At 36.8% G+C, this 144,179-nt stretch overlaps 1 protein-coding gene across 1 annotated transcript; it reads right to left on the bottom strand.

The window, feature by feature from the left end:
* Window positions 1-55,032: 55,032 nt before the first annotated feature.
* On the bottom strand, window positions 55,033-101,374 carry LURAP1L (leucine rich adaptor protein 1 like). Its single transcript, XM_068553609.1, has 2 exons — window positions 100,350-101,374; window positions 55,033-55,774 (listed from the first exon to the last, which is right to left on the bottom strand). Exons 1-2 carry the CDS (start codon window positions 100,659-100,661, stop codon window positions 55,400-55,402), a joined length of 687 nt encoding a protein of 228 aa, XP_068409710.1. The 5' UTR covers window positions 100,662-101,374; the 3' UTR covers window positions 55,033-55,399.
* Window positions 101,375-144,179: the final 42,805 nt, after the last annotated feature.

Raw genomic sequence — 144,179 nt, 5'->3', positions numbered from 1 at the left:
GGGGTCTAATTTAACTCTTTTGCATTTCAATATCCAGTTTTCCCAGCACCATTTGCTGAAGACACTATGCTTTCCTTATTGTATATTCTTTTTTTTTTTTTTTTTTTTTTTTCTTATTGTATATTCTTGACGCTCTTTTGAAGACCAGTAGATATATGTGTGGGTTTGTTTCACGGCTCTCTATTCTGTTCCCTTGGACTAGTATGTCTGTTTTTAAGCCAGTGCCAAACTTTTTGATTATGCACCTTTGTAATAATATGTTTTGAAGTCAGGAAATGTGAGGCCTCCAACTATGTTCTTCTTCCTCTCAAGATTGTTTTATGTATTCAGGATCCTTGTGGTTTCATATGAATTTTAAGATATTTTTCTATTTCTATAAAAAATGTCATTGGGTTTTTCATAGGAATTGCATTGAGTCTGTAGATTGCTTTGCGTAGTATGAACATCTTAACAATATTATGTCTTACAATCCATGAACATGGGATATATTTTCCTTTAATTGTGTCCTCTTTAATTTCTTTTAGCAATGTTTTATAGTTTTCAGTGTACAAGTCTTTCATCTCTTTGGTTAAGTTTATATAGGAAGAAACTTATTCTTTTTGATGCCTTTGTAAATGGCATTAATTTTTTAATTTGCTTTTCAGTTTGTTGTTTTTGTATGTTGATTTTGTATGCTGCAACCTTACTTAATTCATTTATTAGTTCTAACAATTTGTGTGTGTGTGTGTGTGTAGAATCTTTAGGGTTTTCTACTTAAGATTGTGTCATCTGCAACCAGAGATAATTTTACTCCTTCCTTTCCAATTTGCATGCCTTTTCTTTTTTTGCCTAATTACTCTGACTAGGATTTCCAATACTATGTTGAATAGAAGTGACAAAAACAGTCATCCTCACTTTGTTCCTTATCTTAGAGGAAAAGCTGTCAGGCTTTGAGTATGGTAATAGCTTTGGGCTTTATATTCATGTTCTTTATTATGTTGAAGTAATTTCCTTCTATTCCTAGCTTCTGAGAGTTTTTATAATGAAAGGGTGTTGAATTTTATCAAATACTTTTTCTGCAATTTTGAGATGATCATGTGAGTTTTATCCTTCCTTGAGTTAATGTGGTATGTGTCACATTGATTGATTTTCATATGTTGAACCATCCTTATACCCCTAATATGTGTGTGTGTGTGTGTGTGTGTGTGTGTGTGTGTGTGTGTGTTTCTGGCTTTGGTACCAAGGTAATGCTGGCCTCATAAAATGAGTTTGAAAGTGTTTCCTCCTCTTCATTTTTTGGAAAAAGTTTGAGAAGATTGGCGTTAATTCTTCTTTAAATGTTTGGTAGGATTCACCAGTGACTCCATCTGCCCTTGGGCTTTTCTTAGTTAGAATGTTTCTGATTACTGCTCCTCCCCCCCTTCCCTCTCCCCATTTGTAACCACTAGTTTGTTCTCTATATCTGTGAATCTGATTCTTTTTTGTTGTATTCATTAGTTTGTTGTTTTTTTCAGATTCCACATATAAGTGATATCATACAGTATTTGTATTTCTCTGTCTGACTTATTTCACTTAGCATAATGCCCTCCAAATCCATCCATGTTGCTGCAGATGGCATTATTTCATTCTTTTTTATGGCTGAGTAGTATTCCATTGTGTATATATATATATATATATATACTGCATCTTCTTTATCCATTCATCTGTTGATGGACACTTAGGTTGGTTCCATATCTTGGCAATTGTAAATAATGTGGCTGTGAACATTGGGGTGCATGTATCTTTTTGAATTGGTGTTTTTGTTTCTTTTGGACATAAACCCAGGAGTGGAATTCCTGGATCATATGGTAGTTCTATTTTTAGTTTTTTCAGAAACCTCCATACTGTTTTCCACAGTGGCAGCACCAATTTACATTTTCACCAACAGTGTATGAGGGTTCCCTTTTCTCCACATCCTTGCCGACATTTATTATTTGTGCTATTTTGATGATAGCCTTTCTGAGAAGTGTGAGGTGATATCTCATTATGGTTTTGATGTGCATTTCCCTGATGATTAGCATTGTTGAGCATCTTTTCATGTGCCTGTTGGCCATCTGCATTTCCTCTTTGGAAAAATGTCTCTTGCTGCTTTTAAAATTCTCTCTTTGTCATGACTTCTGACAATTTGATTATAATGTGCTTGGTGTAGACTCCTTTGAGATTAGCCTATTTGAGACTTGTTGGGTTTCTCAAATCTATATGTCCCTATCCTTCTCTATATCTGGGGAGTTTGGGGCCATTATTTCTTTAAATAATATTTCTGCCCTTTTCTCTCTCTCTCTCTTTTCTCCTTCTGGGGCTCTCTTAATGTATATAATGGTCCACATGATGGTATCCCATTAGTCCTTTAGCCTTTCTTCACTCTTTTTTTTTTCTCCTTTTACTGGATAATTTCAAATGACTTATCTTCAGGTTCACTGATTTGTTTTCCTGCTTGATCAAGTCTGCTGTTGAAATTTTCTAGTAAATTTTTCAGTTCAGTTACTGCATTCTTTAATTACAAAATCTCTTTTTTTAAAAAAGAAATATATATTTTCTCTCTGTTGAAATTCTCATTTTGTTCCATCCTGTTTTCCAGACCTCATTGAACATCTTTACAACAGTTATTTTGAATTTTTATTCAGATAATTAATTTACCTCCATTTCTTTCGGGTTGGTTTTTGGACATTTATTTGTTCCTTTGATTGAGCTGTTTTCCCCTGTTTCTTTGTGTTCCTAGTAAGTTTGCATTGGTATCCATGTATTTAAAATAACAGCCACCTCTCCCAGTCTTTATGGACTAGCTTCATACACAGAAAGAACTTCACCAGTCAGGCCAGCTGTTGATCCTTGGGACCTCTCTAACCTTTTCTGTGGATATGTCTTCTCTGTATTGTGTGTGTGGATTCCTAATTAGAGAAATTTCCTCGTTTCTTTTCTTTTTTTATTTTCAGGAGAATTGGTTCATGCATTGTTGATGAATTGGTATCTACACGTGAGGAAAGAGGGTCTGGTGCTTCCTCTTCTCCATCTTGCTCATGTCACTTTGAGCACCATTATTCTTTTCAGTGTCTTTGGGTTCAGGGAAAACCTTGAACTTGGAAATCATTTTGTCTGAATTTGAATCATACTTTGCCATTTATCAGCCTATAAGCAAGTAACTTGACTTTTCTGAGTTTTGGTGTCCTGCTTTGTAAAATGGAGATAATGTCAAGTCACTCCTAGAACTGTTGTAAGGATAGTCCCTGGCAGAGAAGTTGTCCTTTTTTTTATCTCCCTCCCCAGATAAATGTCTAGAAGGATATAGGTCAAAACATTAATAAATAGGTAACTCTGAGGGTAAAGTCTGATTATTATATATGGTTTTATATTTCTGTATATTCTAATTTTCCTACACTGACTATATATCATACCTATTATTAGAAAATTTTAAGTTCTTCTACGATATTTTGGTTCCTTTTTGATTCGAAAATCTCTTCTGGTTTTATCCAACCCATGTACTGATTCCCCACAATTATTTTACACATATTTCTAAAATAAATGAAACTTGTTCAATCGCATTCTAATACCACTTAAAGAGGTTTTTATGTTTTTTCTATTTGTTTTGTTTTGTTTTTTATAATCAAGAGATAAACTCACCTTAACCATAAAGGGCTTGTGGCTCTTTGTTTTGTGTAAAAAGACTCATTTTCATCATTGATTAGGACAATAGACATTTTTATTTTTAGCAGTAAGTAAATTACCAAGGCACATCAATATCAGCATTTCACTGATCAATGTCAGAGACTGTTTGGAAAAGGTCACATTGAAAAGAACATTGATTTTAGCCCCAGAACTTAGAATATATTGGAACTGTACAACTGACTGCCACAAAATAACCAATACTATTTACTTTTCTCTCCCATATCTACTATATGTATACATATTTTTATATTTATAAAATTCATAAGCTACTTGTTCCATAAAGCTAATTTTCTGCTATGTAGTCTTTGTCTAGGTGGTTTTAGCTATCATGTGACCCTTCTTTGCTTTCCTCTACCTCCTTGCTCCTTGGTGTGAACAAGTAAGGTACTCACGGTACTAATGGCCCCATTTTAGAAGTGAAGAAATACTATGATTTCACAATAATTCACAATGAAAAGAAGTTGGAATGGAATCTAGTTTTTTTTATTTCCACACATGCCAAACTTAGCATTCTTTACTAGTGCCCTTACTGCCTCCCTGACCATTTACCAGGTCATAACTACCATGTCAGTAATTATTACCCTCACCAAACCAATCTGGTTGACCAAATCACGGAGGCCAGGTTCATATCCTACCCATTCGTATACCTAGTCCTTATACTGTGTATTCTAGTATAGGTTCTGTTTTACCCCTTACCCAAAGATACTGTGAGCTGGGCAGTGGCTTATGGAAAGAAATAAAGAAAGCTCATTCTAACAATATCCAAGATTCATGTAAAAACAGTCACTATACTTAACTCCTTTGTACTTCATTTTTCCTCAGAGGCTGTCTTTGAGGTTCAAATTAGACTGATTTCATCTGTCAGGAGAGCAGGCATTATAGAGAAGCATCATTGTTCCTGCCTAAACTCAACCTATTGTTGCTCTGAATGGAACAGAGGGGGTGACTCTCCCAGAACTGAGAGACCCTCCAGTCTGTGAGAGATCTAGAAGTTTCTCAGATCTCTGGTCTCTATCATGACAGAAACGAACCTTGCATAGAAGGGTACAAAGGCTGACCACCCAGCTTTTCCTGCTATTCCTCTCGGCCATTTTGATGCCGGATGAAGAACAGAACAAAATGCTCTGAAGTTCTAAAAATGCTTCCATAACCACATTTTTGTCCATTTCACTTAATTCAAAATAAAATATTTAGAGTATTTGTATGATAGTTGTCTAGAGTAACTTTTAATTCCAAAGACTTTATTTTCCTTAATTACATTTCTTTTATTTCTATTTTATTTCCTTTGGAAACTACAGTTATAGACGGGTTTTTTTTTTTTTTTTTTTTTTTTTTTTACAAGGAATATAGATTCAGAGTTAAATCTCTTTGGAATGAGTAATAGTATTGTGTTATCAACATACCATTATTGCCTCAAATGATAGTACCAATTTACATTTATTAAACAAACATTTAGCTTCTAGGCCCTTTACATATAGATTTTAACCCACACACTACCATTTCTGGTTTATGTTACTGTCCACCTCTAAAAAATGAGGAAAGTTTTTAAAGTAATCTGTCAGATATGAATATTCATTATAACAAAGGACTTTTACATACAGTATCCCATTTACTCTCATAATGCAGACCACATTCCATTGGCCAGAACATAATCAATAGCCCCATATAACTGTGAGGAGGCAGAAAATTACAGTCTAGCTGTGTGCCTTGCAGAAAAGGGAAGAAGATTTGTGGATCACATGTCGTTGTGACTGCTACAGTGTTGTGCTCCGTGCTAAAGAAATAAATAATTTCAATATTTGAGGTCATAGAAAAAGACAGATATATTCTCCTCTACCCATTCATTTTTTAAAGTTAGCCTAGCAAACACTGATGCCAAAATAACAAATGAGAGTATAAATAAGAAAAAGTTCAAGTCAAATTCACTGATGAACATAAATGCAAAATACCTAACTGAAATATTGAGAAACTGAATCCAGCAATGTAGAACAAATGTAATAAAACATCATGACCAAGTTGTATTTTTGCTAAGAATAAAGTTTGTTTAAAACTAGGAAATAAATATGGGTAGACTGAAGGTAAAAACTATATATAATATCATCTTAATATAAGCTCCTCAAAGCCTTTCATTTACTATAATTCAACATCCTTTCATACACAAACATGATATTCAATAGTAAGTAACCAAAATGCTTCTTTTTAGAATCTGAAAAAGACAAAGATGCCTTTTATCACTATTTCTATTCAATATTATACTGGAGATCTGAGCCAGTTCTGTAAGGCAAGGTAAATAAAAGGTGTAAAAATCCTAAAAGAAGAAACAAAGCTGTTATTAATTGCAGGTAACACATAGAATAGCCAAAAGAATTAAAATCCCCAAGGAGTAAATTGTTAGAAATAAGAGTTTAGTAAGAGTGTAGGTAGAAAATCAATGTACGATAATCTGTTGCATTTCTAATATAGTAGCTAAAAGAGTTCAAATGAATCTTTTTAAAAAGTGTATCATTTATATTAGCTTAAAAACATAAAGTAACTAGAAATAAATCCAACAACATTTGTCCAAAATCTGTATAGAATGACTTGCAGAACTCTATTGAAATAACATTTTTTTTTTTTAAATGGGATCTTCCCAGACCAGGGCTCAAACCCGTGTCCCCTGCATTGGCAGGCAGATTCTGAACCACTGCGCCACCAGGGAAGCCTGAAATAACATTTTTTGAAAACAAATAGACAGATTATGTTCATGGCATAGAGGACTCAATATTGTGAACGTGTCACTTTTCCCCTAATTGATCTGCAGAGCTACTGCTTTTAAAATTTTTATCTTTTTAATGGAATTTGGCAAAATGAATGAAAAATTTACATGAAAGTACAAAGGGCCCAAACCATCAAGATACTCTTTTTTTTTTTTTAATCTTCAATTTTCATTTCATTTCATTTCTTTCTTTCTTTCATTTATTTATTTATTTATTTATTTATTTATTTATTTATTTATTTATTTATTTATTTATTTATTTATTTATGGCTGCGTTGGATCTTCATTGCTGCTCACGGGATTTCTTTAGTTGTGGCAAGCAGAGGCTACTCTTCTTTGCAGGTCATGGGCTTCTCACTGCGGTTGCTTCTCTTGTCACAGAGCACGGGCTCTAGGCATGTGGGCTTCCATAGTTGCAGCATGTGGGCTCAGTAGTTGCGGCACACGGGCTTAGTTGCTCCATGGCATGTGGGATCTTCCCGGACCAGGGCTCGAACCTGTGTCCCCCGCATTGGCAGGCAGATTCCCAACCACTGCGCCACCAGGGAAGTCCCCATCAAGATACTCTTGAAGAGCAAGTTGGGTGTACTGGCCCTACTGGACATGAAAACTTAAAAATCTCTACTGATTAGCGTCTATGGGTGCAGGGATATAAAAAATGTCAAACAAATAGAACCCTGAATCTAGTAAAAATTAATGCAAAAAAAACATTTTACTGAGGAGGTATTGTAGATTCATTGAGAAAACCTGGACTTTTCAGTAAGTGGGACATTTGTTTATACATATAGGAAAAAATGAAATTGGATTCTTACCTCACAAAAATCAATCCAGGTGACTCTCAGTTATAAATGTGAAAAGCAAAATTATAAAAATTTTTAGAAGTTAGTATGAAGAATATTTCTATATCCTCAGAATTTCTTAAACAAAATGCGAACTATGAACTATAAAGGAAAGACTAATAAATTTAATTACACTGGAATTAAGAACTTCTCTTCACCAAGAGATAACATAAAGAAACTGAAAATAGAAGGCATAGAGTGAGAGAAGATTGTAATAACCACATATATTTGGTGGGGTGAGTTATTACAACATATAAAAAGAACTCATATAAAGGGGTAGGAGACAAACAGCCCTATACAAAACCAAGCAAAAGGTATAATCAGGAAAGCACTCATGGCCAATAAACTGAGGAAAAGATGCTCAATTCTATTAGTAATCAGGGAAATACAAATTAAAACTACTATAACATACAACTCTTCATCATAAAGCTAGCAACATTTAAATGTCTAACAACTGGGATCAGATAAAGTGTGACCTTATGGTTTAGACCAAGGATTTGAAACTTTATTTTGACAGTAAGAGGAACCATTGAAGAGTTGAAAGTAAGGAGGTGATCAGATTAAGGTTCTGGAAAGATTCCTGTGCTGTATGGAGCCTGGGGGAAAAAGAAATTGTTGACCATATCAGATATTGGTGAGGATGTGGAGCAAGGGGAATTCTCATTTCCTGTGGAACAGAGGGTCAACTGATGGAACCGATTTGGAAAATAGTTTGACATTTTCTAGGATATTTGAAGATATGCATTTATTATGACCCTGGAATTCTACTCTTGATCCATACTTTAGAGAAATTCTTATTCATGTGTACCTGGAAACTTACACAAAAATTTTCATAGCAACTCTCAATGGAAACAACAGAAATGTTAATCTAATATAGATGAGGTAAATAAATCATGGTATATACATACATTATAATATCGTACTACAAGGAAAATGAACATATTACAGCTACACACACCAATGTAGAAAAATTCTATCAACACAATGTTGAGCGAAAGAAGTGGCTATGGAATTTATACAATGTGATTCTATTTTAACAAAGTTCTAACAGGCCAAGCTAAACAATGCATTGTTTAAATTTGCATGCATAGAAGGAAGGAAAGAAATTAGTTGTCACATCTGTGGGAAGGAGAGGAAATTCATTTGGGAGGGGCACACAGGAGGCTGCTAAGACATTACTAGCAGTGTTCTATTACTTAACCTGGATGATATCTCTAGGGGTGATTGCTTTATTTTTATTCTTCAAATTATATATCCTTCTATATACTTCGGTGTGTATGATATATTGCACAAGAAAAAAAAGGGAAGCTTTGTAGATCTATATTTTTTTTGATAGATCATGCCCAATGTTTTTTTCTTTACTGTCTGAAATTCCAAAAAAAAAAAAAGATTAATTTATTTAGATCTAGTTTTATTCTCAATGAAAATTTAAGAATAGTTTTCTGTTCATAGTATTCATAAGAATGTATCCCACAAGGATCTAATAATTAAATAAACATTTATCTGCATGCAAAAGAATTATAGCATTTCAAATAATGTCTCCTCACCGCCACCCTGGAAGTGATTAATTTATCTGAACTCTATATTTGATTTGATATTTGTAATTTATTATTTAAATATCACATAGCAAATGATAGTAAATAAACCAGAAACCTCTTACATCTGTATAGAACATTATTGTGTACAAAGTACTCTAATGAGGTGGTAACAACAGACATTTATTGAGGAGGTAGGATGTGCATACAGGATATTGTTTGAGTCCTATAGCACTGTAAGAGGAATATACTACTATTATCTGTATGTTTCAATGTGGAAACATAATGTTATAATGTCATCATTTGGGGGAAATCAAGACTTAAAGAAATTAAGTAACTTCCCAGGTCAGACAAAGACAAATACTATATAATATCATTTACATGAGGAATCTAAAAAAAAGACAAACTCAGAGAAGCAGAGAGCAGAGTGGTGGTTGAGGAGGGGTGGTGAGAATTAGAGATGTTGGTCAAAGGGTGCAATCCAGTTATAAGATTAACCAGTTTGAGGATCTAATGTACAGCGATGATAGCTAATAATACTGTATCATATACTTGAAAGTTGCTAAGAGTAGATCTTAAATGTCTTCACTACAAAAAAGAAATGGTAAATATGTGATGGGATGGAAGTGGTAGCTAACACTTTGATGATAATTATTTTGTACTTTATTAGTGTATCAAGTCAACACATTTGTACATCCTAAACTTACGCAATGTTATGTGTATATTATATCTCAATAAAACGGGGGGGGGGGGGAAGAAATTAAGAACTTTCCTAAGTTACTTAAGGACCTAAGTTACTTTGAGGTGATTTCAAACTGTTAGGCTGTCTCAAACCAGAGCCCATTCTTTTATTACTAAAGGGGCTGCAAACTAACATTTGGGAGTGGTCAAAGACTTGTGGTTTTGTTTTTGTTTTTAGTCTAGCACAGGGTTAACAGTTTGTTAAGAAATGAAATGCTTTTGTGAGTGTACTTGCTCATCTCAAACTCTACAGAGCCCGCTCGCCTCTCACCTTGGTGATCATATTTCAGTGACCCCCTAAACTCCTGCAAATGTTTGGATTTCCTCTCCTAGACCAGTTTTTTTTCTCCCAACAGCTCAGCTTTATAATTACCCTGTGAGGAAGGTAAAGACAGCCACATTTCACAGGTGGGAAACCAATTCTCAATGATGTTATGATGGACCAGAGTCAAACAATTCAACAAATATATATATTTTTTGAAATTGGTTTATTTCTAAATGCAACGATACTCAAAATATAGGGAAATTCAATCAGAAAAAGGAATGAAATTGGGTCATTTGTAGAGATGTAGATGGACCTAGAGTCTGTCATACAGAGTGAAGTAAGAAAGAGAAAAACAAATATCATATATTAACGCATATATGTGGAGTCTAGAAAAATTGTACAGGTGAACCTATTTGCAGGGCAGGAATAGAAATGCAGATGTAGAGAATGGACGTGTGGACGCGGGGAAGGGGAGGGTGGGATGAATTGGGAGATTAGGTTTGACATAAATACACTACCATGTGTAAAATAGATAGCTAGTGGGAACCTGCTGTATAGCACAGGGAGCTCAGCTCGGTGCTCTTGACGACCTAGATGGGTGGGATGGTGGGGGGGAGTGGGAGGGAGGTCCAAGACGGAGGGAATGTATGTATACATATGGCTGATTCACTTCATTGTACAGCAGAAACAATACAACATTGTAAAGCAATTATACTCCAATAAAAAAAAAAAAAAAAGAAAGAAAGAAAATGAAATCTGACCTCTCCCCTGCCCCAAATTAGAATTAATTTGTCAGATTTCTTTCTCCGCCTGGGAGAAAATAAATAAATGAATTTCACTGCTATCACAGGCATGCTTGCTTTGCTTCCCTCTTAGTGGATCTTTTGCCCTCTTTGGAAAAAGAAACTTAACACCATCCCACAAGACGGGATTGTTTCCTCCCCACATTTCCTGATGTGAAACCCATTCCCCTAATGCCTTCCATTGTCTTATGGTGTGATATTTCTAAATAACATTTGTTCTCCCACCACTTGGAAACAAAAAAGAATGATGACTTTTGTCAATTTCATTGAAAATGATGACTTTATTACTATTAGCTTTTTATCTCAAATAATGGAAACAAAATATTCCTCTGTGAAAGAACTGCAATTATTTTCCGTGTAGGGGTAGGGTGTGGGAGGAGGGATTGAGTGGGAACGGAAGAGGATTTAGTGGAGAAAACTAATGGAAAAGAGCAAATAACTGGCATTCCAAAGGATGAAATTTAAAAGAGCCTTAACGTAATTTTAGTTAAAATATTGAGACATTCTCTATTCCTCCAACCTGTAGGTAATGATTTTGGCTTTTAAGCTTTATGTATGACATACAAATATCCAGTGCTGGCAGAAAGCTCTGCCTAGCTGCACAAGCATAAGGTTTCTCTGTACTTAGAAAACTAAGAAGTTTTCTTAGTTGAAAAGAAAGCCCTCAGTCAACATGATCAAAGACTTTCTCTCCTATCAGCCTGAGAAAATGCAGGAAAAAATTACTGCTAGGTCATTTTCCCAAGGGATATATTTGAAAACACTTGGCAAACTTACAAAGAAACTGGAAATAGTGTATGAAGGCAAACATCCTAAGCAGGTGGCATTGAGTATTTTAATATTAACAGTGTCTCTTAGAGAAGATAGCCAAATGACTCAAACTGATTTATCTGCAGTTGATTACTGTGAACAAGGTACTGGCCTTCAGTTTGAACCGGTGACTTAGAATTGTTAATACAGATTTACAGGCTGGTGAAACCAAATATTTTCTTTAAGGAAATGACATTTTCTTGCAATTTGATTAACACAACTACCAGAAGTTCATCACAATATGGTAACAATTTTAATAATGGCAACCGCCAACTTGAGGGGTTACGGAAGGATTCTGCGTCATTGAATTTTCCCAAAGAAACTTTTAACAGAAATGAGCCAAGATCTTTTTAAAAAGTGTGTCAAGTCACCATCATCAATAAAGAAGAAAGGAATTTATTTATCTGAATCACTAGAGTCTTTACTAACATGAATTTTGGTGAGCTGGTTGATGAATGCAAGCTTTATAAGGCACTGTATTGGGAATACAGGTAGATACCCTGAGCTTTCCCTCCCATCTCCAGAAGTGCACCACTATTTTGAAGTTGATGGATAGCCCCCTAGGTCTGATTGTGATATTTCTATTACATGAAATACAGTGGATTAATCTGTAGGTTTTCAAAATACCCACAAATGTTCTCATTTTGGAATTTGACTTTTTCTGCCCCACTCAAAATCATATATCTATGCTAATAGGGATATTTAATGGATAGTTGTATATTGTTCATTATATGATTTTTCCACAACTTGTCCATCCTCCTATTGTTGGAAACAAATTATTTCACGATATTTACTATTGCTGTCAGTACTACATTGAACATTCTTACATTTAACATCATTTACATGTGTCAGCATTAATGTATTTCTCTTGGATACACACAATAGATACAGCCAAATGGCTCTTCAAAGTGTCTGTACCAATTTTTACTTCCACCAGGATAAGAGATACCATTTCTTCACATCCTCTCCAACACCTGGGCTTTCTAGGCTTTTCATAAAGTTTCTTGAATAAGAGGGGGTAGGAAATTGTCTTTCATTATTATTTTATTTGTGTCCCCTTCACTACCAGTGAAGTTGAACATCACTTCACGAGTTTATTGCCCATCTTGCTTTCCTCTTCTGTCAAGTGGCTGTTCACATCCTGTGACCATTTTTCTTATCCGTTGCTTGTCTGCTTTATGTTGATTAGTCAGAATTCTGGTTGAGATTCTTTGTCTGTTATATGTATTTAAATAATCTTGATCCACCCTGTTGTTTGACCTTTAATTTTGCTTATGGGTCTTTTGCTTTGAAGTTTTAAAACTCTTTTTTAAAAAAAAATTTTTGGCTGTGTTGGGTCTTTGTTGCTGCACGAGGGCTTTTCTCTAGTTGCAGTGAGCGGGGGCTACTCTTCATTGCTGTGTGTGGGCTTCTCACTGCAGTGGCTTCTCTTGTTGCGGAGCACGGGCTCTAGGCGCGCGGGCTTCAGTAATTGTGGCACACGAGCCCAACAGATGCGGCACGACGGCTCTAGAGCGCAGGCTCAGTAGTTGTGGCGCACGGGCTTAGTTGCTCTGCGGCATGTGGGATCTTCCCGGACCAGGGCTCAAACCTGTGTCCCCTGCATTTGGGAGGTGGATGCTTAACCATTGGGCCATTGGGCCACCAGGGAAGTCCCTTGCTTTGAAGTTTGAAATGTGATGTTTTTGAATACACTAGTCTTTAAATTTATGATCACTGTTTTTTGTTTTTATGGAAGAAAAAACTAATGAAGTATTTTTATAATCTTGGTTAGGGGGAAATTACTTACATAAGTTTTAAAGTTCTGCTCCTTATAGGAAGTCTCTTTTTTCCATCATTTATTTAAAAAGTCAGTACTTCCTAATGCCATTCTTTCATATGTTATGTTTCCATTTGTGGATTTGTTTATTCTGGGCTTTGTATTCTGATCTTCATTCTATCTGACTGCACCTATAGTTCTAATTTATCTATGTCCTCCTACTCCTCCAAATTTTCTTAGATTCCTTGTTTCTGTATTTTTCCATGAATTTATGGTTGTTACATTCTATGAAAAGCCCTGTTGAGATGTTGATTGGTGTTGCTTTATACTTATCAATTAATTAAATTCACAGATTAATAACATTATTAACATTGTGTATATCTCCATCCCTTTCATAGGCCCTCATTTGCATGCTTTAGTAAATTTAAAATATTTTCTACATATAGATCTTATACCTTTTTTAGCTCTATCTCTAGGTAGAGCATTGTTTTTGAGATGATTTTATGTAAGGTATATAATTACCTGTTTGATTGGTTCTTGCTGGCATATAGTAAGAACCTCTATGCTGAATGTTTTTATTCAGTAAATGAATGGATTATACATATTGTCTTTCACATTGCCCACAAATAAAGACAAAATTTTTTTCTGTTTAATTTTTAAACCTCTTCTTTCTTTTACTTTTTAACTTTTCTATATAGGGTCTATAAGTGATAAAGTAGAAGTGAGAATTCTTATTTTGATCCTGACTTCAACAGTGAATGCTTCTGCCATTTTACAATTAAGCATGTGAATCAATGAATCTCAAAATATTGCCAGTATCCTTGACTAGCAGGATTAACATCACCTGGAAACTTGGTAGAAATTCAAATTCTTAAGCCCCACCCTAGACCTACTGAATCAGAAACTCTGAGGGACAGGGGTTAGTCTCAGAAATCAGTGTTCTAATGGGACCCCCTAGGTGATTCTCATGCAAACTAAAGTGTGAGAACCGGTGCTCTCGGTAGTTCTGTGAATACCTTTCATTAAGATAAGAGATGTCTTTTATTGGAAAATGGCTGTGAGTTTTTGTCATGTACTGGTGATACTTTATGAAATTTTTTCCTGAATCTATTAAGACCATATAGTGTTTTGTTTTTAACCCATCTATGTGATGCATTATGTGAATGGGTTTTTAAAATACTTTAAAAATATCATTTTACTTACGGGACAGTCTGTACTTATTCATGCTGTATTTTTTGTGGTTGTGAATAATATTTATTATATTTAAAAAGTGAATATGAAATCCAAAAACTACAAGGACTGCTTCCTGAATGCCTAAAGTTGTGACCAAGTCTCTATCTCAGTATCCCCTTTGCTTTCATCATAGAATATATCCCAGTTTGCAGTTATTTTGTTTTTTTGTCTTGGGTCTGTTTTGCTCTTAGTCTGTTATCTCCCCAAGGGCAGTTAGCACTTCTAACTTACCCATCTTTGTCTGATTGCCCAGTGTCAACACAGTGCCTCGTACAAAGCTGGTACTTAGTAAACATGCTGGAGGAGTGAGCCCTCTCGGGTGGTCTGTGCTGTGGGAAAGGCCACACACACGACAGGCTGGGTTCTCCTTTGCTCTTACCGCAGTCTCTGCAGCCTGTGTTCCTTTGGCTGCTGACTTCACTTCCTCAAAGAGAAAAGTCAGTATTCTTCTGTCTGCATGGACTTTACATTATGCCATTCGTCTGAGTTGGCCTTAGGTTTCTGTATTATCACGGCACATATTTTTTTCAAGCCACAAAATCTGTACCAAGTATATTATGAAATCACATGCAGTGAGGAGTGGCTGCAGGAGAGGAGCCACATCTGAATTCAGACACAAACCGGCTGGGTTACTTCGGGCAAGTCGCTTCACGCTTCCCTCACTGAACACTGTCTTCACTGTGGTGTGGGAAAATAATACCTACCTTGTTAGATACGTGCAGATTAAATGAGAAATTAATAGCTGACATTTATTGAGTGCTTATTCTGTGCCTAGTATTTTTTTTTAGAATTTTGTATATATGGACTCTTTTAATCAACGTGTCATGTGAATGTGGTGTCTGGCTCAGTGTCTGGCACAAAATAAATGATAAATAAAAATGGATTTAAAAAATTGTTCAATGAGAAAATAGGCTGTAGAAAGGAAACTGATACATATCAGGCACATTAAAGATAGAGTTCAAATAGTTTAAATATGGATGACATCGTTCTTGCCTTTCAGGAGCTCTTGGTCTATTTATTATAGGTACTGGACTTCATCAAAAAATAATGAAAAGATATTGTGATTTTTATATAGAGCCTACTGGTACTTACGATTTATTACATGTGAGAGGCAAAGAATACTAATTTACAAAATAAATATTTTAAATTACAGTGTCCACTTAGAGACAGCAAGATTAGATGGTAACAACAGGAAATTCTCATTTAGGTGATTATAAAGTATAAAAGTGCACACAATAATTTAAGTAAGGTTCCAATTTTCTTTTGCTTTCTGTTGCAAAGACTGAAGTCACTCTTTCAGAAAATTGATTCTGTGGGTGGGGCAGCCCTTTAGTGGAGACAGTGGAATCATAGAAAAGAAAAGGGGGTGAGTCCTGAGTTCCTCACCCCAGTGAGTCTCTGTTAAGCCTTACATTTCTGTCCAAGCCAAACAATCCAGCAAAGTGACTTAAGAATTAGGCAATAAAAACTCTCTGTCTTGGTCAGTGGTCAGCCTAGCTTAGACTGAAAGAAAATAAAACAGAAGCATTTCTACTCAAGCCTTAATGGCTCATGAGAAATGCATGATAGTTTTACTCAAAGGTCTGTGGAATTACTAGGGTTGAGCTGGTTTCTATAAAGGGTGACCCATTACTTAGAATTGCATAACATGTGCTTTTTTAACTGTGGACTTCCTTGATGTACAGCTTGTGAAAAAGTGCTGTCTCTGAGCATTGTGATTCTGAATAGGAGTGATTGAAACTGTGTCAGACCTTGATGGTTAATTAGCAGTGCCTTTTCCCCACTATTTCCTGAATCTATTTCCACATCTACTTGTTACTGGCTACAATCTGCTTACTCTTAGAAGGGTTAATTTTATCTTGATCCCATTGGCTCAGGGCTTTTCAAACTTTAGTGCTATCCTAGAACATATCATTCATTTATTCATTCATTCATTCATTCAGCCTGTAAGTATTTATTGAACATATGCTGCGTGTCAGGCACTGCCCTGAGTGGTCAGGTACAGCAGGGAACAAAAGAAAAGCAAAACACTCTGCTGTGGGGTCTTTAGGCCTCACATAATTGGGTACAGTAGCTATGTGCCCAAAATGCTCCTATAATTCCTTCACCCTATGCCTGGCTGACTCCTCTTCATGCAAATCTCAATTTAAATGCTACTTCTTCAGGAAGGCTCTCAAATTCCCTTCCTCGTACTAGATTAGGTGTCCAATATATACATTTTTATAACTCATTATATTTTCTTCAAAGCACTGATTACAATTTTCATAATAGAGTTGCGTAAATAGGCTCACTAAGCTATAAGCTCTCTTAGGACTGGATTCATGCTCTTTCCTTTTCACCACCAGACTCCCAGTGTCTCAAACAGTGCTCGTGACAAAGAAAATATTATCGTATAATCTTATTTGTAAGGAAACTTTCCATGAGGTAGATTTCATTTCAGGTTGGATTTTTGACACTTTAATGTATCAGCATTGAATGGTATAAAGGCACTTCAGTTTATTGTCTGTTTGGCCCCTACCCTATACTCTTCCAGGTCACTGATCCCAATGTCCTATAGATGCTCCAGTCTCATCCCTTGAACACCCCCCAACCCTGCCACCAACCCTCACCCGTGCACATGTACTTGTTCAGCTTCATTGTTCACGTTTATTCCCATTATCACATTTGCGTATCTGTTGTGCTTTTTCTCTATGCCTCCGGGTCTTGAGAAACTAAGAAGATGCCACAGATAAGCTTCTTTGAGCACTTAGGTAATGACAATAAAACAGCATCAAATATCTTGTATGCCCCAGTTTCTTCCCATCCCACTCAACTCAATATTGTGCCACATTCACCGAGCACCTGCTATGTAAAGCCCATTTTGCCTCTTAGTTCTTTCATCTTAACTAGACTGAAATAATTTTTTTGTTTCTATATTTCCATTTTGACTTCTCTTCCCTTATCTCTGTGCCTCAGGACCGGCTATATCACTTGTACAAAATAAAAATTAAGAATTTCAAGACCCCGACAAAAGGGCATTAAACCAAACTTGGAATCTTTCTAAGTGCAGGGCCTTGTGCAGCTGCAGGAAACACACTTGCAGGAAGCTGGCCCTGTTTCTCTTTACTTCTACCCCCACTTCTTGTCCTCAGTCTCCCTCTCTCTAACCTCTATTTCCTTCTTTCTGACAGACACCATCATGTGTCTTTTCTCCCCCCAAGGATATTTTCACCTTGTGGATTGGGCAAACTGGGATCAATCACTGAAAGTTAAAAGTGGAAATATGAAGTTCTGTGGTCCTGTCTGATGTTGTGGGTAAAGTCAACATCAATTTCAGCAAGTGTTTGTCATTTGATTTTAAAACTGTATTCTTTGAATGAACCTCCAAGTTATAATGACTTGCCTAACCCCATTTACAGGGGTCTAGCTTTATTTTTTAAATAAATTGCTGCAGAAAATTCTTCCAGGATGGCTACTGTACATTTCTGGTCTTACTTTACAAATATGGCAGAGGGGCTGACAGGCAGCGTGAAGTAATGTAGGAAGCACTGTCTTTTCTGGTATCTAGTTTCCTCATGTTGCTCCCTGGCCATCAACTCAAGCTGTGTTTCTTCATCCTGACCGCCACATAGCACACATTTACATTGGCTTATATGACATCTCACTGTCATGCGTTCTGCAACCAGCACCCATCCCCCATGATGTCATTGTACCTAGGGATCTGGGTCTACTTGTCGCAGCCCCAGTCCTACCTTCCGTGACAACTCACAGCCCCTGTTGCATCTCTGGAAGTGTCTCTATGCTCTTTGCTTCTGCATATCTACATTGTTGAGCTCCATCTCTGTTTTGCGGCAAACTGAGCTTGTTCTAGAACTTGACCCTTCTTCATTGTTTTATAAGAAATCCAATCCCATGCAGGGAATGGATTGTACCGTGCTTTGGTACAAAGCAGGGGATTTCCCCTGCTTTGTACCATGACCATGTCCTTAGACCACTTTCTATTATAGAAACCTGATGACACTTTTTCCCATAGAAAAATTTTTTCAGAGTTTGAAGATAACATATATTCAATGTAAAAAATTTGGAGACTCTAGAATATAAAATAAATAAATAACCATTTCTAGTCTTGGTCCCAAGAAATAGCACTTGTTAACACTCTGTTTGATATATATTCTTGTTTTTTTTTTTTTTTTTTTTTGGTGTGTTAGTTTCTGTTTTATAACAAAGTGAATCAGTTATACATATACGTATATCCCCATATCTCTTCCCTCTTGCGTCTCCCTCATGATATATATTCTTAACATTTTTTTCTAGACGTCACTTTTTACAAAACAAGTCATTCAGATATATAATTTTGTATTCTGTTTTTGGTCATATAACTTTATATCATGATGATTTTTTCATGTGTCTTAATCTAGTTTTCAAGAAATCAGAGCCTGGGACTTTATTCTGGAGTATACTAGGAAGCAGGTCAGGGAGGAGCAAATGAAGTAGAGAAAAGATAGGGAAAAGCTAGCATGAAAATGTGACAGCAAGGTGACTGATAATAAGCGCTGCTTACTTGGTCGTGGGGTCCATTCCATCAGAAACATCACATACTGTATTAGGACCTCTTTTCCAGGGGACAAAGGAAGAAAATTTATACATTAGCTGCATTTCCTACTGGCCAACTTCTCACAGAATATCGATTACCCTGTACTTCTGCATTGCACGTGCTTCGGTTACAAAATGGGGTTCACTGGGCTCTGATTGTGTCTCAAACCTTGGCATCAGTGAGGAAGTTTCAGGCAGGAGGTGAGATGGCACAGTGTGAAGCTGGTCAGAACATGTGCACGCCTTGTTACCACAGTCGCATCTGGAATAGGAGACAGCTGTGGATGAGAGATCTGAAGCAATTCTTGTATCTGACACAGCAAACCCCTTGCAGTACCCAGATCGCCTAGTGTTCTCCCATATTTTCTCATCCCTAATTTCCCAGTCTTTTTCCCCTACTGATCCTTTCCCAACCACTAAAACATCTGTCACTGCCCAGGAGTCATTGTATATTTGGACCTCAGGTCACTTCTCCCTCCATACAAAGTGGATCATCTAATACTGCTTAAGCTTCCCACTGTTCCTTAGGGCCACCTTGTGTGCGGCTCAGCAGTCCACAATCCACTTTCATATTGTGCCAACTCACCTGTAAACCAGGCCCAAGTTCATCTCTTCTCTGTTGATTATAAAAAAAAAAAAAAAAAAAAAAAATCCCCATATGGCCCTAGGTGTGAGTTGAAGTCAAGAGGTCAGTACAACAGAGATGATTGACATGGAAGTCTAATCACCTGTTATACTTTCTGGAACTCCTGAGGCCCACTCCCCAAAATATAATAAAATAGAACTGCTACATGCACCTCAGCCTGTATGTACTACAGATCCCTCTGTTGCTCTGAGTACCAGTCAAGAGTCTCCAAATAAATGGGCTTGAGCCAAGGTATAGTAGATGCTTGCTCCAAAATCCGGAGTACAGGTGTTTTGCCTCTTTTTTTCTTGGTATAAGGTGCAAGGTGCAGTCACATCCTTTACCTTAATGGCCATAGGCCACTAGGTCCAGAAGAACTTCACTAATGTGGTAGAACTGAGGGTTCATGGATCTTATTTCTACTTCTCTGACATGCATGTGTCTTACTAGGGCAACTAGCATACTTACCTCTTCTTGTTCACAGAGTCAAATTAGTAGGATATTAAATTATCGGACCACTTTGTTCACTCAAATGTCAAGATGATCAAAGATTCTACTGACTGTAATATAATAGGGAGCATGAAGGTGATACGTCTCTGCAGAAAAATCTTGAGCTTGCTGCCATCCAACAACTGGGTATTCCAGCTCCAAAATCCTAGCCTGCATGTCTTCTTTCTAGAACATTCTAAATGTCTTACCTGGTTTCTCCAGAAAGCAGAGCTTGAGGTAAAGTCTTATGTGCTCCTACTTTATTGCAAAGTGCAATTCCAGGGAGGAGGAATAAGGAAAAGGGAAGCGAAACAGGTAGAACCAATGCAAAGTTTTCATCTCAGTCCTGTGGAAACATTTTCCGGGAGAGCTAATGAACTACATCATAGAGTTGTCAGTCATGGGGGAGAAAAGGGAAATGAATTTATTCACCAGCTGCTCTTTTCCCCAGGTCCATAGTCTGCTCTACAGGATATGAACTCCCTTGCATGAGTGTGAGTGTGAGCAGGTCCCCTGGTGAGCCACACCTCACAGTCAACGGGGAAGCCTTGGAGTAAAAGGAAGAGGCCCTGTATTAGACATAAAGCAAATTGTGTTAACTTGAGCTTATGGGAATCACTTAGAACTTAGGCAAAGCTGGTCACTGTAGCGGAGCTAGAATTTTTAAAAAGGCATGGCTAGTAGGTGAATAGGATCTGAAATGTGGCACAGGTAATTTGATACATCATGCTGTTGAAGGTGCTTTAAAACTAGTATTTCCATGGATATACAGTTTACTTCATTTCACTGTTTCATTGTTGTGCCCTGCTCTATTGAAACATTCCCCGATTGTTAGGTTATTTCCCTTCAATTATGAATATATTGTCACAGTAATCAAGCCTAGTTTTGAATGCCTTATCAGGAATTGATTCATATTTAACCCAGGCTTAACTTTTGGGATTTTGGCATTAGGTACCCTCGTAAGTGTGATATTTTCTGGTGATCTTGATTTGTCATGGAAATATTGGGTTGGCCAAAAAGTTTGTTAGGGTTTTTCTGTAAGAGCCTATGAAAAACCCGGAAGAACTTTTTGGCCAACCCAATAGAACTATACAAACTCAATTTAAACTGGACTTTATCTTTCTAAATGGTGTCATTGTCTAATAGGAGAGAAATGGAGGTACTCCTTCTTTTGCCACTTGATGCTCCCTTTGAAGTCCATCTGTTCCTTCAATATTTGTTGAGTTCTTAGTATGTGCCAAGTGCTGAGCTAGAAGCTGGAGATACAACAATAAATGAGACATAACCCTCCCTGACACAGAACTCCTGATCCAGTGCAGAAAACAGTTACTACCAACGTAGTCTTCTAAGAACCATTTCTCAACATTTCCCGTCTGCATAATAATTTGCCTATGAGGAAAATAGAACATATTACTTGCAATTGAAATAGCTGTTTAGCCCCTAACAGGGATTCTAGTTCTAAAAAAAAAAATCAGGTCAGGTAGGAAGATAATACAGCTTTTGTGGCAGACTGTTTTTCAGAGTTTGGGAAGATTGGATCCAGTATGATCTCCCAGCAGTAATAACACCACATAGAGGAAAAGATAAAATATTATTGTCCAAACCTCTCATTTTACCATCATTTCACTGAGAATCAATTCTCTGTGCCAGGATGGAGCTGAGTCAGGTCTCCTCTATGTTGTCCTGGAGTGAGGTTTTGGGAAGTGAGGGGAGGAAAGTAGCTTCTTTATGCTGAGTATTAAAATATTTCAACATTGTCCTTGATGGGAAGCTGAAAATCCTATGAGCTGAAATATCAGTATCTTAGAATACCTCAGCAGTTACAGAGACATAATTTTAGGATGAAAGACATGGGTAAATTGTAATCTGAATCAGGTATCCTAATTTGAGCCTGCATGACTGCCAAAGCACATATTAAACACTGCTCATTTTGTGGTTTAGCTCCTTGATACTATCTGGCACAATGTAAATGCTAGTTATAATAAAGTAACAAATGAGCTCTCTTCAGTGGATACTTTTCATAAAGTAGTCATAATCTCTATTCCAAAATCCTGACAGGGATCTCATAGGAATTACTGGAGTCTGTGTATTTGGAAAATCACACTGCTCTTTTATTGCACTTCCTTCCCTAAAGTGATTAAAACCATAAAATCTTACAAAATAGGACAGAGTAAAGGGAGAAGCAGCCAAATTGATATTGGTTGTAGGACTTCTCAAAGCAATAATGCAAGATTCTCCCTGTTTTTCCTCTCTCCCTCCCTCTCTCTCTCCCTCCCTCCCTCCCTCCCTCCCTTTCTTTCTCTTTCCCCTTTATTTTCTCTCTTTAATGTATTAGAGTACTATGATCTTTTATCCCCATTAGTAAAATTTCAGTTATTTCTTTCTGTTTTGTCCAACTGCCATCCATTTCCCATCTCTTAAATGATGCTATAAGAATGAGAATTCTCTGCTGAGAAATGTCTTGTAATTTTCAAATCATAGCAAAGAAGGTGATTTTCTTAAATTTATCCTGTTGCTAAAAAAATTTAATCCCATCAAAATATATTTGCTTTGTTAAAATGAAACAGCATGTTTAAGCAGTACATTCAAAACTGAGCTTTTTCAGTGGAAGTACTTGGCTGTACTAACAACATGACTTCATCTTTCTGCATCTTCTGCCTCTGAGCTGTAGATTTTCTAAAAATCAGAACAAAAAGGCTAAGGGGACAGTATTTCTAATTCCCATATTCTGCCGTGTAGGTCTTGTCGATCTCTCTTCCACTAACTAAATTCATCTCTGACTTTGGTTCTCTGTAAGTCTTAGTTTTCCCTTACTGCCCAAATAACTTCTTGTCTTTTGGGCTCATAAGGAAATCCTCTGAAGTTTCAGATCAGATCATCCGAGACTGATCAAATTGTGCGTTCTCTCTCCTGGTTGCTTTGTGAGAAAGCTCTGCTGCAAAAGCCTTATGTTTCTTTCTAAGACAGTGGCACCTGTCCAGCAACCTGCCCAATTTGTCTAGAGGGTCTGACTGAAGCCCTTCTTTATCATACGTTGGTGAAATAATTTGCCTGAAGAGGAAACGGCTCATTAATAAGAGGAATGAATGGTGCATTGTTTTTGCCTAATACTCACACAGCTTCTTCCTTGTAACGTCCATTCCTGGCCTTTGTTTCAAATTGTCTACCTGCTTAACGAGTCTCTGTGTGAGAATTGAGGCAGCAGGGCCTTGAGTAGCTGCGCATTTGTTGATGCCAAAGTTACCTGAGGGAACTGAATCACAGAGTAGATCAGAAAGACTTTTGTGTTTTCTCTTAAAGGGACTAATTATTACAAAATATATCTGTTTAGGTTCTTAGGCCTCTTCCCAGATTCTGGGCCTGAATTCAAATGGGTGCCAAAGGTGGTACTAACAAACAGTGCAGATGTGTATTTCAAGAAACAAAAAGGCTGGTTTTGGATAAGATAGTTTAGAGTAGACATGTGTAAAGTATTTGACCCTCTTACAAAACCATTTTCCAAATCAACCTATCTAAATTGTTGATTTCTAGCAGCTAGGTTTGCTTTGACTCCTTGTAATGAAGAGTGTTTCACACCATGGGGGGATTGGGGCAACCTCTTTCACTCTCCTGAAAACTGAGAAGAGACCAAGAAACAAAGAATGGAATACTACGTATATTTAGAAGTTTAACTTAACAACTCAGGAGCATGGGGCATTCATATTTTCCTATGTGCACTTCGAAGCAGGGAAAGCCAGTTTTCAGAGAGGGACGTACGTAAAGACAGTTGAGACAATTCCACCAAGGTTCCTGATCTCTTTTCTGTCCTGGGAGGACTGCCTGAATTCCTTCTTTTTCCCCCTCTGCTTGAGCTAGCTTGAGTAACTGCCAATTATCTGCAGTTTAAGGGTCTTGACTGATAGTAATACACAAGTAAATATGGGCAGATACTCTTACTATTCCCCTTTAGAAATTGAAATTGATTTACAATTTTGCACAGAAAACAGCCGGAGAGAAAACACTGTATTTTAACAGGATGCCACACGTGAAACAGAATAACTGAGAGCTGACAATTCCCTTGGATGGCACACTGACTCATACAACAGGCAAGGAAACACAGAACTGAGATATGTCAAAAAACTGAAATTTCTAAGCAGCACACATCAATAACAGCTTCAGTGGGAGTAACGTGGGATAAGTTGGGTTGACACAAATATTTACATAGAAGAAAATGTAGTCACGCAATGTTATTATAATCATTATTTGTGAAAACAGATGTATCACTACAAGTCATAGTCTCTGGAGGGATAATTTATAAACAAAGCTATTTTAATTGCTTTGTACCACCCTCTTTTATAATTGTTTTATGGGAAAGATATTAAATAAAAACAAAATATCTGAAAACAAAGGCTCTTCATTTTTTTAAATCAATAAATTGTTCATTTGGCTAAAATATAAACATCCAAGACTTTAAAAATGTACTCATATGTTTGTTTTTACTGTGGAAACTCCTCATTCTTAAGGGAAAGGAAAATGCTGTGTATGCGTTATCACAATTAATGAATGGAAAAACTTTATAGGACATTAGAAAGTACTCTTGGATTTTTCTCATTTTTTATCAAGGAGTTATACTGAAATGGTATATTTCAAAGATAATTTTTGTTAAATGTCTGGGCAAATAGGATTGAATTTCTCCTAAAAATGAAAATAGAATTAAAAAAAAATAACCTATAGTTGATAACTGCAACATATATTTATTCAGTTTTTCCATCCCTTCTAGGAATAGTGATGTTGATATTTTTAGCATAAACATAGCAAGAAATAAAGCATTAATTCTTTGCATATGTAGCAGTTGATTTTCATTCCCATTATTTGCTGAACAACGAATATCATTTCTATTTTTTAAGTTGGAAATAGAGATGCAAATCCATCTTGGAACTTGTCCACACTTTTTGCGGAGGAGGTGCTAAGCCCACATGACCTGCAGAGCAGCCTAGATACCAGGGGCTCTCAGGGAGATGGGCACACAGACCTCAAAAAGGCAAACTATACTCAGTGCCAGATTCCAAGTGCAGTAGAGGTGCCCATTAGGCAGACGAAACACAGAGACAGGGAACCTGAATCGTGTAGTTGTAACCTGAAAGGCTCGACCACTTTAGGGCTGTTTCTGGAACAGGAACTAACAAAGCAACATATATGGGAACCAAAGCAGAACTTTATAGTCTCGGAGACCAGGATGAATAGGTGTTGATGGATTTAAAACTCCATGGTGTTGGAAGTGGATATGTTAAACTGCTTTCAGTCCTGGAAGAAGGCAATTGCTAAAGGTTTTTCAGCGCTGCCTGTTCTAACTCCCAATGGTTCAGGGTATTGGGATGAAATGATTTTGCAGGTGGAGCGTAGGGAAAGCAGAGGAATAATCCAGGTCTCTTACTTGGGTAAAATACCATTACCTGAATCCTATCATAGTAAGGAATTTGCTTAGTTTTCAGGGGTTTCTTTTGCCTATAATATTCTAGCTTAATTTTCCTTTTTCCTCCTTCATACACCCATCAATACAGCCAGACTTATCTGTTTGGTACCCTACCTCTTTCCTTTTTGGCCATGAAGTTTTATATCTTTGGAAATTCCATTCATCTCATCTTTACCTGTGTTAGTTCTATCTATTCTTCAAGCCCCAGCTCAATTTTTATTTTCTGCTAATCCTCCAGAATTGGAAAAAATTAGGTATTCTTAGTTCCTTTTAAAAATATTATTGTAAAATATATCACGTCATATACAAAAGTACAAAAAACAATTAATTGAAAAAGAATCATCTATGTAACCACCACCCAGGTGAAGAAACAAGACACTTTTAACATCCTAGAAGCCCTTTATATGATTTACCTCCTTGATGATGTCCTTTTTGTTCTTCTTTGGAGGTAATCACAGTCTTGACCTCGTACTAATCATGACCTTTTTTTTTAAACTTATTTATTTGGACTTGTACTGCCTATACACAGTGCTCTAAGTAACATTGTTGTTTAACTTTATACAATTGCATCTTACTATACATATTCTGCTCTTCTTTTGGTCAACATTATATTAATAAGTTTCATCTGTTTTATTGCTTTGTTCTTTTTTGTGAAGAGTGTAGCTTGCTTTTTAACAGAGGGGCCTTCTGGGGTTCTTAGAAGCTAAAGGGCTCATAAGGCTGCGGATAGGTTTTCTAGGTTGTTGTAAAAGCAGGAGTCATTATCTTGACACTAATCTTATCCCAGTAGAAGCTATGAATGATTTGTTTAATTTTCTCCTCTGTTCTTCTCCAAGCAATATCTAGATTCTCTCCTGGCTTTTAACACTTCTCTTCCATAAATTAAAACTCACCTGAGGACACAACTCAAAGGAATTGGGGGTGCAGAAAGTAAGTATATTACATATATTTAAAGTCACTTCTTGGGTGAGAAACCCACAAGAGTCACATATTAAATATGGATGAACTCTTTGATTACTCAAGTACTCTCTTTAATGTCGCCCATAAATTGTTAGCAGGGGTATTTTAGGCTAAAGATTGCATGATCCTCTCTCTTCAATACATAAGCCAGTCTTGAAACTATATGGACAATGAGATTCTAAAATTGTTTTACTCTTTTATTATAATTTCTCCATCTCAAATTTTTAATGGTTATGAACCCTCACTAGGCTGTAAGGCTTTTCATAATCTTGTCCCAGTCAAACTCTGTAGCCTCACTTCCCACCATGTATACTTCATTATGATACCTAAACATATTGAATGCCTCCCATTTCACTAAAATTGACATTATCATGCTTAAATGCATTCTGATGAGCCCTATCACCCATTGCCAATCAGGCAAGAGCAATTGGCTTATCTCACATTTATAACCATCTAAAAATCATCTCAAGGGTTGTTTTCCCGCTAGATGGTATCTCTAACATCCTTAACTATCTCTATAACATTATCCCACAGTTCCTGTGCTTGCTGTTAATATAGCACATATGATATCATTGTCACAATATATTTGGTCTTCTGTCCTTTTCTGCTATTACTCAAATACTATGTTAGTTTGCAGAGCGTCTGGCATTTCAGAGTAGGTATTGAGAATAAATAAATAAACAAACAAACAAACAAATAAGTCACCAGCCACACTATAATAGAAACTACAGCTCTAACCTCACAATTCATGGTATAGCTCCAGACAGTTTGAAAATAAAGAACTAACACATTTGTTTGCCTGTTTTTAAGTAAGTAAACTTTAAAATCCTATAGCTAAATAATATGGATTCGATTTGAGCTGTCTATATGGCTTGCTCTAAACATGGGCTGATTCTGTCTAATGTTAAAATGAATGGAATAGTCTTGTTTAAGTAGATTAAAATGAATCTTATATATCCTCTTTGAGGGAAACACTAAATCTGCTCCATTTCCATTCTGGTGAATCAGATAAAGCATAATGTATTCAAGGCCAGAAGTCAGCTAGCAAGCTTAGATTTCATTACCACTATGTCATAATGTGCATAAAGGAGGTTCTGACATCTTTTTTTGAAGCACCCTGTCCATTTCCTGGAACACAGGAGGAGACTGGGATGCAGAATCCAAACTTCTGTGATGATTTTCATACCTACACTTAGAACAGGTATGAATACAACCATAGATATTCTGGCATTCATATCATCAAAATCAGGAGCTATTGCTACGTTGGAGGCAATTATACTATTTTTTCTTTGATTTAAACTTTTAGTGAAATTTGTTAATTAAAAATAATTTTGGCAGAGGGATCAAGATGGTGGGTTAGGAAGACCCTGATCTCACCACCTCCCATGGGCACACTCAAATTACAACTACTTACAGGACAATTATCTATGAGACAGGCTGGAAAACCAGCAGAAGATGTTTTCCACAACTATATAAAGAAGGAACGATGAGGCGATGGGTAGGAGGGATGGAGACATGGTATAATTAGGACCCACACCTCCCGTTTGGTGACCCACAGACAAGGAGGCTATCACAACCGCAGATATCCTCCCTGAGGAGTGAGGGGAGTGAAGCCCACACTGCGCCCTCAAGCTTGGGGTCCTGCACCAGGAAGATGAGTCCCCAGAAATTCTGTCTTTAACAATCAGAAGGGCTTACATTCAGGAGAGCCAGAGAGCTGTCAGAAACAGAAACTCTGCTCTGAAAGGATGCATGAAATCTCACGTGCTCTGAATCCCAGCACAGATGCAATAGTTTGAAAGGTGCCTGGGTCAGAGCCACTTGCTGATCTTGGAGAGCCCCTCAGAGAGGCAGGAGGCAGCTAGAACTCACCTGGGGGATGGAGACACTGGCGGCAGCTATTTCTGAGATCTTGTTCTATCACACTGATACCAGTGCTGGCAAGCACAATTTTGGAATCCTCTGTCTAGCCCGTTAGCTCTAAGGGCCCTGCCTCACCCCCCAGCGGGCTTGCCGTAGTCATGGATGGCTGAGCCACACAGCCAGCCACGTGGGGAAAATGCTCCACCTACCAGCAGGCCTGCAGCTGTCATGAACCACCAGGCTGCATAGCCAGCCTCATGAGGAGACTGCCCTGCTCACCAGTGGTTCCGCCCCAGGTGTGTACTGCCAGGAATCAAATCCAGCCACGCCAGGGTCCTGCACTACCTACCAGCAAACCCATACAACCACACAAGGCAGGGTCTCGCAGCCTGCTGGGCCAGGGGCCAGCTTGCCTACCAGCATGCCCACAGTAACTGGCCCCACCACAATAGAAGGGCATGTGCAGCTCACATAGGGGGTACCCCTGGAACATCTAGCTCTGATGGCCAGGGCTAGCATCTAGCATGCTGATGGATCCTGGATCTGGTAGGATATTCCTACATAAGGCCAATTCTCCAAGATCAAGAGATGTAATGGACCTACCTAATACATAGAAATAAACACAGAAAATTAGGCAAATTGAGGAGACAGAGGGATATGTTCCAAACAAAGGAACAAGACAAAACCCCAGAAAAAACTAAATGAGACAGAGATAAGCAATCTACCCGGTAAAGAGTTCAAGGTAAAGCTGTTCACTGAACTTAGGAGAAGTTGGATGAACACAGTAAGAATTCCAACGAAGAGTTAGAAAATGTTAAAAAAAAATCAATCAGAGCTTCAGACTACAATAACTTTAAATGAAAAATACAGCAGAAGGTATCAAAAGTAGATTAGATGTTGCAGAAGAATGAATTAGTGATCTGGAAGACAGAGTAGTGGAAATCCTCCAAGATGAACAGAGAAAAAGAACAATTTTTAAAAGTGAGGGTAGTTTGAGACCTCAGGGGCCACATCAGATGTACTAGCATTCACATTACAGGGGTCCAGAAGGAGAAGAAAGAGAGAAATGAGCAGAGAACTCTTTTGAAGAAATGATAGCTCAATAATTCCCTAACCTGGGGAAGGAAACAGACATTCAGGGCTAGGAAGCACAGAGAGTCCTAAGCAAGATGAACCCAAAGAAGTCTACATTGGGACTTCCCTGGTGGCTCAGTGGTTAAGAATCTGCCTGCCAATGCAGGGGACACGTGTTTGAGCCCTGGTCCGGGAAGATCCCACATGCCGTGGAGCAACTAAGCCCATGCGCCACAATTACTGAGCCTGCGCTCTAGAGCCTGAGAGCCACATGCCTAGAGCCTGTGCTCTGCAACAAGAGAAGCCACCGCAATGAGAAGCCTGAGCACTGCAACAAAGAGTAGCCCCCACTCAATGCAATTAGAGAAAGCCTGCTCACAGCGATGAAGACCCAATGCAGCCAAAAATAAATAAATAAATCAATATCCTTCTAAAAAATTTTTGTTAATTAAAAAAAGTCTGTATCAAGATACATTACAATTAAAAAGTAAAAAAATCAAGATTAAGAGAGAATCTTTAAGGCAGCAAGAGAAAAGCAACTAGTTACATACAGAAGAACTCCCATAAGGCTATCAGCTGACTTTTCAGTGGAAACTTTACAGGCCAGAGGGAGTGGCACAATATATTCAAAGCACTAAGAAAACCTGTCTTCCGTGAAACCCTGCAGTGGAAACTCTGCATTTAGGGTGCTAGATGACTAAATATAAAAAGCCAGCTGGTACTGTGCAGGCAGTTTAGGCATACAATATAACTTTCTTTAAGCCACACGTTATTGAGAATTGGCTTTGGCTCTAAAGATGACTAGGTTTAAGAAAGGCTATAACCCCAAATTTATAATTTACGAAACAGATAAATTAAGGGGTGGTACTTCTATTTTCAGAATACTGATATTGCAGAATACACATTTCTCTGTATAGTTACTTAAACATCCATCTCTTTTAATATCTGAACTATGAGTCAGTTTTATCTGCCTTGCTGCAGTAACCCACTAATGGGAAGGTGAATCATATATAATTTAAGTTTCCCAGATTCTCATGCAGCTAGTAAAGTAGCATGATGGATGGTTGAAGGGGATGTGCTGCTTTAGATGACAATAATGAACTTGATACACAGATGCTGACTTTGTGTTAGTGATGGAGACTTCCAGCTAGTAGTGCAGGCAATATTAGAATAGTATTATATCTTGGTTGGCAGCACAATATAATTGTAATGGACAGAGAAGGCTTTCATGCTAAACTGAACTCTGTTGCCATTTTCAGCTCTGTTGCCTACTGGCTATATGACCTTTATTACACATTGACATACTTTCACTTGCGTCTGATAATTTCCTCATCTGTAGAATGAGGCAATGGTATCTCAGCTGTAAACACATGCCAAGAATTAAATAAAATAAATATACCTCATATGTTTTCTAATACATAATTAGTTTATACTAATGGCAACATTTTAAAATTATTACTATTATTTTATTTATAGAGAATGGGATTTAAAACTGATCCATGTCATATAGAGAAAGTGCAGAAAAAAGGGTTAACAACAATGTACGTTGTAGCAAGTCTGTAGTTACTGACCATATGTCAACTAAGTGTTCTCCAGACTTTATATATGCGTAATATATATATTTCATTCTGTGTATCCACAAGCCATTTTTTTAAAGCTGGGTTTCTTTTCAGAGGTAAACAATTTTTTTTTTGTTAATTTATTTTTAAAGCTACATGCTAAAGCTTATTTTAAGGAAAAGTTAGTGAGAACAATATTCATCTCATTTTTTTTTTTTTTATGCCTAGCCATTTGTGGAATGGCTATATGTTTCGTGGGAGAATGTTTGCAGCCCACTGTTGTTATAGTAAATCCAAAACTACCTTGAGAAATCCATACTTGTAATATCTCAGTAACACTTAGTTTTATTTTTTAAAAGAGCAAAATTTCTTTCTAATAAATGGCAATTTATCTTCAGGCTCATTATTGATAGGTCCATTGTGTTAGGGGTGCATTTTTTTCTCTGTGCTGGCTTAAAAATATAAACATGGATCATGAAGAAATAACACTTTTTTACAAAAATTTACAAATTTACTTTGGATATAAATTTCACTCTTTTTTATTGAGGTATAATTGGCATACAACATATTAGTTTTAGCTGCACGACATAATGGTATGATATTTGTATACATTGTGAAATGATCACCACAAGACTGTTTCTATTTTAGAAAAAATATATCACATCATTTTTTTGGCTTCTTCAGATCTTCTCCTAATGAACTCTAGTTATTATATGAGTAGCTTTCCCATTGCCTATGGGGATTCCTTTCTTTTCTAGCTATAGGAAAAATTTCAAATACCTTAGCATATTACATGAAGCTCATCACGGTTTGATATGAACCCATTTTATCGAATTCATCTTAAGCTACTCTGCAACATCCCCACCCACTAATCCATGTATTAGCAACTCTAGAATATGGAATGTGTTATTATTTTTAGCACTAATATCATATTTGTAACAAATGAGAACTCTGTAATATTTTCTTTTCTTCCCACATCCTTTCTTTACCACTACAATGATATTTTCATTTATTATATTTTCTTAGTTCTTCTAAAGTTATTCTTATACCTTTTAATATTCTTTTTTTTTTTTTTTTTTAAGAAGGGCAATACCATTTATAACAGCTCCAAGGAAATAAATACTTAGCTATAAATCGAACAAAACTTATACAGGATCTGCATGCTGAAACAACAAAATGCTGGTAAAAGAAACCAAAGATGTAAATAAATGGAGAGATATGTCATGTTCATGGATTAGCAGACTCACTATTATAAACATGTGAATTCTTTCCAAACTTATAATATATAGATTTAATGTAATTTCAACCAAAATCTCAGCAGTGTTTTTGTATAGATAAGCTGATTCTAAAATTTATACAGAAAGGCAAAATTGATAGAAAAGCCAAAATAATTTTGAAAAGAATAAAGATGGAGAAATCACACTACCAGATTTTTAAGACTTATACAAGCTACAGTAATCATGACCATGTGGTATTGGTAAAAGGAGAGACCATAGATCAACGAAAGACAATACAAAGTCTGGAAATAGACCCATACAAATATGGCTGATTGACTCTTATATCCTTGCCTCCTTTGTCATAGATTAGTTGACCATAGGCTCATGGGTTTATCTCTGGGCTTTCTATCCTGTTCCATTGATCTATATTTCCGTTTTTGTGCCAGTACCATATTTTCTTGATTACTGTAGCTTTGTAATATAGTCTGAAGTCAGGGAATCTGATTCCTCCAGCTCTGTTTGTTTCCCTCAACATTGCTTTGGCTATTTGGGGTCTTTAGTGTCTCCATACAGATTTTAAGATTTTTTGTTCTAGTTCTGTAAAAAATGCCATTGGAAATTTGATGGGGATTGCATTGAATCTGTAGATTGCTTTGGGTAGTATAGTCATTTTCACAATATTGTTTCTTCCAATCCAAGAACATGACATATCTCTCCATCTGTTTGTGTCATCTTTGATTTCTTTTATAAGAGTCTCACAGTTTTCTGAGTAGAGGTCTTTTACCTCCTTAGGTGGGTTTATTCCTAGGTATTTTATTCTTTTTGTTGCAGTGGTGAATGGGATTGTTTCCTTAATTTCTATGTCTGATCTTTCATTGTTAGTGTATAGGAATGCAAGAGATTTCTGTGCATTAATTTTGTATCCTGCAACATTACCAAATTCATTGATTAGCTCTAGTAGTTTTCTGGTAGTATCTTTAGGATTATCTATGTATAATATCATGTCATCTGCAAACAATGACAGTTTTACTTCTTCTTTTCCAATTTGTATTCATTTTATTTCTAATTCTTCTCTGATTGCTGTAGCTAGGACTTCCAAAACTATGCTGAATAATAGTGGTGAGCGTGGACATCCTTGTCTTGTTCCTGATCTTAGAGGAAATGCTTTTAGTTTTTCACCATTGAGAATGATGTTTGCTGTGGGTTTGTTGTATATGGCCTTTATTATGTTGAGGTAGGTTCCCTCTAGGCCCACTTTCTGGAGAGGTTTTATCATAAATGGGTGTTGAATTTTGTCAAAAGCTTCTCCTGCATCTATTGAGTTGATCATATGGTTTTTATCCTTAAATTTGTTAATATGGTGTATCACATTGATTGATTTGCGTATATTGAAGAATCCTTGCATCCCTGGGATAAATCCCACTTGATCATGGTGTATGATCCTTTTAATGTGTTGCCGGTTTCTGTTTGCTAGTATTTTGTTGAGGATTTTTGCATCGATATTCATCAGTGATATTGGTCTGTAATTTTCTTTTTTTGTAGTATCTCTGTCTGGTTTTGGTATCAGGGTGATGGTGGCCTCGTAGAATGAGTTTGGGAGTGTTCCTTCCTCTGCAATTTTTTTGGAAGAGTTTGAGAAGGATGGTGTTAGCTCTTCTCTAAATGTTTGCTAGAATTTACCTGTGAAGCCATCTGGTCCTGGACTTTTGTTTGCTGGAAGATTTTTAATCACCGTTTCAATTTCATTACTTGTGATTAGTCTGTTCATATTTTCTATTTCTTCCTGGTTCAGTCTTGGAAGGTTATACCTTTCTAAGAATTTGTCCATTTCTTCCAGTTGTCCATTTTTTTGGCAGAGAGTTGCTTGTAGTAGTCTCTGTGATGCTTTGTATTTCTGCAGTGTCCATTGTAAGTTCTCCTTTTTCATTTCTGATTTTATTGATTTGAGTTCTTTCCCTACTTTTCTTGATGAGTCTGGCTAAAGGTTTATGAATTTTGTTTATCTTCTCAAAGAACCAGCTTTTGGTTTTATTGATCTTTGCTATTGTTTTCTTTGTTTCTATTTTATTTATTTCTGCTCTAATCTTTATGATTTCTTTCCTTCTATTAAGTTTGGGTTTTGTCTGTTCTTCTTTCTCTAGTTCCTTTGGGTGTAAGGTAAAATTGTTTATTTGAGATTTTTCTTATTTCTTGAGGTAGGATTGTATTGCTATAAACTTCTCTCTTAGAACTGCTTTTGCTGCATCTCATCGGTTTTGGATCATCATGTTTTTATTGTCATTTGTCTCTAGGTATTTTTTGATTTCCTCTTTGATTTCTTCAGTGATCTCTTGGTTATTTAGTAACGTATTGTTTAGCCTCCATGTGTTTGTCTTTTTTACGGGTTTTTTTCCTTGTAATTTATTTCTAATCTCATAGAGTTGTGGTTGGAAAAGATGCTTGATATGATTTCAGTTTTCTTAAATTTACCAAGGCTTGATTTGTGACCCAAGATATGATCTATCCTGGAGAATGTTCCATGTGCACTTGAGAAGAAAGTGTAATCTGATGTTTTCGGATGGAATGTCCTATAAATATCAATTAAATCTATCTGGTCTGTTGTGTCATTTAAAGCTTGTGTTTCCTTATTAATTTTCTGTCTGGATGATCTGTCCATTGGTATAAGTGGGGTGTTTAAGTCCCCCACTATTATTGTGTTACTGTCGATTTCCTCTTTTATAGCTGTTAGCATTTACCTTATGTATTGAGGTGCTCCTATGTTGGGTGCATAAATATTTACAATTTTTATATCTTCTTGGATTGATCCCTTGATCATTATGTAGTGTCCTTCCTTGTCTCTTGTAACATTCTTTATTTTAAAGTCTATTTTATCTAATATGAGAATTGCTACTCCAGTTTTCTTTTCATTTCCATTTGCATGGAATATCTTTTTCCATCCCCTCACTTTCAGTCTGTATATGTCCCTAGGTCTGAAGTGGGTCTCTTGTAGACCGCATATATATGGGTCTTGTTTTTGTATCCATTCAGCGAGCCTGTGTCTTTTGGCTGGAGCGTTTAATCCATTCACCTTTAAGGTAATTATCATTATGTATGCTCCTATTACCATTTTCTTAATTGTTTTGGGTTTGTTTTTGTAGGTCCTTTTCTTCTCTTGTGTTTCCCACTTAGAGAGGTTCCTTTAGCATTTGTTGTAGAGCTGGTTTGCTGGTGCTGAATTCTCTTAGCTTTTGCTTTTCTGTAAAGCTTTTTATTTCTCCGTCAAATCTGAATGAGATCCTTGCCAAGTAGAGTAATCTTGGTTGTACGTTCTTCCCTTTCAACACTTTAAATATATCGTGCCACTCCCTTCTGGCTTGTAGAGTTTCTGCTGAGAAATCAACTGTTAACCTTATGGGAGTTCCCTTGTGTGTTATTTATCGTTTTTCCCTTGTTGCTTTTAATAATTTTTCTTTGTCCTTAATTTTTGTCAATCTGATTACTGTGGGTCTTGGCATGTTTCTCCTCGGGTTTATCCTGCCTGGGACTCTCTGTGCTTCCTGGACTTGGGTGGCTATTTCCTTTCCCATGTTAGGAAAGTTTTCGACTATAATCTCTTCAAATATTTTCTTGGGTCCTTTCTCTCTCTCTTCTCCTACTGGGACCTCTATAATGTGAATGTGGTTGCATTTAATGTTGTCCCAGAGGTCTCTTAGGCTGTCTTCATTTCTTTTCATTCTTTTTACTTTATTCTGTTCCGTGGCAGTGAATTACACCATTCTGTCTTCAAGGTCACTTATCCGTTCTTCTGCTTCAGTTATTCTGCTATTGATTCCTTCTAGTGTATTTTTCATTGCAGTTATTGTACTGTTCCTCTCTGTTTGTTTGTTCTTTAATTCTTCTAGGTGTTTGCTCTTTAATTCTTCTAAGTCTTTGTTAAACATTTCTTGCATCTTCTCGATCTTTGCCTCTATTTTTTTTCCGAGGTCCTGGATCATTTTCACTATCATTATTCTGAATTCTTTTTCTGGAAGGTTGCCTATCTCCACTTCATTTAATTGTTTTTCTGGGGTTTTATGTTGTTCCTTCATCTGGTACATAGTCCTCTGCCTTTTCATTTTGTCTGTCTTTCTGTGAATGTGGATTTTGTTCCACAGGCTGCAGGATTGTAGTTCTTCTTGCTTCTGCTCTCTGCCCTCTGGTGGATGAGGCTCTCTAAGAGGCTTGTGCAAGCTTCCTGGTGGGAGGGACTCCTTTTAATATTCTTATAATCACACTACTTGACTTCAGCCTTAAGTAATCATGTGTGTGTGCATGTATGCATGCGCATGTGTGTGTATGTGTGTGTGTGTGTAATATGCCTAGTAAAGCTCCAAGCAAATCCAACTCTCCCATGGATAACAGCAATCAATGAATACATTTTTTTTTTTTAAATATGGGAAGCCCTGGACAGAAAATAAAAATAGGTAGATTTTAGAGGTAATTTGACCTTTAGAAGAAGGGAACGTCAACAAAGAGAGATTTTTGCCATTTTTATGATTTTAGCCTGAATACTGGCTGAAATTGATTATTTGTGAGGTGACTAAAACTCTAATAAGAACCGTGAAGGCTTTGAGTACTGAAAAACCAGAATACAGAGTTCAGTGCAACCAAAGTCACTAAAATTTGAGGGAGGATCCTAGAAAGGGAGAGAGTTGGAGAGGAGGATTCCCAAGTACCATGTAAAACTATGCCCGTGTTTTTTTCTGGTGCAGGACAAAATCCAGCTAATGATAAAAGGCTGACATAAGATATGAGCAACTCAGAAAACAAAATTTACTTTTTGAATCCAAATAAATTATGGTTCCTAAAATTAACAAATGGATTATTCAGAAGACTATAACAGAATCTAGAATCTCTACAATTTAATGTTGACAAAGCCTAACATAAAATTCAAAATTATCTGACATACAAAGAATTAGAAAATGTGACCCATTCTCAAGAGAAAAAACCCAAAATGATGGAGACCAATCAACAGATAACCCAGATGTGGCACCTATCAAACAAGAATTTTAAAGCAGCAATTCCATTGGTGTTCAAAGATATAAAGGATCATATGTTCATAGTAAATGAAATGGTGCAAAATATTAACAGAGAAATAGAAAATATTAAAAAAAAAAGAGGAAGTTCTGGAACTGTGAATCTAGAGAGCTAAAAAAGAGCAGAGAAACCTTTCCTCTACTATATTTACTTTATTTTTTACTTTTTATTATGAAAAATTTGAAAACTATATAAAAGGTAAAGAGTATATAATGAGCATCCATGTACCCATCACCTAATTTCAAAATTAGATCACATTATCTAATTTTTAATCTATTCTCTGCCTTCTACATTTTTTCTCCCAGTTTTATTGAGATATAATTGACATCAGCACTATATAACTTTAAGATATACAGCATAATGATTTGATTTACATGTATCATGAAGTAATTAGCCTCCTACACTTTTAACTATTGTAAATGTAGTCACCATGCCATTTCATTCATAAGTACTTCTGATAAAGAATTTTTAAAATATATCTTTGCTTACATCAAAAAGAATTATCATTAATTTTTCATATTCTCTCACATGCAAATTTCCTTAATTTTCTCAAATAAAACTTTTTTCCCATTGGTTTGTGTCAATTTAGCTTTAACAAGGTCCACATATTGTATTTGGCTCTTATTTTTCTTAAGTCTTTTTTTTTTTTTCTTTGACAATTCTCCCTCTTTCTTTTGTTTTAGAGAAGCCTGGCCTTTCGTTTTATAGAATGTCCATATCCTGGTTTTGGGTGATTTCACTTTCATGTGCCTTAACATACTCTTCATAGATTTCCTTTAATCTGGCAGTTAAATCTAGAGATTCTTATCAGAATACAGTGGTTCCTGCTTTTTTAGGTACTAAAATTTAGATGATGTTATTTACTGCCTATTGCATGCCATCATTAGTCTTGTCATGTCTGATTTCCCAAATTTCACCCATTACATTTAAACTGGAAATTCATCAGCCTTCCTTCACACATGTTCTCCTTTTTTGACATCTTTAAGTTTTTGTTCAAAGACTACATTTATGAAGTCTTTTCCAAACATCACTCATCTATTTTCAGAATAAGGCAGCTTTTTCTTCTCTTATCCCATAACACTTCAAACATAACTTCCAAGCAAATGTTGTAGGCCATCTTGAACTACTCAGCTAACCCTAAGTCCAATCTCAAATGTAGATGCTCCCGGAGAAGCACTCAAACCCTTCTAAAAAATCCTTCTAAAAAAGGATTGAAGAGTAACCTTCATTGTTATGGAAGGATTTTTGATATCACGGAGGAGGAATTGTGTTACTGACGGAATGACAATTTCCTTGGTTCTTGCCCTCTCAAGGGAAAGAATTCAGTTGCGAGGCAGAGAGTAGTTTTAAGTAGCAAGAGTTTTATTAAGCAGAAGTGTAACTACACTCTGGAGAAAGGATGAGAGCAGGCTGTCTGGAAACCAGACGCAGCTCTGCAATGGAGTAGGGTTGGGTTTTTTTAGAGTGGTGGTCCCTCCCTGTGTCTTGCATCATTTGACTGACAAGTTGATTGACAGCTTAGGTTATGTAATGTTTCTCCTAGTGCACAGGTGCTAACACATAAGCAGCCAAGTGAAACCCATAGGCATGGGTGTGGGGAGAGCAAAAGCCGCAATGCTAATTTATTACAAATATGGCATAATGAACCCCAGGTTACCTTGAGTCACCTTTTAGGTCTTGGTGTGCCTGCATCAGCCTGTGCTGGCGGTTTTATCTTGCTTGGTCCTCATAGGCTGGAAACCTAGTGGTGGTCCTTGACCACAAGAGGGAGGATCTCTGGGTGTGTTCTGATCACGTGTCCAAGTGGGGGATAACCCATCCAGGATGGGGCAGGACCCGCTCATGTCTGACTAGCTACGTAACAGCTGCACCACATAGAACCCAGTAGTACTTCCTAAAATAGATTGCCTCTTTCTTTACCAGTTAATGATCTACCCTTTATGACAGCTTCTTCCTTTCTTAGTTTTTCTCTAATTCTCTATTGCATCGCAAGTTGACTATTCTTTTCTAATGTCTCCCTTCCATCATTGTCACCAGTCCTCCAGTCTTCTCACCAATTCTTAAATTTTTTCCCCAGATACTTGTATCTTAACCTCAAAGCTAGTCAATGCCTCTTTGGGCTCACCAGTGTTGCAGCTCCAGCCATGACTCTTCTTAGAAAAACAATAGCCATGTAATCAGGCCTTGCTTACAAATGATAATCCTTAGAAGGTGGAGAGAAAGACAAATACCTGTATTTTTTATTATTGTGATTTCTGTCACATTCTTACAGCACTTATCATACTTTATCATTGTTATGTGACTGTGAACTGTTCAAAATCAAATTATGCCTTTTCATTGTCAGCTTAACCTCCAACACAGCACCCACCTCAGTTAGAGCACATCATAAATGTGTTTGTTGAGTGAATGACCACTTGAAAGATTAGATTTGTTTTCACAAAAACTGTTTCTCATCTTCCCACATTCTCTTGCTGTTCTTCCAAAGGTGTGAGTGTTGACCCAGAATAGATTAGTTGTATATCGTATGTTTTGTCAGAAATCTTAAAATAGGATAATATTTTAATTCATAAAACCACACAGAAATCAGCTTCCTATCGTTTCTTTTATTTGTATATAAGCATATTTTTCTCTTTACAAGTTCAAGAAATTCTACTAGACTCTCGGGGTTAAAAGGAGGTTTTCAGTTCTTTTGTGAGAATTTGGCAGTTAACTTGGTAAGTAAGTTAAGAGAAGAAAGAAAGAAAGCAAGCATAAACAGCTGGACTTAGACATTCTACCCTGAGTGCAGTTTCAGTGAGAGCCACTTAACTTAGAGTTTAATTCTGAAACCAAGCAGAGCCACACGTGAATAATGTACAAATCGAAATGGTAATTGTGCCAGTCTAAGGAGTAAAAAAGCATTATTGTTACAAATTACAAAGTCATATTATACAAAATCAAATTATAAACTTGTTTTTAAACTAACCAAACAAGTTCAAAAGGCTTTCTGGAAAATGACTTGTAAGTGGGATATTTTTATGGTATAAATAATATAATATGTACTTATTGAGTATCTACAATGTGTTTGGCACTAAGTTAAAAAGATTCAATCATTCTTAGTGCAGATAGAAGAATAATTCTTAGTGCTGATAGCTTTTGACTAGTGTTTTTAAAAGTCTTTTCATGGCTAAAGATAAGATATTCTTTTGTGACAATCTCAGAGCATGAAAGAAAACATTGTAAATTTTAGGTTTCAATAATAACTGGTTATCTTATCTAGTTTTTCTGGAACTGTGGAATTTTCAATTAGTCTTGCTTTATAGAATAATTTCATTTGAAATAATTTCAAATGAATCATAAATAAAGATCACAAGCACCAAACAATAATAAATAATTGATAAGAACTTCTCAATAGAGCTACTTTCTGTAGTTATATTCTTTTTATTCTATTTGCTGCAATTAGTTTTCTCAATCTATTTATCTTTTTTCTAAATTTCAGAGTTGTAGATTTTACATATACATTTTTTATTGTTTTAATATCTGATTTTTATCCAATATGTTTGAAATTTAAAATGTTTTCTTCTCTAGCTCTCTTATGGTTATTTTAAAAACTGACACTCTAATGCACATGGGATTAATTTGGTTTATACTATAAGTTGTAGCTCTAAAAGATATTTTTGTCTTCAAATTCCTAACATGTTATCTCAGTGTTACTGATTAAATAAACTGTTTTCCCATTATTTTCAGATGCTTCTTTTTGTAAATATTAAATCTTTATGTGTAATTTTATCTATTTTCTTCCAGAAGATTTTTTTTTTTTTTTTTGGTACCAGCAATACACTGTTTTAATTATTATAGATCCAAAGAGGTTTATTATCTGGTAGGGAATTTCTTCCTTGCTGAATATATTCTCTCATATTTTTGCCCAGTCTTCCCTACTTGATTTAATTCTTATCCTGTTTGTATTTTTCTTCTACAGCAGTCTATATCACCTGCTTATTTAGTTCCATAAACGCAAATTAATTGGAAATAATTTACACATTTATAATATCTTTCCATTCTTTCAACTTTTATATTGTCTTTCTAAAAGGTTCATAGATTTTTCCAGTAGGTCAAATAATTTCTCATTAAAATTACTGTTAATTACTTTATATATTCTTATTGTGAATGATATCTCCTGGCACATCTCTGAAATGACTCTGGCATATAACAAAATGATATATTTAAAAATTATTGATCTAGTCATTCATTTTATTAACTTATTTATTAATTAAAACTTTTATTTGATAGTTTTGGCTTTTCTAATCACAATATTATATAACTTCCCATTGTTTCTTTCTTTGATACCTTTTATTTCTGTTTTCATAGTTCTTTCTTCCAGTTTTATTTGGATATAATTGACATAAAGCACTGTGTAAGTTTAACATGTACAGCATAATGACATACCAACATCATGAGATGGTTGTCACAGTAACTTTAGTGAACACCCATCATCTCATATAGATGCAAAATTAAAAACATAGAAAAAATTTTTTCTTGTGATGAGAACTCTTAGGATTTACTCTCTTAACAGCTGTTATATATAACATAAACCACATTTAATTATATTTGTCATATGGTACATTACACCCCTAGTAGTTGTCTTATAACTGAAAGTTTGTACCTTTTGACTGCCTTCATCTGATTCCCCCTCCCCCAGCCCCTGACTCCTGGTAACCACAAATCTGATCTCTTTATCTGTTAGTTTATTTGTTTTTGAAATATAATTGACCTACAACACTGTGTTAGTTCCTGTTACAAAACAATGTGATTTTATATTTCTGTACATTTCAAAATGATCACTATGATAAGTCTAGTTACTATATGTCACCATACAAAGATATGACATAGTTATTGACTATATTACCCACACTGTACATTTCACACCCATGACTCATTTATTTTGCAACTTGGAAGTTTGTACCTCTTAATCTCCTTGACCTATTTCTTCCCTCCCCCTACCCCCTTCCCCTTTGGAACCACCTATTTGTTCTCTGTATCTATAACTCTGTTTCTGGTTTGTTACGTTTGTTCATTTGTTTTGTTTTTTAGATTCCATGTATAAGTAAAATCATACAGTATTTGTCTTTCTCTCACTTACTCACTTAGCATAATGCCCTCTAGGTCTGTCCATGTTGTCATAAGTGGTAAGATTTCATTCTTTTTATGGCTAATATTCCATTGTATAAATATATATGACATCTTCTTTATCCATTCATCTATTGATGGGCACTTGGACTGCTTCCCTATCTTGGCTATTGTAAATAATGCTGCAGTGAACATAGGGTGCATATATCTTTTCTAATTAGTGTTTTTGTTTTCTTCAATTAAATACCCAGGAGTAGAATTGCTAGACCATATGGTAGTTCTATTTTTAGTTTTTTGAGGAACCTCCATAATGTTTTCCATAGTGGCTGCACCAATTTACATTTCTAACAATAGTACAGGAGGGTGCCCTTTTCTCCACAACCTCACCAACACTTGTTATTTGTTGTCTTTTTGATAATAGTCATTCTGACAGATGTGAGATGATATCTCATTGTGGTTTTGATTTGCATTTCCCCGATGATTAGTGATGTTGAATATCTTTTCATGTGCCTGTTGTCCATCTGTATGTCTTCTTTGGGAAAATTTCTCCTCAGATCCTCTTCCATATTTTAATAGTGTTATTTTTTTGATGTTGAGTTGTATGCATTCTTTGTGTATTTTGAATACTAACCCCTTGTCAGTTATATAGTTTGCAAATATCTTCTCCCATCAGTAGGTGGCCATTTGATTTTGCTGACAGTTTTCTTTGCTGTGGAAAAGCTTTTTAGTTTGATATAGTCCAATATTTTTGCTTTTGTTTCCCTTGCCTGGTGAGATATAGGCAAAAAAGTATTACTAAGACAGATGTTAAAGAACTTACTCCCTATGTTTACTTCTAGAAGTTTTATGGTTTCAGGTCTTAAATTTAAGTCTTTAATCCATTTTGAACTTTGAATCTGTTCTGAATATAAATTTAATATTTATAAAACTTCCCATTGTTTCTTTCTTTGATACCTTTTATTTCTCTTCTTATATATTTTTTACCATCTATTGAAGAAAATTTAAATAACGGTAATATGTTGATGGTATGAATAATTTTTCTACTGATTTTAATGACTGAAATTTTATTTATTTGGTAGGGCTTACAAATAAAAATTCAACTAATTTACTTGTAGAAATATCTGTTGAACATATACTGAGAATGAATATTATGAAATATGTAACATAGGCAATGAGGAGCTAAAAATTTATGGTTCTACCATCAAATTACTTATACATATATATGCTCATATACACATATACTCACATCCTATTATAGCAAATTCTTAAGTTCCAAAGCACATGGTACAGTCGGTAAATACTGCAGTAAAGCTGACTGCTACCTGGAGAAGATAGATCTGCAAAGATGATTGGATCTGGATGGACAGAGAACAAAAAGAAAGGCATTCTTGAGCATGGGGAAGGAAAAGCAAAGACATGGATATAGTATTCTCAAGGTATACTCAGAGAATAGGCAGACCAATGTTCAAGGTGAGAATAGTGGGTGTGGCCTTTCCCTGCTTCATTTATCTAGCTTGACTCACTCATGAGCCATGCTTTTGCTGGTCTTTAGAACTGCCCAGTGTTTTGGATAGCAGATGAGAGTTTACTCCTTTTCCCCATTTGAACCCTAACCTCTTTCCCTGGTTTCCTTTGCCAAGATTTAACACTTTTAGCTTTGTATCCTGATTTGCTCTCTAACATGGTTTTTTTGTGATTATGTCCCTGGTCCTTTGACTTTGGCTGTTGAGCATGATTTGTGGCTTTGCAAATTTTTATTATTGGCTTTACTATTGGCTTTGATTTTTAAGAAAATCTTCAGTGATGATGTTATTATCTGGTTTATCCCTTAGATCTTTATGATAGTTCTCGTCTTTTTACTCCTCCCATTGGGAAGGAAGAGTGCTCTTACACTGCAAAGCTCACATGGGCAGATAAAACTGTAGGTATGAATGCTAAGGTAAGGGAATTATTCTGCAATAGAAAGCTCTTAGGTGGAATATGTTAAGAGTATATAACTATAGAATAACTATGACTAAAGGGAAGTTATACATAAAAAGTGTTTTGTAGTTACTTCTTCAAAGGGAATCTAAGTATAATGTGAAATAGGATAGACTTTCCTTCTTAGGAACACAAGCCTCCACAAAAATGTGAAAATCCACAAGAATTTTAATGTTCCAAAGTTCTATACGTAGTAAACATGTGGAAGAATGTAGAGTCATGATAGATTTTTAAAAAATAAATCATTGAACTCCCACTGAATTAAAATGTACTCTATGATAAGTGGTACATGTGACTCTAAATGGTATCACTAGCCATCATTTTGCCAACTATTGTTTTCTCATTGATTGATAGGATAAACCTAGTAGGAAAAGTGGGTCAGGTATAGTTACATTTTAAACTCTATTCATATTTATATTGGCTTTGTTTTTCATTCTATAATAAATCTACCAAAATAAATCATGAGTTTTCTGTTACTAAATCTTTAAGGGAGCTAAAAGAAAAATAGTGACATATAAATATTCCTTTTCCATTTTTTTAAACATAGCTCCAAGTGAAATTTGAGACAGCAAATTAACAGTGTTTCAGAAAATATTGATGTCTAAATAATTCTCTGTGTACCTTGATTGGTTTCCAAAAACTAAATTTGAAAAAAACAGAATCTGAATTTAGCACCTTTTCATCATTCTGAAGACTTGACTCTTACTCTAAAGCATGTATTATAAAGGCAAAAGCTTGTTTTGCTTTAAAAAAAAAAACAAACCCAGAATTATTAGCTGTATTACTGTGACCCTGAGGACAAAAGAAAAACAACTGTGTTCAGTTTGTCTAATTCACCGCTGGCATTTTGTGTTAACAGTCCTAACATTCAAGTTGCACTTTTAATGCGTTTTCTTGCAAGAGTTTTACAATTGCCATAGGAAATAAGGATGTGAGAAGCTCAAAATGTTCTGAGTTCAGGAATGGTTTATATAAACAACTGCTAGTCAGCAAAAGGGTTTCCAGAAACACTTGTCAGATTTCTGCTCACAACTTATTGGCCAAAATTTTGTCCCATGGCCATGCCTAGCTACAAGGGTGGTTATTTAACTTCTGCAGGAGGGGTCGTCATTAGAGAAGTTAGTTGGGAATGATTATTGGATTGGTCATACAACAGTATATGTACCTATATTATATGCCCATAAATAGGTCATCCTTAATTTCTTCTTTCTTCATTATAAAGAGATTCCTTTTCTTAACTCGTTATTGTAATGGTAATAACATAATTTATCAAGCATTTCTGCGTGCTAGGTCATATTTCAAGCCCTTTCCAAACAATTCTGAGGCAGATTTCATTATGCCCATTTTAAAAATGAGAAAACTGAAGCACAGAGAAGTAAAGTTAGTTATTTCAAAGTTCATACATCTAGTAATTGGCATAAGGGAAACACTCTGAAACCAGAGTCTTTACACTTTATACCACCCCTTAATTGTAGGTTAGTGACTGTGCCATTTTGCTTCTTAAATGTCTTTCTTTTCCCTTTTTTTGTATTACATTATTCATATTTTAAGTAGAATTCATTACTTTTGTTTGTTTTGCCTCAAAAAACCTTAAGCCATTCATTCTTTGCAGCAAGTGTAGATCAGATCATTTTCTAAAACATGATTCAGAAAGACAACTTGGCCACACTGTCTATCATGTGGTACAAGCTGCCCAAGAATGCTTCATTTTTCTTATTTGCAAAATGATAGATTATTCTTCATGCCCTCTAGCAGCCCTTCAAGATCCATCATCATATAATCTCTGAATTAAAAAAAATATCAGATCTTTGAGGGTCCAGACGAATATAGTCACCTCAGTTCGTTTTTTGTGAGGGACAAAATTTTCAGATGGTTTGAGAGAGTCATCACTAGCAAATTTGCAAAGAATCTTCAATTAAAAAAACACAAAGATAATGCTTTGAGGGGAGGGAAAGTGATAAGGAGCTGGAATGCATCAGCTATAAAGGAGTAGGAGGTCTTCTGGCTTCTCATATATATTCCTTTGCATGAGAGGGAAAAAATGCAGAGTTAATAGCTAAAACTATATTTGATTTATAGGTGGATTTGGCTGATGTAAAAATAATTGTAGTAAATTACTCTGAGAATAATCTAAAAACATCAAGAATGAAGCATTTCTCTATCGGTACATGATCCCTCATTAGTAAAGAATGAAATAACGCAGGCTTTGACAATTCTTTCTCCCACATCGGACAAACAGGCATGATGTTAATGACTTGAAGGAATGCCAACTTGAGGCAATGTTTGGAATTTAACTAGCACTCATAAATACAGGTGGATGTCATATGATCCCAGCACTGGCTCTGGTTTGGCTTGACCAGACCTTAGGTTAAGCATGCTACACAATAATCCAGAATAATAGGAGACAAGATTTGAAAGAGTGTTGTTTAACACTTATGGGAATGCTCTACTAAACATTTAAGCAGTGGTAACTGTGGTTGCATAGAAATAGTGTGAGACGGATGTACCAGTCAACCAAATCCAAACAGAAACTATATTCTGCTGTGCAAGGAATTAAAACCCTGTGCAAATCGAATTCTAATTCCTTTTCTCTCCTTCCTTCATACCACTATTATATTTCCATACTTACTCTGAGAAATCCTTCTTCTGCTTTGCAAAACACAGATAGCATGATATTGGACCATAACAATACATGTTAGCTATAAATATAACTATATGCAGACAGATCTTATTTTGGTACATCTCAGGCCAAGAAAAGGTACTTTGAGTTAAGCATAATATTTTTGTGCTATAATCTGCATGCTGTAAGTTTTGGAGTCTGTAATGCTTAAGTTAGAATCTTAGATCTGACCATTACTATTTGAATGAACTTCAGTGATTTATTTAGAGATTTAGCTGGGTTTGAAATAGCATGGATTTGCTACTGTACCCATGGTCATTAGACAACCCTCAGCAGAAGAATATTCTCAATTCCATGAGATGCAGTTTCTGGTGTTCAGTATCTGGTAGTAATCATGGAAATAGGTATTCTCATTCTCTTTAGTTTTTATTCTGATTCTGTTCAATAAACCTATCCCCTTGGAACAAGTAACAAATAGATGCTGTGTTAGCAAGGAATCTATTGACAAACCCCAAACCACCAATTTATTAGCATTATCTTAAATACTTCTCTTGGAAAATGGTCCAGGATTAAACACGATTTAATAGTGGAAAGATTTATGCAGAGATAATTGAATTATACTATGTCTCCCTTAGTAATGAGAAAAATGAATAAAATAAATCTCCCTAAGATATACTTTTGATATTTCCCAAGGATATATTTTACAGATTTTACATTAATTCAACAATACCACTTTCCACGTTAGACCATGCTTCTTATTCAGCAACTGTCATACTGTATTGTAATTGTCTTCATTCCTCCTTAGATTATAAGCTCTTATATAAGCAAGACAAAAAACTAAAAATAGTTTAGAGATTTAAAAAATTTTTTGGCTGTGGTTCAGGTGGTACTTAAAATATGGAGAAACGGAGGCAGCATTATTGACTACAAATGCATTTTATTGAAACTAATAATTATAAGTATTGTTATAATATCCATTTTGACAGTACAGAAAATGTATTTGAAGCTCAACCACTCTTCGAACAAATGGCCATCAAATGACAAACACTTCAAGATGAAGGGTAACTCTGAATGAGTCATAACAATCACTGAGGAAATTAGCAAATGAAGATTATCTTGTTGAAATTAAAAACCCAGTTTTAAAAGATGGCTGATCTCCCGTTTAAGCAGTGTGGTAGGGAGATTACAGAGCACATGCTGACCGGTTCATGTAATATGGTTCAAGTCACCCCCACAAAATGTCCTAAGTACTTCTTAGGAAGATCTGACTTTTAGGGCTTCTTCCCAGAGTGGAGGTTTCAAGTGGTGTCACTTTAGCTGTTAGGAGTCCAAGCATATTTATTGCACTCATCATATTTATTCATGAAGTCAAAAGGAATGGGAGTTTGGTCCCACATGAATTGTCTTAAAACATGATTTGTGAAAATTCTGGGTAGCTGGCCAAATCCTATTGTCCCCTCTCTTATAATTTAGCCCAGAACTTTCTTGTTGAGGTATCTACTTTCTTCTTGGGTAATAAAAAAAAAGCACAGAGCTACAGCAGAGAAAGACTTAGGTAGAGGCATTGTATTAGTTAAGTAACATATTCACAGGTTTTGAAGATGAGGAGGTAGACAGCTTTGGCGGGGGTCATTACACTGCATAACAAAGTTTGCTCTCTGTCCCCCTGCAGTGTGTGTCCATCTCATATGTAAATTACATTCACTCCATCTCAACATTCCCAAATGCCTCAACTCAACACAGCATCTCGTCAAAAGTCCCACATTTCTTCAGTTAAATCATCGAAATCAGATATGGGTGTGGCTTGGGTATAATCCATTCCCAAGGCACAATTCTTCTCCATGTGCAAACCTATGAAACTCAAGAAACAAATTATTTGCTCCCAAAATACAGTGGTGGGGCAGGTATAGAATAACAGTCAGAGACATTTCAATTCAAAAAAGGGGGAAAAAGAAGGGAAAGAAAAATAGGGGTCACCATTCTCGAGCAATTTTAAAATGCAGCTGAGACATGAACGTTAGGTTTCAAGGCCTGAGAATATCCTCTTTGGTCGTCAGCTCTGTCCTCTGGGCTTATGACTCCTCCCTCTGAGGTTGAGGTTCCACCCTTGGAGCCATCCTCCCTTTTCCACCAAGGGTAGCATGTATTTGCAGCTGAATAGCTTTATCAGCCTGTCTCCTCCCTATGGAATTTTGGGGTTCCTACAGCTCTTTCATTTTGACTTCTCTATCCCTTTCAGTCCAAGATGGCAATGGTTTTGCTGGTATAAAATTATCAAGGACGTTATGAGTCTCCTGTGTATGTCACAGGAATTCAATACCTTAGATAAAAGCCCCTCCACAGGACTTTCTTAGAGAATTCCATCTCTGTTTTTGGCTTCTGCTGGCATGGTTGAGGGGATCCATGAGTCACATGCCTGATCTCTTCAAAGAGTCCTCACTGTGACTGAATACTCTGACCTTTGGATTCTTCTGAGGCATTAGGAAAAGGTTGTCCAGACACACTCTTGGTTTTCCCACCAAAACACTCTTTCTCAACAGTGAATCTCCTAATTGTAGTGTCTTTTGCAATCTAGATAGCTAAGAATTTCCTATTTCATCAAGTCCCAGTTCCCTTTTGATTAAGCTCTTCCCCTCTTCCTTATCTCTTTCCTCTTGCATTTTACTATAAGAAGCAAGAAGAAACCAAGCCACATCTTCAACATCTTCAACACTTTTCTTGGGAATCTCTTCAGAAAAAATGTCCAAGTTCATCACTTACAAGTTCTGCTTTCCATATAACTGTAGGACACAATCTGCTAAACTTTCTGCCACTACATAATGAGAATTCTCTTTCTGCCAGTTTCCTGGAATGTTTCTTATTTCCTTCTGAGCCCTTACTAGCAATGCTTTTACTGTCCTTTCTTGCAAGAGTCAGATTATGATGATTTAATTTTTCACTAAGACAATATAGCTTTTCTCTACTGTTCTTCTTACTTCTGAGTCTTTACTAGCAGAGTCATTAAAATCCGTATTTCTCCTAGCAGTCTATTCAAAGCAATCTTGGCTTTTTCTATCATGCTTCTCAAAATTCATCCAGTATCTATCCTTTATTCAATTCCAAGCCACTTCCACATTTTTAGGTATTTGTTACAGCAGTATCCCACTTCCAGTTACCAAAATCTGTATCAGTTTCCTATTGTTGCTTTAACAAATTACTACAAACTTAGTGGCTTAAAACAACACTGATTTATTGTCTTACAATTCTGGAGGTCAGAAGTCCAAAACAGGTCTTACTTGGCTAAAATCAAGGTGTCAATAGGGTTCTAGGGGCTATTTATTCCTTTGCCTTTTTCAGCTTCTAGGAGCTTCTTGCATTTCTTTTCTCACTGCTCTTTCTCCTCTTTCACAGCCAGCAGTGTAACATATCACACCTGTCTCTGACAGTACTGCCTCTCCCTTATAAGGACCCTCATAAATACATTGTACCCACCCAGATAATCTAGGGACATCTTCCCATCTCAAGATCCTTACCTTAATCACATCTGTAAAGTTACTTTTGCCATGGAAGGCATTCACAGGTTCCAGGAATTAGGATATGACATCTTTGGGGGATGGAGGGGGTGGGCCATTATTTTTTCCTACCAAAGAACATGCTACACAAATGAGTTCCTGGAGGGCATGATTGGTACCTTCCTCCATTTTTCATCATCTGATCCTAGCGCAGTTATTGCCTGGTACCTGGAAGGCACTCAGAAAACTAATAATTGCTTTAGTCAAAAAAAAAATGTATTTTGTGTCTACTATAAGACACTTTAGAGGAAAATCAGAGGGTGTGGCTCTGTCATGGAGCACTCAGTAGGAAAGTCCCAAATGACTTTCTTTGGGAGGACTCAGCATCCTGGATTAGGAAGCAGTCTCTAAGGATGTGTCTGCCTGTTCATGCAGCCACTCAGTCACCCATTCCCTCATTCATTCATTCATTTGATAAATACTTGTTGAGTCCTCACTTTATCCAGGTGATTCATAGGACTGGTCATACATACTGCAGCCCCAGAGCTGACTGATGTGTGTGTGTATGTGTATGTGTGTGTGTGTGTGTGTGTCTTGGGGATTACTAGGAGTCTGGAAGCATATGGTGGTGGACAAAACACAGTTCTTGTTCTCAAAGATCTTGCATTCTAGTGTGGGGAAGCAGAGAGTACATGCAAAAATTATGTATCAAGTGATGATCTGAGGAGAAATAAACCAGGGTAAGGGCAGCATGTTCCAGGTGTGCTATGTAAGGAGTCCTCCTGCCATTTGGTTGGAGACCAAAAAGAACTGGGGAATCAAAACTTATGAACATTCAGGAGAGGAACATTTCAGAAAGAGGAAATGAGAAGTGCAAAGGTTCTGAGGTAAGGACTTGCACAGACTTTGAGATTTTTAAAGAATAGTAAGGATGTAAATGAGGCTCACAATGAGAGAGAGTGGAGAATGGTATGAGATGAAGTCAGACAGGTGGAAAGATGACAGATTGCATAGGATTTTGTAGTCTGTGCTACAGAGTTGGGTCATGCTTAGAGATGGAAGTACATTAAAGGGTTGGTACAGAGGCTGGCAAAAATTCTGACTTGTCTCTTAAAAGATTACTGTTTGCTATGTTGAATATTAACTGTGGGAAGGTAAGGGTGGAAGCCAGGAAACAAGACAGGGATACTGAAATAGTCCCAGGAAGAAGTGACACTGACTTGATTAGAGTGGTAACAGGGGTACTATGAAAATCTATAGCTCATTCTGGATATATTTCTAAGGTAAGAACACATATGATTTACATGACAGATTGGATATGGTGGATGTGGTGTGAGAGAGAGCACTTAAGAAATGACTTCAAAGATTTGGGCTGAGCATTTGATAATTAGAGCCATCCTTTACCGAACTGGGGAAGATTACAGAACAAGAGCAAAATTTCAATTTTGGTTATGTTTAGATTGAGATGCTTATCAGACATCAAGTAGAGACGCCGTGGGGTCAGATAGATGCAGGAGGTTAGAGTGCAGGGGAGAGACTGAGCCTAGAGATATACTTTGAGGAATCTCAGCATGTAGATGACATTTAAAGCTGTGGAACTGGATGAAATCCCCAGGGGAATAATTTCGGAAAAGAAGTGGTGCCAGAATTGAGCCAAGAGACACTCTTGTGTGTGGAGGTCAGGAGTATGAAGAGAAGCTGCAACAGAGTTATGCTAACAAGCAGGCAGTGGGGAATGAGGGAATCCAAGAGAGAGGGATGTCCTGGAAGCCAAATGAAGACAGTCTTTCTTTCAAGAAAGCAGTGATCAAATGTGTCAGCTGCTGCTGAGATATCAATGAGATGAGGACCTCAAAATAACCATTTATTTGGGCATCATGGTGGTGATTGTATTTTGATGGGATTGGGGATCAAAATGCCTGATTGACATTATTCGTGGAGCTCCAAGTGTCTTTACAATTCACCCGGCAGCAAAGGATCATATTGCATTTCTAAAGGTTGGCAAATACCTAGAACTTGATTCTATGCAATTTGGGGCTGACATAGTATAAATACTGAAGTTTCTTTGAAGTTAAGACTTCTAAGTTGGTTATCTTGAGTTCCTTTATTTTCAAAACTCCGAAAATGTAATAGCTTTAAATTGTCTAAATTCCTTACCTCCAATTATCTTATCTTCTTCCCAGTATAAAACAGACAAGTCCATAAAACGGAGAGGTTACTGTAACTGAGGAAAATTCCATTTTTCTGGGAGAACACAACTCAGTGCAGGCAGAATAGTTTGAAGGCACTTTAACTTTTTACCCCATTTCCTCATGGTACTGACAGAGATCAAATATCAAATGCTCCAGGTCATAGATTTGTTATGGGAATTCTTTAGTTGAAAATGCATTCATTCTCTTGAGACCAATGAATAGGTCAATAATTAGTGTTGTTTAGTTGCATATTCCCCTCCTCTTAGTAAAATCAACTATCAAAACATTGTTGGCTTATATGTTACTCCATATGTCTAAATTATAGACTCTATATTTGGTATCTTTTACCAAAAAAATAGGAATAACTGTAAAGCACATACAACAGTGAAATTTATAGAGCCAAAAAAAAGTTCTCAAGTGTTCTTCCAATGTTCATTATAGGTCCCTTAAAATAAGATGCATAAATGAAAACTATTCTACACATTTCACTCATATTATACTCATGCTTGTTCATTTCCTTTCTATAGGGAGGAAATTTATGGAGGGTGTAGGATGGACAGATAGCAGGGGAAGCTGATTGGTAAAAGGAGGGTGTGAAAGAAATTGGCCAGATTGAATTTACAATCTGAAACAGTGATCTGAGGACAGAAATCATCTTTCCTGTGTCTGGCTTATTCTAGACAAATCTCAGGTTTTGAAGAGGTTAGAATTTAGCCTCTATGCCTCCTATAGTCTTGCTGTCTGCTTACTTCTCTCTTGCTGGAAATGTTCTCCTTGCAATGCTATAGACATACAGTTACATATGTCAGTACCCTCTGTTTGAAATTCTTCAGTCTTGGTTCTAAGGATGTTTTATCTCCTAGATCATAATGCATGCTCTTGGATTTTAATATGGTAAAAAAAAAAAATCTGTGCTAAAAATTGCTTGGCTTAATTCCAGATTAAAACCAAACAAATAAAATAGCCAGCCCACCAGCCTTTACTAAGTTTAAAATGAAAGTAAGTAGAAAGGGGGGAATATATGAGGAATAGCTGGCATGCGGCCAACTCCCTGATTTACCTATAAGCACATCACTGACTGGACATGTGATTTCAGGAAAGGGCTCAAAAAGCTCATATTCAAAAATGTAGGTCCTACCAATTTGGAAGAAAAATGGTCACTTTATTTTTGTCAGGGGTTAAGTTTGCATTCTCATCCATACGTTATTATTTAACTACTATAGGTACCAAGTTTTACTGTTAGAATAAGACAGGCTCATGTTTAAGTCCCAGCTTTGACACTTACTGGGAGATTTGACCCAGTTACCTACTTTCTGCGTGTTTCATTTTCCTCAAACACAGAAGGGAGACAATCCTGACATCATGAGATTGTTGTTGATGAGGATTTTATCAGCAATTTATGAAAAAAGGACTACTGTAAAAAACCTACAGGGTCTATATTAATTGGAAATTGAATAATATATAACCTGGAAAGAACAAATTTGACAAGTATGCAATACGTATAATAACAAAGGAAATCTGGGGGAAATCATTTCTTGAGTATAGGCATTTTAAAGTTACAAGTAGAAAGACTTTTTGATTCATATTGTCAAGTGTTTAGTGCAGAAACCTATATCATTACAAAGAACAGTTTGAAATCTCAATAAGATTCACTCACTAGGAATCATCAAGGTAAAAGAAATGTAGGGGATTAATAATACATCAAAACTAAATGTTCAGTACGAGTGATATTTTCAGATGTCATTTCAGAAAATTAAGAGATTATTTACCCATCCCAGGATGAAAGGATCTATTAGACTATTAGACTTCTTAAGGGAAGAGTGATTCTACTTCCCACTCTATCCACCCATCCACCCATCCATCCATCCATCCATCCATCCATCCATCCATCCATCCATCCATTGTATGCATCTATGTCTTTATATATCCTAGAATTGTAAAATTCATGCAGTAAGCATCAACAAAATCTCAAAATACAATTAAGTTTAGGACACCTTAACCTCTAATCACCTCCATACCTAATCTCAATTATTCTTTGAAATTTGGGAGAATCATACATATAATTACACAACTTAGTCTACAGCTTGAGTTAGAATCACTGATGACAAAATGCTGATCTATGAACAGCAAATTTAACTGAACAGATTGCATAGAGTTGGGGCTTCCAAATGGTTGTCATGAGAAGTGTGTGACTAACAGTATTGTTGATTTCACGCTAGGACATTGTGGCCTAGAAATAATGCCTAGCTTTGTCCCAAGCACTTTGTTCAACCTAACATACAAACAGTAGTAAACCTCAGTGTCTTCTGAAAAATGAATCTTTGAAACATTTAAGAATACAAGCAACAAAATTAGCTACTATCAGACTTTGGTTTATTGTAAAATTTAGCAAAGTTTATCTTGTAATCCCTGACCCCTTGCTCTGAAAACAGAAGCAAAAACATAATTATTGCTTATTCTTTTCCCCCTACCTTATTTGTGCCACTGTGAAAGAAGGGAGAAAAATCACTGTAATAAATAAAAATAGAGACGTAAGAGAGACAAAGATAAATCAGTCCAGGTGAGAAATACTAGGAGCAACAGAAATACCATCAAGCCGTTCAAAATAAGCTTCTTTTTAAAAGGTTGTCATATTTTAAAAAATCACACCAAAAATATAGCAGCGGAGAAGAAGGATAAATACAAGTTAATTGCACACCAATCCCATGCAAAAAACTGGGTCATTAGCCAAAGCAGTAGTATTCAGAATCCAATTTGGGACGCTTGTGCAGTGCGTGTGCGTCCCCTATGACTGAGTTGTCACTGAACTGGTCCAAGTCTGACGGGGTCTGATGGCCTGGGACATCATCTGCCAAAGTGTCCAGGTAGCTCCCCACGGAGATGCCATCCAGCCCGTCGCTGCCATCATGGAGGCTGTTGTAGCTGCCATATAAGGAGGTGCTCTGACTCTCCAGTAAGCTGCACAGGCTCCCGCTGAGACTGCTGCCGCGGCTGGTGATGGTGGCTTTCTCTTCAATCATCCACTTGATGGACTCAATGCTCTCATTGATGAGGAGCAACTGGCGCATGAGCCTGCCGTCTGTGGCTCTGAGGTTAACCTACGGAGGACAGGGAGAGAGGAGAGACCTGCCGGTTATACGATGTTCTTGAAAGACCCGAAAGGCATTTAAATTCTGTCTTCTGCAGTCCGTGATTTTAAATTCATAGAATAAAATACCAATTCACTTGAGTGCAGGATCTTTTTGAAAACTGCTGACAAATGGTAGGAGTCTTAATCAAAGAACTCACTTCCTGTCAGCCCCAATCAGGCTCCAAAGGCACAAAAAAACTCCAACTGCATCCCTGACCCTAACCAAGCTGCCTGGAAATAACCTATTGAATGTCAGATTCTCTCAAGAAACCTATTCTCTCTCTGGCCAGATTAATAGTTTATCCATGTTAATTGAGAATATGTGTGTGGATATTGAGAGGTGGGGAGAAGAGGAATGTGTGTAAATTAAGGAATCATCATCGTCATTGCAGCAGCTCCTATTTTTTGAGTGATGTTGTGGCAAGCACCATTACAAAACCTCAACACTCCTTATATCATAACAGTAACCCTGTGCCATAGGTATTATTATTTTTATCCCCATATTATAGATGAAGAAACTGAAATCTACAAAAAAGAAAGTTAAGAGTACGGAAAAGGTCTGCACTTTTTATGACTATATTGACAAACATATAATGCTGAATAATGCTTTTATTTTTAAGAAGAACCAAAGTGTTTTAATATTCCCTGAATCCAAAAGTGTGCTGATACACAAGGCCAATCCACTCTACACAATGGATGTACAGATGTTTTCTGTAGATCTGATTATTTGCTTCAAATTTGTCAAGGGCAGTCCCAATCAAAATTGGATATGAGACACGGGGAAGGTTCTAGAACTCCCCAAAGGGCTTTCTGAGTGTATAGTCTTTTTGATGGTTTTAAGTTACTTCAGAGAAATCTGTCTTCTCAGCCACAAAGCAGAATTTCTTTGTAGGCCCTACAGTTCAATGGGAATATATGTTAACATCAAGGGTGTGGTGGTTCTGGGGAAGGTGGGGAAAGGGAGGCTGCAAGAAGTCTCATGATAGCCCTTGTTCTTGTTGGAACTGAAGAAATAAGGCTCCTACGAAAATGCCGGGGCCTGGACGGGGAGGCAGAGACAAATTTGGCCACCAGAGGGCCTAGTCACACTCATTATGGTTTGAAAGGGATTCCAGTTTCTTCTGTTGGGGTCTTTAACCCAAGAGGCTGGACTTTGCTAATTCTCTCTTTAAGACCCAGGACTAATTCAGATTTGTGGGTTTCTAGAATTCTCAAAGGCACTCAGTCGTGAGTGACTCAAGCCATAAGGGAGAAAGAAGCCTATTGTCTTCAAATGTATGCATTCATATTGTAAAAATATTTCCTGGATAGGAGTTAATCTATAACTGAAGGGGAACTTTGGATTGAGTGAATATGATAAACAGATATTGGGACCGATGGAATTTCTACAGTGACTTCAAAGATGTAAGATTATAGGTTGAAATGTGTGTGTGTGCATGTATATGCACACATACGTATGTATGTATAAATATAAAAAGCATGAAGTACAGTTTAAAAACCCTTAATTTTGCTAGGATATTAAATAAAATAACTTGCGTGACTACCTTATCTTCTCTGAGAAATGCACCAAAAATGCATAGGGGGTCAGCAATGAAAATCATTTTTCTCTGAGGTATTCATGAGCAGACCTTAGTAAGTCTTGAGATGCTTTTTCTATTTGTGGTGTTGTCTCAATGACCTTGCAGTAATGTTGTGTGGGGGAAGGATGTTTTTTGGCAATCTTCGTATTCAAATACTCCCCATGCTCTGTGAGTCACCAAGATACTGTTCAAATTACAAGTGATACAACAAATATTTACAGATCATCCACAATTTGCTTACATCCACTGAGGAGCCTAGAAAATAAATAGGAGCCAAAGTCTTACAAAATTCTTCAGTTAGGCATCTGTAGCTGATAAAACTTGCTGTGCCCATTGTAGGCATGGTGCAATATAAGTGTGACCATTTCCCGACAGCCCCGCAAATGAACCACAGCTGCATTTGTTCACGTGCCCACGCTGTCCTGTGAAAATGTTCCCGCGCGTGCCCAGCTCTGGGCGTGTTCGCTGTTACTCCCCTCACTTGAAATACTCTCTTGTTCTCCAGATCCTCCCCATTCTTGAAGTCCTACTTCTTCCATCAAGCACCACTTGCTGATTCTAGCCTCTTCTGCTGGCCTGCTTAACCTCTACGTCCTTTTAGTTTGTATCTAACAGTATACCTTAATTTTGTACACTTAACGTTGCTACCTATTATTGTGTCTTCTCACTGGTTCTTCAGGTAAGCTTTCAGTTCCTTAAAGAAGCCATGTCTTACATTTCGTCCATCTCTTAAGGTCTGTCTTATGCATGGATTGCTTTTTTTTTTGGAAATAGTCATAATTTTAGGATCTGAGAAAGTTCAGCTCTTGAGACAATAATAATACACATTCCCAGCAACTGTGTCAACTGGGGGTTAAAACATACTTAGGATAGTTTTTTCCAGCAGTTTTTGTCTGAGCTACCCAGTGGCTGCATCACATAAAAATTGTTCAGTTTTGTTGAGCAATATGAATGAGAGGGGAGTAGACGCTGAAGTGACAAAAGCTTCCTTTGACCATGAATGATTTATTTAAATAAAAAAAAAAAATTCTTTTCTTCTGAAAGCAAACATTCACAGGCCATTGAACCACTGTTAGGGGAAAAATGACGAAAGCAAGTCACTTAGAACGTGTTGATCTGGCTGATAATGATTACAGACTTAACTGTGTCTAACCCTGTGTCCTCCTGGGGAGAGAGTAAACAGCTTCCCACCGTGGGAGCCCTGGGCCATCTGATTCACACGGCTTCCTGCCCATTACCTGGCGCTCCAGGCCACTTCACACTGCTTTCTCCTGGAACTAAGGTGCGATTATGCTACTGCTGATGAACCTTCAAAGTAGGAACAATTCACCACAAGACTAAATCACAGTGTGGCTTCTGTCTCCAATAGCTGCCCTGCCTTTCCTCACTGTTACTATGTCAGCCCTTAGGAAGTCTGGCCATCCATTAAAAAGACAGCAGACTTGCCCCTTGGGCAGAAATATGTGTGGTTTTCTCACTTGAGGTCATATAAGATCCCAGGGCTTTACTCTGAGGATATTGGGAGTTGGGAGGCCCTCCTCATTGTCTGAGGTTAAGTGACCCCTCCTTGGAGAGCCCCTTCTTGATCAATCATGGTATCCAATCCCCATGCTTAGTTGTACACAACATTTCTATGTTTTTATGTTCCCTCATAATACTTATATGACTAGTGGAAATCATCCTGCTTATTATTTTTACTTATTATTTTCTGTATCCCACATGAGCTTGTAAACATTACAGTGAAGGGGACTTGGTCTGTCCTGTTCACCACTCTGTGCCCAAGACCTTCAAGAGTGCTTGACACATAGTAGGTATGCAATTAGTATTTGTCCAAGGGCTGAATGATGGCTTCAGGTTGAACCATCTGTCAGGAATGCCCCTCCCTTGGGTTTTGCTGTGATATGATACTTGAAGGGAAAGAATAAGGTAACTTCAGGAAAGAGCTTTGCAACATTGAAGCAAATCCAGTATGAAATCCCATTCCCATTCATTCACAGAATTCAAACACTGAATAACTGGGGCAAGGTTATTCCTAGCTTAAATGTACAGATCACAAGATAGTATCTCTGAAAGGAAGTGGACTTCATGGGGTGAATCACACTCCAAACATTACTCTGTTTGTTCCAAGGTAATAACTGATACTAGCACAGGGCAGTTGTTCTGTGAACACTTGGTGAAAAAAGTTAAAGGGAACAAACAAATAGGACATTACCAACAAAAATTTTTTTTGTAAGGTTTTCATTCATTGATCCAAATAGATGTCAATGTCCTTTCCTCTTTTCCTTTTCACTTGTCCACTCTGGCCATTACAGTTATTGCAATGCACTCCATCTTTGTACTTCATAAGTCTCTCATGCTTTAGGATGTAGCCTAACAGGTCTCTCAACTCTAGACTGAATGAAGCCTGAAATTTCATGTCATTTTTGAACAAGCAATGAACTGGATCTAGGGTAGAAATTGAAATGGGGGGTCTTGAAAGAGCAAATTTTTTTTTTATTGGAGTCAAATCGCCTTACAATGTTCTGTTAGTTTCTGCTGTACAGTGAAGTGAATCAGCTATATGTATACCTATATCCCCTCCCTCTTGGACCTCCCTCCCATCCACCACCCCATCCCACCCATCTAAGTCATCACAGAGCACAGAGCAGAGCTCCCTGTGCTCTATAGCAGGTTCCCACTGCTATCTATTTTACACATGGTAGTGTACTTATGTCAAACCTAATCTCCCAATTCGTCCCACCCTCCCCTTACCCCTCTGTGTCCACATGTCCGTTCTCTACATCTATGTCTCTATTCCTGCCCTACAAATAGGTTCATCTGTACCATTTTTCTAGATTCCACATTTATGCGTTAGTATACGATATTTGTTTTTCTCTTTCTGGCTTACTTTACTCTGTATGACAGACTCGAGGTCCATCCACATCTCTACAAATGACCCAATTTCATTCCTTTTTATGGCTGAGTAATATTCCATTGTACATATGTACCACATCTTCTTTATCCATTCATCTATCGTTGGACATTTAGGTTGCTTCCATGTCCTGGCTATTGTAAATAGTGCTGCAATGAACATTGGGGTACATGTGTCCTTTTGAGTTATGGTTTTCTCAGGGTATATGCCCAGTAGTGGGAATGCTGGGTCATATGGTAGTTCTATTTTTAGTTTTTTCAGGAACCTCCATACTGTTCTGCATAGTGGCTGTATCAATTTACATTCCCACCAACAGTGCAAGAGGATTCCCTTTTCTCCACACCCTCTCCAGCATTTATTGTTTGTAGATTTTGTGATGATGGCCATTCTGACTGGTGTAAGGTGATACCTCATTGTAGTTTTGATTTTCATTTCTCTAATAATTAGTGATGTTGAGCATCTTTTCATGTGCCTCTTGGCCATCTGTATGTCTTTGGTGAAATGTCTATTTAGGTCTTTTTAATTGGGTTGTTCGTTTTTTTGATATTCAGGTCCATGAGCTGTTTGTATATTTTGGAGATTAATCCTTTGTCTGCTGCTTTGTTTGCAAATATTTTCTCCCATTCTGAGGGTTGTTTTTTCATCTTGTTTATGGTTTCCTTTGCTGTGCAAAAGCTTTTAAGTTTCATTAGGACCCATTTGTTTATTTTTGTTTTTATTTCCATTACTCTAGGAGGTGGGTCAGAAAAGATCTTGCAAATATTCTTAATAACAAACTTTTCCAGACCTATGTTTTTGTCCAGACTATCATTTTAATACCGCAAGAATACAAAGGCTATGAATTAGCTCAGTGGAATCCAAGAAAGAGAGGAAGTGGTCACATTTTCATTTAATCAGGGAGTTGCCAACTAAGTTGACTTCTTTGGTGATGGTGTGAGGAACACAGGACAGGGCTCTGGCCTGCCACTGCCACCGTCTACCTGTTGACCTTTGGGCAAGGTGGCTTGGCATATACAACTAACGTATACATGAAGAAGAATCCTGGGGGTTTATTCTGAGCTCCAGTGAGCCACAGGATCCAGTGAAGGTAGGAAAGCAGTCTGTGAAGAAGACTAATTTCTGCCCAATAATGAAGATTTAATTCAACTGAGGAATCCACCTATCACTTTTGTCTGCTTTTTATATTGAGGTTTCATTGAAAATGTTATTTGCTAAGAAGATTCTGTAGGTCAGATTGTCTCAGGATTACCCTTCATTCTAACATAGTCTCTGATTGTTTGTCATTCCTGTGGCCTTTTGATTACAAAATTGTTTCCACTACTAGAGAACCATGCAAGCTCTACAGGAGACAGACCAATCAATTTGCTGCTCCATCTCCGGCAAATTACTTAGCTAGTAAAAAACTCATGGCTGAAGTTTGAGCTCTCTGTGAATTTTAATCACCTTATCAGAAATTGTGTGGTAATAGTAATTTTAGCTCTTGCCATTTGAGTTTCACTAAAAATCGTATTTGTGTCTGCTCCAAGATAAACATACATATCATCTTTAATAGGTCTATATATTAACTGAAATGTGCGCATGAGCTGCTGGATGGATCTGCCAAATAGGGACATTGCTCACTCCACCTTGTCATCATGCAGGCTTGCACAGCGCCGTGTGTTCATCTCTCTCACAAAGCTCTCCTGCACCATTTTTATCCTTTTATTTATGGGAATTGACTAATCAGATAAAAGCAAGCCATCTCCCAGTTATAAATCCCTACTATAAAATCCACAGTATCCATGACCCAAATCCCAAATGTCCAGAAAGCTGTTATATGAATTAGAAGACTACTTTGCAAGCAAGTTCATAATCATGCACATGAAGAAAGGAAAATAAATAAGATTTACCTTTCAGTGTGATGCCCTAATCCTAGTGTCTAAGTAGAAGAAACCAATCAGCATTTTTTCAAATTTGTAGTTAGTGGGAGGCCTCTTTTCTAGCCATATTTATTTCTAAATATACAAAAAAAAAAAAAAAAAAAAAAAAGCATCTATGTGTACTCATTTAAAGAGCTGCTGTAAAGGTGCTTAGAATATTGTTTTTCCAGTAGTTTATCCCAGTTTATCTGGATGTTCCCTTTATATAACCTCCTCGTGTCTAAATCTGCTCCCTCTTCAAATTTGCTAAATCCTCATCCTCAGTTTAATGAATACAGAAGATCTTCTGCCTACTCATCCTTGAAATTTCCAGCAGTTTTATTAATAGCTTTAATTCTAAAGCACTCCTCTAACTGTTCTCTCAGAGGACCCATAAGGATATCGCTGTCTCTTTACAGTCTGAGAAGACACTCTACAATATTTGCACCCACCGCTTTTGGTTTAGAATGCTTTAGGAGAAGAGCCTGTAGCATTCACAAGTCAGTGTTATTCTGCCAAAGCTTTCCTCTGCTTTCTTAGCCAGTTCAAAGTTTACAACAGAATTTGTTTTGAATTGGGCAACAAAGGATTCCACTTTTACATCAGTCGGCTTTGTCTTCCTCCCTTTGAGTTGTTTTTATGTGGAATTGAACATTAACTAAAACAGTTCACTTTTTTCTTAAAACCTCACAGAAGAGTAATTTCCCCAAAGACTAAATTACTACATAAAATCACTATCATCAGCACAGCTGACCGATTGATGTTGTTCTGATAAATTAGAATGCTGCATCTGGTTTATTTGAAAGGGGCACATGTGACTCCCCTGAATCTTGAACATAAATTCCTGCCACCAGGCCTGCTCGAGATCTGTATAGTGTCTGCTGGTGAGTCCTCTGATTACCAAAGTAAGACAGAGAGCTTTTCAGCCTTATTCGGTCAGGTTTTAGGTCCAGTTGATACTTAGATGCCTATGACGTCAATTCCTTTTCCGTATCCTAGTACAGTGAAAATTGTTTTCCTGAGAGCTTTTAATATGTATATGCAAAGTGTAATTTTGGCTAATGTAAGAGACTGTAAATCACCTGAGCTGAAATTCATCTGGAATGATGTCACTAAAACATGGACTCCCCACATTTGTAGCAGAACACGGACCAGCCAAGAAGTGTTTCCACTAACTTATAATAAATGTTCTCTCTGCGTGTGCATTTTTTTAATTTAGAACTTAAAATGATATTTTTACATGGAAGACTAGGATATGGTAATGTACCCCTCCGTGATTTGTAGTGGCCATGTTTCCCTTGGGAGGGAAGGAGGCAGGGTGGTGTGCTGGTAGATGTTGAATAATTGGCTCCCTGGCAAAACTATGCACACACGTACACACACACAAACATGCATACATGCATGTAGTAGAAACTGTTCTGATACAAAAGGGGTGTAGCACGCTCTTCACAAATAACACTAAAATATACAGTACCTTTTATTATAAATTCCACATACTGTAACTAATTGATTCTCAGAGACTGCTTTTGTTCATTTTGGTTGAATTCTTGTATGTACAGCAACTTGTGGTTTCAGTTTCAACCATAATTTAACACACAGAATTGATCCCAATCCACTAACTCTTTTCTAAATAATTTTTCATCCTTAAATCTGATACGTGATCTGTTGTTAAAGTATTTTTCACCCTAGTACAAATTATATTCATTAAACTGAAGCCTGTTTCAGCCTTAGCACGAGTTACGTCTGAACTTTACTGGTTTGTCAGTGATGGGAGCAATTTTGCTGAACTGGATAATAGTTTTTGACTGCATGAAGAGTATTTACCAGTTTTTTTTTGTGCTATTGATAATGTAATAGCTAAGGACATGACACACTTTTAAGCTGAATCTGTAGTATTAACATTTCCCTGTCTTGAGGACAATCAACAAAGTTAAGTCAAGTTCTGATTTATAGCATTTTCCAATTTCTGTGCTGTAAATACTCCTATCATGGCCAGTTTCAAGCTACCAATGTGATGTCACTAAACAGGGTTGGTAAGAGGTGCTCAGTAGCACAGCATTATGTAGTGTGAAAACCCTGTAGATACAACAAATGTTTTAAATAACCTAAAAAAAAAAAATCGTAAAATGTAGAAAATAATTACAAAGTGATGATTTTGAGTATTTGTTACCTTTGTTTTTTCATATAAATTATTAATTTGTAGGTTTATATACATACTTTAAGTTTTAATTGTGACTGTGGTTAAAAACTAGTATATAAAACTCCTAAAAATTTAACAAACATCTCCCACACCCCCGTAGGAGTCGGCTCCAGTCTACCACTGAAGGTATAGAATAGAGGCTTTCCCTAGTCTACTGCGTTTGTGATAAGTAGATTAGAGATTTTCATTTTTCCCCTTAGGCCTTTTTTTAATAGAGGATTAAAAGCTAAATGGAATTTTATCTTTTCCCCTAAGAAGAGTTTGAGGGAGATATAAAATATTTATACCAAATTTATTGGTGTTTTTTTATGGAAAGTTTTCAAATACTGACTGTAGATTGTTCTTTAAGCATCATTGAGATATAAAATGTATTTGGAAAGGGAATAATCAAGATGTCTAAAACTCACTTAAGTATTTGCATTTCTATATTATAATTCCTAAAATACGCTGTGAACTTCTCTATCTTGGTAAACAGAAGGAAGTAGACCCAAGCAGAATTAAGTAGTAAGAGGTCGCCACCATAAACAGAGTATTTCTAATTCAGAATTATTCAGCAATGCACTTAGGGGCTGTTGAGGGAATAGGACATTAGTCCTTTTTTCCCATGGTCCTGAACGTCCCTCCTTGTACAAATGCTCAATCTTCTCTTTCAGTAATTGACATTAGATCTGTTTGGCACAGTCCTTTTGCTCCCTTTCTCTTCCTCAGTCCCTCAACTCTTTCTAATCTGCTCTCTGCAGCCCAGTAGTCCTACAGGAACCCTACATTGTTTCCTGTTTGTTGAGTATGAGAGAACTGAGTTGCAAGGAAAATTAATCTTTGCAATTGTTAGAAAGTAACATTAACCAGTGAGTAAAATTAAGTGAGGAAGCAGCCTCTGCAACAGAATAAAGCACATGGCCCTTGCTTCTTAGAGCAGTGCTTCTTGACATATGGATCACCTTGGAATCTTGTTAAAATTCAGATTCTCTTCACTAGTTCTGTGATCCTGCATTTCTAACAAGTTCCCAGTGGATGCCAATACAGGTGGGCAGCCTCTAAGATATCTCCCAATAAACCCCCTCTCTCCTGGGATCTACATCCTTGTGTAGTTCCCTGCCCTTGAGTGCAGACTGGACCTATTGACTAGTTTCTCAGGAATAGAATATGGCAAAGATGATGGGATGTCACTTCTGAGAAAAGGTTACAAAAAGACTGTGCTTTCTGTCTTGGGTATACTCTCCCACTTGCTCTGAGGATAGCCATCTGCCAGGCTGTGAACTGTCCTATTGTGAGATCTCCATGATAAGGAACTGATATCTCAGGACAGCAGCTAGCAAGGCGCTAGGCCTGCCAAGTGCTACTGGCTATGTGAATGAGCTTGGAAGCAGATGATCCCTGAATAGAGCCTTGAAGTGACAGCAGCCCCAACTGACGTGCTGATTGCAGACTTGGAAGAGGCCCTAATCCAGAGTCACTCAGTTTATCTGTGCCCAGACTTCTGACTCATAGAAGCTGTGAGATAACACGTTTGTTGTTTACCTTGTTAAGTTTTGGAGTATTTGTTATGCAGTGGGGATAGCTAATACACCGATGCTGTTGGTATATGGGCTACACTATGAGTAGCAAGGATCTAGATGTCTTTCTACTTGTGGATAATTTTGGATGATAGATGCTGGACCACCATGTCTCTGGAATGCTACAATATTGATACACTGTTTTATAGTTTGAAAAAGGTAAAAAATTGAGTAAGTAGTTAAATGTTTATTGATAGAGACAAGAAACGTTCAAGGGACTCAAGGTCTTCACTGAGGCACCAGCTGCATCTCCCATAGGACCACCTTTCTTCTCCCTAAGAAAAGATGGTTTATTACCCTCAAGGAGAAATGACAAATGATATCTCTGGTATTTAGTGACACAGATGATGCTTTCAATAGATATCACTTATAAATAATACTCCCTATAATTTGATGGTCCTAAAATGGAGGGTATAAGATAATAAATGTAAATAATAACATTCAGATATAGTTTAAGAAATTAGAATACACTAAGATTAACTATACGAATATCTTTGAATTTCCAATATTGACAAATTCACTGAATTACACTCTTGCTTTTCAAAATTCTTCATTTAATTCGAAGAATTCACTTTAATTTGGCCTCACTAGGGGAAAGGAAGGAGGAGATTAGGTTAAGGATAAAACCTGTATTTACTGAGTGCCTCCTATGAGCCAGACTTTGTATTTCATATATTAACCCATTTTCTTTAGAAAGGGCCTTCTGTAGAATGGTCCTTTTGCATAGGAAATGTAACTGAGGCACTGGCATTTTTTAAGAACCATTCATTTTTTTACTTAATGTTGATAATTTGGTAATATTTGGAATATTTCACTTTATGATGAAGATTAGTTTTCTTTTCTTTTTCATATGATGCCTAAACACTGACTAAATATTTTCATTTGGGAAAATTTGGGCAGGGCTCTCCAGATGACACAAGTTGGAGCAGTGATCTCACACCCTGAAGAGCGGCCAGTGAGAAACACCTGCCATATTCCAACATTCACCGATCATACACTGACTTTTTTTATCTAGTGATTTTGTCTCATTTAAAAAAAAAAAAAACAGCTTTAAGAATATTAATAAACATATCTGCCATTTATTAACTGCTACTTGTATGCCATGCCTTAAATATTAACTTATCTAATACATTTAATGTCATTATCACAACAAATCTGTGAAGCTGATTATTATTCTCATTGTGGTTCCAATCTGACATATAAAGAGCTTGGAAGTTATCACTCCTATCTTCCCAGCAAGAAAGAAACTTAAACTGAAAATCAACAACTTTTCTTAGATCCCTCAGAGACTTGAGGTCACAGGGTAAACTGCTGCCCCCAGGAGACAAAGAGGTGGATACAGAGGATCGTAGCTTCCTGAAAACAGATGCCCAGAATCAGAAGGCCCATCTGGAGCCAATTATCAGTAGGAAGACTTAAAGTTGTTAATTGATGAGTGCTGGAGATTCAGTGTGGACTAGCTTGAGAGTTAAAAACTTCAGGGGGAGCCCCACACTTTCATGAGTTTTACCTCCTGCAGCCCCACCAGGTTCTCACTATCCTCGATGCTGCTGGCACAGACAGGGGGAAAGTGAGCACTCCCAAATATGCCCAGAGCGCTCTGTTCTCCTTCACAAGGTCTGCTGTCGAGGGACACTGTTTTACCAGAGCCTCACTGACTGGGGTTTTACCAAAGCCTAACTAACCTGGGGGAAGGGAAATGCCCAACTCAGGCTCACGAAAAGACTGAGACCTAATCATGGACTGCAGAATGCCTCTCCTTCCCTACACCTAACATCGCATCGATAGGGCTCCTGCATAAGAAAAGGGATTACAGCTAAAAGTACTACAGGCCTCAGGCTCTATTTGAGGAGTCTCTAGGAAAACCCAAAGACAACAGAATAGACATAAAAAAGATCCTAGAGGAAGTATTATTCTCTGATATCTACAGCTACAGCATACAGTAAACACAATCTAACTCCTAGTCAGATAAATATAAAACCTCACATCAAAGACCTGTTTATCCCAGTTCCTTTTATATCATATACAGCTTTCTGCCAGGAATTATAAGACATGCTAAAAAGCAAAAAAGTCTGAAGAGACGGAGCAAGCATCAGAACCAGACTCAGATATGGCACACATTTTGGAATTCTTAGACTGGGAATTTAAAGTAACTATGATTAATATGCTAAGGGATCTAATGAAGAAAGTAGGCAACATGCAAGGACAGGTGGGTAATGTGAGCAGAGAGATAATTTGCAGAAAGGATCAAAAGGAAATGCTATAAATCAAAAACACTAAAATATAAATGAAGAATGCTTTTGGTGAATGTGTCAGTAGACTGGACACAGCCAAGGAAAGATCAGTGAGCTCAAGTTTAAATGTCTCTTCAGTGATGTGCTGGAGCATAACCTAAGAGGCCTACCAAAGCATAATTTAACTATCTAAGGGGAGATACCTTTGTGCGACCCATAATTTACTACTAATTTGGCCCAGATTTATGAAGTTGTAAGTTGACTTGTAGATTTGTGTTTGGAAGACATGAAAATGATTTCTGTCCAGTGAAAAAAAATAAATCTCGAAGTTATGGTTTTATTGTCCTGCATGACATTAAACAGTTTTGTCTCTAACCAAATTATTTCATATGTCTTTCCTGAGAAAATATATAAACTATTCCTCTCTTTTGGACCGGCTATATCATCTTGATGCTTCTCTCATTAAATGAGCTAAATAAATCTTCAACACGTGCTCCCTCTGTTTGTACGAGAGCCATGTTTCCAACTACTTAATAATTACACTTTGATAGGGTTGGAGGTTGCCATCAAGATGCCTAGTGTGCTCACCTACTGGCACTAGTTAAACAGAGTTGCCCAGGAAGTGGCCTCTGGAGTGAAATCACAAATAGCAATTGAACTTTATCTTCTCTGACTCTCAGTTTTCTTCTGACTTGGTGCTTTTTATTCTGGTTTGTTTGCTGTGTTGTTATTGTTTTGGATTTTTGGCTAATAGTTTTGCTTAACTTACTGTTTAGGTAATATCCACTTCCACAACTGGGTACTGAACTCTCCTGTATAAAAAATATGTATGAAATAGCCAATTCCAGGGACTTGTGTACTGAACCCCTAGGCCACTCAAGGTCATATAATCTATAAATTATTCCCAATTTGGGGTAGCTCTAATTGGCAATCTGGTTTCATGATGTGTTCACTTGGAGATCTCTATTAGGATGATGGGAATCTATTCTCTGTTGGGTGAGAGATGACAAGGAATATGGTTAGTCGTTCTATACTGTTTGTTTGTCTTTTGGTGTGCTCAAATCCATGTACAAAATATTATTTCCATTGATTAGTAGAGTAACTCTTTGAGAATGTGTGCTTTCATTTTCTAGTGCCCTGTGCCTGGGGTGGTAGAACTAAAGTTTCAAGTCCTGTTGGTGGCTATTTAATTGAGAAAAACCCTTTACTGCTCATTGATAAGAAAATGAAATATTTCCCTACTTCTAGAGTATACTAATAAATTATAAAGTCTCTTAGGAAAAAAGAGAATTTTCTAATTAGAGACACAATAAATGCTTGCAAAATTTTAATATTCCCAGAATTTCAAGAAAATAAAAAAATCGAACTCTAGCATATTGAATGTACTGACATTTTAAGGAAAAAAAAAATTCCTCACGATGTTATCGCAGGAGCATCAAAGTGAATCTTTAGACATGAATTGGTTTGGTAATTTTAGGTTATAAATCACAGAATACCTTTTCCTTGCTTTTTTCAGTATGGAGACTAAACATACCATTTTATTTTATGTTTTAAGATTTGGATTTATTTTCTAATGAAGAGACCAGTTAATACTAAATTCCTAAATTTCTTATACTGGTTTACTGTGAGATAGGCTAATGTTTCTTCCATATACTGAGACTAAGAAAACATGCAATTATGTATTCAACTATATTGCATTATAACTCTTAATCTTTTTGATTCAACTGTAATTATGTTCTGTACTGTGTCAGTTTAAACGTTATTTGCAAGATATTTATTAATTTTAGAACTTTAATATAAATCAAGTTAACAACTAAAAATCTATAGATACCTGTAATTTCTAAGGAAAATAGAATATTGAAACATGGGACACCAATTGTTATGTATATCTTTGCTTTTAATTTTAACAGTAATAAAGTGACTATATCTTTGGGTCATTTTAATGAACATATTTTTCCATCTACAAAAGTGTTAAAGGTATGCCTTTGGCTGTGGAAATCTTACAATGTAGTTGTGTAAGCTTTGCTGGTCTCCTAAAATGCTTATGTATGACAGACAGTGATTACTTTCCAGTTTTTCTCTGAACGAATAGTAAGTTTGATTAAAAATTATGGCTTATATGGGTTGTTGAGATTAAACTAGAAATAAACATGGCAAAGAACTATAACTAAATGTTTTTGCTTATCAAAGAGGAGAGTATTTTTGTTCTCAGTTAAAACGGTTTGTTTCAGAATGTGAAAGGAGATAGTAAAGAACAGAGCCTGAATTGAAATAGAAACTGAGTAAATATGCCAACAAACCCAAACTATATTTGCCTTGAATTATCATATTCACAAAGAATGATTCTGGAAAAAAAGCAATAAAATGTGTAAAAATGTTGGTAAAATTTGCTCAGTTTTGATGGATTAATTAGGAGATAAATTTTTTAAAATCTAAATCTTTATTAGAAGAAAAAAACCAAATAGGTTTAAAACAATGAATAACAACAAATTTCATTAAATATTAAACAGTTTAGTTATCAAAGATGTTTAGACAATATGTTAGGAGACAATTTTATAAAGGAGTTTGTGAATAAATTACTACTATTATTAATGCAAAGCTAGAACTTGTTTGTTTTTTTTTTTCCCCTCTGTTGGAATGAAAAATTGGTGTAGAAGAATTTAGTTTGCTCTTAACAAGAGGTAGTAAAAGGTTGTTCTTCTGTGTAATCTGCCCAGATAGCAGAGATTCCTTATCTAACCTGAAAAGTTTCCATTCTTTGTGTTGACTTTGGCATGTCCTTGATTAAAAAAAAAAAAAAAAGTTACTTAAAGAGTTACTTAAAATTGTGTTGTATTCTTAACTCCAAACTATGGCCATTCATTATTTCCAGGCACATATGCTTGTGTTTTAATCAAACAACTAAATCTATTCTAATAATACTTTAATCCTTTAAATTTACCTTCCCAAGATAAGACCCCAAATTCAGGGGTAAATTTTTTATATATCTTTTACACCCAAGCTAGTCTTTAGGGTCTCTGCAAAGGCACCCATTTGCTAGAAAGCAGCCACAGCAAATGACTGGACACGCCTGTGTTCTTTATTTCCAATGGCTTTCTCTCTCTGATTATCTGTGATTCAGCATATATCTAGTTCTGTGATGACCCAGTGCTCATAATCTTATTGAGCCCTTTCCATTTTCTGCAGATAGCTTAATGATGCCTCTGGCACCGAAGATTATCAATAACTAAACTTATATGCTTCTACCTTTAGTCTTTTAGAAATTAAAGTGTTTAAACTGCCCCTTCGCATGATACCATTTTGAAAAATTACTGTGTTTGATTTATTTTAAATGAACTTATTTAGCTCTTTAAATGACATTGCCTCAAAAACTATATTCACTTTTCCAATTTAGTATTCTCCTAGAATTTTACTCTAATTAGATGATTTCACCTGGATGTGTAAGAGTTTGCTCTTCTTTGAATGTGATGTAGTTTGTCATGTTTATATCTACACTGATCTATTTCTGGAAGAAATCACATACAATGCTTTTAAAACAGAGGTGATGGCTGACTTGTTATTTATTTATAGCAATGATGTCTTGTGACTCAATTACCCATTGATGGGGTAGTTTGTTGAGAATAACAAGGAAACCTAAAACTTTGATTCTAGTTTTGGTTCCATTAGTAACTTAACCTATGACTTGTAATAAGTCACCTAATCTTCCCATGCCTACATTTTCCAGTTGTTAGGTAAGAATATTGGAGATTATCTTTAAGATTCCTTCCAGCCCTAAAATGTCTTGATTCTCCAAAATATCACATTAATAGTATATGATCAGTATACAGTTTGCAAAGAAAAGTGAAATTTCCCCCATGTGTCCAATAGAACACTGTTGGAATGATCCCAGAGTTTGATTCTGGGAGATGACTGCATTGGTAGAAAGAGTTTACACATGATTAAGGGATCTTTCAAGGCAGAGAATTTTTCAAGACATGGCAGAAACAGATATAGTGATAACAGTCAAATGCAAAGACAAATGACGAAGAAGTGGTAAGCAGGGACTCCTCCAGTGCAATGGGTCTATCCTACCCATTAATCCTAGTTTCTGACTGGGATTATTAGTATTCAATACATGGCAAATCAACAAAGGTTAGGTTGAATGAAGAAACGGGTGAGGGAGAAAAAAAACTGGTCCGTATGTATATGGTAATGTAGCAGAGGATAAGTATGGATTAATTTTCTTTGGGAAAAGAAGACCTATGTCAGTTGCATAATGACAAGCAAGATGGATTTGGATAGAGAGAGATGAATATGGGTGGCTTATGTCAAGAAGGACATTATAATTTGAGCCTGTAATGAAGAAAATAGGCAAAGACTAGAGATGTAAAAGTTCACTTCCTGATCAGGGAAGTGGCAAGCCAACCAGAGGTGCCGAGGATCAAGAATGTTTTTGGAGGTGAAGGTGAGAATGTAATTTGGAGGCATGTTATGGAGAGTCTGGAGTGCTGAGCAAGGGTAAGAAATGCTGTGAGAGTCCATGCCATAGAAAAGCTCACTATATTGTCCTAAATAGAAGCTGTTGATCAGAATATCACCACACTGCTATGCTGTGGGTCACTGACTCTAAGCTGCCCTCAAAAGAGCTTCACGGGGCTTCATTAGTATCTCAGGCCTATTTTCAGTGTGGACAAAATTTTGCTAATTGCAACAACAAAAGATATTGAAGAAAACACTTTGGCTGTGTAGGGAAGTTAGCTAAGGACTAGAGCTTAGACTGACACCAGGCCACCTTTATCTTGTGCATCTTTTTCTAGAGTTTTGCCGACCTGTAAATAACCTACTACTTCACGCTCCTGAATCCAAAGTGATAGATCCTCTCTTAGGAGGAATCGGGCTGAGAATTCAAAAAAAGTCTATTTGTACATGTGAAGCAAGGCTGTTTTCCATTTTTTAATCAGGAGCAAAGATGTGGGTGAAATGCTTTTCAAGCATATGACACAGAAAGGCCCAGAGGTCTTGACTCCAAATTCTTATTCTGATCTCCCATTTCCTCCCCATAAACGCAGTCTTACTGTTCTTAAAATTCTCATGACAAATATGTTCTTCCTCTTGAGTTTTGACTTCCTATTTAGGGACATACTTAAATTTCTCTGAAGTCTATGTTTATGCTGCCTTTTTTTTTTAATGAACACAAAAGAAGTTTGTTACATGCCTTTCAACTTAATTGCTAAACACACTTTATGTTTTAAATGAGTGCATTTAAAAAAGTTCTTAAGGCAAGATTTCCTTTTTAAATTGTATCCTTATAGCAATTTAAGAAGTTAATGTAGTAATAATTTCTTTAAATGAATGATGATTTGAGAATCTCGTTTTCCTTAAGAAGAAAAACAAATAGCCTGGTGCTCCATTCTGTGGAACAAGGATATAGATTCCTAAGATACATGACGATTCCTGATTCATTTCATTCTGAGCACCTTTCTTGACAGCTTTAGCCATCTTTAATGTACTTAACCACTTTCAAAATAATATCTCATGCTACTTCAGAGAGATGCAGCTAGACTCAATTCGTTATAGCTTGTGGAGCGGTTAGATGTTCTTGGATAAAAGGTACTATGTGGAACTGCAATATGATTATCATAATTAGGAGATCTCATTCTCAGCTTATGCAACTCATGGGAAAATATTTTTGTACCAAGGCTAAGAATTTGATCCGTATCATTATGTAAAAGCCCTAAATATTTTCAGTTGTTTTTACACCTTAACTTTATGCTTAGTCAAAATTAAGAGGTATCAGTTTCTGTTCAAGCTTGTCAAGAAAAGACTACCATCCAGACACTATTTCTTTTTCACTGTGAAAATTACAAAGTTATTCGACATTCAGATAATCTTAACAGATTCTTGCTCATACATTGATAATATCACTTTACAGAAACACTTTACCTAACCGTTTTCTCTAAATAAACTAAGGAACAATAGATTTTTTTGTTTTATTTTGTTTTTTCCTTTTTGACTCAGTATATTTGGGCATTTCTTTGCTACATCTTTATGAAGTTCCAAACTTAAACAGTGTAGGAAAATGGTGTCCCCAGGCAGACTGGTATCCTAGAAAGAACTTGGGTTTGGATCTTGAAAGATCAGGGATAAAATACAATTATTCCACTAATTAGCTCTTAGATTTTGGTCAGTGAGACATGTTACTTAGTATTTTCTCTATACCAATGTTTTCATCCAGAAGATGGCATATGTTACCTACTGGATTACTATATTAGTATGGTTGGAAGAATTGCATGGAATAATGTATACACATCGCATAGAGCCTGGCCCAATGGTGTTCAATAAAACTTAGTTAATTCCTGGACTTTATAACAGTAAATGCCTACATTGGGAAAAGAAAAAAAAAAAAATCACAAATCAACAATCTGACTTTACACTTAAAGGAACTATAAAAAGGAGAACAAACTAAACTCAAAATTAGCAGAAAGAAGGAAATTTAAAATAAATTAGAACATAAATAAACAGAATAGAAAATAGAATAGTGATAAAAAATAAATCAATGAAACTGAGTTGCTTTTTTAAAAGATTAACAAAATTGACAAACCCTTAGCTAAACTAACTAAGGAAAAAAGAGAGCAGGCTTAAATAACAAAAATCAGAAATAATAGGAAGCATTAAAACTGATGCCACAGAAGAAATAAAAAGTGTTATAAGAGACTACTGTGAACAATTATACACCAACAAATTGGATAACCTAGTTGAAATGGATACATTTCTGGAAACATAAAACCTACCAAGACTGAATCATATATAAATAAAACCTAAACAGGCCTATGATGACATTCATAACAGGCTACCTCCAAAAAAGGAACCTTGGTATACTGAATATATTAAGCTGAAGGAGCTTGAGAAGACAGAAGAAGCAGGAAGGTCACTCTGACCACCTTTCCCCACTCTTCTCCTGAAACAGGTCCTGAAACTCTCAGGTGAGAGGTGCTTTCCCTATCTTCAGAGGAAAGAAGCATCCTTATCTTCAAAGGCAAGGGTACGCTGAAAAGAATCTGAACCAACAGGCCTTGCTAAGTTTCCTCCAGTTTATTATACTGAGCTCATACTCTTCGACCTATGATATTTCTCCATGATTGTCCACTTTTCAGCAAACCTAACATAAAAATACTCAGTTTTAATCATTTCTTCATGTCTTCATTTCCTTATGCAGGCTCCCATGTCACATAAACTTTATATTAAATAAACAAATTTGTATGCTTTTCTCCTGTTGCTATGTCTTTGTCAGTTTAATTTTCAGACCCAGCTGGGGGCCTTAGAGGGTCAAGGAAAACTTTTTTCTCCCCTATACCTATAATTAGTAGGAAGGTTGAATCATCAGTCAAAAGCCTCCCTACAAGGAAAAGACCAGAAACAGACAGCTTCACTGGAGAATTCTACCAAACATTTAAAGAAGAATTAAGAACAATCCTTCTCAAACTCTTGCAAAGACTTGAAGAGGAGGGAGTACTTCCTAAGTCATTTTATGAGGCAGCATTACCCTGATACCAAAGTCAAAGATACCATACAATAAGAAAACTGTAGATGGATAGCCCTGGTTAACACTGATGCAAAAATCCTCAACAAAGTACTAGCAGATAGAATTAAAAAATAAATTAAAAGGATTATATGCTATGACCAAGTAGGATTTATTCCTGGAATGCAAAGATGATTCAACATAGGAAAATCAATCAAATATACCACACTAACAGACGGAAGGACAGAAAACACATGATCATCTCAATTGATGCAGAAAAAGCATTTGACAAAATTTGGCATCCTTTCCTGATAAGAACACTCAACAGACTAGGAATAGAAGGAAATTACCTCAATGAAATAAAAGATACGTATTAAAAGCCCACATCTAACATCATACCCAATGGTGAAAAGCTGAAAGCTTTACCTTTCAGGTCAAGGACAAGGCAAGAATGCCTTCTCTCACCACTTCTATTCAACAGTACTGGAAGTACTAGACAGAACAGTTAGGTAAGAGAAATAAATAAAAGGCATTCAAGTCAGAAATGAAGAAGTAAAATATCTCTGGTCATAGATGAATTAATCTTATATCTAGAAAACCCTAAATCACACACACACACACACACAGACAAAACTGTTAGAACAAACAAATTCAGCAAAGTTGCAGGATATAAAATCAGCATACAAAAATCAGTTGCATTTCTATACAGTAGCAGTGAACAATCTGAAAAGGAAATTAAGAAAATAATTCCATTATGAAAGCATCAAAAAGAAGAAAATACATTGGAATAAACTTAACCAAGAGAGTGAAAGACTTGTATGCTGAAAACTACAAAATGTTGCTGAAATAAATTAAAGAGGAAACAAATAAATGGGAAGACATTCTGTATTTATGAATTGGAAGATGTAATAGTGTTAAAATGTTCATACTACCCTAAGTGATCTGCAGATTCAGTGCAATCCCTATAAAAATCCCAGTGTCATTGTTTGCAGAAATAGAAAAAAATCCTAAGATTCATATGGAATCTCAAAGGGCCCTAAACAGCCAAAACAATCTTCAGAAAGAAAAAAAAAAAAGCTGGAAACCTCACTTTTCCTGAAGTCAAAACATGTTACAAAGCTACAGTAATCAAAATAGTATGGTACTGGCATAAAGACAGGCATAGAGGCAAACAGAACAGAATAGAGAGCCAGAAATAATACCTTCTGTATGTGGTCACATTATCTTTAACAAGGGTGCCAAGGCTACACAATGCAGGAAAGATAGGCTCTTCAACAAATGGAGTTGGAAAAACTGGATATATGCATACAAAAGAATGAAGTTGAATTCTTACCTTAAACTACTTACAAAAATTAACTCAAAACTGATTAAACCCTTAAACATGAGACCTGAAAGTATAAAACTCCTAGAAGAAAACCTAAGGGAAAGGCTTCATGGCATTGGATTGGCAATGTTTTGTTTTGTTTTGTTTTTTGGATATGACACCAAAAGATCAGACAACAAAAGCAAAAAATAGACAAATGGGACTACATCGAACTTTAAAACTTCTGTGGAGCAAAGGAAGCAATCAACAGAATGAAAAGGAAACCTATGGAATGGGAGTATATCTGTAAACCACATATCTGAAAAGGGGTTAATATCCAGAGCACACAAAGAACTCCTGCAGCATAAAAACAGAAAGCAAATAATGGGATTTAAAATAGGTAAAGGACTTGAACAGACATTTCTCCAAAGAAGATACACAAATGACAAATAATCATATGAAAAGATGCCCAATATCACTAATCCTCAGGGAAATGTTAATCAAAACCACAATGAAGTATCATTTCAGACTTGTTAGGATGGCCACTATCCAAAAACATCACTCAATAAGAAGTGTGGGTGAGGATGTGGAGAACTGGAACCCTTGGCACTATTGGTAGGAATGTAAAATGGTGGTTATTATGGAAAACAGTACGGCACGTCCTCAAAAAAAAATTAAAAACAGGATTACCATGTGATCCAGCAATCCCACTTCTGGGTATATATCCAACAGAATTGAAAATAGAATCTCAAAGAATGACTTATGTTCATTGCAGCATTACAGCTTTCCTCAGCTATCCAAAAGTAGAACATTCCTATGAAACCTTTCCTAAGCTGAAATGTCATAAATGGTAGAAGCAATTACCTTTTTTTGTAAAAGGAAAAACCCTTTCCATATGTCTTTGGTTAGCAAAAACAGGTACAGTACTAGTGTAGGTCTTTTGTAAAAGCAAAAGCAAACTTTTGAAAAATGTGGGATACCTGTATTCACAATAGCCAAGAGGTGGAATCAACCTAAATGTCCAACAAGAGATGAAAGGATTAAAAAAATGTGATATGTGAAATGTGTGTATGTGATACACATACGGTGTAATATTCAGCCATTAAAAAAAAGGAAATTCTGTCATTGGCTACAACATGGACAAATCTTGAGGGCATTATGCTAAGTGGAACAAGCAAGGCAGAAAAACACAAATACAGTTGTCCCTCTATACCCACTGGGGATTGGTTCCACGACTCACTAAGGATACCAAAATCAGAGGGTGCTCAAGTCCCATAGTTGACCCTCTTTATCCATGGTTCCGTATCTGCAGATTCAACCAACTGCAGATGGCATAGTACTCTGGTATTTATTGAAAAAAACCCATGTATAAGTGGACCTATGCAGTTCAAACCCCTGTCGATCAAGGGTCAACCGTACTGCATAATTTTAACTTACATGAGGTATTTAAAGTAGTCAAACTCTTAGAAGCAAAAAGTAAAATGGTAGTTGCTAGGGGCTGGGGGAAGGGGGAAGAGGGGAGTTGTTCAATGAGTGTAGAGTTTCTGTTTCCCAAGATGAAAATGTTCTAGAGATCTGTAGTACAGCAAGGTACATGAACTTAACACCTCTGTACTTTACACTTAAGACGGCAAATTTTATGTTACGTGTTTTTTACCACAATAAAAAATTTCAGTTACCTCCTTTACTTTTAAAATGACCTGAATTTTTAAAATAATGTCTGCTGCATTTGAGGATGCTGAAATTCAAGGTAATTGAGCAGGTCAATGAAGCTGACTAAACATGGTTCCAATAAAAACCTGGTTGTTCCCTTGCTCAAAAAGATTATTTATACATTGGCTTCAGGATAGAAAATCTGCATAATACACATCAGTTAAGACATTTTTATTTTCATTTTTAAAGTCAGTGCTATTTCAATCTAAATATCTAATATCATTGATATCTATTGTACTTCAGAATTACATGTATACATTGAAAAATTAGATGAATTGAATGCATACATGATTAATTCCATGCAACCAAAAAGTATATACCTTAAAGACAGGCATAAGAATCTCAGATTGCTAGTGGTAAAAGAAACCACAGTTAATAATCAAGTCAGGTTACCATATGCTATGAGACTTATACGTGGACTCAAGGTTGATGACTCGCCCCAAATTGTATCACCACTGAGTGGCAGAAACAGTACTGACACCTCTATCTTCTGGTTCCAATTCACTGATATTTCCACAGTACTAAAAAGTTGAGAAATATTACATTATGTTCTGATCAGAGTGGTATTAGCCTTTAATAGTCCATCAACACTTTCTGATGATAGTTTAGGATTGGATAAAAATGAATCATCTTTTCAAAAAAGAAACAATTCTACTACTTGGATTAAACAGGCACTGACCTGAGTAAGCATTCATGAACAGTTCGACCCTATTACATTTAATGTCATATTTACTTTGATCTAAATTCAACAGATATTTTACAGGCAAGAATCACTTCTCACATTTTGCTCTTGAAGAATGGAGCCATGCAGGTATTACAATTACCTAAAAGTTGTTCACCTATTCAAAAAGGTAGCTGAGAATAAAAATACATTGCTGATTTCTATTCTTATCCTCTTATATTCTCTTACACCTGAAAATCACTGCTGCCAGCTTAAATGGTTTGCAAATAGCTGTTCTCTTGCAGTAAAAATTAGCATAAATTCAATGTTAATTCATCACTTTTAGCTTTGAAGGACCACAAAATGAGGGTGATAAAAACAGATGCCTGGCATATGGCAACAGATGGGTCACCACATTTAAAAAGAGCTACTGGGAATAGGATGGTTCACTTTTCTTAATCCTTATCACATAAGGTGAGAAGGATGGAAAAAAAAAAAAAACAATCAAGGCAATGCAGTCTTAATTGGGTCCTAATTTTCCTACAGTTTTAAAATGTCCTCTTAACATATAGGACTTAGAGTTTTCCAGTATGTTTTATGTCATAGTATTGTCCATAACCATGTAGAAAAATCCATAATAGAAAGAGCCAAACAAATATAGGTAGAAACCTACGATAGCTACTGGCAAAAGAAATGGTTGCTGGTGGCAAGAAATATTGGAACAGATGGCACATGATGAATTCATCAGGACATGTCCAGACACCCGGCTTCGTAATAATACCAAATGGTACTATTTTTACTCAGATGATGCCTTATCCTAACATTACACTGAAAATTTCATCTATGAAGCATTTATAGTTTTATAATTATATGTGCCGTTTTTTATAAATTTGAAATGAGAATGATGCTTATGAAAAAACTTTGACTTAGTACCTATAAAACAATACAGAGATACCCCAAGATGGGATGCTTGCATCTAAACTACTGTTCCTTTCTAAGAGATAGTCCATCATCTATGGGGTTGGCTCCATAAATACCATTCGTCAACTCAGATGATAAAAAAACCCAAAGTATTTATATTCACACATGTTATGGTAAATAATAGCTGGATTTTATACAAGTGTTTGCCATACAATTGGCAAAGGTGATGCCAAATCTTATATTTTTCCTTGGGTGTGACTTTTCTAAATAAGGCTCTATTTGGGTTGATTTGCTCGCTCTCTATTAAAGAAAATATATAATTCTAACTGAAATAAAATCCTTGAAGAATTTTCTGAATTTAAAACTTGAAAGCTTATCTTATAATACAGAATAGAAGACAAAACTACTATAATAACACCTCAAACTTTCACTGAAATATCACTAGAATTTGAGATTATTGCCTGCTAATTAAAATCCTGGTGGATGCAATTTAAAACATAATTGGTGATGTGCCTAGGTTCCTCTAAAAGTAGAAAAAAAGCCTATTTTCTTTTCCCACTGTCTATCTCCTGATTCAGAAATGTAATTCTTGCAATCAACTAAAACTTGACATTGCTCCCTCCTAACAGTCTGTATGTGCAGCTTTTATAAACTAATCAGAGTGATTCCCATTGCCACTCTATTTCAATAATAATAATAGCATCTTTCTAGGCTGGTTTTGCAACGATCAGAATTTACTGCTCAGATAAAGAGCAGCTGGAGGTTGTATATTGAATTCTGGGAAATAAGCATAGGTACCGTAAGTGAAGCCCTGTGATTGATGTCAGAAATAGGAGGAATCCTGGTAGCAATGCATTTTAAAGGTAGTGGAGGTTTTTGTTTTGATAAAGTATTCGCTGTTTTGATTTTTGTCTTATTGTTTTTGTAATCCCACACAGAAATTTTTAATTAACTCAAGGTAACTTCCATAGTGACAACAAAGAATTCCACCAATAATAATAGCATACAAAATAATGGCTAGTCTTTAATAAAGCACTAGTTCCAAGCACTATGATGAGTATATATATATATATATATTTCACCTAATCTCTACAAAACTTTAAATGATAGATACTGTTATCTTCAAACTGTACCTCAAAAAGGATCTGTAACTTGTCAGCTTCACACAATTAATAAGTGATGGAGTCGGGATTCAGACTGAGATCTATCAGGCTCTGAAGCCCTTGTGCTTACCTGCTTCTTTTCTCCTTTGCAAGGGATAAGAAAACAGGATTCATGCACCCTTTAAAAAAACAAACTACTCAATATTCAGTCTGACAAAAGAAAAAGGAATCAAGAGTTGGAAAATCATGTTGCAAAAGGAATGACATTAATTCTCCCTGCCTAGGAATTATTAGGGAAATAATCTGAAATGTTACATCATCAACAAAAATACAAGAAGCAAGTTAACTATCCAATATTAGAGAAATGCACACAAAATTGAATATTTTTCAGGCAATACAAATTAAGTTCAGAAAAATCATATAGGAAAAGGTTTATGATACGATTTTGAGCAAAAAACCAGGGTCTACAAAAAAGTAAGATATAAGGTATATATTATAACTTCAACAACGCAAAGGAAAAATTACAGAAGAAAAATACTTTAATAAGATAAAAATGTTACAACAGTGGCTTCAGGGTAATGTAATCATGTTTTTTTGGTCCCTCCCTCCTTTCCTTATATTTTATGTACTCTCTAAAATATGTATCAGGAAAGTATATTACATTTTAATCAGAAAAACCCTTAATTTCAAAATAAATCAAACAATCCTAAACATAGAGAATTGTATAAATAGCTGTTCATCGGTAAATGTCATTTGGATGATTAAAACATACTTATTTTGTTGTTGTTGTTTAGAAAACGTCAACATGCTAATAAAGGCAACTTAAATTTATTGAGGACATATATTATAATCATAAAATCTGTGTACTTATGAAATTATATCTAGTAGGAAGAAAACAAACAATTTGGACATATTTGTGTCTCGAATGAATATAATCCTTTCTCCTTCCTTGTTCCAAAAATATTTTTGTCATTTTTTATTCTGTTGCATACTTTCATTCCTCGGTAATAAACAGCATGCTTTATTGTTAATGAGTATTTCAAAAGGACAACATACTTTAAGGATCCCATAATATAAAACACATGGAAACCATTTAGTTCTCAAGAAGACAACTATAAGAAAAAAATAGAGTAAGTATTAAAAAAATATAACACAGCTTTCATTATATAAATTCTCTAAAATAACAACTACTGTTGGTCCTTATTACCTATCAAATTGTATTCAAACTTCTTAGAATAGTATTTTCTGTTCATTGGGAATATTTTACCAGTCCAATCTTCTTTTCATTAGCTCCAACATAACCTTCCCATCTCCCTCAATCACTCTCACAATCATTACTGTTGCCTAGGCAGTCAGTGCTTATAACCCCAAACTTGCTAAAGCTGTTACTTCTACCTACTGTTACCCTCCTCTGTAATAACTTTTAAGAGAGCTTTATTCATTTATTCCTCCAATACTGAGCTCTTACAGTCTGCTAAATTCTAGAAATGAAATAATTGAACAAGGTTCTAGCTACGAGAGAACTTATAGTCTCATGAGGGACATAAAAAACAAACAAAATACAATATTATCAATGGTATGACTTGAAGGATAAAAAGTCAGAGCTAACTCGATGAGGTGTGAGGGATAAGGGTGGAAGAGGAAGAAAGAGCCAGGCAAAAGGAATGGCACGTACAAGTGTCCAGAGACAAGAGTATATACATAGCACATTTCAGGAGCTGAGGTGGGGTGATACATTATGATGTAAAAGACAAGCGCCTAGGCACAGTATTAAATGGTTACGATATAATTTGTTTCGAATAAAAATTGCATTTTATTATGGATCATGAACCTTTGGTATGAGATCAGAATTTTCAATACTATGGAAGTTAAATATTGCTATTGTTTTAGTAGTAACCTCATGCCTTACTTACCTGATTGATTTGCAAGTTCCGTGAAATTCATGTCTTCAAATTCATTTGTATTTCTTCTGGGGTTTACACAAGAGTGGGATATAGTTGATGCTTTAAAATGTGTTGCATTTACTTGATTTCTATTATAGAAACATTTCTATAAGCAGAGATGGGGAACAGTGTCCAGGGTGGACATTTACATAGTTAAATGGCGTGCAACTGAGAGTTTCCGTCTGTCCTTAAGGCCCAACAAGGAGTGAGGATTTGGAAATATGTATATTTACTATAGATATGCATCATAAGTGTTTAATTGGAACAACTAAGATTTTTGGCTGGGGCAAAATTAATTTCATGTGTAAGGTCAAGAGATGGAAAATAGATTCTTGTTAGACTCATTTCCAAGTGCGTGAATCAGATTGACATTCTTAGTATGTACTTAACTTATTTTATTTGTTCTCAGAAGCGTTAGTGCCTTTGAGTAGCACCAAATTTTGCTTACCAAAAGGCACTGGGTTTCATGTAGATAAAAATTTCAAGTTATTTGATCCTATTGACACAAAATCAAATCAAAGATGTGAAAAAATAAAAAGCAACAGTGCATTTCTCCTTAAAGAATATTGGGTGAAATCCAAATAGAATCAGTTTGTCTTAAGACTGAAAGCAAACAAAAATAACACAACACTTAATGTTAGGAAATTACTGAGCAGTCCCAGTAATGATGTCTGGACTTTTGGAATTAAAGTGTAAATAGAAATGCATCTCCTCTATTTGTATTGGCTATTCCATGGCATCCTGAACAATCAGTTTGGAAAGTGGGAAATCTGGGCTTGTCTTAATCTACTGTAAATCACTCTGTCTCCGTATCTCCACGTCCAACTCAGCAATGTGATCATTTGGTAGTGCTCCTAGGAGACTTAATTAATGGTTAGTGGTTTTAAATAAAAGTATTACAGACTCTAACAATAATCATTTTAACCCACTTGCTTATCAATGCCAATAAGATAACGTGGTTGTGCTGTGATTATTTGAAAGTCTCCAACACAAAAAGTAGTATGCATTTGTGGCTTTAGCCTTGTTTTTTTTATTTACTGACTGCTAATGACAGTATTCTGAACACATTTCGTTTATTAATTAAATCAAAATGTTTGGGGAATTCCATTTTGTGCTGGCACCACCCTTCAAATCATGTTGATTTTCCACATCTAGTGCCAAGTAAAGTTACGGTTCACTAAAAAGATTGCTTTGTTTGTGCCTGGGAGGAATACTGTTTAAAGAAATGTTTTCACTGTGTCTTCTTAACTTCCCTTTAAAGTTATAGTACACGTTAATATAATACATGACAACCATTAAGATCTCAAAATTCCTGATCTTATCATGTATGAATCCATATGAGACTTCAACTGCAACAGTGTAGAAGTAGTCAGTTGCTTCACTGAACAAGTTTCCCATCTTCTATGAAATTGGTCTCTCTTAATCCCACTTATAAATGTAAATCGTAACATGGTTGGAAAGGAGGGCAGTTAAAAATTACTGCCAGTGAGTAACATGAACAAGTGCAAAAAATGCTTAGCAGGACACACAGGATGTTCATCAAACTCCACTCCAAAGTACAGATCAAGGTCATGGACATTACTATGCTGATAAAAATCAACTCAGACGATAACCCAAAGAAATCATACCAATATGGACATCTAAGAAAATAGTTTCATTTTACATTAAGCATACTGATAAGGAGAATCCAGGTTGCATTTCCCTATGGTACCAGATTATCTTGAAGTAGGATGCATGTTGGTAGACGTGGCAGATATTTGTATAATTTCCCAGGCTACTGAAGGATGGTGGTTGGAGGGAGGGGAACGGGACTGAGTGGGGGAAATTTCAAGATCCATTTCTAAGTCCTTATGTAAGTTTGGTCCCCATAAAAAACATGCGGGCTCATCATCATGAGTCCAGTGTCTACCAGAATAATCCGTGTCATATTCTAGTTCATTTTTCCCCACTGACAGAAACACACATAGAGAGAAGACCCTAAATCTCATCTCTTCGTTATCCTGACTTTCTTCTCGCATATTTATTCTGGCGTTCCTAAACTAACTTTTAAAAACTTTCAAATAAGGAATAATTGGAACAAGTATTACTTTATAAAGCAAACACAAAACAAATTTAGAAATTGAACTAATAAACTCAAAATTAAGAAGCACAATATAGAAGTTAAAATTCTGTTTCATTTCATCAGGCTTGTCAGGGCCATAGTTCCTGGCAAACTCTGAACATAGCCAGATTAAAGGAAAAACAAGTGGATAATTTTCAAGAGTTAATTCAACAAATGGATTTTACTATTCAATATAATCCCCAAAAGGAGCTTGTCTGAATTTTAAGAACTAAATTTAACGTAGCACATAGTGACAGTCATAGCATAGCTTGATTTATTACTTCCTTGGCCAAGCAAGTATAATATCAGGCGGAAGCCTATTATTGGTCACATTTACTGGGCAAATACTATATTCTAGCAAATACATGCTGTAAACATGGTATAACAGCATATGCTGCAAATGTTACATTCATTGTCTAATTGTTGTAACCTCATAACCCCAGGACTGAGGAAAGAAGGTAGCATATGAGAAAATGCTTTGTAAACTATTGTGTACAGTGCAAAATAATGACTCCTAGGAGAAATCTTTTCTTAGACAAAAATGCTAAAAGATATTTCCTTTTCCTGTGTCCTCTTCTCTCTTCTTCCTCACTTAACAAAACTGGCTCCCAGCATCCTTGCCCCCATACAGCTTAAATGGTAGAAGGTGATAGTGCTGTTAGTGTAGCCAACGTTCAAAGTGCATTTACTGAATACCACCCACGGTCCAAATCTTCCAGTTACTCTTTCATTTTTTTCATATGGATCACAAGCTCTGGCTCAAAAGATGATTTTGTGAGAACAGAACTTCTGACATTAAGTCAATAGGAAGGTGGGAAATTGAGGGCATGTTCTTCTAATTGCCCCTACTATGCTTCAGGTAGGCCCACTTGTATTATTTAACCGAATGCTGGCCTGAGGTAGGCTTCTGATTGATGCGAGGTGGCCACCTGTAGTGCTCTGTTAAAAAATATTCTTAGGACAGGTCTAAACTCAGCAGGAAAAAATGATGTAAGTCATTAATTATGACTACTGTATATAGGAGAGAGGAAGGACAACATTTATAATTGTTCTTGTTTTTGAGAAATGCTCACTGAAGTGTTATATCTAGAGATAAAGTAATATCATGTCTGCAACTTTTAAGTTGAAGAATGTTTAAGGAAAAGTGTGTGTGTTTGGGGGGAAGAAAGAGAGAGAGAGAGAGGAGGGGGAGGGGAGAGAATGAGAAGGTAAAGGTAACGTGGGAGAGTCTGGGTGGGGTATATAGTGATGTTTGGTACTGTTTTTGTAGCTTTTATGTAAAGTCCAAAATTATTTTAAAATGATTTTTAAAAATATTTTTTAAAGTATTTAAATATTTAAATACGTAATATTTAAATATTAAAAAAAGTTTTAAAAAATATTTCTCCACCTATTTGTACATTTTTCCTGCAGATAATATAAATAAGAAATATGAAGATTAAAAGCAGCAAAAGTCCATGTAGTATAGCTTCTTGCAAGGTGGTAAAACCAATGCCTTTGGGAAAGTGAATAGTATGTAAAAGTTCATGTAAGGACAAAAATATTCAGAAGGAAACCCATGCAGTTGCTGCTTTAGTAGCAATACTAGAATATTTGATAGCCATTTTTCATCTTTCAAATCTAGTTACTAATTAAAAACAGAAAAATAGGTTGATTCCTTGAAACTGTCTCCAATTCTAGAATCTTATCATGAATACTCAAGAAACCTAGCTTTTGTCATTCTGTCAATCTAACTTATCCATCTGGTCATCACTGATGAGGTTCACTTGCAAGTTTGCTAACTGTCTCAAACACGTCAGATACAGTGTGCCCAAGTGACATTGTAGTCCTAAGTTCCCAAGTCTATACTGAGGATGTGCTAAGGATAGTCGGAGAAGTAATGCCCAAACAATCAATGCTATCTGGGTACTAACGTAGGCTGCCAAAATAGACTATTATTTATTTTCAACCCAAACCCCATAGACTGTACCATATATCAATACGTACAAAATTATAAATGATGTCTCTTTTTCTTGTAAGTTCTTTCTTTTCACTCTGGAACTTCAAAACCTCATTCCTGAGTAGGAAAAGAGGATGGCAAAAACTATCAATAAAATGTGCATTTTCTTTGTGCACCTAAAAGAGAAGCAAAACAACTCTTCCATTTCTATGTGTTGCCAGTACCCCTGACAGCAATGGTTTCTGAAACTGACCATATCTGAGGATAGAGTAGGTCCTGCAACCAAGAAGAAATTCTGCTGTATCACTTCACAGCGGAAGAAAGGTTCCTTTCTCTTCTCTTCTCTTTTCCTTCCTCCCTTCCTCCCCCTCCCCCCCGCCCCCCCCCCCCCCCCCCGCTTCTTCTTCTTCTCTCCCTCTCTCTTTCTAAGTCAAATGTCACAATAACAGGTAATAGGAAGAAAAATGTTTTAGTCTTTCTTAACCAAGAACCCAAATTCCAGGTGACTGGAAGTGGCCGGTGGGAAGCAGAGGAGGGATTGGGGTTCTATGTTCCTGTCCAAAAAAGCAATATTGCTAATGCATTCCAAACCCAAAAATTAGAACCAGGACTAAGGTGTACTTTAATTTACACATTCAACAAATGCTGAGTCCCTAAATGATTGGGTGTTAGAGAAACACAGCATTGATTAATCATAGCTTCTGCCCTCAGGGTGATTATAGGGAGGGAGAAAAAGACAGCAGTTTTATTAACCAAGTTGAAATATACAGCTGAAAATTTGGCACAATACTAAAGTGACAAATGAAGTCATGTACATAGGATTTTGTCAGACTTTCACCTTGCGGAAATCTGTAGCCCCAGAGACTTATAAATATATCTTAAATAATCATGTGCTTTTACTGCAGAAAGATTGTGTCAATGAACGATATTTAAAATGCCATTAAATCATTAAGTTTTATAGTGTGAGTATAAAATCACTGATCTAAGTGATTAAATTGTTGGCTCTGTGTATTATTTTTTGCACTACTGTGTAATCATCACCTTGTAAGATGGTAGAAGGCTGGAGTATGGTTTCAGATTCTTACCCATGAAATCCAAAAAAGGGCTTTGTCTGTAATCAGTTATTTCTTATCCTTTTCTGTATTCTGAGCAGTGACTACTTTTCTCTCTTAAAACCTATGTGAACATCTATCAGAGTCTTAATATTTTCTACCCATCTGTTTCTGGCAGGAGGCATAAGGCTCATAGGAGGAGACAGTGGAATGCTTGGTAAATGTTTCTGAGAGTAGACGTCCGCTCCATTACCTTCTTGTGGTGGTCTTGCCCATGATTAGCATCAGCCACTCTAAGATCCTGAGGGGTCAGCTGGTTTTTAATTCACCTTATTCAACAGAAAGGACTCGCCAGAGTTGAAGTGGTCATTTCTTACTTGGGCACTAATCATTCCTGGTGTTGCTTCTGTGCTGGGATGCTCAATGCCAAATTTAGCAACCCAGATGTGGTTTGTCCAGGACAAGAAGTTATTTTACATGTAGCCATGCCCCTCCCCCTTCTTCTATGAAATATAATAAAAGGACAGAAGAGAAAGACAATAGGACAACTTCTAATCTCATCTTTTCCTATAAATATGAAATAGTTAAGCCATTAGTCAAATGAGAAAGACAAAAAAACTAATGCTTAATGAGTGCTGACTGTTTAGTAGGCAGACTCCCAGCTACTTTATGTATATTAAACTCATTATGTGATTAAAGACACATAGCTGGTAAAAGGCAGGGCTGTGATTCCTTGACTTCACCTTTACCTATTCTAAAGCCCATACTATTTTATTTTCTAAAATTCTGCCTATTTATACTTTTTCTTATCAAAATACAATGTATACTTAGTGCAGATAAAGTAAATAGAACAGAGCACAACAGAAAAAATTTAAAATGTCATTCATAACCCCACCATCCAATGATTCCCTATAATGTTCACAGTAGTATTTGATTCCAGCCTGTTGTTCTAAGCATGTATGTAAATATCTATAACCATTTTCTCTCTTCCATAAATAATCTTACGATATAATTTTAATAGCTACACAAATTTCTATCATATGCAGATAAATAGCCTACCTACCATTATTGGTCATTTAGATTATTCCATTTTTTTTTCAATCATACATAATACCAAAGGTACACACGAACTATATTTTTGTACAAATTCATTATTATTTTCTTAGGGTAAATTTTTATATTTATCTTAAGCATTACTGACACCAGAATTGCTGTGTTGAGTATCTTTTTTCCCCCTTTTTAATTTTTATTTATTTATTTTTGGCCGAGCTGTGGCATGCAGGATCCTAGTTCCCTGACCAGGGATCGAACCCCATCCCCCTACAGTGGAAGCGCGGAGTCTTAACCACTGGACCGCCAGGGAAGTCCCCCCTCTTTTAAATACAGTGTCAGGTTTACCACTAAAAACGGTGCTTTGAATATACACTTCCGGCAACAGTGCAGGAGAGTGCCCACTTCTCCCCATCCTTGCCAATACATGGCATTGCTGTTCTTTTTTTCATTTTGCAAGAAAGGCTTTTATTTTAGTCATGTACATATCAAACTAGGAGAAACTCACTGAGCTTTCACTGTATTTTACACCTGATAGAGCATCCATCTTAAGTTATAAACTCACGGCTTGTAGGCAACAGGCTGGAGCATTTTTTTTTTTTACCTCTTGTTGAATGGTTATAGTTTTGTCTTTTTGATGAACAACTGGAATTGCCAGTTAACAAGTATAATAAATAGAAGTGTCTGAAAATGGCATGGTCTGCCTTGGGAGCCAGTGAAGTCCCCATCACTGAAGAAATTCATCAAAGGATGGATGATCAATGGGTGAAGATGCCAGTGGGGAATTGGTCTAAAAGCACCAAGGAACCTCTAAAGTTCTTTCCCACCCTAGGGTCCTACAATGGTCTTTCCTATTTCTAGAGATTATTGACTCTGTCTTTTTGCCTCACCAACTGCAGTATGTTTTTATACAAATAGACTCTAACTGCTGTCCTTTGCCAGTAATCCATCCAAAGTGGGAGCACTGTAAGTTGTGTTTTGAAGCTATAGATACATATTCAATACCAGAGTATTTACTGAATCTAGAAAACTAGCTGCAACATGAGTTCCTGAGAGTCTCAATTTTAAAATTATACACACACATATGCCTCCACAAATATATGTCTATAATTATAGCTAAAGGTATATAAGAAACTATAGGTATACTTACATATATTCAGAAAATTTCTAGGAGGATACATAGAATATTATTCATAGTAGTTGTCTCTAGGGATTGGAAATTGGGAAAGGGGATGTGGGGAACCTTCATTTTCCACTTTAGATCCTTTTGTACTATTTGCATGTTTTAATAACAGCATGTATCACTTCAATTATAATAATTTAAACATTTTATGAAATTAAGGGAAAACCTGGAGACAAAATTAACATCACACCAATAAAGAGCTAGTAGTAGCTCTTTATGATTAAATTCTCAGCAAAAGAACTACAGGCAGTTTTGTGAATTGAGCAGCCGTGAAAGTTGGACTTTATCACCATGAGGAAGGACTCTCCTTCTCAATTTTGGTCTCAAGCTTTGTTTGGTCGGCACCACAACAACAAAATAAACGTAAATTTAGTTAAATGTCTTTTGCAGTAAATAAATAAATAAATAAATAAATAAATAAATAAATAAATAATCAGAGAAACTATTATAATCATATCCTGGGCTATCAATCCCTGAGTTGTGACATATATCTCACTGTTTGGGGTGCTGGTGTTAAAACCTTTCTATGTGTTTCCTGAGGTGGGTACTAATAGAGCAACAATTTTGTTCTGCTCCCAAATATATGGAAAGTCGAAGACTTACATCTCACATGCTCACTTCAGGCATCCTAATTTAAAATACAGAGAAAAAAAGAACATTCCGTAATTTTAATTACAAATGGATAATCTGATCATTTTTTACATAAAAATAAGCCATATTATCCAGAATGTTTTTTAAAAATTAAAAATTATTCTACAACAGCAATGTGATGCTGATAGTAGAGGGGGCATACATGGCAATGTGATGTGCCCCCTAGCACTTAGAAATGAGGGGAATTGATTATCCTCTGACAATCTGAAATCAATAATAAGACATCAGAGATCAAGACTGAAAACTCACCCTAAAGACGTCCAATATGACCAACTCCTGATTGATGAGATTAACATTTTGAAGAATAAGACGTGTCAGTTAGGATACAGGCTGAACAGCAGTGGACATGCTGGCAGACCCAACCAAGACAGTTAAGGGAAATGGCTGTCCTGGAGATGCCAAATGCAGCGCTGGGTCCTGTAGTGCCAGGGCACCACCAAATTCCTATCTCACTCTTGTGCTGATCCTTTGCTTTACCAATCTTCCAACTGTCCATAAAATGGGCCTTCAGGGAGGGGGCAAATTAGTAATATATTATAGTTCCAGTTTTTTGTTTTTTTTTAATAAATTTATTTATTTTGGCCGTGTTGGGTCTTCATTGCTGCATGCGGGCTTTCTCTAGTTCCTGCGAGCAGGGGCTACTCTTTGCTGCTGTGCGCGGGCTTCTCTTTGCGGTGGCTTCTCGTTGCGGAGCACGGGCTCTAGGCACGCAGGCTTCAGTAGTTGCAGCACTTGGGCTCAGTAGTTCTGGCTCGAGGGCTGTAGAGCGCAGGCTCAGTAGTTGTGGCGCACGGGCTTAGTTGCTCCGTGGCATGTGGGATCTTTCCAGACCAGGGATCAAACCCGTGTCCCCTGCACTGGCAGGCAGATTCTTAACCACTGTGCCACCAGGGAAGTCCCTAGTTCCAGTTTTATACATCACTTTGTTATGAGTCGATTTGAAGGATATTAATTATAGCTTCAACTAAAGAATCCAGTGTTCTGATTATGCCAGATCTCTAGGAGCAGAATCTGTTTTGTCATCAGGAGCCTTCCAAAGTCTGAACAAACCTAAGATTATGTTAGAATGGTATGTGATGGAGGAGAAGTACATTCCAATTTGAAGACTTACTTGAAGGTTATCTCTTCAGTAGAGGAATGACGTGTTCTGATTAAGTCAGATTTCTATGGATGGAATTTGATTCTAAAAGAACTATTGAATATTTGGATAATCATTTTTTATAAAAAGCAAAGTAATGATCTTTTCATTTTAATTAGTAACTAGCTGAGGTTCATATAAGAGAATTGACAGAATTAAGAAATATTAACTAAACATTTCTTAAACTCTATCAGGAATCTGTTTCTATTACCTAACAACCCACAGTGCTTACCTCACAAGTGGGTGAGGAGTGAGAATGAAATGACATAATACATGAAAACTGTTTACAGTGCCAACTGACATATTGTAATCATCCAGTAAATGTCAGGTGACATAATAAAATATTATTATGTAAAATAAGAAAAATGAAATCCAGACATTTTAAAATTATGTAAATGTATATGTGCCTATATATGCAGGCAAAGATGTAGAAAAAGACCTGAGAGGATTCACACCGAACTGTCAGCAGTGGTTTCTTTTGGGGTAAAGAGTAACATGGGGAAGATGTATTGGGAGTAGGCTAAAAGGGACTTTTGTTTCTCTTTATATCATATTTCTGGAAGTTTTATAATGAGAGCATATATTTAATTTTAAAAAGGAAACAATAACATTTTTAAAAGAATACCAAAAGACCCACTGGTAGTTGTGGGATGAAATCACTGTAGAAATATTCATTCACAATAAATAGGCACACTTCATGGTGCTGAGATATGGTACGGTTTGGGAGTAATTTGGATCCAGCAGATTGCCAGTGGTTCTTGTTTGAATGAATGGCTGGGAAGCCACTTACGGTGACCGAGTCAAATTATTTAACCCCTGTAAGCCATAGTTTCCTTATCTGTAAAATGAACATAATAGCTATATATAAACATCCAGCACAATGTTTAGCCCCTTCTTAAAAAGGAGAGTTATTTGGGTTTTATTTTAAAGTCTAAGACTGAGACTTTTGAAATATGTTTGAAAATATAATCTTTTCCTTATGAATTCTATGGATAGTTTACACCGAGCACAATTTGGATCAAGGTGTTTCAAGCACGCAGCTGGGAAGTCCTGGCAGGGGTCAGGATTCCCAGTTTCTACTACTTTCTAGTGAGTTATCTAAGACCCAAGCTTTATTCTGAACAGAATGTCTCAGGGAACTAACATGCTACCAATAGCAAGCTTTTTAAGCTCCAAGTCCTGAACACCGCTGAGCTCCACTACTGAGCTGGGAGCCTTGAACTGGTCAGGGCAGGGAATTCTTCACCAGCAGCTCTTGTGGAGTGGGAAGAAGTATTTATGAAGATGTGGGTGATGGAGGCAAAAAGAAAGGGTACAACTGCTGGAAACCAGGTGACTTTTGAATATATTCATCCAAATGTTGCGTGTTCCTAAGACAGATATCTTTAGTTCTTGTTCCTCCTTGAAGGGCTTCTGGTAAATAACCACATAGTTTACCATATTTAATGTTTTTAAATTCTGGAAGAAGATCAGATATGTACATTTTTCTCCTGGGTGTCAACATGAGCAGCAGTGTCCTCTAAACTTTAGAGTCTAAAGGATGAAATGTAGCAGCAGTCATGGTTTAAAGGTCAGATTGTGACCTCAACCTAGCTCATTCCTTTACTCTCTCAGTAGTCTTGAGCATTAACAGTAAACCTCAGTGCTTTATCTATAAAAATTGTTGTGAAATATATGTTTAGTTAAGATTCTTATAAGGTTTCAATGGGATACTACATATAAGTCCTTAAACTAACACAGTGCCTTGTACATAGAAAAGTCTCACTATAAGTAACCAAATACCAGTGTCAATTCCTCAGACTTCCTTAACTACCAGAGATTAGGTTCTACAATTCCTTAATCTGTGCTACTATACTCTGCTTGTACTGAAGCTGGGGAAAGGCTGCACATGTTTCTTTTTGGCATTTGCATGGAAAGGTAGTCTCTGCAGAAGATCTGATGACACGGGAAGTGCTATGAGAGTCAGTCTGGTAGAGGAGATGCCTGCACGTTCATTAGTCTCATCTAGGACTACTTGTGTAAGATCAACAGAACAGCCATGTAATTGACATAATACCTAATACTGTTATCATCCTTACTGCTTTTGACTGCATTGATAATAGTTGATGTTCTTGTATTATTTCATTGGATTCTTGTGATGCCTTACTAGAGATGCTTTTATCACTGTGTTAACAGAAAGCCAAGTCCTAGGGTGTTATATAACTTGCTCGATGCCATGTGCCAGTGAGTGAAAGAGCCAAGACTAGTAGGAAGGTCGCTGAGAGCTGGACAGGCCCTCCCACCAGGGAGGATGGACTAAAAGTCTCTTGTAAGGGTAGGGTTCGGAGCCTTGGCAACCTGGTGGGCCCTGTGGTTTCTTTGTACCCTGACTTGCTCTAGGTTTGACTGGAATCCCAGCTTGTCTGATTCCAAAGCCTACTTCCCCCAAACCAGATGTCTACCACTTGAGTAGTGAACGAACAAGCTTTAAAGACAACCAAAAAGGAATGCTCTTCAAAGAAAAACCAAAAAAAAAAAAAAAAAAAGAAAAAAGTAACAAATTCTCAGGGACCCCAGAGACTCCAGCCATGAATCCCAGATTCAGAAGTAGTATCTTCAAAAACAAAAGTCTTAATGTGTGAGAAAGTGTTTTAATTATGGCTCATTGCTATAAAATGGAAAGTAAACTGTATGTTTCTATGCTACCAAGGAAGTAAACATAATCTTTTATGAAAAGTTAAAAAATTCTCATAAAATTTGTGGTCTCTCAAGATCAGAGCAGTATGGTTGTATAACTTGAATGGAATGGAAGGTAATTCTTTCCATTCAACGTACATTCCTAGGGGACGGGGCAAGGCTCATCAGTTTTTGGCTATGTCACTGTTTTCAAGTTGTGTATAAATCTTCTGAATTCTATCTATGTGTTTCAAGCAAAGTAAAATTACTACCTTTGTCTGCATTGCTGTCAATCTTTAGCCACTATGTAAGGAAACATGTATCAACAAGATTTATTAGATTGAGTAAGTATTAATAACATTCCACGTGCAAAATGACAGAAGACGCCACTGTTTAAGAATCACATTTTCTCATCTCCTTGATGTCTTTATCACTAATGTTAGGCCCTTAATTTGCATAGCTATCAGCACTTTTAATTCCTTGTACAAGGCACATTTGCCATGACAAATCTCCTCAGCTTTATCTTTTAATCTCAACACTTATGTCTGATTTCCACTATGGCATCGTGTACGTGCTGACGTGCTGGTTTGCAATCTGTCTCTGGCAAAATTATATCCCCATTTTATCTTTTTAGCTATCTTGTGAACTCATCAAGGAAGACGCCTTCCACTTTACGGCTTCTCAATTATATACCTACGGGTTTTCCTTAAAGTTTTGTTCAATTGAAAAAAAAAAAAACTAAATGATAAAATAGTAAAAATACTATTGAAAGTATTATGGAACAAATGATAGAAAGCTCCTAGCCTACTCTGAATCATTTCCAAAGCAGTTGTGAAGTTAATGTAATGAAATTATGATCTCTTTTTGAGGAAATATAAAATAATTTTTTTTATTACAAAATAGGCAAGCCATTTAATACGGGGGTGGGGGTACATGGAAAAGATCAATAAGAGAAAATATTGATGAAAACCAAGTACAATTGTATCCTCAAAAATTTTGACATTTTGATTCATGTTCTTCTGGTATCATTTATGTGTGTTTGTGTCTAGCCCTATGTATTGCCTAGAAAACTTTATTAAAGCAAGAGTTGAGGAATCAGGTGGGGTATTTGAATGCTTTAATAGTAAGACAAGTAACTAGCTTGAAATTGTTTATCTCTCACTATTACACAGCTGCTGTGCAAATATGTAGTTGCTAAAAATATGGGATCAGGACACAATATCTTCAAATTAGTTATTCATAAAGGCACTGCATTAACCATTCCAGTGTGACACAGAATTGACTAAAATCTGGAATACGGCATCAATAGGTAGTATATACTTCATTTCAAACTATACTTTGATGACTGAACAGTAATTATCTAGGAAGGCAAACTTGGGAGGGTCCATTAGATCCCTTCTAATTCCAGGCTCTGATTCGTTAGTGATTGCCTTTATAATCTTATGCATTTCAAATTTTTTCCAGAGTAAATCAATGAAAATAATTTTCACCCTTAAACTAGAGGCATGATATGGACATTATTGAGATAGCACTAAAATCCTTTGAACATCTTGTAAAAGAAAAGTGCAGTATAAAATGTATTACTAAGTGGTAAACATTGACTCTGACAGAGATTATTTACATTTACTGGAAAAATATTTCAGATGTTATGAGGCATTCTAAAACTTAGAGCAGTATTTGATAAGTAATGCTTAAAGTCTTATTCTTAAGAAAATTTTGCAAAAAGAGTCTGCATAGACAGTGGGATGAAAAGTCCAAACATAGGACAGGACCTCTTCCGAAGACTGACTTTTTAAAGTAGCCATTTTGTACTATATTCCCAAGGTCTCCAGGCTGGCCTGGTACATTGTTGGCACTCAATAAATAGTTGCTGATTATTGAATGAACCCATATCTGAAACAACCCTTGACATGCATCCTGATGGCTTCTTTTTGTTGGTCCCTTAGTACTCTAGGGATTGTAGACTTACCACAGATTTATAAAAACTATTCTGTATTTTGAAGAGAAATTATTGGGATGCAGACGAGAATGGGGGAAAAGCACAGTACATGGAGTCAGATGATATGAGTTCAAATTGTGATTCTGTTGACTAATTAGCTATGTGACCTTGGCCTGATTTCTCAACCATCTCTAAGCCACAATGATCTCACTCGCAAAATGTGGATGAAAATACTTGTTTCCCAGTATGACCTTATGCTCAAATAATATGACAGATAGTAAAACACTGTCAATTGAAAAGTAGTGAACAAATATAATTGGGCAGACTTTGTACCAGAAGTCTGACATCTATTTCTGATTTCATTGTAAACTTCCTATGTGTATCCCTGCATTTGCTTATTGTCAAATTTCCTTATCTTTCAATTAAAAATAAAAAATATTTTACGCATTGGGAAAATGTGCTCCCTCTCCGGAACATCCTGAATGGTTACTTTGAATTGGCCTACTGTATCGAATATATGCCTGCAAATTTTCTTTTCCAATATTTTCCTTCCCACACCCTTTATTATGTATCGTGCTATTTATGTTATTAATAAGGGTTTCAAGGTGAAGAAGTCTGGCCACAGAAACAGTCCCCCGCCCACCCCCAACTTCAATCTCTTTCATCTTGCTTCCCTTCCACCTGCATCTTACAGACTTCAAGAGCATTGATTGTAATATTTACAGATAAGAGTTCAGGAAATGATTCATAAAACCATAAAAGGAGATGAGAGAGACAATGAGAAGATCAGGTGCATGTAAAGAAGCTTAAGTGTTGAGACTCCGTCCCTGCAAGTCTATGGTGCCTTGTGTCAGTGGTAAGTACATCCATCCTAATAGGCAAAGGAGGAAGGCTTAATTCCTGGAAGTCTCTAGAAAATCCTGTACATGGCTAAGGTGTTTCTTAGGAAGGAGTTCTGAGGGCAGGACCGAACGAAGCCTGATAACTCCAGACCATCCAGAAGAAAAATCTGTGAACAACTCAAAGTAATGAGCATGAAATGTGTGGTCAAGCATAAGATCAAGGAGGCTGACTCAATGCTCGTAGAAGAGAGCAGAAAAGAACATAAAACTCACAGGGGCATCGCCCAACTTCTCGACATGGGGATGCCAGGAGACAGGAAGAACTGCACAACTGCATCTGTTCCATGTTTATAACTAAACTGCCAAGTCTGCATAAAAACAAATCTGTTGCTTTGCAATTATGCTGAAGCTGGGGTTTTTAGTACCCGTAAGAGTTATGTAAAATGGGGGAAAACTGTCTCATTGGCAGGGGAATATACCTGTTTTCGATCCCTTCCCTCTAAACTCCCATAGCCAATGTTATCGTTTGCTCAATAAAGGAGACCTTTATTAGAGTACGGAGTTGAACACAAAACATCTGTTCTGGCATAAATTCTCCTAGGTTCATAGATAACTATGCTTCACGTAGAAAATATAATGAATAGTCAGTTTAATAATCTGCCCCTCCTGTTGTTGTTGTTGTTTCTGCTTGCTTTTTTAAAATGTATATATTTATATACCATAATCATTATACATAACAAGATCTGGCTTGGGGAAACAGATTTTTATTAACTCTGTGACATTTTCATTAAGAAAAATAGACAAGGCTAGAAAATGTCTTTTGTTGAAAATAACCAGATTTTTTTTACCCTACAAAATTCTTCAGCACACTTGGCTTGATATACTACAAATAATAAATGGCAAATGAGTGCAAGAGAGTTGAGAGCCCTAAATAGGCTCCTTGAACTTTTTGTTTTGTATTTTGAGCACCAGTTAATTACCAGGTATAGTCAACGCTTAGTCAATACTTGTTGAATAACTAACATGTGTAACCTGTGGTGTGTGTGTATATTTAGTGAAACATGAATAGAGTAATAAAATCATTTGCATTACACATGGTGTATGAATACACACACATATATGTACACACACATACATAGACCTATATATGTCTGTCTCTATATATTTGCATTCAAACTGGGAAGAAAATGGGTTCTTGAGACATAAAAACTAAAGTTCTTAAGTAGACCAGCTTAAAAGATCTTGAGAGAGGTTTTTAGAGCCCTTGTGTTGACAGTGTGGTAAAAATTCTGAGCATAGGACATGATCTCTGAAGAATGGCTTTTTGCACTAGTATATTTGCCAAGATTACTTTATGCTTGGAATTTATTCCCTCCCAGTGTTCCAACTGCAGAAAGAGTGGAGCTATAAAGTAACACTACCGGTTACTTCTTTTTCATGCAAAGCCCCAGTAGATAGGGTCATTTATGTAGAAGTGGCTAAGGCCCCAGATGTAACTTTCCTCCTTTCCAAGCTGGTGGAAAATGCTGTTGTTTTGTGGTCATCTTCTTAAAAGGATTAAGGAAGGAATCATTTCCTCCAAGCAGTTCATTGTACGAATAAACCAAGGTCCACAGAGGTTAAGTGACTTGCCTGAGTTCATGGTAAGTAAAGTGTCTCCCTCTAAGTACATCCGGAATAACAAGTATTCTCGGACCCTTCCTAGTCCCATTGTCCTCTTCTTAGGCTAACATTTGCAAACAGCACAGAAAACAATTGCAGATTGAGGACTGACGGGGGAGGGTAGGAAGTGGTCATTAGCAAATCCCTGGGCCTGGGGATCACCTGCTCTTTTGGATCAACCATGAGACAAGCTATTCATAAGGACATCAAGGACGAGTGGGCCATTGTTTTCAGAACCAGCTGTGGAGAATCAGCTCAACAGTGGCCTAGGAACTGCTCGGCTGCTGCACCAAGGGGCGGGGCGGTAGTGGTGGAAGAGGAGTGAGCCAGGAAGAAGGGCTGCAGGGACCCCGCCGCGCCACCTTTCGGCAAACCAGGAAGTATTTCTGCAGTAAGTGCAGCGGACCGAGGCACCTTTTGAACTGAAAGTGTGAACGGCGCACAGCAGGCCCCAGATGCGTGCAGTAACTGCAGACCCCCTCGGCGGGCTTGTGCCTGGGAGGCTGCGGACTGGCATCTCAATGGTCAGAGCCGGGAGCAGGGAGTGGGCGGGCGTCAGAAAGTACACAGAGCAGGGCAGGCTCTGCTGTCTTAGCAAACCGTGACCGAGCAAAGTCTCGGGTAAACAAGCTTCCCGGCTGCTGCCTCCAGATGCGCACCCGCCGCGCGCTCCCCTCCCCGTGTTTCCCACGCACCCATGGCTCGGCTCGGCCGCCCCGGCCGCCCTCTCTGCCCCCGCCCGCATCTTCCGATCTCCCCCCAGTGCGTCTGCGCGGGCTCCCACTCCCACAGCTGGAGAACCACACTCACCATCTCTTGCCTGAGGAGGTGAAGCTTGGTTTCCAGCCTCTCCAGGGCGCTACTGGAATGGCTAGGTGGTGGGGAGCCAGAGGTCGGGGAGGACGAAGAGGAGGATGACAGGGAGAGAGGGAAACTGCAGCTGCTGCTGCTGCTACTGCAGCCTCCGCCACCGCCGCCGCCGCTGCTCCCCCCGGCGGGGTCTCTGTCGCTTTCCTGGGGCACCGGCTCCTCCCCACGGAGCGAGCGCACTAGGCTCTCGGGCACTTTGCGCCCTAGCTTCAGCTCGATGTCTCGGAGGTCGGGCAGCGGGCCGTCGTCCATGACTTCTGAAGAACGATGAAAATGGTTATAAAACGCTACGAATGAGAGGCAGCAGGGGCCTCCAAGTCTGCCTGAAGATCTGCACGCCCCTGCCGAGCCCAGGTCTCTATCCTCGGCGGATCAAGCTCACGGTCCGCTCCATAACCGCCCGCGCGGTATCAGCCCTGAAATCCGCGCAGGATGGGCGGGTCGCCGCCGCGGTTCCCGGGGCGCAGTGACTCCCTCGACACTTATTAAGATTATAGAGCCCTCTTCATCCTCTTCCTTTTTGGCTACCCCACTGCAAAGTTGAGTTAATTGATATTGCAGAGAGGGGGAAATTCCAAGTACTAGAGACCGAAAGACAGGAGGGAAATGAAGTCTGCCTTAGCTCTGCGGGGGAAAAAATTCACATTGTTAAACCGTCCGTGCACATCCCAGCGCCGTTCACCAACTGCCCATCTGGTACCATGCGACACAAAATAATGATGCGGCCACACTCCAGGGTAGTTTCATTTTCCAGCCATATGTCTCCAAGCTTTCGGAATATCCTGGATTGTCAGAAATTATTTCTAGTCAGTGATAGAGGAGGTCGGTCTTGTGCATAGACGCATAGAAAAGAGAGTTCGCTTAGCAGGAGTTTAACGGCTTCCTCGATGCAGCACAAATTCCCTTCTTCCGATTTAGGCTGTTAGGTCCAAGTCATTGTGTTCCCCCAAGCCTCGGAAACTTTAAGCTCGGCTGGCAGGTGGACCAAACCAGGGCCAACCCCTGTACCGTAAAACACAGGCAAGAAGAGCAACGGAAAATTTCCTACCCCTGCTGCCAGTAGTAGTTTCAACATCCTGTTTTAGTTAGGAGTGCCTAATACGGGGATTAGATTTTCAGTTTTCCCAGCGAAATTGCCGGGTAGCTACAACGTTTAGGACTGGTAACCATAGCGGCAGAAGAATGACTTTAAATGTAGTGTCATTCCCTACCCCCCATCTTCCTAAATGACAAAAATTTAGCTTTAGAAGCCTTTCCTAATAATTTTGTACTAACATACAGTGTAATAATTTCACCAAAAGTTCAGTGAGAATGTGCAACCAAAGCTAATTGTCTTACCAAATGTTACATTGTCACCGCAAGCAGATGTGAAAAATTAAATAGCCAGAATAATCTATATGACTACTGAGGATGGTGGTGGATTTTAAAAGGAGAAAGTTGCTGAGATACTTATACTCAATATTCTCTGTCCATAATTAAGGTAAAACTAGTGAAAAGTTGTCTTTGATAATTTATCTATATTTTTCAACTATTTGAAAGAAACCCAAAGCCTGCCATCTATTGATCTGAGATATTTCTACCAAGTAAGTTATTATGCGCTATATGGATTATAGGTTTGATTCAACATTGAATTCGTGTTAAGAATCTTCAAGTAGAGGGTACTATTTTCAATCTAGTAAGCTCTAATATTTGGGGTTCCATTAAGATATTTCAAAATAGGGACCCCTCTCTTTCTGGGACAAATAAGTATTTGTGTTCTTGGTCCTTCCCAGAGACGTCACTCAGGTTTTACACTTATAAGCACATGGGCAAATACATCTCAGAGTACTTTTTTAGCTGAGCCTCATCCAGGAAGCCTAAGGATAGATAGGAAACAGGCCTTCTGAGTGAAATATTTCGTGTCAGGGAGAAAGTTGCTGAAGTTCTCTTGTCAACATGTCAGAAATTGTATGTTATTTCTTCTCTTAAAAAGAAATGAAGAAAATAGTTGTAAATTAAGTGGCCTATTTTAGAGTTGGAACAACCATTTATGGAATCAAAGGAAAACAAAACTAAATCTCAACTCACTGATAAAACTACATGCTCTGTCCTAAATTTGGAAAACCACAAGCTCATTGGATAAGAATTGCACTCTAACATGTAATTATGGAAAGCCTGAATTTCAGTAAAGAGGTTTTTGCTTTGTTTTCGTTTGTTTTGCTTTTTGTCATAAAGCCCTTACAAAGTTCAGCATAGGGCTGGCTGAGAAGGGTAGCGTGCAAACACATTATCCAACTTGAACTTGGTCCATAAAAATAGTTTATTGTCAAATTATCATCAGTGTAACTGTACAAAAAAGGAACACCTCCTTTGCTGTGAGTCACAGACAGTAAAATTGTATTTGATACCGAAGATAATTCAAAAATAGAAAACTATTTTTTTCATTTTAGATATCTGCAGAGAAAACATCTCCAAAAGTAAAAACATGATCTGTATGTAAATTCATATTTTGTGCTGGTGCAATATAAAACAAATGTGAGCTTTTTAAGAAAAGCTTAGTTATGATAAGCCTTTTAAAATTTCTCAACTTAATGCTTTATGACATTTTAGTTTAAAATAGAGATGTCTTGAATGCCAAAATGATAATTTTCAAAACATATTAGAATCACAGTAATCTTATTAGGCCTCTAATAGATTGTGTTAACCCCGTCATTACTGCTTTACGTTGTCTGATGTGAGAAAATTCCTTGCCCAAAATGTTCAAAAATAAGGATCTTTTTTACTTTCGGGTCTTGAGAATATTTTGTTTGTCTTCAAGATTTTTCTATGATGAAAAAAAATGTGTGAGAGGTTTAACTAATTGCTAACTGTTAGCCCTATATTATACGTTGATTTGAGGGTTTAGTTGACAAGAACTGCAGTAACAGGCCTGGGGAGGAAGTGAGGTCATCAGCAAAAAAGAGGGCCCATGGGGAGAACAGAGAAAGAAATAGGAGGGGAAAAACTCTGCAGAGCAATTCTTTATATTTATCTGGTCCCTCTCTCTCAGCAGTGCTCCCTTCCTGCTTCTGCTTTTCTTGTCCCTCTCCAGCCACCTCTTGTTTCCTTAATTGATAGCATCTTCCAGCAACAACCTAAACTCGGCTTGTTTCCCCAAGCCTAATATACTGAAAAGTAAAACCATAAAAGTTGTTACTCTATTATTTGTGTTTGTGATATAATTTTCTAGACCCGGACTACCTTATTATATGCGTCCTTTTCTGACTGCCTTATGTATGAGCTGGATTTACCTTTTTTCCATTTAGAATGCCTAAGGAATCTAAGAATGGGTAGTAAACTATGGAGAACTTTAAGAGACTGGGTTTCCTCCCCAGTTGGATTGTGTTCACAAAGAAGGAAAGAGAGACTCTTATTTATCATTAAAAAAAAAAAAAAAAAATCTGGTAGCTAATGAAGTGGGAGCATTGTTGGACTCAGATGACAGGTTTTAAATGAATGCCTCAGTCACAAAAACAGAGTGATGTGATGCAAGCTTCACACATTCCACCCTTAGAACACTTCCTGGTATGAGACAGTGTTTAGAGCAAAAGTAGACTCAGCAAGACTTTGTATGGTATGAGTAATGCCACTCCATAATCTGCTGCTGGCCTTGAGGTGAAAAGAAAAAAAAAAGGCCTCCTACCTTCTCTCTGGCACTGATTGAAAGTTTGCAGCATTCCCAACTCTCGCTGGCACAGAGTTCAAGGACTAGGGCAGAGTCTCTAACCTGAGATTCCACTCCCCGCAGTGCAGAGTAATATCAAACAGTTAACAGCCTCAAGTTACCTTTAAGAATTTTAGGAAGTAACTCTGTAATGGGTATCAGGTTCTTTAAATCTTTGTTTTAAATGTGTAGAGGTGCTGTCCCTATTAAATATTTTTGTTCAGCTGATGATGTGTTTAACAAGGAAGGTGTCATAGCAGAACTAAAGACTGTTGATCCTATCCATACGTAGTGGAATTATATATCTGCTAAAGCTACGAAGATTTTACCCTGCCTGTCTATAGAGTCATTTAATTCAACTGTAATTTTGTAGCTTGGTTGGGTCTGTTTTACTAAGAAAAATCATCTGGTTTATTACCAACTTGAACAACTTATACATGTGTATGCCATATATATCCCTCTATCTATCTATCTATCTATCTATCTATCTATCTATCTATCTATCTATCTATTATCTATCTATCTATCTATCTATCTATCTATCTATCTGAAATATCTTTCCCTAAGGAGCACAGATCCTTTAAATAGTTCTCTGATTGGAGTCTAATTAATATTTATAATCAGAGCTAAACACTTTCCTGAGAGGTTTTCTAGACAATACTAAAAATAGGTCACCAGCATCTAAGTCTGCCTTATCCCCTCTTCATAATCCCTGTCAAATCTCTCTGTCTTCACTGTTTGTAATAGAGTCCTTTATTTCCTTTTACTTGCTGTCCTGAGCTCTGAATTTCTACTGAGAGGCGCATAGCAGGGCCCAGAAAAGAGATATCTTTAATAAAGCTAACCACGAGCTTTTCCTCTGTAGTCATCCTAGTTTGGCTTATTGACTGGACTTAAAGGTTATTTTGGTGGAGTGCTGGTCAATGTTTACAATTAACTCTTGGAAAATATAAAAATAACTGGCTTGTGGCTTTTGACAGTTTTCATGGTGTAAGTGTTCCCACCATGGCTGATTTCAAGCTACCAATGTAAGTTGGGAAAAAATGAGCAGTAGCACATTTTTCCCCAACTGTTTCCACCAAACAGATAAATTTGACGTAAATAGCCTCAAGAGCACAGATTATAGTAAAAAGTAGTCCAACAATTAGGAAGTGATGAGTTTTGATATTTATTACATTTGTCTTAGTATAATTTACCTAATTTAAAACTTATACAATGTAATTTTTAAAATGATGGCTGTGTTTAGCAATTGGCTTACAAAATTCCTAAAAATTTAACAATTGGCTGCTGTAAACTGGTATGGGCTAGCTCCAGTGTACCTCTGTTTCATAAAATCTTGGGGGATCATCATTCATTCTAGTTAAGAAAAGAGATAAAAACTCAAAGCCAGAGAAAGCAGTTCAGCTTTAAGCCTAAGGGTTGGGTAAAGTGATAATTGGGGAAGTGAGTCCCAAAGTCAAAGTAGGAAGATGAGGGGTCTCATAAAACTGCTTGTGTTAGTTTCCTGGGGCTGCCATAACAAAGTAACACAAATGGAGTGGCTTATAACAAAATAAATTTATTGTCTTACAGTTCTGGAGATGAGAAGTCCAAAATCAAGACTCTGACAGGGCCATACTCCCTCTGGAGACTTTAGGGAATGATCCTTCCTCACCTCTTCCAGCTTCTGGTAGCCCCAGGCCTTCCTTGGTTTGTGGTAGCATAACTCCAGTCTCTGCCTCCATCATCACATGGCTGTCTTCCTTCTGTGTCTGTGTCTAAATTTCTTTCTTCTTAGAAGGATGTCAGTCATTTTGGGTTAGGGACCCATCCTATTCTGGTATATCTTAACTTAGCAAATTAAAACTGCAACAACTGCATCCCCAAATAAAGTCACATTCTGAGGTACGATAGGGTTAGGATTTCAACATATCTTTTGGGGGGACACAATTCAACCCATAACACTGTGGAATGAAGTAGGTCTTGCAGGTCCACTTCAGACATGAGGCTGTGAATAATACGAAAGAACTGGAATCTTCTTTTTATCTGGTACTTTTTTATATTTGGCAGTGATGTATGGAGGTCACATTGAAGGCTTAAAGCCACAGAAAAGAAATAGTTAACAGTCTCTTTTCTAATCAGTAAAAATGTATTTATTCCTTTATTAATAATCACCTCTGAGTTAGTTAATAACAGCTATTAGCTTTATTTTTTAAAGTATGCTTTCATAGACTAGAAAACTTTGATCACAGAAACATCCCTATCTTGAAATCCAGTTACATAATCTTGGACATAATTCATAAATCCACTTTTGATATCTTTCACCAAATACCTTGACAATTTCTAAAATTGAATTTGAGGTGGGCTCTAACAGTGTATAGTATAAACATTAAAAATAAAAATAAAAGGCCTAAAGAAATATCCTATTTCTATGTCCTAGCTTAGAGGCAAACGTATGAATTGATTTGAAAATTTTTTGACAGATTTTATTTGAAGTATTGATTTTATGGAACACAGAAGCTAAGCATATTGAACTAGAACCCCAGTCAGGGTAGAAAAAAGCAATGGTGAATGCTCACAGAGAGGATGGTGTCCAAGAAGTTTACAGAGAACTATGATTTTCCACAAGAGCTTTGACCTGTAGATTTGGCACACGCCATAGAATTCCCACCTGGATGTCATGGCTTCAGGATCAATGCCCACTTCTGGTAATGTCCTATGAATATCTCAATTCCTGTCCGTATTTTAGGCTTCTAGTTTCTCCTTATTCTTAGCCTCATAGGTACAGAAGGAAAAGCAGAAGTGCCTTTCAAAAGTCTTGGGAGGAAGAGAAATAAAAGTTTTATGCATTTTTTAATTTTGAAAAGATCATAAGATTATATGTAAAGACACACATAAATTAGTTAGTATTATTTAGGAGTGAAAACTCAAGAACTCCCCATAGCAGAATTGCAGATCTTAGTCTTAGGACTTAAGAGCATTACTCAACAGTTGAAAGTTAGCCTTCTTAAGCTATTAAGTAAGCTTGCTGCATGGAGAGTCAGATAATGTGCTTTTCTTTCAGAAGTATGTATGATTCAATGAGAATACTTTTGTGACCATAATGAGACATACTGAGTATATGCACCTTATATAAAAGATAAATACTGTAATTATGTCCTCAGAATATTCAGGCAGATAGTTACTGGTTGTAATGCCCATCTGATGAATCAGCAAGAACAGTTTTTGAAGTAGAAAAGCACTTTTAAACCAGAGCAGCACAAATCACAGTGATAAAGTGGAGGAAACTCTGAAAAAGCACTGGCTAAAGGGGTAGGTGTTATATATTAAACATTATTTTATGACAGATTCTTTACATATTTTGTATCATTTAATCCTCATGACAACCCAGAGAAGCAAATTTTATTAACCCTGCTCTCATAAGATTAATTTGAAGCTCCAAGAGGTGAAACTACTCACCTAATGTTTCATTAGCATAAGTGGAAGAGCTGGGATTTGCCCTAAGTTATAGTTTATTCCCAAACTCCTATTGTTTCCATTTCTTTAAAAGATGGACATTAGCCCTCTTTCACAACTGTGAAGGGGTTCCACTGCTACACATATATTTTTAAGAAGTCAACACTGAGTTGCTTCCTGGGTTATTGGGGAAACTCAAATTCCAAATGAGGTAGGGTTAAAAAGTGAAATAGATTAGAAAAAAATAAGTGCATTCATGGGAGATTCATTTACAGTGCATCATTAAGGGACATTAGGAGGTTCCTATTCTCCACCTTTGCTTTCGTGTGAATTATCACTCCCTCCTCCAGCAAGGGGCCAGTGTTTGAGACCGAATCTGGCACTCGGTGGAGCCCAGATCTGAATAGATGTGGGAATTAATCCTTTCATTCAAAGGGAGATAGCTCTACAAGAAATAATGGAAATGGATGAGCAGAGCAAACATGAAAGGGTGCTGTAGGAAAGCTTGTGCAATAATCAGCACTGGGCAGAAGGTTTTATGACCTTTGACGAGAGTGACTGCTCTTTTCCAGTCTGACGTGGCAAATGCCAAGGGCAAGGCAAATTCACAGGGGAAAGAAAAAGCCCAAGGCACACTGCCATTCCAGAAGATAAAAGGCAGCTGAGACAGCCATTGCTCCATCTCTTCTTTTTGTGCTCTTCCTATACCCAACCCACGTGTTGTAGCTGGTTTTGCAGTAGCTGACCCTCCGTTCCATAACCTTTGACGTATTACCTTAGGCTGTACTTTGGTAGTTCAAACACGTCAAGGTTTGATTTAAGAACATTGCTCAATTCTATCGATAGGTAAATTTCAGTATGCTGTACCAGAAACACTTCATATTTGAGTTGAGTTTGCGTCAATGCTGATCCTTAGGGGTCAGTGGAAAAATGTGATCATAAATATCTGAGGTGCCATAGGACAAGATATGGTCTCAGAAAGAAAGAGAGGGAGGGAGAGGAGGAGGAAAAAAGGATGGGTGTCGGGGGTGGGGGGAGAGATAGAGGGAGCCAGAGAGCGCTTCTGACAAGCGCAAACCTAACAGTTCCCTGCAGACAGTGAAGGTCACTCTGCTGCAACAGCAGCCGGTTTCATCAGACAGCCGTGTACAAATTGGGAGCAGAAACACCTCTCATTCTCATTCTCATCTTCTCAGATTTGGTTTTATGCTAGAGATGATTTAGGGGGATAACGGGATTCTGAAAAGACAAGTTTTGATTTCTCGTAAGCAAGTTGTTACAACTGCTTTACAAGAAAAACAGAAGGCAAAGTATTTGTTTGTTTGTTTACTTACCGTCTCAGATTTCAAAACACTTGAGTTGTGACTATATCAGGGATGAATTAAATATACTGTTGATGTACATGTAAATTGATAACATTTTGAGTGCACCGGTGTTCAAGGTTTTAAATCAGGCAAACCATTGGACTCAGCAGTTCATTTTCTAGGAATTTATTTCTAAAAAGGTAATGAGCAATACGTGGAGAGATTTATTTATAAATATGTTCAATACAAAATCCCAAAGAAAAACAACCAAGCAAGCAAAAGCTGCCACGCATATATGTATATACACATACATACATTCACATATTAGATGTATATGAAAGTCATATAAAATGTGTATGCAAATTTATCAAATTTATCAAAAGTATCACTGTGTATGTGGTAAGATGATGGGAGTTTTAATTTAATCTCTGTGCTTTTCTATTTTTATTAACTATAATTAATTATAAAAAAACCCCTCAGAACATTGTTTTTAAAATTTCTTTTTAGTGCCTTCTACTTTATTCTTAAATATTTATGCATACATTTAAAAACAAGTGGGGTTTTTTTAACCCTAAAGAAAGAAATTAAGTGGAATATTTTTGAAGGGGAATCCGGGGGGATTTGCTAAATAGCCTTTGTTAATACTGAATATTAAAACCCTAACTCTATACAATGCCAATAATATTATCACTCTCTGGCTACCTCATGGCAAACTTGTGTTACACCTTTCCCTAGTGAAGGAGGCTGCGTACTCTGGAATAGCATATGATTTTGGAATAACACTTTGAAGTAGGGAGCAAAGAATAACTCTAGAAATTCAGTAGGATTATTACCTGATACAACATGGAATATCATAGTCAAAAGCAGACTATATGTGACATAAAATAATGGGTGCTCTATATTTTTAATAAATGATCTAGCAAAATTATCATCCCACAGCACTCCCACTGAACTTTTTTTTTTTTAACATTATCATTCAAATACGTTAACTAGAAAGGAGTTCAATCTATGAATGTTCAGTAACCCTTTCCTGGTTTGTTTGTGCCATGTAGGGTAGCAAATAACTAGGTAGGGGGGTTTGAGAGATGGGATAACATTATGGGAAGGGGCCAAAGCCATAACTAGAGTGTAGGGACTTGGTTGGGTGTCCTGTGTCCGGAGAGACAGATGAGTCTCTGGGTACGTGTATCTGGATGTGTGGCGGGAAGGAGGGTTGAGAGGTGATGGGTCATCAAATAGAAGCTAGGTTCTACACAGTTTTTCCATGGCCACCCCTGAATGTACATGTCTTACACATTCAAAGTCTCTTGGTCACTAAATCTGTAAATCTCATTCTATATGAAGGATTTCTCAACTCATAAGAAAATTGCATAACGTCCTAACTCAATGAACTTCCATTACTTATTAATCTTCATTTCCTAAGCATAATGTGAGCATCGTAAATTGAATTATTTTTGGTTCTTGTGTGAGAACCGGAGTAATCCATAATAGATAGTCATACCACAGGGTTTATTCATTTCTTCAACAGGCCATCAACTCCAGACAGACTCCTTAGGCATTTGGGTCAGAGATTCATTGAAAGAATGGTTTAGTTGATATATAACCTGGCATTACATCATTCTGAGTTGTGTATGAATAGGGATTATAAAAAAGATTTGCCAGTTTGCTGGAATGTACACTCTGTTTTGTAGAACTTAAGTTTCCTCGTCAAATATAATATCTTTGCTTTGTATTATGGCACCCTGCCTAATTATATAAGTGCACTTTGTTTAAAATAGTGTAGAAAGGCCAAACCATATTTGACTCAGAAGGCTTGCAATGGACGTTATTTAAACAAGCATTTTTATGTAGCTATAGAAATATGTAAAAAAGGAGAACAGAAAATAATTAGATGAAATTATTTTTCTCTCTGTCTTTTAATCAATTCCCACATCTATTTCAATGACCAAGGAACAAGATGTGGAAATTTCGAACTGTAAGTGTTAACTTTAAGAGTCCTTCCCCTGTCCCCTTTCGCCATTGCTCTTTTCAGCTCTTCCCTGTCAATTTCTCTCCCTATTTTCCCTCATTTTTATCCCATTTCTCCTTTACCTGTCCTGGCTGCTATCTCCTCTCTCTCTCTTTTGCTCTCCTTTCTTCCATTTTCTCTCTGTCTCTCTTTATCCTTATATTTAAAGACTAGAAATAATTTGTGGTGTCCTCATGCTGATTCAGGTTGATGTAACACTGTTTCCTTTTAATAATGTTAGCATTTACGGAGTACTTACTTGTATTTCATCTAGTCTTCACAACTCTGGGAGGTGGGTGCTCTTACTGTGCCCATGTTAAAATGTGTGGCTTAGCTAACTTCAGCAATTTTCCTGTGGCCACACAGCTAGGAGCTGTGTTTTATCTCAAGATAAACACTCTTCTGTCTGATTCCAGAGTCCATGCCCTTAGCTTAATCATTATTGAATGCTTTCTCCCCTTTTCATCAAAATCCCCTGTGATCAGGTCCCTTCCTTCTATTTGATTCTAGCTTTCTGTAGATCTGCTGTAACTCAGAGAGCCATATATCCCTGTCACCCAGCACCACTTTCTCCCTCTTCCACCCATCCAATGTCCCTGTGCTTGTGTTTGCTGAAGCTTGTGGAACAAATCAGTTAAATGGGTTGGGGATGTCTTGTTCTTACTTTATAGTTAGGAAAATAGAGGTACTTGGTTGACAGGAGAAAGCTTGGCCAATCCTAGGATTTGTTTTCTTAGAAAATAAATCCTGTGTTCTCTGCAGTTTTATCTTCCATCCCTTTGAAAGTAGATATGGGAGAGTAACATTCCTCTGTAAGATCCTAGAAAGAGCAAATAAACCACCTCTATATGGATCAGGCAACAACTTGTACCTCTGCCTCGGACCTCTGATTTATAACTTACATAAGATTTGACAATAACCAAGAAATCTAACCATCACCGTCTTCTTTTATCCTCACAGTGTGGTAGTTATATATAGCAGGAATATATGTGCCCTTTTAATATTTTAGGAAACGTAAATACCCAGAGATGTTAAGTGACTTAATGAAAATATTAATTCAACATCATAAGTAACTTCTTTACGCTCTTCACAGAACCAGAGGCTTTGCAACTTTATCTCTAATATAATGTTCTTTCTACTACCTCATGCTACATAGAATCATCATGTCTAAAATTAAATTTGTCACTTTCCTTAAACCAGCCATTTCTGTACCTCCTATTTTAATTTATGGCACCACAATTTATGAGCTCAACCTCTTTCATCATTTAGCAGTTTGGCAATATTTACTATGTCTTTATCTCTTTTACTCTTATATTCAGTTAATCATCAAATCCTACTGATATTTTTCAATAAAAAGATTTTCCGTTTTGGTGACTCTGCTATAGTTCAGGTTCATCACCCCATGATTACATTACCACAATTGGATCTAAGCGGATATTCTTCCTTTAATGTTTCCTCTCTTGTCTACTTCGTATGCTGCTGTTTCTAAGTAGTTTTCCTAAAAACGCTTTTCATCATCTTAAGAACCTGTAATGGCTCCATTGCCTCTGGCCCCGGTTCTAAATTATTCATTCTGACTTTCACAGTATGACCTCCACGCATGAAAAATATCTTACCTATTCAACACAATGTCCTATGGCCTCACGAAGAAAATTGCTCGTTCCAGCTGGAATGTCTTCCACATAGTTTCACACATGTGTACACGCTCACACACTGCCAATTTCAACCACTCTGCCTTTGCCAATAATGTCCTTCTTGTCTAGGATTTCCTACTTTTTTTCATATTTAAGTCCATTCTTCAGTAAACAGACTCTTTCTTCTCTCCTTCCAACTCTTCTTCCCTTCCTACTTTCCTTCTTTTGTCAGACACTTCCATTTCTGTTGATGTTATGTCAGGCATCACGCTAGGACAAAAACAAAGGATACATGTGAAAAAGATAATCCTCGTGCTTAAGGAACTCAAGGTCAAGTGAATCCAGTGCGTCTGAAATGTAACCTCATTCATATAAGTGTTGTTCCTGTGGTGGCTCCATTCTGTGAATTCATACTTCACTAGTAATTGTCATCGTTTTCATGATAATCAGAAAAAAAATCAGCAATACGTCCATTGTGCAAAACAAAGCATCTGGCTTTGAAGATAGAATAAAGAAGCATATGTGGCTTTTGATCAAGAGATTTATGATCTAGTAGAGAAAGCAGGTTGTATATTAACAAATTTTAAAATTCAAAGATACATATAATAATTGACAAAAGATGATTAAAATGTGGCTCAAATAAAAAGTGATCAAGGAAGGAAGCTATGAGCCAGAAAATTCGGGGAAGACTTTACAGAGTAAATGGGGCTTTAGTTGGTTTGGGTGGAAAAAAATGTGACTCACAATAATTGCTAGTTGGGGACAAGGTACTTTATACCATTTGATTCTACATTGTCTTCTAGCATATTCTAATTCTTTTATGTCTGTGAATTCTGTCTCACCAACTTCCTGGTGAGCTCCTCCAGGAGGACATGTGTTTTCGTATGTTTATTTTTGTCTCCCAGAGCATCTAGACCTGATCTGGGCAATAAAGGATTGTCAGTTGATTGTAAATAAGCATTAAACTATACAGGCAATAATATTGTGAATTTAAGTTTATCACCATCAAGTTACTTATTCTTGCTACAACTCACCCAAGTTGTATAATTTTGATTTTATAGTTGGTAAAACCCATGCGTAAGGGGATTAAATAATCTATCCAATATCTTTCAGTAAAGTTAGAAAGATCCTCAATGTGATCTGGGATTAAAACACTCACATCTTCCCATTTTCCGTTAAGATTCTTTGGAGGTATCTGTGAGAGAAGATAATTATTTGCTTTTTAGATGCATCTATCAACTTTCAAAAGTGTTCACTGAATTTCTTTTCTTTTCTTCTTCTTCTTTTTTTTTTTTTTTTTTTAACCTTCTCATATATACACACAGACCTAGTGGAGACTAACAACAATAGCACTATTCTTAGTTGTACTGTTTGCCCTCATTAAATATTTCTTAGACAAAGATGTTCCCAAAACATTAATCCCTGAACCATGCTCATGAATGCAGTAAAAGACATAGGACGGTCCAAATTGGGAAGAATTGAATAGGATTTCAGAGTAACTGCATTAATCCAGGATTTCCTGTTTTCAGAATGTGGGTTTGATACACATTGCTTTACTTCTCTGAATTCAACTTTCATCATTCATAAAATAAAGCCGATAATGCTTACATCACAGGATTGTTCGGAGGGTTAAATTAATTTTACCTAACAATCTTGTTTAAGAAAGGTGACTTCTCATTTCATATCAGAAATTTTTCTCCATGGCAGAAAAGGTGATAGCACTTAAAACTCACATGGACTGAAATTAAGAATTCTGAGGTAGTTTAAAAAAGTTTGACCAGCGCAGTCTCACTACTGCAGTTTCTCCATAGCCTACAGGACAATGAGAAAACCTTCTGGGTTCTCTTTGAGTGAGTCTTGTGAAGTGGCTCAGCCTTGAGCATGACTCACTTGTTGTGGCCTTATTTCTGTATGCTTAGAAGCACACAGAATGAGTGAAACTTTTAAAAAAATGGCCAAGGCACACATTTTAAGGCCCATGGAGCTGCTAACATGATATAAGGTACCAGAGCAAACAGTTAAAATTGCAAACAGCTGTCAAGTGTTTCCAGAAACCATGGCATATACTCTGTTGTCATAGTAATCCAGCCATTGTTTGTGTTTTGTTTAATTTTCCTCACATAAAACACCATCTACTGTGCTATGGGTTTCCATCTGTGTGTGTGTGTGTGTGTGTGTGTGTGTGTGTGTATGTATGACAGAGAGAAATGACAGTGCATTGTGTATTGTATTTCTGCCACTGTGACATTACATCTGAGAGATTTTTGTCCCATTTCACTGCCATGAAGGGAAGTTGAACAAAAGAAGATTCAACATGAAGGTTTTCTACTATTATGTTTTATTCGCACATTGTTTTGTTTCAGGTCATATAGAGAGTATTTGAGAGGTCAAATAGAAGATATAAAAAGAAAAAAAAATAGCTTGTATTTAGGAAAATGGGTATATGGGTGTGATTTTATTTTTCTTTCCATGTCAGTCATTGCTATAAATACCTGCTCTTCATAATTTCATCTAATACTCATTTTTTTTACTAAAAAAAAAAAAAAAAATTGCTGAGTGTTGACCTAAATAGAAGTAGGTAGAAAGTTGGTGTCCAGGCACCTTTGCAAATAAAAAGATTATTAATTCCTGAAGAAATATAAGATATGGAGATGTATGTAAAACTAGTGTCCTATTTGCCTCTACTCAGAAAAGAAGACTGGTGCAGGAAGGTTATCTGCTTCTAGAATTTGGGTCAGAGAATATTGTTCTTTCTATGTAGGGCTGGAAAAGAGTGTCCCAATAGATGTTTATTGAATTGTAATGTGGCATAAATCTGAACTAGCTTGAAAAAGGTGTTGAGAAAATCAAATACACTCTTAGCCTTGATTGCTGTACACATGGGTACCCATGTAATTTTTAAAGACTTAGATTTTAATGACGTTTCAGCCATGAGGCTGTTCCTTACGTGATTACTACTGCCTTTGGATGAGTTACTAGGTGCCAGGTATTTACATCTTATCTCAATTAGTCTTCAAATAACTATTATAATCCCATTTAACAAATGAGGATAGCACATCCCAGAGAGATAAAGTAACTTACTCAGTGTCACCTAGAATCCACCCAGTTCTGTTTGACTCCAAAACCATCTAAGATATGATACCAACATTCCCCCCAAATTCCTGTTTTGTGGGTAGGTCATTATGGGTTAAGGGTTAGGCTGATTATACATATTTGCTTACGTATTTTTTTCTGATTATGTGCATGTAGTGCCTTGAGAACTTGGGCCACAATTTACTTTTTATTACTCCACAAAATACAAAGCAAAACAAAAGCATGAAAATGGTGTGTGTATATGTGTGTGTGGGGGGGGGGGGCAGAGGCAGAGACAGAAATTGTTCCCCAAATTATCCTCTGCTAATCCTTATGATGGAAATGAAGAAAAAGTAAAGAAGTTAAAAAAGAAGTGGTGTTTCTAACCAAAGTGTTTTTGGATAAGTGCAGAGATAAACGCCTAATTCAGTGGAAGGTAGTGGGATTTATGACATTATTGAATCTACCATGTATTTCTCACAGGAACAGGAAAGACAATTCAACAAACTGTTTCAATAAAGATCAACATTCATATAATTTATGATAGAAATTGTATGCTACAGTGGTGTTCATGAATTTGGGGATTTATAAAAGCTGCAGAATATATCCCTCCCAAATGATAAGAATCTACTGGAATGTTTCCCACAATGTGCTATGCAATACACTGGCTCACGATGTTAATGGGTGTCATGTGAAGAGAAGAGTTCAGTAGTCTAATCAATTTAGGAAAAGTTTTGCCAAAAAAATTAGATTTCTTTACTGCAGAACCATTTAGAGCCTTTTATATGGTCAAATACACTTTAAATCTCCAAAAGGGGATATAGTTTATAGCTACATGGGTTCCCTTTCTCTTAGAAACATTTGTTAGACAATTGTTCTACATAAAACGCTCCATGAAATACTTTTCTAAAGTTTCAGTAGAAATATATAACACACATATGTAGTCAGCTATACTAGCTATTTGTGGGTGAACTAGATCTTTTCTCTATACTTGTGAGCCTATTAATATGACTGAAGAATAGGAAGTATTTTACAAATCATTGCAGATTATTATACATTATCACCACGCACAGCTTGTGAAGAGTTTTTATGCATTCAGTTTGAGTAGGAGAATCAAGAGATGCATTTTAAGGGGAGGTAATACATTTCCGTCCCTCATTTCCCCATCTGATTTTATAAGTATTTTGAAATTTAGAATACTGTGGACAACAAATTGTACAAATTATCTTTCTCATACACTCATACAGACACCTCCCCCCTCCAAGCAAACAAAACAAAATACTCTTCTCATTTTCAATCCTTTATATTAACAGAAGGGTTTTAAAAAAAATTAGGGGCACCTCTGCCTCATACTAACCCCTTGTTCCAAGTGTCAGCCTGCTAGAAAATCCAGAATGAAGGGAGTAACCTGTCTTCACAAGCTTATTTGAAATGCAAATGCTCCCTGAAGGAGTATGACTTGAACAGTTCAGTATGATTTCATTTATCCTAATAATTTCCTCTCTTATACCAGAGAGCAGGCAAGCCTGGGAATTCTGGCCAGTTAAATAGCTTGAGCTAAGTGCTGAGAGGACAAAAAGAGGGCAAGCAGAGATAGAATGCAGCAGGCAACTCGAGACACATCTCCCACTTAAACACTTTGGTTTAGGACCAGTTCTGGTATTCAGATGGTGGGTTCTCCAGTGACAGTGTGCACAAAGATCAGCATAGTTCACTGCTCGTGAAAAAGAGAGAGGCTATCCAACTGGATATTGATGTGCTTTTTCTCACATGAACTTGATCTGAGAAAATAAGCGTAAGGCATAGTCAGGCAAAACTCACTGTTGCCAGGAGGTAGATAATAGATACATGGTAGTCACTGGGCCAGGAGAGAGTGTGTTCTTGTGGACATTTCCATTGAGAGAGAGAGAGAGAAAAAAAAAGGAAAGTTGACTAAGGAAACATTGAATAAATCCCTAAGAGTCATTTAGGGTGGAATTGAGTAGAAGACCCTGAAGCAGTGATATAAAAGTTTGGGTGTCTTTATCTGACAGCTTCAGTAGAACTCAAGTTGAGTGAAGAACAAGAATGGTTAGTTGATGTTTTGCTAATTTGGTAAGATTAAATTTTTTTAAATGAGCAAATTAGTTGGGAGGAGACAGCCTGAGAAAATGATCCCATAAAATGTATATGAATTCTTGGGCTCACTCCTGAGCCAGGGGTGGATCTGAGGCTAAAAAGCATATTAAATGCTTTGAGAACAGAACTGCGGGGTAGACTACAGCCCAAGTCCTCGACTGGCTGCTGGGTGAGGGACACACAGGAAAGCTGTAAATGGCCTAGCAAAGGCTTTGGGTAGTGAATTGATATTGGAACCACAGTCCACGGAATGTGAGTCAAAATACGTGGAGAGTCTGACCAGCCTACTGAAACAACAACAGCAAAAACAACTACACCAATTCAACATTATCCGTTGGATTTAAGTAAGCTACATAGGTTAAAAATAAAAGGATGAAGAAAGATACAATTCAAGCACCAATCAAAAGACAGCTGGAGAGTATATATTTATATCAGACAAAATAGGCTTCGGAGCAAGGAAAACTGCCAAGGATAAAAAAGGTTATTACATAATGATAGAAGTTCACTAATAAGACCTAATGATTCTAAATATGTACAGTCTTAACAAAACTTCAAATACATGAAGCACGAATGGATAGATCTGAAACAAGAAACAGACAAATCCGCAATTATGGCTGTGATGACTTCAATACTTCTCTCTTAGTATTTGATAAAACAAGTTAACATTAAGTCAACAAGTATAAAGAACTGAACATCACCATCAGCCAGTTGGGTCTATCTGATATTCTGATATAGGACACTCCACCTAACTACAGTAGAATATACATTCTTTTTGGGTGTCCAAGAAACATTCATCAATGTAGACCAAATCTTACATCATAAAATAAAACTTAACAAATGTGAAAAAAGTGAATTCATATGAAGTACATTCTCTGAAAACAATTTAATTAAATTAGAAATCAATAACAGAAAGATATCTGGAAAATCCTCCAATAAAAACATTCTTCTATATAATCCATGAGGTCAGAGATGAAGCCTCAAGGGAAATGAGAAAATATACTATTTTGACCTGAACTAAAATGTAAGTACAATATATAAAAATGTAAGGAATGAAGCTATAACAGGGCTCTGAAGGAAATTTATAGCATTGAATGCTTGTATTGGAAAAGAAGAAAAGTCCCAAATCAACAATTTAAGTTTCCACCTTAAGAAACTGGAAAATGAAGAGCAATATTAACCTAAAGAAGTCAGAAAGAATTAAATAAAGGTTAGGTCAGAAATAAATAGAAAACAGAACAAAATAGAGAAAAAAATCAGTGAAATCAAAAGCTGTTTCTTACAATCAATAAAGTTGATAAATCTCTAACTGAAATTATCAAGAAAGACAGAATTATCATTACTAGCAGTGAAAGAGAATATATCATTACAGACATTAAAATGCTAATAAGAAAATACCAAGGACAATTCTATGCACATACATTTAATAATGTAGATAAAGTGGGTCAATTCCTTGAAAGCTACAAAATACTAAAACTCACCAAAAAAGTAGATAACATGGGGGCTTCCCTGGTGGCGCAGTGGTTAAGAATCCGCCTGCCAATGCAGGGGACATGGGTTCGAGCCCTGGTCCAGGAAGATCCCACATGCTGTGGCGCAGCTAAGCCCATGAGCCACAACTACTAAGCCTGCGCTCTGGAGCCCGTGAGTCACAACTACTGAGCCCGCATGCCACAACTACTGAAGCCCACACGCCAGAGCCCGTGCTCCGCAACAAGAGAAGCCACCACGGTGAGAAGCCCGTGCACCGCAACGAAGACTAGCCCCCACTCGCCGCAGCTAGAGAAAGCCCGTGCGCAGCAACGAAGACCCAACGCAGCCAAAATAAATAAATAAATAAATAAATAAAATGAATTTTTTAAAAAAGTAGATAACGTGAATAGAGCTATGTCTATTAGAGAAATTGAATTTGCAGCTTAAAGTTTTCCAAAAAAGAGATCTCCAGTTCCAGATGGTTTCAATGGTGAATTCTGCCAAACATTTGAAGAAGGAATAACACCAGCTCTACACAATATCTTCCAAGAAATTACAGAAGAGAGATTACTTCCAAACTCATTTTATGAGGGCAGAATTTCCCTGATGCCAAAAGACAGTACAAGAAAACTAGAGACCAATTTCCCTCATGAACATAGCCACAAAAATCCTCAACAAAATATTAGCAATTCAAAATCTAGTCACATATAAAAAGAACAATATATAACGACAAGTGAGATTTATCCTGGGATGCAAGGCTAGTTCAACATTTGAAAAACAATTTGTGTAACCCACCATATTCATAGACTAAAAAGTTAAACCACAGGTTCATAGTTATTCATGCAGAAACAACATTTGACAAAACTTAACATGTATTCATAAAAAAATCTCTGAGGAAACTAGGAAAAGAAGGGAACTTCCTTAAGCTGATAAAGGACATTTACCAAAAAAACCCCCTTCACTAACATCACACTTAATGATGAAAGGCCAAATTATTTATCTCTAAGATTTTGAATAAGGCAGGATGTCCACTCTCTGCACGCCTATTTTGTCAGTACATGAGGGCAAGAAAAAAAAAATTAAAAACACATATACACACAGGAAAGAAAAATGGAAATTATCCCTATTTTCAGATAATGTGATGGTCTTCTTGGGAAAATCCCGCAGAATCCATAATAAAGCTCCTGGAACTAATAAGTGAGTTTAACAAGTTCTCATTATACAATGTCATCATACAAAATCAATCATTATTTCTTTATACTATCAATGAATAATTAATAATTACAATAAAAATACCTTTTATGTAGCTCCAAGTAAAGGAAACACTGAAGTATATATCTAGCAAAATGTGCAGGATCTGTATGCCAAAAATTACAAAATGCAGATTTAAGAAAGAGTTGAAAAAAACCCCCAAAACCTAAGTAAATGGAGAGATATACAGGGCTCATGGATTGGAATACTCAATATAGTTAAGTACCAATTCTTCCCAGACAGATTTATAGGTTTAATGCTATACAAATCAAAATATCAGCATGATTTTGTACATATTTAGATAGTTGATTCTAAAATTTACATGGAAAGGAAGAACTAGAACAATTAATTTTTAAGAGAAGAACAAAGAGGGTTCAAATTACCTTATTTTAAAACATGTTATTCAGCTATCAAGATAATGTAATGTTATTCACACTAATCAAGATAGTGTGATGTTAGGAAAGGGATAGGCACATAGATTAATGAAGCAGACTAGAGTCCAAAAATATACTCAATGTGGTAAATTTATTTTTGACAAAGGTGCAAAGACAATTCAATGGAAAAAGATACTCCTTTCAGTAAATTGTATTGGAAAAACTGGGCATCCATCTGCAACAAAAATGAACCGTGACCTATGCCTCACAATACACAAAATTAACCCAAGATGGTTTACAGATTTGACTTTAAAATGTAGAACTTCAAAACTTTTAGAAGAAAATATAGGAGAAAATCTTTGTGACTTTGAGTTAAGCAAAGTTTTCTTAGATCTGACACCAAAAGCATGATCCATAAAAGAAAAGAAAATCTCGGTAAATTAGACTTCCTCAATCTTTAAAAACTTCGTTTTATAAAAGCCCTATAAAGAGAATAACAAGATAACTATAGACTGGGAAAATAATTATAAATCACATATTTGACAAAAGACATACATATTTAGGATATATCTTTAAAGACCTCTCAGAACTTAATAAGAAAACAAACAACCCAATTTAAAAATCGGTCAACAGTCTGAACAGACACTTTACTACAGAACACACATGGATATCAAATAAGCACATGAAAAGAAGTTCAACCTCATTAGCCATTAGGGAAATGCAAAATAAATAACTAAACCACTATTATAATGTTTTTTTATATTATAATGTTATAATGCTTTTTCCTGTAGCAAACCCTAGTTTTTCAGCTTATTATAGTGAAGATATGAGAACACTGCTGGCCTTAGTGATTTGCTTGACTAATAAAATACATTAAAAGTGATACTCCAGACCTCTGAAGCTATATCAGAGGAAGCCTTATAGCTTCTTTCTGGGCCTTTTAGAACACTTATTGTCATAATGTTTGTTCTGGGAGAAGCTGGTGGCCATGTAAGTTTGAGGCTACCTTGAGTCCACCACGTGTGGCCAGAGAGTGATGCAGACCAGCCCCCGGAAGTTATACCTGTCCTGGCCCAGGCATTGGGCATGTGAACATCTTGCAGATTTCAGCCCGACAGACTCCACATGTAAAAGAATGAAGTCCCTAGGCACGTGTCCACAATTGAGCCATCCTAATCGTCTCTAGCTGTTTTAACCACCCAGCTAAAACCCCAGATACCATGGACCTCTATCAGTCTATTACTTATTTGAAAGATACAGAAACTGAGGTTCTTTGTTCTTAATGGTTGAAACAAACATTTACTGAGTAGTGATTACATGCCAGGTATTGTGCTAAGTGTTGTTTTAAAAATCATTATCTCTGTTAAGCCATATAACCCTATGAAGCAGTTTTATTATCGTTGCATAGTTATCGTTTTATATGTGAGGAAACTGAGATTCAGATAGAATATGTTTTCCCTAATGTTATTTATTTAGTAGATTGAATTACTTTTTTGTTTTTAAACTTCAGGTTTTTCTTTTTTTTAAAAAATTAATTAATTAATTCATTCATTCATTTTTAGCTGTGTTGGGTCTTCGCTTCTGTGCGAGGGCTCTCTCTAGCTGCGGCGAGCGGGGGCCGCTCTTCATTGCAGTGCGCGGGCCTCTCACCGTCGCAGCCTCTCTTGTTGCGGAGCACAGGCTCCAGATGCGCAGGCTCAGTAATTGTGGCTCACCGGCCCAGTTGCTCCGCGGCATGAGGGATCCTCCCAGACCAGGGCTCGAACCCGTGTCCCCTGCATTGGCAGGCAGATTCTCAACCACTGAGCCACCAGGGAAGCCCCTGTTGAATTACTTTTGCCAAATAATGCATTCCAAATTTCCTCCCTAATTGAAGACTATGCTCTGATGAATTCAGGAGTGGCCATTAATAATGTGAGTGACACTATGGAGAACAGTATGGAGGTTCCTTAAAAAACTACAAATAGAACTACCATACGACCCAGCAATCCCACTACTGGGCATATACCCTGAGAAAACCATAGTTCACAAAGAGTCATGTACCAAAATGTTCATTGCAGCTCTATTTACAATAGCCAGGACATGGAAGGAACCTAAGTGTCCATCATCGGATGAATGGATAGAGAAGATGTGGCACATATATACAATGGAATATTACTCAGCCATAAAAAGAAATGAAATGGAGGTATTTGTAATGAGGTGGATGGAGTTAGAGTCTGTCATACAGAGCGAAGTAAGTCAGAAAGAGAAAAACAAATACAGTATGCTAACACATATATATGGAATCTAAGGAAAAAAAAAAAAAAGGCCATGAAGAACCTAGTGGCAAGACGGGAATAAAGACACAGACCTACTAGAGAATGGACTTGAGGATATGGGGAGGGGGAGGGGTGAGATGTGACAGGGTGAGAGAGTGTCATGGACATATATACACTACCAAATGTAAAATAGCTAGCTAGTGGGAAGCAGCCGCATAGCACAGGGAGATCAGCTCGGTGCTTTGTGACCACCTAGAGGGGAGGGATGGGGAGGGTGGGAGGGAGGGAGATGCAAGAGGGAAGAGATATGGGAACATATGTATATGTGTAACTGATTCACTTTGTTATAAAGCAGAAACTAACACACCATTGTAAAGCAATTATACTTCAATAAAGATGTTTAAAAAAATAAAAATAAAAAAATACTGTGAGTGACGTTCCCAGGAAGAAGCTCCAGGAGTCAGGGTACAGATTGCCATGTCTCTTTGTCCCTTTGTATCGCTGATGGGCAGTATTTCTCATTTTTAGAGCGATGGCAACATGAAAAAGCATTGTGGCTGATCCATGATGAGTCTTGTAATGTGAGTGAGACAACTACGATGTTCAAGACTGCTCTTACTGCAGCAAAACCCAGCCCGTCCTCACTGATATTTACACATAGCTAGTAAATAGCAGAGTTGGGACTCCATCTACTTATTAGTGTACTTTCTTTACAGAATCTCAAACAGTGTATTAGAAGAAATTTAATTAGGAAAGCAGTAGGCTACACGTAAGACACTTCTTTGAGATGTACCTCAAATATCCCACTACAATTATTCTTCCGATCTCCATATATAAGGGAACTTCAAAATATACACTAGGTGTTTGTTATTCTTTCAAGGAAGTTTTTTTAGTCTATTCTAGGATATAGGAAGATGATTACAGTTTCCAAACCAAATGGTCAGGCTGTGAGATCTAGTAAATATAAATATAAATATACTTAAGTGTAAGGTGGAAGAGATTTGAAATTTAAACTACATCAGAAAATTAAAATTCTTTCATCCAGCAAATTTACTATTGTTGTGTTTATTATTTTAACTTACTGGGGTACAGAGAAAGATAGATTAGATTTATACTTTCCAGAGGTTCATGGTGAGAAGGCCATGTTTGGGGTGGAGAGAGAAACATAGGACGAGTAATCAAGAGGAACATGGATAAGTGATATAATACATTATGACCTATGTGCATGGGAGCATCTAGGAGGGAATATTTAACATTGATGAGGAGGTTGAGGAAAGCTCCTTCTGATATGAATAGAGTTCCTTAGGCATTAGGACAAGGGCATTATGGGCAATGATAATAGCACATGCAGATCCCCAGAAGTGAGAAAAGCCTGGGCTTTTCTGGGAATAAGTATTTCAGAATTGTCGAGGGCAGGGTGTTTGTCAGGGAGTGGTAGGAGATGAGCCACAAACCACAACTAGTAAGTAGCACTAAAAGAAGTGGCCCAAGAATCAAAGCTAACTCCTCCTTTTCCAGGATCTCTGAATCATCAGAGTGTACAGAGTTGTTCTATTCAGTGTAATAAACAGCATTTGTCTGAGAGGAAGATGACAACATGGGTCAGATTCAACTGGTCTTTTATGACTGGCTTTGCTGGGGGAGGATGAGGCAAGTTCTATAATATTTACACAAAGTGAAAACTGCTCACTTGTTTTACATTTCTCTTTAAAGTAAATAAGCGCATAAAATTGGCCAAAAAAAACCAAAAAAAAAGGTATTTCAAAGAAGTACAATTCAAGATAAGCAATGCGTGGTGGGAATGTAATTGCTTGCCCGGGGAAGGAAGTGTTTTCAGCAAATGGTACCAAGTAACTCTATATTCATTAAAAAAAAAAAAAAAAGAAACGAAACTTGATCTTTGTCTTACTCCATGCCCCAAAATAAATTAAAAATGAATCATACACCTATGATCTTAGAGCTAAAACTACAGAGCTTTGGGAAGAAAACATAGAGGAATCTTTTTGATTCAGTGGTAAACAAAGGTCATTTGTGTCATAGAAAGCAATAACCATAAAAGAAAAAAATGATAAATTAGACTTCATTGAAATTTAAGACATCTGATTATTAGCAGACATCATTAGGAAAATAAATAGTCACAGGCCAGGAAAAATATTCGCAAGACATATATCTGACAAAGAACTGGTGTCAAAGATGTACAAAGAACTCTTACAACTTAATAATAAAAACGCAGACAACCCAATTAAAAAACAGGCAAAAGATTTGAACAGTTATTTCATAAAAAGAAGTTACACAAATGGTAATAAGCATAGCAAAAAATGGTCAACACCATTAGTCATGAGGGAAATTCAAACCACAATGAAATACCATTATAAACTCACTGAGGTGTCTAGAATTTTAAAAATAGATAAACCAAATGTTGGTACGAGTGTGGAGCAACTGGAACTCTTCCTGGTTGGAATGTAAAATGGTACAACTAATTTGGGAAGAGTTCTGGAATTTACTTAAAAATCTAAACATGCAACTACATTATGACTCTGCAATTCTAATCTTAGTTATTTATCCAAGAGACTAAAAATATATGTACACAAAAAGACTTGTTTAAGAATATTCATAGCAGTTTTACCCATAATAGCAAAACCTGGAATATTTCAGATATCCATCAAATAGGAGAATGGATAAACAAACTATGGTATATTCATACATTGGAATACTACTCATCAATAAAAAGGAATGAAATACTGATATACACAACAACATGGATGAATTTCAAAAACAGTATGCTGAGTTAAAAAAAAAGAAAAAACAGACACAAAGGAGTACATTCTGTATGAATTCCTTTCTATTAATTCTAGAATGGAAAAAAATCAGAACAGTGGTTGCCTCTGTGGAGGTGGAAGTAGAGATTGAATGGGAAGGAGTATGAGAAATATTTCTGGAATCATGTTAATTTTCTATATTTTGACGGGTTTGGATTACACAGATGTATAGATTTGTCAAAATTCAGTGAATGTACAGTTAAGAATTGTGCATTACATGTATAATTTTTCATTGAAAGCAAAAAAACAAACATTGATTGTATTTAATGATATGCATACTGGAATATGCATGGTGGGAGGTATACTATTATTCACAATTTACTTTGAAATGCATCAAAAATTAAGATAAATTAATAAATGGATAGTGGGATGGATAAATGGATAGAATACCTTTATCTATACAAAGCACCTTTGCTAAAATATTACTGATAGAATCTAGGTGGTGGGTATGTATGTGTTCACTGTACAATTTTTAAATATTTCTTCTGTACTGAAACTTTTCTGAATTAAAATGTGGAAAGTGTTCTTTCTTGCATTTTCCAGCATCTGCTAGGTTTAAGATAATAATTTAGTCTCACATTTCTTAGTTAGACAACCCTAGAGCCATATCCACCTACTTATCCCCCTTCCATTAAAGCAGAAATGAAGTCAGAGGGTGGGTGGATATTGTCATGATTAGTTAATAATCAGCCTCTTACCACTCCCCATTCCAGCATGCTGCCTTCAGCTCAAGGCTGCCAGTAACCAAAACACAAGTCCCCACTGGGAACATAGGCTACAAGTGGGACAAGAGTCAGGCCACTATAGACAGTGAAGGTTGAAGGTTCTGCTACCAAACTATGGGAAGGGGATTTTCATTAAAAGACTGATGTCCAAATTAAGAGAAACCTTGCAGATCTATAAGAATGCTTTTAATCTGAAAAAAAAAAAAAAATGCAGTCAATTAACATATTCTCCTTTAGCATCTAGTGTTTCCTGTTCATTCTCTTCTTTATTTCCCAAATAATAATTGCATATGCAATTTATTAGAAAATTATCAACTATCATTTGTATTTTCCCCCACTCTGCTTATTTCCTCATTCACATCTCAGAAGAATTATCAACCAGCCAGAAAACTAGAAGTCATTTCTGGTTGCCCAATTTCCTTTATCCCTAGTACTCAACCTCAACAAGTCTTGTTAATTCCACATGATCTCACATTCTTCCATTTCTATCTTTCCTGTCTTCACCTTTATTCTAGATAATCATCATCTTTTACTTGGACTACACAAGTCTCTACTGGCCTTTTCAATTGGTCTCTTTCCCCATCCCAATCCATTACCCACATAGCAGTGGAATTTATTTTTCTCAAAATGTAGCTGCATTGTGTCACTATTTTGCTTAAAATCTTTCGCTATTTTCTCCTTGTGCTTAGTCTATTTTTTTTCAATTTTTTTATATTGAAATATAGTTGATTTACAATGTTGTGTTAATTTCTGCTGTACAACAAAGTGATTCAGTTATACATATATATGCATTGTTTAATATATTCTTTTCCATTATAGTTTATCATAGGATATTGAGTATAGTTCTCTGTGCTATATAGTAAGACCCTGTTGTTTATACATTCTATATATAAAAGCTTACATCTGCTTACATGTCCCACTCCATACTTGTGCTTAGTCTTAAATCCACGCTCTTTACAGTGAACCAGAAAACTCTGCTTTATAGCACTCATCTATCTCTCCAAAGTCACGCCATCCCACTCTTAGCACTGCAAGCCCAGCAAGTTCTACCTTCTGGGCCTTTCACAGGTGTTACTCTCTGGAATGCTCTTCCTCCAGCTCTGTGTGCCTAGATCTTTCTGTTCCTTTAGGTTCCAGCCCCAGATATCACCTCCTCAGAAAGACTGCCCTGGCCATTATGTTTGAGTGGTTCTCTACTTTTTGATATCTCCTTGAGATGAAAAGATCTAGCTTCTATTTAGGGATGCTCAGGTTTATCTCTCATAGTCTATTTTGGTAGTTTCCCACGTATTTTTGGAGTTATTTCAAGGAATCAAAGAATCTTTATATAAAAACTAAGAACTGCTTTTACACTGAATCAGTTTTATTTTATATATACTATTTTTCAAGAGTTCGTGGATGCTGTTATGATTAATAAAATTTTACTTAAGTGTATTTGTGGATTTCTGATAGAATTAGATTTTGGTTTTTTTTTTTCTTTGTTTTTTAAATTTATTTTATTTATTTATTTATTTTTGACAGCGTTGGGTCTTCGTTGCTGCACGTGGGCTTTCTCTAGTTGCGGCGAGCGGGGTTACTCTTTGTTGCAGTGCACGGACTTCTCACTGTGGTGGCTTTTCTTGTTGCGGAGCACAGGCTCTTGGAGTGTGGGCTTCAGTAGTTGTGACACGCAGGCTCAGTAGCTGTGGCTCCCAGGCTCTAGAGCACAGGCTCCGCAGTTGCGGCGCACGGGCTTAGCTGCTCCGCGGCATGTGGGATCTTCCCCGACCAGGGCTCGAACCCGTGTCCCCTGCATTGGCAGGCGGATTCTTAACCACTGCGCCGCCAGGGAAGCCCCTAGATTTTGTTTTTTAATCAATCTATAACCAAAATAGAAATACTTTCACATGGGATTTATTGTATTTTCTTTAAGAAAAGAGCTTCCCATCCATAAAAATTGCTGAACTACTGATCCATGTTATTGAGAATGAATTTAAATCAAATCAGTTCATTCCTGTGATGTAGTTTACTTTTCTACTAAGTTGGATCAAGTTTTCTATATTTAGTACTAGAATGTTAGAAATGAAAGGAATCCTTGAGATACTTCAGTTTAGTTCCTTTACATTATAGAAAAGGACATAGGTTGGAGATTTAAAATGTTTATCTGATCCCACAAATAGTAGGAGGGTAGAATGAACAGACTGGCATCCTCTCTTGTAGTCCAGCTCCTTCCATTGCCCTCAGCGTCCTTTGGACACTGCCCTCTCCAAAATGGAGTCAGAGACCAGATTCCTGAGCTGAGTGTCAGTTGAGAGGTCTAGTCCGTTCATTCTCTTCCTCACTGCCTCTTGCCCTCTCCCTCTAATTTATCCAGGCTGTAATCTCACAGCCTGAAGTGTTTATTTTTTACTGGTAGTTAAAGAAATATTTAACCAGCTGCACATTAACATGAAAATGACCACACAAGAAACATGGTTGCTAAGCAAAGGTAGTGTAACTCCCGTAATTGTACTGAGAGCTATAAAACATGCACAGAAGCATATGTCACCACTAAAGCATCCCTTCTACTCACATTTTTCTCATTGCCTCCTAGAGCAGCATAAAACTGGTTCCTGGATGCCCATGGCAACAAACTCAAAACTTGACTTGTAATAGAGCTTGGTTCCCAGATGTTCCTATTGGCTATAAAGTTACACAGCAGATTTAATGATATAGCTGGACATGAAATGCTTTCATATTTTTCTGCTGCAAAGTCAAATTGAAGGCAATTTTAAGTAGGAACATAAAAATCCTAAAATCCAGATGGACCAGTACTCAGTCTGCTAGGTTTAAGTCAGCTTTAAAGACATGGGTTTCATTGAGTTAGAGAGTTTCTAAATCCACAGAAAGAAATATAAAACCCTCTACATTTAAATTTATTTTCAGACCAAATTAATCTCCTAAGGATAACTAGACACCACATTTAGATAACTACTGTTATCTCTGGACTGGCATATTATCATCCTACTTTCTCTCTTGTTCTCAAGTGAATGCTTATAATATTCCCTTGGGCAGCTTGTAAGTAGATTCCTGGGCACCACCCTCAGAGACTGTGATTCAGTAGATTTGGGTTGAGATCCAATACTCTGTATTTTTAGCAAGCACCCTCAAGTGATTCTGATGAGGTGGCCATAGACCACACTTGGAGGAAACAGGTGAGCCCAGAGGTGGTAACCACATGGTGCACAGCCTTTTGTCATCCAGGCATGTGTAAGGCTAGAGTGACCAGAGACAGGGCAGTGACCTGAGAGAAGTACAGCTTTCCAAGGCAGGCTTGGTTGAGGAAATCCTCCCGGGGATAGAAATAATTAAAGCCAGCCTTATGCCAGTCTTGAAGTAATAGGGCTCTACTCTTCACAGATTTTGTGAGAAGATGACCACAAAGCTGGCAAGAAGATAACATGATCCCAGATTTGGTTCATGACATTTCTTATTCAGCCCACACCTAAGCATGAGGTAGAGCTACTGTCTTTTTATAACAAATTACATAGGTCAAGAGGACTATTAAACATTCTTTTTAAAGGGTGTTATTGAAGACTGAGACTCATATGAAATGATTCTATTGTTGAGAACTGCAAAAGTCCCATTAAGAAGATCTAAAATGGGCAGCAGATGTTACTGCTTCACCATCTGGTTAAGATTCCTAAAGGATCTCTGAGGGAAAGAGAGACTAGGTTCATTTAAAAATGAGCTCGTTAAGAGTAATGGGGAGTAATGAGCTTCATTCTAATAATAATAATAATAATAATAATAATAATAATAAATGAGTTCCAAGAACACATTATCAGAATTATCAAATTGATTCACCCTGGGCCCAAATTTCCTTCAAAATCCAGTCAAATTATATGGCTTAAGATGAGTTCAACCAAAGAGGCTTTGTGTCTTTAGACTTAAAAGTTCCCAGTAGCCTAAATTACCACACATTTTCTGCATTGATACCATTGTTTAATGGCTGTAAATAGAGTGATAGAACCTCATTTTACTAAAGCTAAACAGAAGAACTAGACTCTATTGGTGGACTTTTGGCCTAACTTTGAGACTAAGAAGCAAATATTTTGTAAGAGAGCTCATATCCCTCAAGTCAGTGTCCTTATAGACACAGGACCACACTCCCTTCTATAATTTCTCAGTAAATTTCACAGTTGCTACACTTTTTGCCCACGTTACACTATGGGCAGTGTTACAATTGTTTTACACTATGTTTGTTGGGTCGTAGTCATTCACAAACTGTTCTCCGATGCCATGCTTGTCTTCCACAATGAAATAAAATTCCACAGCATGAATCTTCTAATACTCAGGAAAATACTATTGTAAATTAATTTAAAGATTTTTCTGACTTTGGCTTTTTCTCCCATAAGTTTTTTGAAACCTTTGATGTCTGCCACCACACATCCAGTATTAGTTTGCAACTCATTTAGACTAAAACAAGGTATTTGTTTCTTTTAGGCATGTATAAATATTCTGTGGAATATTACTAAAATATCCATCACTTTCCGGTGCCCTGCCACCTGACTGAGGAAAACCACAGGTGTGCTGATTTAAGGTGTAATTACAAGGATGTACCTGAGTCACAGTGCAATGCTTCTACATGAACATGTTGAGGGCTCACCTTCAAAATGAGGTCATTGCTGGGCCAATCACCTGGTAGGAATGGTTTATTCAAATGGAAAAACAGAAGTGAGGTGGAAAACTCTAGTGGGAATTCTAGGGGAATCTCCGAGGCTTGGAGGTGCCAACATGTCTGGAAGGGATCTCCTTGGGAGCTGAGTGTCTAATTTGATTCCCTTGATGAGGAGGCTGGACCAGCTGCTGTGATTCTAAAGCTCCAGGCTTGCACAGAGCTTGTCTCTACACTTGGAGCTGTAGACCAAACCAAACATTCAACTTTGTAATCAGACCAGTTACTTAAATTTAACACGGATCCAGAGTAAACTCATACCTACATTAGAAAAAAAAAAAAAGCACTTTGAATTATGTCACTTTAGTTCAGCAGAGTAAATATATTTTTCTGAAAGCAGTTTGTTAATATTTCATCAAAATAACCTGATCATTCTATGGAATTTCTGATCAGTCATTCTTATACTAACAGACTTTAAAAAACTAATTTTTTAAACACAATTTATTAATTAAAAATTTAAATAACAATAAATGAAATGGCACAGGGAAAATATATGATTAAACATTAAAAAACTGGTGATTAGATGTGCAAGTTTGGGAATATGAACAAAATATTGGGGCAGTTAAACTATAAATATTCTTAAAATTTTTATCTCTGTTTCATTGTCCTTGATGCCTGTAGGTATCGTATATAAAGCATTTTAAATTACCTTTTGAGTGCAAGCAGATGGAATTGGGAAGATGGAACAATGGTCTTTGTCCTGTTGCCCATATTTAGAGCTACTGAATGTGCGTGTACTTTTGTGTATAGCATTATATCTTGTTGCTGCTGCGCTCTCATGCCCAATGCTGCTGCTTTAAAAATTATAATTGGTTCTCAATAACCACCTTTAGGAAATCCCCCAAAAGTATTTGTGTAACTTCCTGCCTCCTGAGTGCAAATTTACTCAGGATATCTCAAGAAAGGAAGAATCCTTAGTTCCTCTTATTCTGTCCTGACCCAGATAGGTTTGCTGCTTGTTCAGTCTAATAAAATGACCTCAGGAGAGTATAGCAATGTAAAGCTGTGATTAAATGTGTGATGAGTAATAGTTGTTGAACCATTCCATTTTCACAGTAACTTTGAGCGTCTCATGTAGGTACACTTAAATCTACTTGTAAACTGACCAGACACACCCATTTACTTTTTGAGGACACAGAAAGGTATTCAAAATAGATTAGCCAAAGCACTGTTATTTTACTGTCAAAGCTACTACAGTGACAAACATGCAGAATTTCGCCCAAGGGTCTAGAAAAATGAACCTCATTATGATAGCATGAGACTACAAAATTTCCATTTGGTTTTAGCAGTTATAAGGGAAAGGTCATGTAAAATCACTGTGCCCTTGACAGTGGCTGGATTAGTCTCCCACCAGCCTGCTTATAACTTTCTGGACGTAAGAAGCATGGTAGGTGTCTGTCACAGAGGGTCATACCCACAACCATTTTTAGGGGAAATTACATATTTATGGGATCCCTGCTGAAGGACCAGCCATAGGCAACCATGTTGGTACCATGAGGCACAGCTGTAGCTGATAGGACTGTAGGTCTGACATAAGAGAAACAAATCCAAAATAACCTATGATATGCTAGGCCGATTATTTTCATCCTTTTAGGATTTTGAACTGGAGAAGAATGAAATGAGTTGGCAGCTGGAGACAGGAATTAACACAGAAAGGATGAAAAGAGTGATTCCATGACATAGAATCAATTATATGAGGAATTAATTGCAAGCTAAAACTGTGAGGTAACACAAACTAAGAGTTAGTGGAAACTATGAGATAGAGAACTATAAGGAGCAGAGGAGAAAACTCGGTTGAGAAAAAGGAGAAGAGGACAGATAAAAAGCAGGGTATTTTGTTTAGGAGAAACACAGGGAAATGGACAATTTCTGAAGTTGCCCAGATCATTAATGGCTTACCTGCTTTAGCTCCATTCCTATTTGTATTAGTTTCCTGTGACTGCTGTAAGAAATTACCATGAACTTGGTGGCTTAAAACAAGAGGAAGTGTATTCTTTTAAAATTAAGGAGACCAGAAGTAGAAATTGGAAAGTGTCCAACAGGGCCACGCTGGCTCTGCAGGCTCTGGTGGAGAATCCACTCCATGCTTCTTTCACCCTCTGGTGACTTAGACATCCCTTGGCTTGTGGCCATATCACTCTAATTTTTGCCTCCATGTTCACATTGCCTTCTCTTCTCTGTGTGTCTAATCTCCTGGCTCTCTCTTACAGGGACACTTGTCATGGCAAGAGCCTGCCCAGATAATCCAGACCCTGCCCAGATAATCCAGGAGAGTCTCCTCATCTTACTATCCTTAACTTAATACATTTGCAAAAAACTTTTTTTTCCCCCAAATAAGATAACATTCACATATTCCTGAGATAACTATATGGACATATTTTGGGAGCCATTTTCAGTTTACCACAACAAAGCTCATATTTCTGATGGAGGCCTCACTCTGTCAGAGTGGTTCTTCATTAATAAAAAATAAAAAAGAGAAAGTTAGGTGTCACCCAGTATTCCACACGTTGCGCCACCCTGTAACTCTCATGTTTGAAGATCAAGGTCAAATTGGGAGTATAATATGGGTGGAGAAAGAAAGAGGACCATGCCTCCTCTTGCCAAAGAAGCCATGAAATAGTTCAGAACTTATCCGTGACAATTGTAAGATAGTCCCTGAAAGTTTATGGTCACAGATATGGCCTCCAGAAAAGGAAGGATCAGAATTCTCTTGCACTAAATTAATAAAATGACTGATACTTTGCTATCAATAATTTTTAGATCATTCATTCAAAAATATTGATTCATTATCCATGGATTTCCAGCTTCCCTGCAAGGCCCCAGGTGGCAAACTTAGAAAACTAAGTCCTTCAAGTAGCTCACAGGCTGATGGGAGAGAAATACATACAAACAATAGCAATGCAATCTGATTTCTGCTATGTACACCAGGCAGTGAAAGTACAGTGAGAGGAGAGCTTGAAGGCTTGATGGTATTAAGGAAGAATTTGCTGTTTGGGTGATTTGGGGCGGAGGAGAGTAGCAGCAGGTAGAAAGCATTTAAGGAATAATGGAAAAGATTCCTGCCTAGGAGAATACCTTTTGCAGTCATCACCTTATACTTAAATTTCAGTCATAGATTGAAAAATTTTTTTTCTTTTTTGGCTTACAGCCTACATTACCTGGTAAATACCTCAAGGAACACTCCATGAGTTACCAGTTATTTACACTTTTATAGGAATCACTGTATCAGGTCTTTACACCAAGAGCAAGTTTTTAAAAAGAGCTGGGTAGAGAGTAGACAAGGTCACCAGAGTCAGCCTCTGTGTGTGCGTGTATGTATGTTTTGAAGGATCACTGGAAAAGGAGAAAAAAAAAAAAATTGTACATTGAGTATGTTCCTGGCACTTGGCTTGATATTTTATATTATCTCAGTTAATTAGCTCAACAGTCCTATGAAATGTATATTTTTATTTTATTGCCTGAGTTTTTTTTTTTAAATTAATTAATTAATTAATTTATTTATTTTTGGCTTGTGTTGGGTCTTCGTTTCTGTGCGAGGGCTTTCGCTAGTTGCGGCGTCTTTATCGCGGTGCGCGGGCCTCTCACTGTTGCGGCGTCTCTTGTTGCGGAGCACAAGCTCCAGACGCGCAGGCTCAGTAGTTGTGGCTCACGGGCCTAGTTGCTCCGCGGCATGTGGGATCTTCCCAGACCAGGGCTCGAACCCGTGTCCCCTGCATTAGCAGGCAGATTCTCAAGAACTGCGCCACCAGGGAAGGCCCATGCCTGAGTTTTATGGGTGAAGAAGCTGAGATTCAAAACGGGAATTAACTTGCCCAAGGTCACACAGGCAGTCAGTGACAGATCTGATATCTTAGCCTTACTCTGTCAAGATAAGATATATGTTAGTCTTCGAGAATAGATGGTACAAGATACGAGGCATGAAAGAACATGGTATTATTTAGAGAATGCTAAATAATTTAGTATGTCTGAGTAAAAATATAAATGAGAAATTACACATTGCCCCCTACACATCAGCATGCAATCAATTGACAAATCTTACTGTTTCTTCTACTTCCCATGTGTAGCCTACTGTAGTCTACTGGCACCCTCCTAATTTAATATGTTATGACTTCTATGTGGACAAGTTAAGCAGCTTTCTACATGTCTCTTTCCACCAGCTTCGTTGACTTTCAGTTCTTCCTCAGCAATAATGCAGGTTTAATCTTCTAAAGCATGTGCCACTCTCTTTTGAAAAAAAAATGCCGTGTGTGTGTGTATATACACACACACACACTTTATTTTTAGAGCAGTTTTAAGTTCATAGCAAAATTGAGCAGAAAATACAGAGATTACCCATATACCCCCATCACCACACATGTTTAGCCTTCCCCATTATCAACCCACTAGAGCAGTACATTTGTTACAACTGATGAACCTACACTGACACATCATTACCATCCAAAGTTCAGAGTTTACGGTTCACTCTTGGTGTTGTACTGTCTATGGGTTTTAACAAAGTATAGTGACATATATCCACCATTATAGTATCTTACAGAGTATTTTCACTGCTCTAAAAATCCTCTGTCATCCCTCACTTCTCCCAGACCCCTGGCAACCACTAATCTCTTTACTGCCTTTTTCAGAATGTCCAACAGAAGCATAGTAGCCTTTTCAGATTGGCTTTTTTTTTTCCCACTTAGTGTAATATGCATTTAAGTTTCCTCCATGCCTTTTTATGGCTTGAATATATTCCATTGTCTGGATGTACTACAGTTTATTTATTCATTTACTGAAGGACATCTCGGTTGCTTCCAAATTTTGGCATTTATGAATAAACTTGATATAAACATCCATGTGAGGGTCATTTGGGTAGATACCAAGGAGCATGACTAATGGATTGTATGTTTGGTTTTGTAAGAAACTACCAGACTGTCTTCCAAAAGTGGTGGTACCATTTTGCATTCCCATCAGCAGTAAATGTGAGTTCCTGTTTCTCTACATCCTCGTCAGCATTTGTTGTCATCAGTGTTTTGGATTTGGTAATTCTAATAGGTGTGTAGTGCTATCTCATTGTTATTTTAATTTTTAATTCCCTGATAACATATGGTGTTGAACATCTTTTCATATACTTACTTGCCATCTATATATCTTCTTTGGTGAGGCATCTGTTAAGGTCTTTTACCTTTTTTTTTTTTTTTTTAGTAGAGTTGCCTGTTTTCTTACTGTTGTTTTAAGAGATCTTCATATATTTTGGGTCACAATCCTTTATTAGAGGTGTCTTTTGGAAATATTTTCTCCCAGTTTGTGGCTTGTCTTCTCACTCTCCCAAATTTATATTTAATTGATATCGTTGTATATTTATCCTTTATTTTAAGCCCTTTCAAAACCCTTTTAAGAAAAAATAGCATGTCAAATTTTAAAAAGGAGTTAAAATATTTAAATACTTAGTAAAGTTCAAATTCCTCATTCCGGCATTTACGGATGTCCATAGTTCAGCCCAACCAATGTTTCTAGTCTTATCAGGTATCAGTTGCATTCACTTTTGTGCCAGACTAATAGACACTTCTTTCCTGGAATTCAGACACCGTTGGAGGGATCATAAACTGGTGTAGCAATTCTGGTTGGCAGTTTAACATTACATAAAGAAACAAAAACAAAACCCACGTCAAAAACAATCTCCTTTGCTTTAGCAATTCCTCCTCTTGGAATGACTCCTCAGGAAATAATTGTTGTGTACAATCACATGGTCTCTCCACCTTTCCTTTCCTAAAGGTGTTTGTTGCATTATTGATTGTAGTGAACACCACTGGTTGCTTATCCAATCTATTTTCCCCTTCTCAAGAATTTTAAACTTGCATTCAATTATCCACCTCACCCCTGTTATTTTAGGGCTAACATTTTTCTATTCCAGTCCTGAAGTCGAGCCTCACTGGGTAAATCTGCTTTCTGTTTCCAATGATTATTTGGAAACACTGGCCTATGCCAACCTATTGATGGCTTTCTGCCCATCTCAGGAAATGGTTCATAAGTGGGTATATGAGACATAAGAGGACATTTGCCAGGGGCACTGCAAGAGGTGGTTTCAGTTCTTCTGGATGTTGCTGTGTTTGAATGTGAAGCCCAGAACTGCTGCTATCATTTCTTCACCACCAAAGGACTGAGTGGACCTTTGGCGAAAGCAGGGCCAAAAGGATCTCAGAGAAATGGAGTCTTAGCTCTGATTTAACCATAGCTGACCAGTACCCTACATCTGGATTTTAACCAGTTATGCGAGCCTTAATAAGCCATTTAATGTTGTTTTAGCAGTTTGAATCAGATCTTTTGGTTGAATTCATCAAAATCGATACTTTGTAGAGAGAAAAACTGCAAACATCTTAAATATCAACCAATAGAGAACTGGTTAAATAAAAAATCACTAATACAATAGAATAGTGAGCAGGAATTAAAAGATGACACTGTAGAAGAAGATATAATGACATAGAATGATATTCATAATATTTTTGTGTATAAATCAGTTAAAAACTGTATACATATGATAATCAATTTTGGCTTAAAATCTATATTTACATAAAATGAGGTGAAGCCTTTCAGAGCGCTTGGTACAGTGCTCAAAATATAGTAAGTGTATAGTAAATGTTAGTTACTATTATCTTAATTTAACAAAATGTTAACAGTTGTCATATTTAGGTGATAGCATAAGGATGACATTATTTTCTGAACTTGAACACATTTCATTTTGTAACAATAAGAAAAAACAGCTCTTTCAAAATGGTTTAAATTTTAAGTTTCTACTATATTGTCATCATCAATGTTTAAGAGATGAATAGTTCACTATGATCACATCATAAAGAATTCTGAAGATATTAGAAAAAGAAACCTACTTATCTGCTTCCTAAATATATTTTCCAGGTGCCTTCCCATTCTTGAAACCTTTCTCTCCATTTGGATTGCTTATTTTTCCTACCATCTTTTGACAATTTTATTTCCTCTTTAAGACACAACTAAAATGTTGCCTTTGGCACAGTCTTTCTAGGACATGCTGGTCAGATGTGGTTCCTTGCTCTTTTGAAAACTACAGAATTTGCAAGCTGATTTTTATTTTGTCCTGTGTGTGTTTAATTTACACAGTATTTTAAAAAATCTATAGATGACACTAATTAAATAATGGTAGATTTCCACATAAAAATCTGGATTTTCTTTTGAAAAATAATAAGACCTGACAATCTTGCACTTGCATAGTTGCATGATAACAATAGGGTTAGATTGAAAGGCAGCTTCCCTTTTCAAGTGTGTATTTGTTTTTTTTTAAGTATTTCACTCATTTATAACAACTTGTGCCTCCTGTAGACATTTGACTCCTACCATAGTTTAGTCGAACGCTTAGCAAGGCAAGGTTATTTGGCTACTCCCTTATTATACGCTGCTTTTCGCGGCTGTTTTCGTACGTAAATTTTCTGTAAGTTTCTTGGGACCAAAGCCTGTACTTACACATATCTTACACATATTTGTCAACTCATACTGCCTTATGCACAGTAGGCTGGTAACATATTACTTATTGAGTGAATTAAACCAGTGAACAAATAAATAAACCTTGCCACATTCTATAAATTCTTTACTCGAAGAAGGTTTTTTATAGTTGCTTCGGTTAGTCAACTGAAGAAAGCACTTTAGAGAACCACATTAGTAGACAAATAAGAAAATTGCACCATGGATCATGAGTACTGAACAGGTCCTATATCATTATTGAATTTTAACAAAATGGTTGACTTTTAAAGGTGATATATGAGATCTGGCCTAGCATTGCACTAACAAACGTTATTGGCTTACAAAAGATTTTGATAAATTCACTCTTGTCCTTTTACTAGTAGAAATGTGTTTTACCACCTGTCAAACACAATGACAGAAATGCTGAAAACTTCATGATAGAGCCATCACTTGTGCAAAATGCTATTAGATATGTCAAGCTCTGATGGTGAAATTTCTTCAAGAGTCTTAACAGAGGTCAGTTTCAACTTCTATATTCAGCTTTGTGAAAGAAAGCAGTATAGTATCATTTTAGGTTCCCTTATGACATCTCTTGTACGTTGTAGTTGCTTTGAGTTGGGGGAGAAAAAGCTGGATAGCAAATGAAATAGTTTCTGGTTGTGGAGAAAAGTTCCTAAAGTAATGAACTCCTAGTTTTGATATTTTCTGTGAACCCTCATAGCTGCAGGAAGATAGACTAGAATTTGAAACACATCCTTCAAGTTTCTTACATATATTAAATTAAACTTAATAACATGTATGGAATGACAAGGGAGAAAGATCTAGATGTATGGAGAAGAGCTGTAAAGTTGTGGTTGCCATTTTAACATGGGCTTTTTATTTAGACAGTTCCTTTTCCTTTAACTGTCCATAATCTGGCAGCCTTGTATGAGTATAAAAAGGGTGAGACAGAGCATTCAGCACAGAACTGTGGCATTGATAAAGTCAGTCTTCCCTTGGTCTCACAGTCTGCACTTTGAATATGTATAATTTAGAGATACAGATTTCATCTGAATACAGATAAACCTCATTTTATCGCACCTCACTTTTTTGCGCTTTGCAGATACTGTGTTTTTTACAAGTTGAAGGTTTGTGGCAACCCTGCGTCAGACGAGTCTATTGGCGCCATTTTTCCAACAGCATTTGCTCAATTCGTGTCTGTCACATTTTGGTACTTCTCACAATATTTCAAACTTTTTCATTGTTGTTATATTTGTTATGGTGATCTGTGACCAGTGATCTTTGATGTTACTATTGTAATTGTTTTGGGGCACTGTGAACTATGCCCACATAAGATGGCAAACTTAATCAAACTTAATCTATTGGACTAGCTTTTCCCCCATCTTTCTCCATCTCCTTGGGCTTGCCTATTTCCTGAAACAAAACAATGTTGAAATTAGACCAATGAATAACCCTAAGTGTTCAAGTAAAAGAAGGGTCGCAAGTCTCTCACTTTACATCGAAAGTTAGAAATGATTACTCTTAGTGAAAATGTTGAGAAGTGATTAGGCATGTTGAAAGTTGAGACAAGCCGAAAGCTAGGCCTCTTGTGCCAGTTAGACAAGTTGTGAATGCAAAGGAAACATTCTTGAAGGAAATTAAAAGTGCAGCTCCAGTGAATACATGAATAAGAAAGTGAACCAAGCCTTACTACTGTTATGGAGAAAATTTTAGCCATCTGGATAGAAGATCAAACCAGCCACAAGATTCCCTTAAGCCAAAACCAAATCCAGAGCGAGGCCCTAACTCTCCAATTCTACAAAGGCCAAAAGAGGTGAGAAAACTGCAGAAGAAAAGTCTGAAGCTAGCAGAGGTTGGTTCATGAGGTTTAAGGGAAAAAGCCAAAGGGTCTCCATAAAATAAAAGTGCAAGGTGAATAAAGCAAGTGCTGATGTAAAAGCCGTAGCAGGTTATCCAGAAGATCTAGCTAAGATCATTAATGAAGGTGGCTACACTAAAAAACAGATTTTCAATGTAGAATAAATTGCCATATTAGAAGAAGATGCCATCTAAGACTTTTATAGCTAGAGAGCAGAAGTCAGTTCCTGGCTTGAAAGCTTCAAAGGACAGGCTGACTCTTGCTGGGGGCTAATATAACTGGTGACTTGAAGTTGAAGCCAATGCTCATATACCAGTCTGAAAATCCTAGGGCCCTTAAGAATTTGGCTAGATCTACTCTGCCTGTGCTCTATAAATGGACTAACAAAGCCTGAATGACAGCATATCTGCTGACAACATGGTTTACTGAATACTTTAAGCCCACTGGTGAGAACTACTGCTCAGAAAAAAAGATTCCTTTCAAACTATTACTGCTTACTGATAATGTACCTGGTCACCCAAGAACTCTAATAAAGATGTATAAGGAGATTAATATTGTTTTCATGTCTACTAACATAACATCCATTCTCAGCCCATGGTTAAGGAGTAACTTCGATTTTGAAGTCTTATTATTTAAGAAATACATTTTGTAAGGCTATAGCCGCCATAAATAGTGATTTCTCTGATGGATCTGGGCAAAGTAAGTTGAAAACCTTCTGGAAAGCATTCACCATTCTAGATGCCATTAAGAACATTAATGATTTATGGGAAGAGGTCAAAATAATCACAATTAACAAGAGTTTGGAATAAGTTGACTCCAACCCTCGCAGGTGACTTTGAGGGGTTCAGGACTTCAGTGGAGGGAGTAACTGCAGATGTGGTGGAAAGAGCCAAAGAACTAGAATTAGAAGTGAAGCCTGAAGATATGGCTGAACTGCTGCAAGCTCGTGATAAAACTTGGACGGATGAAGAGTTGCTTCTTATGGATGAGCCAAGAAAGTGGTTTCTCGAGATTGAATCTCCCTGCAAAGATGCTGTGAAGATCGATGAAATTACAACAAAGGATTTAAAATATTACATAAGCTTAGTTAATAAAACAGCAGCAGGGTTGGAGTGGGTCAACTCCAGTTTTGAAGCAAGTTCTACTGTGGGTAAAATGCTATCAAACAGCATTGCATGCTACAGAGAAATGGTTCATGAAAGGAAGAGTCAATCCATGCAGCAAACTTCATTGTGGTCTTATTTTAAGATATTTCCACAGCCACCCACCCTTCAGCCATCACCACCTTGATCAGTCGTCAACATTGCGGCACCAGCCTCCATCAGCAAAAAGACGATGACCCGCTGAAGCTCGGATGATGGTTAACATTTTTCAGCAATAAAGTATTTTTAAATTAGGGTATGTACATCGTTTTCCTTTTAGACATAATGCTATTGCACACCTACTAGACTGCAGTACAGTATAAACTTAACTTTCATCTGCACTAAGGAACTAAAAAATTCACGTGGCTTGCATTCTTTCCATGGTCTGGAACAGAACCTGCATTATATCCGAGGTATGCCTGCGTAAGCTCTGTCACTTGATTTTACATGGCCTATCTGAGCTTCATTTTATCTATAAAATGTGATTAACTGTCTTAAAAATATGAACTTCAGGGCATGGTTGAGAGTATTTAAAATCAGGTAACTAGTGTACCCACAACAGCCTCCCCCTTGCCCTCCAGCTTTTGGAGACTTTATGCTTCCTCCGTCCATTCTTACCTTTTCAAAACCTTAAGGAGGAAGGGATCTGATCAGATTACTCATATGTAGATGCAAATAACTGATAAGACTTCAAGTGTACCTGCCCTCGTATATGTTTACCAGGGGCCAAAGGTTTTAAGCCCGAAGAATGAATCTGTAACTGTGGAATTTTAGGAATTAACTAATTATTGAAGGAGAAATTCATTGCTCAGATAATCACTTCCCTATGCTTTCTGTTCCACCCCTGGAAGTGGTAGGCAGTCTGCATACTTAGTAGTCCACACCCAAGTGGGAAGTGGTGACTAATAAGTAAGATGGATAATTTACCTGGTAGTTAAGTTTTTGTTTAAAAAGGCACCAGTTTTCTTCTGTTTCTTATTTAAGAAAGATGTGCCTAATCTCTAAGTAGGAAGGGCAGAACTCTCAAACAGAATATTATTGCTATCAATGACATTGTTATTAAATACTTTTTCCACTCAACTAGGGGAAGCACCGGCATAGGAATTAAGGCAGTACCTGTATGTTTGCATTTGCCGTGTAAATATCCAGAGGAGGCAAAAGGGCTTTGCTTCCTTAAAGAGAAAGATCACCTTCTTGTAGGAGATAGAGGGCAGAAAACGTACATTAAGTTCAATTTTTGAACCCTATTGAAACGGCTAAACACCATTTATCTGAACCCAGCACCACTGGTGGGATAGCATTCTGAACTGAAATTTCAGGTTTAGACCATGGTTTGGGACTAATGGATAGAGCTTTGGGCAAATAATTTGCTACATCCTAGACTTCTCCCACGCTTGCTCCACCATTACCATTAAACTAATAGCTAATTTTATTTATTTATTTATTTATGGCTGTGTTGGGTCTTCGTTTCTGTGCGAGGGCTTTCTCTAGTGGCGGCAAGCGGGGGCCACTCTTCATCGCGGTGCGCGGGCCTCTCACTATCACGGCCTCTCTTGTTGCGGAGCACAGGCTCCAGACGCGCAGGCTCAGTAATTGTGGTTCACGGGCCTAGTCGCTCCGCGGCATGTGGGATCTTCCCAGACCAGGGCTTGAACCCAAGTCCCCTGCATTGGCAGGCAGACTCTCAACCACTGCGCCACCAGGGAAGCCCAATACCTAATTTTTAAGTCAGTCCCTCTAGCAGTCAGATGTGGCAGAGATTGCTACAAGGTTCATTTTACAGCTGAGAAGAATAGGCTTGGGTGACGTGTTACACATCAAAACAGTGGTTGAAACAGATTCTAGCCCAGGCAGTCTTTTGAAACCAAAAGCAGTTTGAATTTTTAAAACTTGCTGAATTAATCAAACCAGGAGGCCTTTAGACAAAGGTGGCTCTAATGTCATGGCAGTCTACATAAAAGCAAACGAAAATCTCAGCCTGTAAATGCCTCAAGGTTACGAAATTAAAATGCTAAGGACAACCAATCACAAACAGCCAACTAGGCTTTAAGCTATAGCCAATCAAACAATCTCCTTGCTTTTCTTCCCCACTTTCTCTCTATAAGTCCTCCTCCTGGCTCCTCTCGGCAAAATGCTCCTAACTACTTCCTGTTTGGTAGTTTGGCCCTATTCCCACTGAGTGTTGCTCAAATAAACTCTTTAAATTTTTAATATGCCTCAGTTTACCTTTTAACAAACTTTAAGACAGATGAAATTCATAAGTTTCTTGATCCATCTTATTTCTCTAATAATCATCATCATCTATATCTTCAGTTTCTTCACTGTGCTAAGTATTTTAAATGTATTATAGGTTACATAATGTTTAATCTTTAAATATCAATTTAAAGGTAAGCATCATTATCCAGCTTCTATACCTGAGATCGTGAATCTTTAAAATTGTACAAAGCAAGGGCTCTTTGC

The sequence above is a fragment of the Eschrichtius robustus genome, chromosome 10, assembly GCF_028021215.1.
Source record: "Eschrichtius robustus isolate mEscRob2 chromosome 10, mEscRob2.pri, whole genome shotgun sequence".
NCBI lineage: Eukaryota > Metazoa > Chordata > Mammalia > Artiodactyla > Eschrichtiidae > Eschrichtius > Eschrichtius robustus.
Note: the sequence above shows the minus strand (reverse complement) of the source record. Positions and strands in the feature narration are given on the sequence as shown.

Bases quoted from the DNA above. Each gene is read 5' to 3' on its own strand.
- LURAP1L (XM_068553609.1), bottom strand. From the start codon at position 100,661: ATGGACGACGGCCCGCTGCCCGACCTCCGAGACATCGAGCTGAAGCTA. The intron at 55,775-100,349 runs GTGAGTGTGGTT...TGTCCTCCGTAG, and splicing joins ACCTCCTCAGGCAAGAGATG to GTTAACCTCAGAGCCACAGA.